The 139,479-nt window shown below is 39.0% G+C and overlaps 12 protein-coding genes, 2 long non-coding RNA genes and 2 pseudogenes across 22 annotated transcripts in view; 6 read left to right on the forward strand and 10 right to left on the reverse strand.

Moving 5' to 3' along the window:
* The window catches only part of LOC111321286 (hsp90 co-chaperone Cdc37), a 13,269-nt gene extending 4,156 nt beyond the window's left edge, over nt 1–9,113 (forward strand). Inside the window, exons 2-11 of the mRNA XM_022924128.2 lie at nt 3,820–3,953; nt 4,424–4,535; nt 4,760–4,807; nt 5,253–5,303; nt 5,432–5,494; nt 6,123–6,281; nt 6,657–6,772; nt 6,957–7,086; nt 7,665–7,733; nt 8,358–9,113. Of these exons, the coding sequence (XP_022779863.2) occupies nt 3,820–3,953; nt 4,424–4,535; nt 4,760–4,807; nt 5,253–5,303; nt 5,432–5,494; nt 6,123–6,281; nt 6,657–6,772; nt 6,957–7,086; nt 7,665–7,733; nt 8,358–8,582 (1,107 nt within the window). The 3' untranslated portion in view covers nt 8,583–9,113. The remainder of the gene's footprint in view (nt 1–3,819; nt 3,954–4,423; nt 4,536–4,759; nt 4,808–5,252; nt 5,304–5,431; nt 5,495–6,122; nt 6,282–6,656; nt 6,773–6,956; nt 7,087–7,664; nt 7,734–8,357) is intronic.
* A 1,927-nt stretch (nt 9,114–11,040) lies between these two features.
* On the forward strand, nt 11,041–18,276 carry LOC148741467 (uncharacterized). Its single transcript, XR_015996030.1, has 5 exons — nt 11,041–11,274; nt 11,814–11,899; nt 13,777–13,843; nt 14,060–14,231; nt 17,871–18,276. It is a non-coding gene; the product is annotated as an uncharacterized LOC148741467 (long non-coding RNA).
* A 6,251-nt stretch (nt 18,277–24,527) lies between these two features.
* LOC111321254 (F-actin-monooxygenase MICAL3) lies at nt 24,528–48,279 on the reverse strand. Of its 4 annotated transcripts, none has more exons than XM_022924083.2 (21): nt 47,518–48,279; nt 46,128–46,229; nt 44,147–44,505; nt 43,059–43,316; nt 41,805–42,153; nt 40,931–41,069; nt 40,118–40,166; nt 39,559–39,700; nt 38,844–38,935; nt 38,225–38,290; nt 37,731–37,868; nt 36,591–36,843; nt 34,840–36,228; nt 33,946–34,058; nt 33,626–33,830; nt 33,077–33,173; nt 32,514–32,587; nt 32,313–32,421; nt 32,077–32,123; nt 30,329–30,361; nt 24,528–25,561 (listed from the first exon to the last, which is right to left on the reverse strand). In XM_022924083.2, the coding sequence occupies exons 1-21, from the start codon at nt 48,002–48,004 to the stop codon at nt 25,542–25,544; spliced, it is 4,521 nt and encodes a 1,506-aa protein (XP_022779818.2). In that variant the 5' UTR covers nt 48,005–48,279; the 3' UTR covers nt 24,528–25,541. The 4 variants fall into 4 exon arrangements, with proteins under 4 accessions (XP_022779818.2, XP_022779817.2, XP_022779819.2 ...); XM_022924082.2 differs by having other exon boundaries at nt 33,946–34,061; nt 47,518–48,277; XM_022924084.2 differs by lacking the exon at nt 30,329–30,361 and having other exon boundaries at nt 33,946–34,061; nt 47,518–48,275.
* Nucleotides 48,280–50,176: 1,897 nt separating this feature from the next.
* On the forward strand, nt 50,177–52,136 carry LOC111321349 (uncharacterized). The gene is made up of 3 exons (XR_002693966.2): nt 50,177–50,585; nt 51,323–51,386; nt 51,773–52,136. It is a non-coding gene; the product is annotated as an uncharacterized LOC111321349 (long non-coding RNA).
* Nucleotides 51,902–56,093, reverse strand: LOC111321277 (phospholipase A2 A2-actitoxin-Cgg2a-like). 2 transcript variants are annotated; one of them, XM_022924117.2, is made up of 5 exons: nt 55,387–56,093; nt 54,795–54,897; nt 54,104–54,251; nt 53,297–53,418; nt 51,902–52,363 (listed from the first exon to the last, which is right to left on the reverse strand). In XM_022924117.2, exons 2-5 carry the CDS (start codon nt 54,850–54,852, stop codon nt 52,212–52,214), a joined length of 480 nt encoding a protein of 159 aa, XP_022779852.2. In that variant the 5' UTR covers nt 54,853–54,897; nt 55,387–56,093; the 3' UTR covers nt 51,902–52,211. The 2 variants fall into 2 exon arrangements, with proteins under 2 accessions (XP_022779852.2, XP_088597363.1); XM_088741237.1 differs by having other exon boundaries at nt 54,795–56,093.
* A 127-nt stretch (nt 56,094–56,220) lies between these two features.
* LOC111321278 (phospholipase A2 A2-actitoxin-Cgg2a) lies at nt 56,221–61,244 on the reverse strand. The gene is made up of 5 exons (XM_088741227.1): nt 61,052–61,244; nt 58,848–58,959; nt 58,154–58,301; nt 57,288–57,403; nt 56,221–56,468 (listed from the first exon to the last, which is right to left on the reverse strand). Exons 2-5 carry the CDS (start codon nt 58,951–58,953, stop codon nt 56,335–56,337), a joined length of 504 nt encoding a protein of 167 aa, XP_088597353.1. The 5' UTR covers nt 58,954–58,959; nt 61,052–61,244; the 3' UTR covers nt 56,221–56,334.
* A 2,913-nt stretch (nt 61,245–64,157) lies between these two features.
* Nucleotides 64,158–68,946, reverse strand: LOC111321273 (uncharacterized). The gene is made up of 6 exons (XM_022924109.2): nt 68,871–68,946; nt 68,639–68,683; nt 67,253–67,338; nt 66,374–66,851; nt 65,725–65,992; nt 64,158–65,353 (listed from the first exon to the last, which is right to left on the reverse strand). The coding sequence occupies exons 3-6, from the start codon at nt 67,314–67,316 to the stop codon at nt 64,919–64,921; spliced, it is 1,245 nt and encodes a 414-aa protein (XP_022779844.2). The 5' UTR covers nt 67,317–67,338; nt 68,639–68,683; nt 68,871–68,946; the 3' UTR covers nt 64,158–64,918.
* Nucleotides 68,947–70,952: 2,006 nt separating this feature from the next.
* Nucleotides 70,953–74,242, reverse strand: LOC111321274 (uncharacterized). 2 transcript variants are annotated; one of them, XM_022924111.2, is made up of 4 exons: nt 73,821–74,242; nt 72,992–73,056; nt 72,285–72,577; nt 70,953–71,915 (listed from the first exon to the last, which is right to left on the reverse strand). In XM_022924111.2, exons 1-4 carry the CDS (start codon nt 73,909–73,911, stop codon nt 71,420–71,422), a joined length of 945 nt encoding a protein of 314 aa, XP_022779846.1. In that variant the 5' UTR covers nt 73,912–74,242; the 3' UTR covers nt 70,953–71,419. The 2 variants fall into 2 exon arrangements, with proteins under 2 accessions (XP_022779846.1, XP_088597418.1); XM_088741292.1 differs by lacking the exon at nt 73,821–74,242 and adding an exon at nt 73,541–73,806.
* A 1,622-nt stretch (nt 74,243–75,864) lies between these two features.
* LOC111321271 (uncharacterized) lies at nt 75,865–83,647 on the forward strand. The gene is made up of 9 exons (XM_022924105.2): nt 75,865–75,967; nt 76,707–77,006; nt 77,329–77,541; nt 77,978–78,781; nt 78,941–79,050; nt 79,706–79,764; nt 80,433–80,566; nt 81,202–81,670; nt 82,267–83,647. The coding sequence occupies exons 1-9, from the start codon at nt 75,865–75,867 to the stop codon at nt 82,523–82,525; spliced, it is 2,451 nt and encodes an 816-aa protein (XP_022779840.2). The 3' UTR covers nt 82,526–83,647.
* A 251-nt stretch (nt 83,648–83,898) lies between these two features.
* On the reverse strand, nt 83,899–95,278 carry LOC111321272 (translation initiation factor eIF2B subunit epsilon). Of its 3 annotated transcripts, none has more exons than XM_088741277.1 (21): nt 95,096–95,278; nt 93,267–93,391; nt 92,982–93,084; nt 92,079–92,161; nt 91,898–91,972; nt 91,041–91,140; nt 90,662–90,739; nt 90,425–90,502; nt 89,441–89,526; nt 88,994–89,116; nt 88,109–88,209; nt 87,604–87,709; nt 87,358–87,397; nt 86,932–87,064; nt 86,416–86,514; nt 86,085–86,183; nt 85,647–85,743; nt 85,279–85,396; nt 85,099–85,179; nt 84,328–84,498; nt 83,899–84,061 (listed from the first exon to the last, which is right to left on the reverse strand). In XM_088741277.1, the coding sequence occupies exons 1-21, from the start codon at nt 95,228–95,230 to the stop codon at nt 83,960–83,962; spliced, it is 2,133 nt and encodes a 710-aa protein (XP_088597403.1). In that variant the 5' UTR covers nt 95,231–95,278; the 3' UTR covers nt 83,899–83,959. The 3 variants fall into 3 exon arrangements, with proteins under 3 accessions (XP_088597403.1, XP_022779841.1, XP_088597409.1); XM_022924106.2 differs by having other exon boundaries at nt 85,647–85,737; nt 95,096–95,277; XM_088741283.1 differs by having other exon boundaries at nt 95,158–95,257.
* A 1,103-nt stretch (nt 95,279–96,381) lies between these two features.
* On the reverse strand, nt 96,382–99,774 carry LOC148741468 (uncharacterized). Its single transcript, XM_088741304.1, has one exon. It carries the CDS (start codon nt 98,909–98,911, stop codon nt 98,231–98,233), a length of 681 nt encoding a protein of 226 aa, XP_088597430.1. The 5' UTR covers nt 98,912–99,774; the 3' UTR covers nt 96,382–98,230.
* Nucleotides 99,775–104,214: 4,440 nt separating this feature from the next.
* LOC111321270 (protein PAT1 homolog 1) lies at nt 104,215–123,303 on the forward strand. Its single transcript, XM_022924104.2, has 20 exons — nt 104,215–104,320; nt 104,436–104,544; nt 105,360–105,547; nt 111,807–111,893; nt 112,750–112,839; nt 113,041–113,199; nt 113,929–114,186; nt 114,820–115,012; nt 115,632–115,999; nt 116,537–116,681; nt 117,147–117,244; nt 117,999–118,070; nt 118,193–118,260; nt 118,662–118,742; nt 119,842–119,926; nt 120,026–120,100; nt 120,955–121,098; nt 121,261–121,352; nt 122,182–122,331; nt 122,564–123,303. Exons 1-20 carry the CDS (start codon nt 104,282–104,284, stop codon nt 122,598–122,600), a joined length of 2,538 nt encoding a protein of 845 aa, XP_022779839.1. The 5' UTR covers nt 104,215–104,281; the 3' UTR covers nt 122,601–123,303.
* Nucleotides 107,771–109,281, forward strand: LOC148741469 (uncharacterized; annotated as a pseudogene).
* A 2,978-nt stretch (nt 123,304–126,281) lies between the features above and the next one.
* On the reverse strand, nt 126,282–131,688 carry LOC111321276 (phospholipase A2 A2-actitoxin-Cgg2a-like). Of its 2 annotated transcripts, none has more exons than XM_088741325.1 (5): nt 131,494–131,688; nt 131,122–131,216; nt 129,609–129,762; nt 127,072–127,190; nt 126,282–126,529 (listed from the first exon to the last, which is right to left on the reverse strand). In XM_088741325.1, exons 2-5 carry the CDS (start codon nt 131,207–131,209, stop codon nt 126,366–126,368), a joined length of 525 nt encoding a protein of 174 aa, XP_088597451.1. In that variant the 5' UTR covers nt 131,210–131,216; nt 131,494–131,688; the 3' UTR covers nt 126,282–126,365. The 2 variants fall into 2 exon arrangements, with proteins under 2 accessions (XP_088597451.1, XP_022779850.1); XM_022924115.2 differs by having other exon boundaries at nt 129,609–129,759; nt 131,494–131,685.
* A 3,434-nt stretch (nt 131,689–135,122) lies between these two features.
* On the reverse strand, nt 135,123–138,831 carry LOC148741470 (phospholipase A2 A2-actitoxin-Cgg2a-like; the record flags this gene model as incomplete). Its single annotated transcript, XM_088732143.1, has 3 exons — nt 135,123–135,373; nt 137,946–138,064; nt 138,797–138,831. Coding segments are annotated over 3 exons (303 nt in total), but the record flags the coding sequence as incomplete, so codon positions are not given.
* On the reverse strand, nt 136,642–137,858 carry LOC148741471 (uncharacterized; annotated as a pseudogene).
* Nucleotides 138,832–139,479: the final 648 nt, after the last annotated feature.

Here is a 139,479-nt window from a genome sequence, read left to right on the forward strand (position 1 = left end):
AGGTCTCAGTGGTGTAGAAGTCATTGCAGACGACATTCTGTGCTATGGCAGTGGAGAAACTATTGAAGATGCCCTAAAGGACCATGACAGCAATTTACTAAACTTGCTGTATCATGCTCGCAACATGAATTTGAAGTTAAACAAGAAGAAGTTGAGGTTGTGGCTAGACCAAGTCACTTATATGGGTCATTCGTTCACATCTGAAGGTCTTAAACCAGATCCCATGAAAGTGGAGCCCATTGCAAGCATGCCCCGACCAGACGACAAAAAAGCAGTCCAACGTCTTCTAGGATGTGTCAACTATCTTTCCAGGTTTATGCCAACAATTTCAGAAGTGTCTGAACCACTACGCAAGCTAACGGAGAAAAATACTGTGTTTGTTTGGGAAAGTCAGCAACAAGAAGCATTCCAAACCATCAAGAATATGATCAGCTCGACACCAGTGCTCAAATACTATGACGTAGCCACTGAAACCACCATCCAATGCAATGCATCAGAGTCTGGCCTAGGAGCCACACTTCTTCAGAACGGACAACCTGTGGCATTCTCATCAAGGTCATTGTCAGCTGTAGAACACCGATATGCACAAATAGAAAAGGAGTGCTTGGCGATAGTGTTTGCTGCAGCCATTTCAATCAGTATCTGCACGGAAGAGAATTAACGACAGTGGAGACAGACCACAAGCCACTGGTCCCAATATTCCAGAAGTCGCTACACTCCGCACCAAAACGGCTGCAACGGATGCTCCTTCGATTACAGAAGTACAATCTTCATGTTAAGTACCTTCCTGGATCACAGATGTTCATTGCTGATATACTAAGTAGAGCTTACCTCCAAGCTGATCACAGCCAACATGAAAACATCCCAGAGTATCAGATCTTTCAGCTCAGCCAGGAGCAATTGTTGTTTCAAGAGATTGCCAACATCAATCAAGTTGATTACATGCGTCTATCAGAAGGCACCCATCAGCAGATCAAACAATGCACAATCACAGATGCCACACTGCAAAGTCTCATGAACATAATTATGGCAGGTTGGCCGCTTACTAAAGAGGAAATTCCAGTTTGTATCTGCGAGTATTGGAACTACAAAGAAGAGTTAACAGTTTAAGACGGAGTCTTGTACAAAGGAATGAAAGTGATTGTTCCTGCATCTATGAGACCTCAAATGATTGCAAGAGCTCATTCCAGCCACCTTGGGCCTGATGCCTGTGTACGTCGAGCACGTGATGTCTTATTCTGGCCAAGCATGGCAGACCAAATCAAAGATCAAGTGCAGAATTGTGAAGTTTGCAACAACTTCTTAGCTAGACAACAAAAAGAACCGTTGATGACCCACAAAATTCCTGTAACCCCTTGGTCAAAGGTTGGACAAGATCTCTTTACCCTTGGTGATGAGAACTATTTAGTGACTGTTGATTACTTCAGCGATTACTTTGAGCTTGATCTCCTACCAGATACTACTGCAGAATCAGTGGTAAATGCAACCAAACGCCACTTTGCATGTCATGGCATTGCTGACATGGTTACAGATAATGGGCCGCAGTATTCCAGTGCACATTTTACCAAGTTTACTCGTGAATGGGAATTTCAGCACACTACAAGTTCACCATTACATAGCCAAAGCAATGGAAAAGCTGAATCTTCTGTCAAAATTGCAAAGAATCTAGTAAAGAAGGCAAAGTGAGGTAACAAAGACCTCCAGATGTCCTTGCTCGAGTGGCGCAACACACTTGACAGTAATGGACTGAGCCCAGTCCAAAAATTGATGTCTCGAAAGACTAGGACTACCATTCCAACAAATGTAGCATTGCTGAAGCCAGAGGTCGTAGATGGAGTGTATGACAACATTAAAAGAAAAAGACAGCAGGCCAAAGCAGCATATGACAAACATGCAAAACCATTGCCCAAGCTCCAAGTGGGAGAACCAGTAAGGCTTCAGCCTGTAAATCCTAAAGCACCCTGGGAGAAAGGTTCATGTGTGGCAAAAGTTGGGCCACGCTCCTTTCTTATTGAAACAGAGAGCGGAAACCTGTACAGACGGAATCATAAGTTTATTTGTCAAGATCCTAGCCAAGAGCAGGCCTCATTTGATATCAGTGGCACAAATCCGTCAAGTCAGCCATCACCCAGTGCAGGGTCATCAGCCAAGTCATTACCAGATGCCATGGCAGATCCTCCTTTGAATCAGGCACCAACTATGAGACAGATTCGTGAAATTCCCCAGCCAAAGTCTACTGCAGTGGAAGCGATTGTGACTTCGCAACCACAACAGACTGTTGTTACTCGAAGTGGTAGAACTAGCGTGCGCCCTTCCAGGTTGGATGACTTTGTCACCTAGATACAACAAACTTTGAACTTTGAACATTGGTTGAGTTACTAGTACTAAAAAAAAAACATTTTGGTCTTTTAATGTTGAGTCAGCTCTGTATGATTTTAATTCACATTCTATTTCTGTTACACGTTCGCCCCTCATGTTTTATTGTTACAGAAAAAAGGGAGATGTTATATGAAGTAGCTTTTGGGGCTTCCCCAGAAGGCCTCAGGAGTTATGAAAAGCATGGCTTCGTTTACTGTCGTTCGTCTCCTTGAGTATTGCCATCTTCTATAGTGATAAACACCAAGTTTCTTTCTGCTAAAATTTTGCCGTGTTTGAGCGCGCTCTTAAAACAGGTTGTAAAATCGCCACTGTTGGTGATTTGACTCTCAGTGATGGCAAGTTTGGCAGTGGAGAATCTGTTGTGGTGGTGAATTGACCAAATACTTTCATTTTGTAGAGCCTGTGATTTAAATTAAACTTTTCTTTCTGCAAGTAGAACTTTATACAAAGTGAAAGTTGGACACGGTTTGATGCTACTCTGGTTTCAAGATTTAATGAATGTAACCAAAATTGCAATTCATCGAACCATTACAATCATTAAATCTTTAAACCAGAGTAGCATCAAACCATGTCTGATTGTCCACCTGGTTGCTGTGTGAACTTAAATATAACTTAAAATGAAAGTTGTTAGGTATTGATGTTACTCTTAAATGATTCAGTACCTTTCCAAGTTTTTACTACAATTGGATTAGAAAACATATACAGAGGTAAATTGTGGTTGACCATTATTTACGCAAGGTGAAAAGTGGTGGACTTGGATTTCAGACTTAATATATGAAACTCTGCTCGATTTACAACAGAAACAAATCAGAAATTTGCAGAGAAAAATTGATAAAAAGTAAAGGAGGAATTAAAAGAAATCCTGGTAGTCAGGGAGTTGGGGTCAACCAAATGGCAAAGGCTGATCTAGTAGATACTTAATTACCAAGCTGGAAATTAGCACTGGGCATATAATTATATAACCATCCCTTTCACTGATATTGAGGTGAATAATTGTATTAGGATATGCCCTATACAAGAACCCAAAAAATCAAATTCTCAATGCATGATTTTGTCTCTTTGGCTGCTTGAGGGCAAATATTACCTTTCAATTACTGCTGAGGTAGGCAGTATATACGTATGGGTACACAAAGATTACTATTGGCCTTTGTGGTTTATAATGAATTGAGTATTTGTGTGGGGTTCCACTTGGAGGTGCTGAAATATGAGAATGTTTCATGCTTAAGAAGCTTTGGCACTCAAGGAAGCAGAGGTCAAAAGACATTTGTATAGTGGGCTCAACATTTTAAAAAGTTGTGGGATCTCCATGAGTTAACTGTAAGTTTGGTTTCTGAAGGTTACAAAACTTAATGGATGCCAAACTGAAAAACATTTCATGTAGAAATAATTTTTGTATTAAGAAACCAATTTTAAAAGTTAGCCATGTATTTTTTTTTTAAGGTAAGTGATGATGAAGATGACACACACCCTAATATTGATACACCAAGCCTGTTTAGATGGCGTCACCAAGCCAGAGTGGAAAGAATGGAGGAAGCAAAGAAGGAAAGAGAAACTGTTGATACAAAGATTTCAGAGTGAGTACATGTAGTATGACTCAAGACACTCAAGATAATATTTTTGTTTAAAATGATTTTTCAATTTTTTCATTTCAGTATAAACTTGATGTAATGAAAATAATTCTCTAGTGAATTAGCTGTAGATATATAGTGCTTGTCACTTTGATCCTTTGTAAGTTCTCTGTCATAGAAAGGAAAACAAACAAACAAGCACAAACAGGTAATGAGAGCACTCAAACTTATCAAGTAGAAGTTGTTATTCTGATCCAACACTAAATTCTCATAACCAATTAACAAGGACACGTGTAGCAGCCAGAGAGGAGAATTAACAATCAGATCTTGGGAGTTAAAGGGTCATAATCCAATGTATTTTGCATGTAAGAATTTGTCTTTTGATAGCATACAGTGGATAACTATTTCAAACAGTTAAATCAATTTGTTCTTGATATATATCAATTTATTTGTTTCTTTATTTTCCAATTAAACAGACAAAAAAAGAGGCTTGAACAGGCCAGAGAAAAACTCAAAGCTGCAGAAACAGCGAAGGACAAAGATAAAGAAGATAAATTTCGAGGAGAATTAGGGCAATTGGAGAAAAAGGTTGGAATTAAACCTATAGTTTACGATTAAAATGGAAAAAGAAAATGTCTCTGTACTTCTTTACATGGAAGCTTAAATTGTCCAAGGCCAACCGGTCTGCAAGTCCTTTTTGCTATATTTTAATACTAACATATTGATCAGTTTTATCCTTATATTTTGCCCAAAGAAGCCTGTTGCATGGTTGTGTGTTTATATTCAACTGAATGTTGCAAAATTGTTTTTAGATGAAAGAGCTAAAAAAGGAAGATGAAGAATTGACCAAGAAAGAAAAGGTGAACCTTTGATCAATATTTTGTTTGTATGCAGGTATTCATGAAGCTATAGTGAGGTAGAATCAAGGATGTGTACTCTGAGATATTGAAATAAAAGGGATAACAATAGGTTATGTGGGATCAGCCATGATATTGTATCCCCACATTTGTGCCAACTATCCTCATTTACCTAAGACTCTCTTGGAAACAGGATAAAATTCCTGGGCTGTCAAAGGTTGCAAAACATTCTGTGTTAAAGTAAATGAGGTAGATTTTCAAAATATGGTCTACATTGGCATCTCAGAAGTCATGGGAATTTACCATTCATCGCCCACTTACCGTAGTTTCTCGGTTATGACGCACTCGGTTATAAGATACACCCCAAACTTAACAAGTTTGTAGTCCTCAAGTATAATGAATACTATGAACAATGAACAAGCAATCGTGTTTTAAATTCATTTTGCAGAAAGCTCCCAAAAATGTTGACACCTTGAGTCATGCTGGATTCACTAGAACGGTAAGTTAACATGAAGAAAAAATTTTTAAAGTCAAGGACTCTTTGTGCATGTTTAATTTTTAGCTAATTTATTCATAGATTGGCCAATCTTCACTAAATTCAGTGTCTATCACTTGTTCTTTACCAAGATTATCAATGCTCCAAAGAAACTGGATGAAGATTTGACGGAAGAGGAGAAGTTAGACAGATCGGTAAGCACATAACTAGTGGTATGTATCTTAAAAGTTTTGGTTTTCACTCCACCCTAGCTTGCAAACTTTTTATTTTTATTAAATTTTTTTTTCTTGCATTGTTCATTTTTCTAGAAACAATGCTTTCAAAAGAGACTTGCCTGCTATTTTCATTGTCTGTGGAAAGTATTGATTTCAGAAACTAACATCAACCATGTTTGAGCACTAAGGTGTTTTTACAAGGGCTTCATTTGTTAAACTAGATTTTAGGCCATTTTTGTTTTTATTTTGTTCAGAATTTTATCATGGTCTGCATGTGAAAGCATGGTTCATGTAATATTGATGAAAGCTCTTCCTAGCTTAATATCATCTCTGTTGATGTTTTATCTCATTTTCTTCTATTTTTGTTCAGTATAAAAACCTCAAATGACCTGGGAGCCAGTCACAGCCTGACTGGCAATGTTGTAAGAGATGATGAATCAACGAAATAAGATAATAAACAAACAAGGCTCGAGAAGTGATGTGCAAAGGCCAAGCTAGAGAAAATCAGAGCAGCCTAATTTTCACATTAGGTAATTCTTTATGGTACATCATGACACTTGCACAAACTTATTTTCAAGATTTTTTCTCCCTTTATGTGATCTTCTAGCAAGCTTTTATGGAGAAGTACAAGAAAGAAATTGAACATTTTGGAATGTTGCTTGAATATCATGACAGTGAAGATTACCTTCGCAAAAACCCTCACTTGGCTTGTGAGGACACTGCCAACTACCTGGCTTTGTGGTGCATCAATTTGGAAGTTCAAGAGGTAATAACATCAAGTGGTTTGTAAGCAGTGTGTTTAATTCAAATACAGTCATAGTTATAGTTACTCAGACAAGTTGTAACATTAATACACTCTGGTTCAAGGCAGTCATCTGTATACCTTCTTTGCTGCCTACAACCAAGTTTAACAATTTTTTCTTGATATTGTGGTGCCCTTGTACAGTGTAACTTGTATATAAATGATTTGCTTCATGCTTCCTGAGCCATTGTTAAGCATTGGCCCTTCAAGAATCAACCACCCCCTGCAGCCCACATACTGCTAGAGACAGCTGTACTTAATGTAATAGTTTACTGGGAGGATTTAAAGAATCTTCCCTTTTCCCGTACTTAGAGTTTGTCCTTTTCTCTTCCTTATTAGAAACATGCCCTGATGGAGCGAGTTGCACATCAGACTATTATCATGCAGTATATTCTGGAGCTAGCTAAGTCGCTAGATGCCAGTCCACCAGCCACTATTCCCAGCTTTTTCACTAAGTAAGTATTAAATTTCTTTATAAAATCTCTCAAATTCTATGGATAGCCCACTCTTTCACAGAAGATGAAGATAGAAAATTCAAGATTATGGAGTACTCCTTCACCCCCAAGATCTTAAATGCTGTTGTCAAATTTTTTTCCATGACATTAACACATTATTATTTTGTTTGTATTTATCTCAAAGGATGAAGAAAGCAAAAGTAGAGTTTAAGGAATACATGGATGCATTTGATGACGAGCTTAAGTCATTCTTGCAAAGAGTAAAGGAAAGAGCTCGAGCCAGGATTGAGAAGGCTATGAAGGAAGCCGAAGAGGTCAGGCTGAACACATGTTCTTCATCATCTTTACCATTCCTGCCTGAATTGTTGTAATTTCATTCTTTTTGTTCTAAATCAGTTGTTTCACTCTCTTAGTCAAAATTATATATTTGTATGGTAAAGATGTTTGCTAGTTGTAACTCAAGGAAAATGCATTTATATTTAATTTAGGTCATTTTGATTTTTTTTGCAAAAATTGCTCACGTATCTGTTCTCAGAGTTAATTTTTTAAAAATAGAGTTATTTTCCATTGTATCAATTCAGTGTGATTTGCATGATTAATTTTGTAGATGTTGTTACTTTGCATTTTTGTTTGCCAATGAACCAATTTCTCTATTTTTATTTAAAAAAAGAGGCTAAGCTATTGTCCTAGATTTGCAAGTTGTCACTGTGCTGTACCTTCTTGGTGCAAAGTGTTCTCTAGCTGTGCACACATTTTACCTTACTTTGTGAAAGGACAATGGTACATTTGGGAACTGCTTAGGTAAAATGAAACAGAATTTGAGCAATACTTAGATCATCGTGTGAAGAGAGCTTCTGTTTTAATTTTAGCAGGTTTTAATCGTTCTTTTCAGGAGGATCGCCAACAGAGACTTGGTCCTGGAGGACTGGATCCAGTGGAAGTGTTTGAATCATTACCCTCAGTAAGTGTAGCCTTGAATTGTGCTATGCAGTATTTGCTGCCTTACACCACACAGTACTTACGGGTCTGATCACAATGGTTTATTACTGCTACTGTGATAACGATTGACTTACTCAGGGACTGACTTACTGGCTGACTAACTGACAGAAATGCTTATGACTGATTGACAGACGTGAATGATTAATAACTCCCAGACCAACTGACACAGACTTACTTACCAGCTGGCTGACTTACACAGTGTGATTGTATAATGAATTATCGGTTGACTGACTGACCAACCGACTGGCAGAACCTCGGGTTTACAGACAGGCTGACTGATTGGTTGACTGACTGATTTATTGAACGGGGGATTTTCCGACTTGTTGACTGACTGACGGACAGACAAACTAAGAGAGATATACAGATTTCTGACTAAAATGGACTCAAATTGATGCCGGATTGATAGACTGGTTGAATAAGTCAGCTAATCAACTGATTACAGAACTTAATGGACTTCTAACCATCCACCTGCGTGACCTGATTGAAGCATATTTCTTTGCTTGTTTTTAAAAATAGTGGAACAACAGAACGTATTCACTTTGGGTTCCTTCGCTCAGCAACAAAAGAATTTTTGTGTTTGTTTCAGGAACTTCAGAAGTGCTTTGAAGAAAAAGATATACCCATGCTGCAAGAAGTTCTCGGAAAAATGCCAGAAGAGGAAGCCAGGACTTACCTGAAACAATGCATTGACTCTGGTCTGTGGATCCCGGATGCCAACAAGGCTCAAGCTCAGGGAAGAGAAGAGGCTTGCGCCCAGGAGGAGTACGAAGAAGAACATTACGAAAGTCTGTCAGAGGAAAGCGACAAATAAATCCTCTGGGTGCATCTTTTCGAATTGTGCTCGATATTTCGTGCTTTTATATTAAACGTTCCGGCGTTTGACGCTTAAAGAGAAAAAATCGAAGAAAGAAAAAAATATGTAACATGTGGTTGTTTTAACTTTGCCATATCCAGTAGGAGAATAGCTAGGTTTATCAACAACTGGTGTCCCAGAAAGAGTTATCAAATGACACCTGAGTCTCAGTTCATGTTGAATGAAAGAAAGGAGACCTGAGGGGAAACACCTTCTCTACTTTACATGTACTGCTATGAAAGTAGAAAACTTGTACAACGTAAACAAACGGAAACTGTATCGTGAAACTGGGAACTATACATTTAACTAGCCCTACAGAGAATTTCTAGCTAGATTATTTGTTACTCACTAGGTTGCAACCACATTAATAGCGATGAGCTTACAACTGGAAATACTTTCAGAACTCTAATGAAAGACGAGGACACCAGTTTGTGTAGTCTAAATGTCCCAGCGATAAATAAAGTTCTGATTGTTCTCAGCCATTATAAATTGTCTACTTACTCAGAGAGTTTTAGAGAAGCGGCAGGTCTCTAAACAACTCGTCAAACACTGCCAGCAAAACTAATAGACTGAGAATTTTTCCGGTAAGGAAATTGTAATTGACTGCACCTAAATTTCTGCTCTGTTGCTTCCCTCCCTTTCATGTTCCGTCCAGTATTCGTCTGCTTGCCCTTTTTCAACCAGATGGGATCGTTCAACCTATCGTCGACAAATCAATTCTAACGCAATCTCCCTTGCCCCTTTTTCATTCTTCATCTGGCAACCCTCTGAGCTTTTATGCGACAACCGGAAGCAGAGTATGGCGATAACTAAGGAAAGTTTGGCGACAACTAAGGAGAGTATGGAGAGTTTTGCGACAACTATTAAAGGTTTGGCGGAAGCAAAGGAGAAATTGGCGAAGACTAAAAGGAGTTTTGCGATACCTAAGGAGAGTTTGAGACAAATGTGAAAGGTTTGGCGCAAACTAAGGACTGAGAACTTGGCAAGAACTGAGGAGGGTTTGGTAACAACTTAGGAGAGTTAGGCAGGAACAGAGGAGAGTTTGGTGAAAGCTAAAAAATGTTTACAGACAACTAAGGAGGGACGGGCGAAATTTAAGGAAGCTTTCACGACAGCTAAGGAGCGGCTTGGCAACAACTAAGGAGAGATTGGCGACAACCAAGGAGAGCTTGGCGACAACTAAAGAGAGTTTTGCGACAACAAAGGAGAATTCGGCCCAACGTCGAAAGGTCTGGCTGATACTAAGGAGATTATTTTGACAAATGAAAAGTGTGCCGTGGAGACAACTAACCAGGGTTTGTTGACAACTAAGGAGGGTTTGGTGATAACTGAGTAAAGTTTGGTGATAACTAGGGAGAGTTTGGCGACAACTGTGGAGGGCTGAGTGACGTCTAAGTGGGGGGGGGGGGGGGTGGCAACAAATAAGGACAGTTTGGCGAACACTTAAAAGTGTTTGGTGGCAGCTACTATGTAGCAGAGCAGAGCTTGACGGCAACTAGAGAGAGTTTGGCAACAATTAAAGAGGGTTTGACAACATCTAAGGGGAGCCATTAGTGACAACTAAGGAGAATGTGGAGACAACGAAGGAGAGTTTGGTGACAACTAGGGAGAGCTAAGCAACAACTAAAGAGGGCTTGGGGATAACTAAGAAAGGTTTAGCGACAAATTTGAAGATTTCCACGAAAACTAAAAAGTTTCTCAATGGTGACAACTAAGGAGGGTTTGACGACAGTTAAGAAATGTCTGGCGACAACTGAGGCGAGTTTGGCGAAAACTAGGGAAGGTTTGGCCTCTTTGTGCGGGAGCTGAATCATTTGGTACGGGGACAGCAGTTCAATTCCAGAGGCCCTGTACAGAGGTCACTTTGGTATGGAGGGAAGTAACTTTTATTGTGGAACTATCTAACTTTTGGTTGGAGCGAACTGACTTGGAGCGATGTAACTTAGGGGCGAAGTGAACGGATACCCTCTTTAAGTGCACCAAAGAAACATAACTCAGCGAGTTTCAATAAAGTTTTTCACGGACGAATAGCGGCTGATGATTTTTTTTTTCAGATTAGGAGTTGGGAACCAGTCATTTATCATTACCTGGGGAGGGGTGGGGGGGGGAGAGCGGTCGGAGGAACTAGGTGGGGATCACATGGTTTTAAGGTGTGGTTTGGACTAGGCCTGAGATTAAGGTTGACTAACGGCGCTTTCATTCGAGGGAATGATTCAGGTGTCCTCTTTCACTTGTCGTAAATTAAAACCGTGTCTTATGAACTGTCCCAAACTTTCTATTTAATAATGGAATAGGGATGTCTCTCACTCATGGGGTAAGAGAAATGACCAACGCCCTCTCCTATCGTTTTCTTAATTTGAATTGCAGATACAATATTAGAATTGAATTATTCAGAAGTTTTCGTCAGCTTGGGAGGTAACATGGCCGAATGTAATTTTCTGGTCGATCAGCGACCAAAAACTCTCAAAATAAACTACGGATACGTTGTTAATTACCCATACGTCTATGTTAGAAGTTCGGTGGTACGTTGGTGGACTAAACATGCCTTTGTTTCTCCCTGGTCGGACTTGACGTCGCTTTCACCACGAACACGTGGATTTTCAACGTCGAAGAAGTGGGAAAGTTAACTTGTTACGGCCCTTATCAACAGGTATTTAACGACTGTTTTTATTATTACTCCGTGATATGTTTGAGTTATGCTTTCAAATAAATATGAAAACGATATTTTTTCTTGAGAAGTTGAGTCCGTTATTTATGAAATTGAATTAAACATGGCTACCGTATGTTTGATGAATTTGAATGAAATAGCAGTATTTCAATCGTGGTAACTTTCAATAGCGCGATAAAGAGCAAAAAAGTTTTTTTCTTTACTTAATTAAGCTTTGGAGATTCAGTTTACACAAATTGCGAGATGTCTGTAGGTCAAAAGTGCGGAGAAGAAAATTTGTGAATACGATCGTAGATAATGTGAATTCCTGAGAGGATTTTCTGAATGTTATGTTATCAAGTATTGTTCAGCGAACAAACGTTTGTACCTGATTAAGATTCTTCAGCAGAAGTCTTCGCTTAGAAGAGCTTCGTTTATCAAAGCTTATAGCATAAATTTCATCAAATGTACAAGTGGTGTTTTGAAGATATTTACTTACATATCATCATTTGTTGATACATATATTTCTTGTCTCCTTCTAGGCATTTAACAGCTGGATAGGACATGATCACATCAAATGATCACCTATGGCAATGAGAAATGCACTCAAGAACTACTTTCGCAGGAGGTGAGTGAAACTAGCCTAAATACCGCATGGTCACAGTCTAATTGATATATTTCCAATAACTGATGTCGAGAAGTGCAGTTTAAATCCTTTCTCGTCTTCTCCCCCCTCAGGGAAGCGAGGAAGGCCGCCAGGGCTAAGGTTTTCAAACTAGAGGCATATTGGGGGCAAATAATACCTGATTTTATTATCACTAAAAGAGTTCTTAAACTGTATTCAGAGGTTTTTCTTCACCCTTGAGTATCAGCGGGTGACCGCGAACTGTAAAGGGGGTCTGGTAACCCAGTAGGGAGTAACTTGCGATGGATTGGTATCCCAAAAGCGATGTGTAGCATCCTTTGACGCCTTACGATACTGAAACGGTAGCAAACTAGGTCCGTATATGCCGGTTTCTGCCTCGTAAACTGATCTTTTTATTGCTCAAACACGTACCACTCAGACTATGTCTACACTATACCGGATAGCCCGTGCGCCGACACAGAAAGCATATCGGATAGGGCTTCTGTTCACAAAGGCAACGCTGATTTCGGCACGGTTTTTACAACGGAGCGCGCGACGCTGCGCCGCTTCGATCTTGAAAGTGAAGCGTCACGTATCGGATAGGTTTTCGTACCACTCTTTGACATCGTGTAAACAGGTTCCGGACTGCACTGGAAGTAAAAAACTCGGAGGGAGGATTGGATTCCACAATACGGCAGCCTTGCCACTTGTGTCGATTGCTGCTATCTCGAACGCTGTACTCAATTTAAAGCTCTGTATCATGAATTAAACTGCTGTGAATCACCGAAAAAGATGACGGAAACGACTTCAACTTTTGCTTATGCTCAAGGATTTAAGAAAGAGAACTAACGGAAATAGGTTTCTTCGTGCAAGATTATTTTGGGTCAGGCCCGGGAGATGTAATGAATGGTAGGACAACTTTATTACCCAAAGAGTGACTGCAGAAGAATGGAAGGAATATTTCCGTATGAGCCGCAAGACATTTCACAAATTATGTGACGACCTGAGGCCTAGTTTAGAAGGACAAGCTACAAGGATGCGAATGCCACGAAAAATCTTTGGCCGCCGTGTTGAAAGTGCGGGAAAATAAATCATTGTACAGTATTATCAATTTGCCCCAAGCCCTCTTCGTCCCGTACGCTTTGGTGCAATCCGTTAGCCCGTGTGAACGACTTGTTTCAATTCTTGGCCGTTTCTGTTCATACTATACCGCAGTGTTTTTCATGTCGACACGAAAAGCGGTTCGATATAGTGTAGACATAGCCTTAGCTTCACTGTGTTATACACCGAATGCAAATAAGGCTTCCAATTTGAGTTGCCTTTGTTCTGGACTGACTAGCTTCTCACACATATAATAATCCTTTTGTATTTCCACGTGGAGACGAGGCTAGTCAGTCCAGAACAATGGCAATTCAAATTGGACGCCATATTTGCATTCGGTGTATAAATCATTGGTACCTAAACACTGACCTAGCCCGATACCAAATCTCTAATTATTACAACCTTTTGAACGTATGACCACCATCCCCTGTGATTCTATCAGGAAGCTCCCCCACTCCACCCTACTAACAAGTACGAAAATATTTGTTTTAGTGTGAGAAGAATTAAAGTCTGTGGCTCTTCCTTTTGATAGCCATTAACCAGTTCTTTCTTTAAATGTTTGGGAGCCTTTTCGTCTTCTTAGATCAAGTGACTTTGCGTTTAAATTTTCAATTTCGGAAATATCTTTGATAATTCCATAAACGACGACCCTACACGTACCTGTAAGGTTTAACAGCTACAATATATATAGTTTGCAAAGTGAATTCAGATGTTGGGTTATATTAACTTCCAGTTGATAATTCACCTATATCTAACCATCTCTGGGCTTTTCTTTACAGAAAACTGCAAATATCGGTTTAATGTGCAGGCAGACAGCATAAGAGAATGATCATTCACAAATCACAGGTAATAAGTATTTCTTGTTTTTCAGAGTCCTTCCATTGTCTCACCGCCTCCCGGTTTTGTGCGTGTATGTACACCTGCCGGCTTTTCTTCCCTCGTTTATTCTACTTAAAATAAAGGGGGGGGGACTAGTTGCGCTAACGACTTTACTCCACCCCCTACTTTCCCATTGTGCATTCTTTAAAGAAAGATTTAAATAATAATTTTCCTTCCTAACAGGATAATAATTGAAAGAAGAATCAAGAAAAGCTTGGAAAAGCTTAATGGATCACAACATTACGATATGAAAGATGGTTACGATATGGCTGGTTACGAAATGAAAGATGGTTACGATATGAAAGATGGTTACGATATGGCTGGTTAAGGACAAATGGACAAATTCAGGATGATGGTGAGTTGATTACTTGAGAATAACGTAGTTGATGAGGCTTAGGGAAGTAGAAAATATTTCTCAAAGGGTACTCGAGATAAAGGATATGCCATCTTGCTTTGCGAAAAATATATTTTTATGTTGTCCAAGGGCAATTTTGTTTGAACAAAATTCATTTTAAAAGGCAAAAAATTTGAGAACTTAGCTACACTTGGTATTCTGAGTTTGGCATCATCTTAGACTTCTCACGTAATGCTTATCAAGAAAATTTAGTTTCGAGGTGTAAAGCATTAATTTTGTAGTCAATCAAGAAAAACATTTGTTACTATGGAAACCACCAGGAAAATGTATGTCCAGTTATGGCTTACCAGTTTAAGCTGACAACTAAAAGAAAGACAAGTGAAGGTTTTTTTTTTCGTCATTTGTCGAGAATTTCCTAAAATAAGATTCAATGTTTGCAAAGGTTCGCAAGAAAAACATTTTGAGGTTACCGTGAGATCATGCAAAGAAATGAAGCGCCACATCATTGGAAACTTTTTTCATCCACGTATTAAAACTGTCAAGCCTTACTTTGTATTGAAGACATAGCAGTCAATCTATCTTAAACATATTTTCATTTAAGCTAAGTGACATCAGAAAATCGAATCGGAATCTTCTAGAGTAGTTAACGTCTCTATCTTCTACGATATGCTAACAGAAAATATGGGTTTTCTTCAACACTTTTCTACTTCGTTGACACGATCTTTTTTTATTTTCTGTGAACTTCTTCACAACTGACCAGTCAGGAGGCCCAGCTCAGATTTATTAGTGATTAAGGTTACAATGCCTTTAAAAGTGCCACTAGCTGGGCTGTCAATTGAACACTTTTCAGGGTAAATGACACCCAAAAAACGAATCAGGTTTAACTTCGAGCATCAAATCTTATTCTAAAAATATATTCCTTTGAGCTATTTGCTCTTTTGTGAACGTCTTCCTTCTCAATTTTCGATATATTTCTAGTCAAGATTCAAGACGACTAAAATGAAATAAGCAGTAGGAACATTGTAAGGAACATGTCAGCGGACTTAAAAATAAAATAAATAACAGGTTTAGGTAGAAGTTACCGAATTAAGGTTACAATATAACGACGGAATAAACAGAAAAGTTGGAGAAGAAAGGGCGTGCCCATGGTGCCTCTTATCAAGCCGTTTGCTCTCCGAAAAGTCTCCTTAGTATAAACTCAGTGAGGTAGATGAAAAATAGAAACTCTCTATAGGTACAGCTACCTTGAAAAAAAGGCGTTAAACACAATAAATTTGAAAATTAAGGAGTTCTTTCCTGATCGTGAATTCGACATTGGATTTACCCAAAACCAGGATAAGAGGGATCGAAAATATAAGATGGGTAATTTCCAGGAAATTCCTGTATACAAGAGATTATAATCTCGGAAATCAACTTTGATCAGAGCAATTACTTTCTCCACTACTTAGCGGACTGAAATTGTTTCAGTAGGTCTAGTTGGAATATTAATCACCAAAAGAACCATGCAGAGTACCGCGGAAACTGAGTACTTGTTTTCATGCTGAATTCATGATTGGAATTAATAGCAGCTTATTGTGAATTTTTGCAAGGCTTAACGGTCTGTTTTTTTTGACAGTAAGAAAAGCTATCAGTTAACCTAAGCTTTGAAATAAGGTCGTTAAGAGATTAAAATATCATTAAGTACCTTTACATTTTTGCTAAATAGTTTGTGATGTACATTATTTCCATTCATATTCCCAACAAGATAAAAAGTTCTTAAAATGATGCTGAATGTAATACACCTTCAATTCCACAATTTGTTTCGTTTAACAAAACAGTTATAATTAATGCTGATGGTGTAGTTGCTTGTACCGGACCAGACAAAGCCAAACTTAATCAAAAGACACCAAACTAAACAGACTATTAAACGAAACTTAAGGCCCGGTCAAACGTACGTATCATTTCGACGCAATATCTTTCAATATTGTCACGCGCAACGGACTGAACACGTTTTGCCGCCCGGTGGCAACATGTTGCACCATGTTGGATCAAGTTTAAGAATGGTCAAATTTTTGTTGCAATGCTTTTGGATGTTGCAAGGTTTTGCGTGCGTTTGGCCAGCTCGTAACACAATCCAACAATATTACAAGATGTTGCTTTGAAATATTGCACCTGTTTGGTCGAGCCCTCAGTCTGTATATCAAACAACACCAACCGCATCAACTGATCAGAAAACTTCACCAATCTCCCCAACTACGGCAAAGTGTATTCCAAACTAGAACAGCAGACTACACCAAGAGCTCTTAATTAAACCAAATATATTGTATATCAACTACAACTGTTTTGTAAGATTAAGAAACCGAGAGTACATTTTTCTATCTTCGTCACGAAATTTCTTGCGGTTTCTTAGACATGATTTTTTCAGCAACGAATTTCGAAGTCCACAAGGATTTTTTTGGTCATCAAGAACACGTACATTGTTTCTTTTGTGTTATCTTCTTTCGCGCGTGTCATAATGCGATCTGTACGCTGCCCAGATAAGACCGTACGAATTTTATTTGAAGGCGTTTCTGTGGTTTTCGAATTTGTTTTTCTTTGCGCTAGACTTCAAGTTTTGCTTTCATAGAGTCCGTAGTTCCATTGTAATCAATTTATATCAACCAATTACAGGAAAAAGTTACTACTACGTACAACTCTCATTCAAAGTTGAAGTGACAGAAAACTGGCGTATAACACCATACTATTCATAGACATTGTTATTATTAGTACTAGTCTCAAAGGTTATTATAACTGCTTGTGTAATGAAGTTTGGGATGAAACGGCAATCTTGTTGCAGTTACAAACGATTCGATTCGAATTAGACAACTTGTGTTCCTAGATTGTTGCTGTTTTTTTTTATTCTTTCTTTGCTTCCCTACTCTTTATTTGCTTCCCCACTTGTATCTTGATGACAGGACTGGCTCTGAAATGTCGTCACATAAGAAAATCTTTCTGTTAAGTCAAATTCACCTTAATTATGTTTCCCCTTTGCGAGGTTCAGCTAACTGAGCTGATAGTGTGTAGATATTTTGGAAGGAATACTCGCGCTCGGCGGAAAATGCAAATCATTTACATTACAGATTTTTTTTCTTTTCTCGGAGTACCTGAATAGTTATTTGTTTTTAAGTTATCATGATCCCTCAAGTAAAACGCGCTTGAAACTTTTCAATTGACTGTTCTTTTCAGTGGCGGATCCAGACCGTGTGCGTTTATTTGTCGGTTTTTCTTCACTCTGCGTTTATTTTTTATCCAAAATAAGGGGGAGGGGGGGGGGCCCCGTGCCCCTCCCCTGCATGAGTTCATGAGTGAATGCACAAAGATATATTCCTTGAGTTATCTTTCACTCAATAAATTCAAACAAGAATAATTAATTTTGTTGCACAGTTCTACAGCCGCTAGTAACAGTTTGAAAACACAACAATTGCTGAACAACCATCTCGGAAAATTATAGCTAAAGTAAAACAAGAACTCTTAAATGAATCTTGCAACTATCATTTGCGCCATTGGGGTTAAATTTTAATTTGGACTGCATCTACAACTTCGTAAGCTTTTTTAGTTCAGTAATTTTAAAAGCGTTTGCTCCATGAAATTTCTAATCTATCATTTTATATTTTCTCTCAGGCCGATGCACGCCTTCGAATCATCGAATCAAGAAAAGAGCAAGCAAGAAGGATTGTCACTCAAGTGCAAGTCAACGGAAAAGTCAGATGTAGAAAGAAAATTTAAGACGAGCCTTATTTTTTTTTTTTTAAGATTTTCGGTAAGCATCACGGCTAATTTCACTCATTTCACAATTCAAGCTTAATTGCGAACAGAACCGTTTTCATCTGCATAATTTTTCGTGAAACAATTCCCTTGCAAACGGCTGTTCAAAAATTTTATTTTTCCCGCCAAAAGACTTAGAAAAAGTACGGGCGCCGAAACTACGCATGCGCCGTGTTTTTTTGTTTTATATAAAGGGAAGTTTTATATAAAGTATCTTTACTTGTAATCAAATAAAGGATATTTATTTTGCTTGTCTACTGTATCTTTTGTTGCGTGATAAAAACTCAAATTCCTTTGTGATCTTTTATTTTCTCTTTATTGTACAAAACAACAATGTCAACGAGTTTTTAACTCAAAACAAGTTAGTATATAAACGAAAAGTTTTTCATTTAACTAATTAAGACTTTTGGCGGGAAATTTAGACTAATTTGCACAGAGTTTACCCAGACAGTATTTTTTGGCAAAAATTTGAAAAGGGTCCAACTAGAAATTTTCCGCCAAAATTCATATGAACAACACCTCGCACAATGTTTTCTTCCGCCGATTTCTATTTTTTTTCTCATCTAATTGATAAATTTCTTTGAAACGACAATTTACCAGCGAAAAATAAATTTCATGATCAATTTTTCTTCCTTTTAAAACTGGTTTTGGTTTTCCTAGCACGAGATGTTGTACATATTATTCTTACGAGCAACAGGGCTAGTAATAATCTCCATGAAAATTTCATTTCATACCTGAAGCATGCATTACAAAGTTGTAGCAGAGGACAGACAAAACCGAAATGTTAATTGAAGTTTTGATTTCTTTCTTTTTTTTTCTTAGAGAAAGTATTAGCGTCGATAACTATATATTGGTTAAGAATTTTTGGGCAGTGATGTCTGATTGGAAGGAAAAAACTTTCTGAATTGTATTTCTTTGAGTTCCACTCCATCTGGTCGAATCGAGCATTTTCGATTAAAATGTAAATCCGTCTTTATAGTAATTTTTTTTCGTTACTGATAAACTAAAAGTAAGAAAAAAAAAGATTTTGGAGCAAAAATTTCTAGATCTGAGTCTGCTCAAAAGCTAAAGACTCTTTCAATTAATTCGTTCCATGTCATTTATTTCAATTACTTTAATCAGCCAAAATCTTCAGTAACCGATCGAAAATTCAGAATAACGCAAAATTAAGTGACTTTATTTTTCTCTTACTGTCCTCTGATACAACGAAAGCAGGCAGAAAAAAGCTTTCTCTTAAAATAAAAGATAACATCTTGATATTGCCCGACTCTTAATTAAGGTTTGAGTTTGAGATTGTTATAACCTGCCATGTTGCATTTAAAGACAAACCTTTTAGATATTGTTTTCGCATGTAACACACGAATAGATGAAACCAAAACACTTTATTGCAATTTAAATTCAGTTTCTGTTTTCAGAACAAATTATTGGCATCGATAACGAAAACTGCGTTAAAAGTTCATGTTTTGGAGCAAATCTACCAGAATTTGGTATAACTACAGGAGCTAAGAAGTTTCACAATTTATTCCATAATGCTCCATGTCTTTAATCTTGGGTTTATCTAGATCCAGTTTTAATATCTCATTATGATCTAAATTTTTCTTTGAAAAATATGTCTCGTTGAAAATAAACTCGAACTCGAGATAATTCTTTGGAGCAATTAATTCCATCATTTGGGTAAGCTACAAGAGCTAAAACATCTCATATTTGTAAAGCTTGTAGCAACATGTTTTCTTGTATTTAAAAACAGCTAACTCGCCAAAATTCCTCCATTTAACTTTCTCGTCATGTCCTGTGTTACAACGAAAGCAGGCAGAAAAAGGCATTCTCCTAAGATAATATTAACTCTAAATAATTAAATTATATATCGTGAGAACAAGTTAAGGTGGCACTGTGGACATCAACGTAACTATAGGATAATTTGAAGTGAAGTACTTCATGTAAATTTGGTAACAACAATTTGCCATGAAGGCGTTAGTGAAACTGCTAACAATGAAATTTCTAAAGAAACGGCACGGTAGACATTTCGACGTTCAATTTGAAGATCTCCTCACAAACTGTAAAAACTTATGTTTTTTTATAATCTAACAAACGAGTTGAATGAAGGTCAGAAGATCTTCATCATTAAGCAATCAGTGAAAAAAAATTTGATATTTAAAACGTTTTTTTAGTTGAAGTTCAACAATATTTCAAAGAAATAGTGAACTCTTGTATCACTGACAACAGAATATGAACTTTCTTGATCATTGATCAATTTATTTTTCTCTGGCCGTAGATTATCGCGAGACTTTGATCTAAATTTTTGATTTTCTAAAATCCGAAAAAGAAATTTCAAACCTAGGGATTAAGTTCCTTCTTCGTCAAAAAGAAAAATTTTATTCCTAGTAAATCCTAAGCCTATAATTCTAAAAAATTCCTCAGATCGATGTTATTATCACAAAAATCTGATTTCTGTTCTTCAAAATCATAAAATAAGTTCAAATTTAATTTCAAGCACAAGACTATTAGTCAAATCTCCTCAGCTGGCAAGAGTGCCAAGAAACTAATAAATTTCATCAACTAAAAAAAGCATGTTGAACAACAAGTTTAGAAATTACTTCTAAGAATTGAAAACTGTAGTTCAAAACTTCTATCTCGTGTCAGTTTTCTAGACGAAAAAGTTCGTGGAATTTACTTGCCTATTCAGTGTCCAGGGAATCTGACTCCTTTTAGTTTTAAAATGGTCTTAGTTTTCGAGATGATGATAGCGAATTAACCTTACCAAATAGCTTGCAATAATCCCATCTCAAAGATTTAAATTATTTAGAAAAAGCATTTTTTTTAAAGTCACACTATATAAATCTTCTCGAATTTCAGTTAAATTGTCCCACAGTGCCACTTTAAAAATATCCCTCCCCATTAATTGACGTAGTGTGGGTGTTGCGACAGATATGTGCATACTGAGACGACAAGCAATCAAAGTGAGAAAATCGTATCGCCCGAGTTTTTAGACTTTTCTTGGTTTGAGTTGCCAAATTTGACTTAATTTGTTTCCGAGTTTAACCTAGTAATCTGTTTGAAAACCTGACATGTTTTATTCGATCGCTCGGCGCCTGCAACCCTTCTTACAAGTGGTCGGTAATGTTTGTGGGTTATTCTAAAAAAATGCTGGCTGACATCAAAAGCTTTCAAAGCTTCATTCCGTGTCTTTTATTCTTTTGGTTTTGGTTCCAACTCGATAAAACAAACAATCAGGGTAAATGAAGCCAAAGTTAAAAAGATCCCGTTGGAATTTAGGCTCTTATGCCGCCAGCATTTTCATTAAGTTGTTAAAAAGAGATAAAAAGTTCTTATCTTTGTCGACTGATGTTTTCATTCTTTACTGATTCCACTTTATTCTAATGACCATATTGTCTTCTCCTTCCTTTCTCTGCCAAAGGTAACTTTTCTATAAAAGAAAGGAAACAATCAAAAGATCAGCAATTGAATAAATTCCAAAGCTAAACCAATATTTAAAATTATGTTTACATTCTGTATAAATGACGCCCTTTGTTTTACGCTACATGTAGGTAAAAACGACTAAACTCTAACGAATATTGTCCAAATAGCCAAAGCTTATAATTCTACTCTTTTCAGAGTAGGGATTGCCTTCATTGGTAAGATAGTAAGGAATAAGTGATGTTGTTCAAGAACGCAAAAGAATGGCAGTGCAATACACTTCATAGATCTAACTAAGAAAGCTGTTGCCACGTGCACGGATCTATGCTGCGAACTGAGTTCAGGACGTTTCACTCTTTAGTTTTTCGACATTAGTATAACATTTAAGGTAACTTTGCCAAACATATGTATTCTTAAGGTTAAGCCATCAATTCTAACTTTGTTTTAAACAACTAACCACCCAAAGCTTGGTATGAAACACATTTTAAACCCTTGGTCGACCGCATTCCTTCTTCGCTCTCATTCAATAAACCCTTTACATCGCTCTGAACGAAATAAAGTTCACTATTATCCTAAACGAAGCTTACCTTCAGTATTAGCTATGACTTCAAGTTTCAATGCACAAATCCATCTTCTTTCTTATGGGTACATCCAAGTCTTCAGCAGCAGGAATATACATCTTCAGTATTAGCTATGACTTCAAGTTTCAATGCACAAATCCATCTTCTTTCTTATGGGTACATCCAAGTCTTCAGCAGCAGGAATATACATCTTCAGTATTAGCTATGACTTCAAGTTTCAATGCACAAATCCATCTTCTTTCTCATGGGTACATCCAAGTCTTCAGCAGCAGGAATATACATCTTCAGTATTAGCTATGACTTCAAGTTTCAATGCACAAATCCATCTTCTTTCTCATGGGTACATCCAAGTCTTCAGCAGCAGGAATATACATCTTCAGTATTAGCTATGACTTCAAGTTTCAATGCACAAATCCATCTTCTTTCTTATGGGTACATCCAAGTCTTCAGCAGCAGGAATATACATCTTCAGTATTAGCTATGACTTCAAGTTTCAATGCACAAATCCATCTTCTTTCTTATGGGTACATCCAAGTCTTCAGCAGCAGGAATATACATCTTCAGTATTAGCTATGACTTCAAGTTTCAATGCACAAATCCATCTTCTTTCTTATGAGTACATCCAAGTCTTCAGCAGCAGGAATATACATCTTCGCACAGCGAGTACTAGTGTGGTTTGGTGTGATTTCTTTAATTTGCATACATGGGGTTCAGCAGAAACAGCCAATCACTGAGGAATACATCACATAATTATTCCCGCACTTTTAGAAGCGGCTAATCACAAGTCTAAAGAAAAGAATGGTGCTGGGCGTGTTAGATTGCTTTTTGCGTGTGAACTTTTATTGATTAGATATGGCCGTCTAATTGAGAATATCTTCAAAAAATAAATAGATAAAACAGAAAAGAATAATTATATGAAAAATGGATGTATAGTAAAAGAAGAACTACTGGGGTTTGGGCGTTTGAAATGGAATTACTTTTATAAAGATGTTTTTTTTCTCCTGTCACGAACGAGGGGCAAAGAGAATATTCTGAGTCTCTATGAGGAATCAAACCTCAGACCCTCAGAATCCGCGCTCCGATGCTCTACCACTAAGGCACAGAGACTCTATGGTGCGCAAGGCCCATTACGAAGTTCAGATTGGACACGCCGGTCTTACACACTGCTAGGATCGACAATGTCGATAGCGTTATGTTTTGTAAAGAATGAGAAAGATGGTAAGTTTTGAGCTCGATAAAGAAATATACAAAGATGTTTGATTATCCTTTCTGGACTCGAACGTATAGCCTTAGCTGTACCAGTAACATAATCATGTTATCAGGCTATGGGAACAGGTGATGATCTTAATATTTGATTTTAGGCGGGTATGTTGACGGTGGTTCGATGAGGTTTCATTGACATGAGTTTGGAGATAGAAAGGTATTTTCGATTTTAAATCAAATCATCTGATCAGCAGTTTATTTTGATTTTAAAATGTAATTCTAAGTCACAAAAAGTCCCTTTCACGTTTTTGTGAAACTTTTTTAATCATCATTTTGAAATGGCGCTGGTTTGTATTTGAACCCATTTTTCTCCCAAAAACTCGACTCATTTTTGATAATGATGGAACTACGCAACACGAATAAGCACATTTAAGTGTCATGGATAAAATGAGGTAAACTTAACATTTCTTGAAGAGGTGATGGTAAACAGACAGTGAATCGCACTATTTACATTGACTTTAGATAATAGGCACGGTCTTAGTGTGAATGTTGACTGAGTGAACTAAAAATGGAAAGAACACTTTTGACATCAACCGACTTGTCATCAGACGATATAGGATACAACAAGAAATTTCAGCAACTGAAATGTTAAGGGGAAAAAAAGGAAAATTAAAAACAAAATCTTCATCGATCCAATCACTTTCATATAATTTTTTACCAATTTCCGTGGGCTGGTTTGAGGTTACTTCCCACCTTCGCGGGTGTCCTTCGGGAAAAAATTCGTACTCGCGCTAGTTTGAAGAAAATCCGAACAAACTATACGTCAAACATAAGCTAAATTGCACTTTATATTTATGGATGTTTGCATGGTTTACTTCTTTTTTTTTGAAAGGAATCCCCTGGAAACCACTTTGAGAGACGGAGGTCTCCTCTAAAAATATGTATTACTATTAATACAATCATTATTTGTAGTAGTACGGAAATCTGCCCAAGAGGAATTGGTGCACGGTTTTCAGAAATTCATTCTCACATCCTAATGGTATCGCTCACATTTTCCTTTGAGAAACATGCGTGTTTCAAGGGTGAGGAACTCGGTAGGATGTCGTGAAAGTTTGATGCATCCCACCTCTATTCACTTAGTACTTTCCATTCCGGGAGAGACTGGGGCCATTTAACCTCGTTCCTAGGATTAGTAGCAAAAGAGACCTGAAATTAAGGAGGGTAGAAAAATGTCTTCAAGTCACAATTTCCGGTGAGGTGTTACAGCTGCAACGTTAATCCTGATAATCAGAACAAAGCAGCACTTGGCAACGCAAAATGTAAACGATTTTATTTCAATCCGTAATGAAATCTTACACAAATTTTACACAATAAGTTAATTCCTAACGAACATTACAGTGCATTATCCAAATTGTCTTTTCCAAGGCACTCGAGTAATTCATGTATTATTATTAATCTTATCATTACTTTCACTAGTATTATTATTAGTATTATTAATTACAGCTACGCACTACGCCCTCTTATTGAGCAACTTGTTACAACAATCATTTCTCATCATATTTTGTGTTTCAAATCAAATTGATCTTCTTCCTCCCTTTGATTGAGTCTAATTCTCTCCTTTGTGTAAAATGGAAGTAGATCTATTTGTTTCTTTAACAGAGATATTCATTGCCAACTGAATGAGAGCGTTTACTCAGTACAATGTCAGGAATTTAAAATAACTTGAGGTTCTAACTGTTTGGGAACACCATTTACACTAAATTGGTTTAAACAGAAATAATACAATAACCATATCTCACAACATTTTCAATTACAACGTCCTCTTTTCTTAGGAAAGACGTCTGCAATCTGTTTCGCAACATAGCAACTTACCAGGATCCCACCGAGAAACTGAGCGAACACAATATTATCACCCGCCATTCTGGCAGCTATTCAATAAACACTTACATGAACGCAATGTAATAACAAAAATGAAAACATTTATACAAAACGTATTCAAAGTCTTCCAGTACCTCTACGAGTCTCGAAATCTCGAAAAAAAATGGTGATATTACTCTGCTCTTCACAGCCGGACTTATTCAAAACCAATGTTTTTTCCTTACACGGTGCAAGTTACAATTGAAACATCCAATGTTTTAAAACAGGTTTTAACGGGTTTAACTTATTTGTGCCGTTTGGGCGGACTTCCTTGAAATCGGAAATAATAGTTCTTAATGACTTCGGTAATTTCGTAGACAGAAGTGACTCAAACTTGCTGAATTTCACAACGTAACCACTGAAGAGAGAAGATTCCCTTCAAATCATCCAGGCAGGTTTTTTTCCACCATGATTACACTGTCGTTATGAAACCTGTCGAAAGCAACAACAATGCGTAAGTGGTATACCTTAAACCCACTGCACCCTACCATCAAAATGTATATTCTCCTCGCTGTTATTTACACATTTCCCAAGGAGCTGACAAAGAGAATTTGTTTAGCAATCAAGAGCTTCTTTAGTTGGTGATCAATTGCGCTATTCGCGCAAACCTTACTGTGTGTTTCAAGGGTGATATTGTGAGGAGAAATTAGATGCTGGTCACACGTAGGGGTGAAACGGTTTATTAAGTTTTAGGCTCAATCCTAGAAGTAGCCCTTCAAGGTCCAGATGTTGTTAAACCAAGACTCGTATGCAGTCCCACTATAACGAGAAGGAACAACAGATAAAACCCTAAAGTCGAGACTGTCTGCCTCAACTGAAACATTCCAGTAGTTTTGTTCACGGTCGGTAAACGGTTTTTGCACCAGAACAAAAGTAAAAAAGTGCTTGTAATGTACTTTGTGCTGAAAACGTCTAATTAGTAACATTAGTTTCGTCATAAATAGTCCTTTGTTTCATGAATTTATAATTATAATAACCTTCATTATCATCCATCAAATAGTTTTGCTCGCGCGTGAATATTCCCTACCTAAAACGAGGGGATATCTGAGGATTTCACCGATCTGATATTCCCGAATTTCCAAACGGTACATCTACTATAGTAAGAATTCGTTTAAAATTTAAGTCAAGATGAGAGGGCGTTTTGTAGTTGTTACAGCAGACGGGAAATATTTTGGTTGATTAAACCATACCAGTAAGAAACATCCCACACAGAAAACTGTAGGCTGTTCATAAACATTCTTTTCATGCGCACTGCAAATATTTGAAGGACAATAAACACAGTAGCCTCGATTATGGAAGGAAATATGCTCGTATACTTGTCCGTAGACATTACCTGGTCCTCAAAGCTCACAAAATTGTTCGCGGACAAATGTCCGTGCCTATTTTCGCGCCAAATAGATCAAATCAAATCAAATCAATCAATTTTATTATGTGCATACATAAAAGGAAGCGTCGGAGGTTATCCCTATCGAGGACGCTCCCTACATAAAATATAAAATATTATATATACTACAATGTAAAATTTAAGAATCATTACGAATTTCACCGAAGGCGAGGTGAATATCGTCGAATAATCCCCGAGACGAAGTCGAGGGGATTATTCGACAATATTCACCGAACCTGAGGCGAATAATTGTTTTAGTATAATTTCAGAGCTGAACAACAGAGAAATTTCTAAAACCACAGCATTTTAGTAACATTTATTAAACATTTTATTTTAACATTTTATATAAACCGCGTGGAGCGGTTTATATAGCGTCATAAAAGGAACCGCTCGACCAATCAGATTGCTGGAAACTCTTTGCTCAGCTCTGAAATTATACTCCATATATATAAGCAGAAATGTGATGGTCAAGAGGCCAACTCCAATGTAGCTTTGTTGGTTTATTAGCTCGACGTTTCGACCGTCTCGGTCTTCCTCAGGAGCATACTAATTACATGAGCAATATTCAAATTTAAAATTCGTGTCAACAGTAAACATGTCATGACGTAATAATATAAAAATAGAATAGATAACAGCGAAACGTGTTATAGCGACTAAAATAGATATTTTAAAATAGTTACAATTCATGTAGTAAGCTTATTGATAGGAGGATTGAGTCTTAAAATCCAATAATTTACCCTTGCTTTCCTGATTTCTTGATTTTGACTTCTAACTTTTTCAATATATATACATATTTTAAGAAATTTTACAATACTTTCTAAGTTTACTACGAAAAATGTTAAAATCCTGTTCGTGCACCATCTTTTTAGGAAGAGCATTCCACTGTTTCACAACTCTAACAAAGAATTAATGCAAAAAACGATTCACTCTAACTAATGGCGGTCTTAATTTAAATGAATGGTTTGATCTTGTTTTACCATAACTATTAAATTCAAAATAATCATTACAGTTGAGGCCATTAAGACCATGAATAGTCTTGTAGCACTCTAGCAAGGATAGATAAGATCTCCTTGACTGAAGACTGGACCACCCAAGCATTGCCGGTCTTTCTTTGTACGGCGAGTCCCAAGATGACATCGGGAGAGTGCATTTCGAGGCCCTACTTGTACTCGCTCAAGAGCATCAATGTTCTTTTGTAAATATGGTGACCAGAGAGGGTCAACGTATTCCAGAATGGGTATAACCAAGGCCCTGTACAGACGAGAAAATACTTCCTTGTTCCCTGCACCAACATTCCTCTTAAGGAAACCCACAATCTTATTGGCTTTATTTACAACTTTCTGCGTATGGGTGTTCCAGGATAGATTTGAAGACAATGAGACCCCCAAATCGACCGTTTCGGTGACACACTGAAGCATACAACCAGATAGCTCGTAAGGATAGCTGGTGTGATCTCTCGCATGGGTAACACGTAGGACCTCACATTTGTCAGGGTGAAAACTAAGTTGCCAATTTTCGCTCCATTTCTGTGGCGTGTTCAGGTCACATTGGAGTTGTTTCTCATCTTTTCTATCGTAAATGATCCTGTGGACCTTGCTGTCATCTGCAAACAGGCGCATGCTTGACTTTACGCCAGCTGTAATGTCGTTGATATAAGCAAGGAAAAGGACCGGCCCAAGTACACTACCTTGGGGAACACCAGACGTGACTATCGTCCAAGGAGAAAAGTGCCCACAGAATGAGACTGTTTTCTACCAACGATAAAGTGGGTTAGCCAGTTAAGGAGGTTTCCACAAATTCCATATCCCTTCAACTTTGCCAGACGCTGATGAGGAACAGAGTCGAATGCTTCTGTAAAATCTAGTAGAATTACATCTACTTTGTGTGAGTCATTTCTTGCTTTGGCCCATGAATGGAAAGTATCGAGCAATTGCGAAAGACAAGAACGCTTTTTAATGAAACCAAATTGCTCGCCTACGAAGACTTGATGATCTGTCCAGAAGTTTACAATCGACTTCCTGACAATCTTCTCGCAGATTTTACTTGCAATTGAGGTTAGGGAAACAGGTCTGTCTGTAGTTTTCTACTTTGTCTTTGGCTCCTTTCTTATAAAGCGGAATAACATTTGCTGTTTTCCAGTCATCGGGAATTACACCACTATTAAACGAAGTATTAAACAGAGCACACAAGGACGAGGCTAGTGGGTTACTACAATGGTTCAAAATCCTTGGATGAATGTCATCAGGGCCGCAACTTTCATTGACATTTAATCAATAATAATAATAATAATAATAATAAATATCTTTTAATCCACTCTTTGCAGTTGAAACTATGTACAAAATGAATTATCAAGCGGTATCATTTACAAAACTGTTAATCTAATTAAAGTATAGTAATGTATAGTCTACGTAATAATTAATCTAAAAATCTAAAAGTTATAAAGTCATTAGCTCTCTTGGTTCTTGCCTCCTGGCGAACGGACTTTTCCAGCCCAGATCTAAGATTATAAGGAACATTATAAACATTAGCTTGAGGGCGGAGTTTCCATGTCGCAATGAACTTCCCACTTAATGTTTCTCGCCTGACTTCTAGGCTTGGGAGGCCAGATATAGTCAGCGCTTCCTTACGAGTAACACCCGGAAAAACTACCTTAAGGGCTCTCCTTTGTATAGTTTCTAGTTTGTCACTTGTTGTGACATAAAATGATGCAGAAGAATATCCATCAGCCAGCAATTTAGGTCAATATCACGGAGACCAAAACTACGCCGACCAATACAATCTCGGCAGAGTCATTGAACTCGTCCAGAGTAGCACTTAAGTCGACTAGAGGCTCAACTGAATTATTTGGCGGCCGGTAAAAGACTCCAAAACGTAAATGATTTGTTTTCCCCATAGAAAATATCGACCCACAGGATTTCTGAATTGGCATCACAGTTACGACGTGTTGATAAAATTTCGTCTCTGACAGCCAAAAACACACCCCCGCCTTTTCTATTTCGATCCTTGCGATAGACAACGTAGTTCGGTGGAAATAATTCCGCGTCAAGTATGGTATCATCCAGGTGAGAATCCGTAACAGCGACAATGTCGTAACCCTTCAGAGCGAGCTGAGATTCCAAAAACGCCTTCTTATTTACCAGCGAACATGCATTGAAGTACAGAATAGATAAGCCGGTCCTCCCTGGTATCGATACAAGACTCGGGTTGGAAGAGAGAGATGTCGCCACGAACAAGAATGCTCACAAGGGAGGGAGAATTCAGCCCGAAGAAGAATCGCCGCCATCTTGTATGCCAGAACAAAGTTCGCCTGTCGAAGTCCAAAAGCCACCAAATACTCGATGTGTCATCAGTGAAACAAGCAGCACAAGACAATAAAACCGTATTTGCAAGTTGTATCATAACTACAACGTTCTCGAATGCGAAACAAGGAAAGATAAACGAGAGAGAAGAGTACACGATAGCGTGGTTATTAGCCCCATGTGTATTTGGAATTGGAGGATATTGTTCAAGTAATAATTTATCTTTATATTTTATTTACCGTATTTATTCATTTATTTGTTAATCTTTTTATTCATCAAATTTGTCAAAGAATCGTTTTATACTTTTTTACTTGCTTGTTAATTAGATTTATTCTAGTTTTTAGGTTTTCTCAACATGGTAAACAGGCAACTGGCTCTTCTTCACCCGCTTTTTTCCTTTTTTTTTTTAAGTATTTATTCATTGGCATATTTATGACCTACTTGCTTAAAGGTATATTTCAGCCTACATCAGGAAATCAAGAGTTTAGATTTTATATTAAATTAAGTTCACTTAACTGATTTTGGAAGACAATCGTCTTTTGTACAAGGCTACCGACACAAGAACATGCAAACACAAGTAACATATTAGTACAAGGTAGCAAAACCAAATCAGTGATAAAGAGTGTAAGTGCCCAATAGCTTACGAGCAGGGTCACGTGTATTAGCACTTTAGTGGGTTCTCAGAGGTAGTGGGGTCGGTGAAAAAGCGAGACGGGCCGCTGAGGAGGCAGGGCACTAATGAGAACCTCCTCGCAGGCCACTTGAACTTCTACATGTGCTCTGTTCTGAAACTTTGTTGTCATTAAATGGTCTGTTATCTTAGTCCGTGTGTTACAAACTAAAGACATTTAGCTCATCGGTTATTTATTGTATCATTCGCATAAGTCCCCTACAGTAAATTTTATTCATTCGGCTTCATCGTTTATAACTGTGCTGGGTCATTTTCCTCAAGCTCTTTAAATCGTTTTACACCGTCTTAAGCCAGCCATTACAATTGTCCCCGGTTGTCGTTAAACGTTTGTAAGTATCTTTTATTGTCCTTTATTTCGTTTTCTCGTTTGTCAATTTATTTACGCATAATATTGTAGTAACTTATTATTTGTCGTTTTATTTCTGGCAACTGCTTCAATTGAGAGCGTTCACTTCGCTTCGATTGTTTCGTTTCGTCCGGAAGTATATTAAAGAGCGCGTTTTGTTTGAAAAGTATTTCGGCCTTCACAGCAACCACTGAGTTAGATGGAATGTTAGTTTTGTCATACACCATGTCCTACATGTTCACGTTGCTTACTCTCTTACAATAAGCTGTTGGGCGGTTCTATTCTATGCAGTAAATAGATAACACTGCAAATAATAAAATCGAAGGGTACAACAACAGGTTCCCAGGAGATAAAAGAACATTGCTCAAATGACCTAAGTCGCATGGCAGAAGCCTGTGTCGTAGTTTCAGTATAATTTAATCAACAGTATAATTTAATCAACCATGAAAGAGAAATGTATATGAGCACGATCCTTCGCAGTAAAGCACTATTTGAGCAATAGTGAAAATCAGACCTGAAAAAAATTTCAGGCCTGTACGGGATTCGAACCACTGACCTCTGCGACACTAGTGCAGCGCTGCACTAGTATCGCAGAGGTCAGTGGTTCGAATCCCGTACAGGCCTGAAATTTTTTTCAGGTCTGATTTTCACTATTGCTCAAATAGTGCTTTACTGCGAAGGATCGTGCTCATATACGTCTCATAACCGCAGTTCACACATATGTTTCATATGTTTGTTGTTGTTTAAAGAGAAATGTGTTGCGGTCTTTCCAAAGACAGTTGGCTTATTCCAGGCGTCCAGTTAGTACAACAGAGCGAAATAAACAAACGACGCGATCGCCACAGCGGAGCTAAAAGGAAGCACGTTTGGATCGGGTAGCGACCTGACTCGAACCAACCTTGTTCTTCGCTCAGCGGCCACTGTCGCGCCCAACCTTTCTCTGCCCTGATTGCGTCATTCATGTTTATGCGCTTCGTTTTACTGACAGGACGCCAGGAACAAGCTAAAGGACGATAGACGTTGCGAGTGGTGACAGCAGAGAGCAAAATGTAAGGATCTCAGCCGATATAAGAACATCGACGAATTAAGACGCACGAAATGAGTTAGCGATGCGGTTTCAGTGTGTGATAACGATGGAAAAAATGTGGTGAGCGGATGGTCAAATAATACCTCAACAGAAAGGTGTTTTGGTAGGAAGTGAATTGTACGACCAACAGGTGGACAAACCTTTTGCTGCAATCATGGCATCAAAATGCCTGTCTTCTTCTTGTTCCCTGGAAGAGAAAATTTAAGTCAAAATACAGCCCTTCCAACCAAAAATGTCCAAGTTCATTATAGGCGTAAATTTTTTTTCCAACCCCACCAGGAGGCAACGTGTTTAAGGTGGTCAAAGACATCACAGAGCTTCTCAAAAAAGTTGAAAACGATTATTTTAGAGACCCTTCGTCCCCAGTCCCACATACCTCTTTCTCTCTTCGTCTAACAGTTCAACTAATGCGTTCCTCTGCTCCACAATATCTACAAGCTGTTTCGTCTTCTTCTGTATGGCTCTGTTGTCATCCTTTCTTGGATCTAACAGAACAACGAAAGAGAGTAAATAAGATAAAAAGAAAATCAATGTCAGCAAAATTTCTTTCAAAAGGATCCCAATAAATGTAACTTGCCATCTTTCATGAGGAGTTCTCTAATCTCCTGTTCCAGTCTTCCTTGCTGATCCTCAAGCTGAATGGAGTTTGCCCTGTAAATAAAACAGACAAAAATTGAGACTCTGTTGGATTCATGTTACATTTATTATGCATGGCATTGAACGAGGCCTATTGCCTTTTTATGTTATGCGGGTAAATAGTCATATTTTTGGTATCTGTTACCCGTACCTCGTAATTAACTTATGATCATATTTGATCGAAGCAAACAACGAAATAAATAGTAAAATGTAAAGCCATCGGAAAAAGAGTCTTGAATCTAGGGAAAAAAGGAGAAAAAAAAGACTTCTTTGTGGGTGACCTCATTACCTTCCTCTTCTCCTTTTCTTCTTTCACGTTCTCCTTACCGTCCTCACTGCGCACGCACAGGCTCAACGGAGCGTGTAACCGTCCGTAACCGAGTAACTGTAATTTTGCGTGCTTATTTGTCAGAGGATCAGACAGCCCGGGGAAAGCTTAACAGACTGGGGCGAAGTAAATTTTTAGAAACAAATCAGAGCACTTTTACTTCCTGTTATACTCACTGGATAACCAGTTCTGACTCAAACCGAATTAACGCGTTTTTTCTGTTCACTAATTTGAACCACTGCAACATCAGCTGCTGTTCCTCTGATCCAGAATCTGTTCAAAACAATAAGAACGAGTCAATATCTCAATGACGAAACCACAATCAGTACATCATTAAATTAAATGCAACATTAGCCGCGTCAGAATCGTTCTGATGAATGATCGAAGGTTTAAAATGGAGATTAAGATTGCGGTGAAGTGCCCTGAACCAAATAATAACATTAGTAGATTAGCCACGGAAATGTTTTCACAAGATTGTTATAGGCGCAAACTTGGCTCAATAGTGTTTTCGTTCTTTCAACTAGACTAGTTCTCTCGCAGGCGTTATTTGGTCTCGCATAGAGCGCAGCGAGACGAAACCAAAACACGGCCTCAAAGTTGACAAGAATTTGGATAGTCATGATATCTCTTTCCTCCTTGCGCAAATGAAAACTGTGTGACTATTCAAGCATTCAGTTAGCTTGTAGTTGCGCAGCGACTTATCTGGGTAACCGTTTCAAACTCACTGTTTCCTTGTCTGAGCGCCTTCTCAACAACGACTCCTTCACGCTCCAAGTCGGCTTGTTTGACAGCCACTTCTTCCAGTTCTCGCTGTATTGACTGTGCCATGCGCAGTCGCTTCGATTCTCGCTGCTTCATCGCGCTACGAATCTTGGCTTGCTCTCGTCGCTTCACTTTATCATCTGCCATCTCGGTGTCACGTCTTCCCGGCTGGAACATAAACAAGCGTTTATAAACAGGTAAATTGGAGTGGAAATTATAAAATCGATTACTGTGATTGAGAAGAATCTCAAAAAAGAATGTATATCGGCAGTGGATAACTTACCTTGCCGAATCGCCTAGCATTTGTTCGTTGTAGTTTGGGACTATCATCCGGCATTTCTTCTCCACTTGATTCAGAGAACAATCCTGAATCGTCTTTTTCCTGATTCAACGCCTCTACTAAGAGTAAATAGAAACAGATTTCGAAGAATTAGAGTGGAGAGGAAAGAGCACTGCTGGATATACGACTATGACGCAACAAAAGAAAAGAAAGAAAAAAAGACTAGCTACACAACATTTTTGTTCGTCATATCTACGGTTGCAAACGAGTAACCTGCATTCATTATTGCGGGCAAGCTTCAATATGGGATTTGAACCCACGACCCTCCGTGATCTAGTCGGATGCTCTAACCACTGAGCTACAGGAGACGCTATGGTGAGTAAGGGTCAATAAGTGGGTATTGACTGGAACCGCATCACGCGGCTACACAGCCAAACATCAGCTAGCGCATAGTAGCTCACTAACAGCATCACGCTGTCACATTAAAGCATCACATGCATTAAAGCATCACATGCAGCCAACCAGCCTCCATAGTGAGCATGTAAAGATGAAATCGAGTTTCCAGATGGGATTTGAACCCACGACCCTCCGTGATCTAGTCGGATGCTCTAACCACTGAGCTACAAGAGACTCTATGGTGAGTAAGGGTCAATAAGTGGTTCCAGTCAATACCCACTTATTGACTCACCATAGAGTCTCCTGTAGCTCAGTGGTTAGAGCATCCGACTAGATCACGGAGGGTCGTGGGTTCAAATCCCATCTGGAAACTCGATTTTTAAAAATTGTTTATTTCATCTTTACAAGCTTCAATACTCGAAGTTTAAATCACCTCGCACTGCATCAAATCAAGAAAGGTCAGCATTGTCGATGTTCGAACAACTACGTGCTTAAACATACCTTTATCAGGCGTAACGATACCATCCTGCAGATCAAGTACCACAAATCCCATATCTACTGCATCTTTCTTGGGTTTCTCTTCTTTTTCTTCATCAATTTCCCTTTTAACTTTACCCAACAGAAACCTTGGTTTTCCAGTTGGCTTGCGCTGAACAATCTTAGTGGTCTCTTTTGTAGAATGAAAAGGTTCCTCTGAAGGAACTTTGGGTAACGAGCGTCGGTTAGCACCAGGACTGTCTGTGGGCTCAAATTCTTCCTCTTTCTCAAACTTCTTCACAGCGTCGTTCTTGACAGGACTCGATTTCTTCCATTCCTCTCTATCGGCCCATTTATCTTTCACTGTTGGAGGACGGAAGTCATTGGCGATCAAATTGCTTAATCTGGCCTTCCGTGCAGCCACAAGAGATCCCGCGGGAGGTTTTTTGTTCTCCGGTGATGTTGGTGAAGTTAGCGATCTGGGTGATGGAGTTGGCTCATTCTTGGTTGCTACCGAAACCGTCTTAGAGCCAGCCTTCGTTTGACTAGCAGCTTTCCTATCACAAGAAGGAATCGAGGTGTTATCATCCAGCGAAATGTCCACCACTTTCAGCTGCATCTTTTTCTGAGGGTTGCGTTCCGTTTCGTTTGCCGCTTGAACAATTCCTTCTAATGCCTCTTGAGTCTCTCTGTCATCTGGATTCAAAACCACCGACAATGGCGGATACATAGCCCGTCGAGACTTCGCCTTTCTCCTTTCTAGCGTTCCAAGCTTTTGTACCTTTCCCTCTTGAGCATCTTGTCTTTTCACCCAAGATTTACCTGCAGCTGATGTCTTGACAGCGTCAATGACGCTCTTTCGCTCCTCCTCTCGCTTTTTCTTTCTCTCCTCAGCGGGTGCCTCCTCCATATCAATGTCCACCACAGTCATTCCCTTGGTGGCATCTATCAGCTCACTAGGCGTGGACGGTCGAAACTCAGCTTCCGCCTCAAACTTTCGAACTTCCTCCCGTGACGGGATCTTGAGCGGCTGGGTACCTCTTCTCCTTCCGCCTCCCATCTGGTCTAGTCCATCGTCAAAGGTGTAGCCTTTGCCTTTTTCACGCACGGTAGCGTCGGATTTTCGTACAGAACCTATGCTCGACCGCCTGAGTGGGCGCGCCTCCAATCGTCGATATTTCCCAGATGAGTAGGACCGATCTCTCTGACGATCGTCTTTCTCCTTGGTGACCGTTTTTTTGTCCTCGTGATAGCCGTTCATTTGAGCACCTCTCTCTCCTTTGGTTTTATAACTGACAGGTTCTTCGGCACCAGGGTCGATTGTAAACTCCACGTTCTTGAACAAGTTTTCAGGTGCGGCAGATTTGGATTTCACTAGTTTTGGTCTCCCTTTGGCAGATACTTCTTGTTCATCTGGAGACAAAATAAGAGAAAGTAAACCTTGCTACAAAAAAAAAAATAACATGGTTTGAAATAATACAAAAAAAAGGACCAGAGGAATAGCGGCAAACATGGCTTTCCACGAATTTCCCGCACATTTGGTTTGGTTCTCGTGCTTGTTCCGAAGGTTTCCCAGAGTTCTAAGGTTTCCTCGGTACCCATAAGCCAACACTCCAAATTCTAATTTGTCCTGGAAAACAGTAGAAGATGAGCCACCCAAGGAAGTGCCACCGCCAGAATCCAATGTAATTCTTAGCCAAGGTTAATAACCAATGAATATTCTTAGCCTACAGCTAAAGGAAGGATGGAAAAGGGATAATTGACTGAGTACATACCGGCGGGTTCCTCCTGCATCTTGTACAACAACTGATCATAGTGCAGATGACACAAGAAGTGTCCCTTGTCCTGATCCGATGATGGGTTTATGTAGGAGTAAGTGCCCAGTCTGAGTGTACAGCCACATTCCTCGCACAAGAAGCACTCGCGATGAAAGAAATGACCCTCAGCGGAGAGTCTCTCCATCAGGTATACCCGACGATTACAGAAGAAACACTGCTCACTCGAGTCTCTCGATGAAGGAACGTTGTTCTAAACAGAAAAACATTCAAACACATAAATTGAACTTGGTTTAAGTGAAATTTCTGGTACAACAGTTGAGTTTACATTCCCTCATAGGAAGCATTAAATTCCATTCAAAGCGCAAGGTTTGACTTCAGATAAACGAGGCACGCATTTCATTATAATTTACCCCTAACTCTGGTAATTCCTTAACTAAACAAGAAAAACTTAAGGGAATGAAGCACGATTGACTCGACTGAAGACACTTGTTATAGAATTGCACTAAAACTGCTCCGCAGGCAACAAATACGATCCACAGAAAATCAAGCATTTTCTACCAGCTACAGCTGATCAAACGGAGCGCAATAAATTTCTGATGAACTTAAATGCAAACTTATAAAAGGTGCACCTCCATTCAATGAGACGAATATTTTGGGTCCGTGCTTTGGTCTCGACTAAAAAAACGTTTTGTAACATTAGTCTTAGCTGCCTTCATTGAAAAGAAAGACTCTTAACTAGGGTCACACATGTCCTCGTTCTACAGCTGCTTAGCAATTCTTTGAGCAGATAAGACACGTCACCTACCACAGCATTTATGAACCGCACATTTCAATAATTTTGACAGAAAATAACCGAGTCAGTACGCGCGCTCTCATTAGTCGGTCGGTGTGTTTGGATGACACTGGTTGTAACTTTTTCGATTCGCGTGCATTTATGAAAAATATCTTTAAAAAACAATGGCGGAATCTTTTCGTGTGTGCATAACCTCATCTAAACACGAGGGGTTAGAAGAATTCCATACAAACCCGAAACACAGTCGAAGGTTTGAGGCTGTGTAAACACGGGAAAAAACCCTGTGTTGCAAGCCACTGCGACAAGAAAACAATATGATCACAAAACAAATAAAGAACACTGACCTTCTTTCCATCTGTGGGTCCAAACACTTGCGCGGCCAGAGCGCTGATTCTATTGCTCGTCTTACCAGTAGTGACTGTGGGGGCCTGGAGAGATTGGACTGGGGTGGCAGTATCCATTGGGGTAGGAGCTTCGTTCTCCTGACGAGAAAAAACAGAAATAAATGCATTAGAAAAAAAGAAAAAAAAAAAAGAAAAAAAAAAAAAAAACAGAAATAAATACACTGGTCTTTGCGCAAAAAATATATTTGATTCAGATATAGGCTCTCCAAACTTCCCGCATACATGTAGCTCGTTCCATACATGTACAGCTCATACATGTACATACCATACATGTAGCTCGTTCCATACATGTAGCTCATTCCATACATGTAGCTCGATATACGCACGTTAAGCATGAACCCATTCATAAAAACCGTATGAAAACTAGGCCCAGATTTCGCTATTACGAGCACCTGAGCACATCCAAATCTGCGTCTTGTTCTAACAATCTTCACCTTAGACGCAGCTGCCTTTCTTCTCTTCGACACCGTATCAAATATTTCCTCATTTCTCCTCTTCTCCTGAAAAAAAAGAGAAAGTTAAAAAAAGACCTTTCTAAATTTTTTCCTCAGATCATAAACAGATAGAAAAGTAAGAGGTCTATCAACAGATTTAATGCGATAACGCCTCAACTGCAGTGTATAACAATAAGCTCTAGAGGGCATACGCACAAACATAAACAATATTAAGTAACTCTTTTACACCCTAAAAATTGGTAAGCATATTGTTACTAACAAGGAGAATTGTTTGACGAGCACGAGCCTCTAAAGTTGGTGATCATTTCCTTTATTCTCATGTCCTAAATATTTAGGAGTGATACTATGGGGAGAAATTAGATGGTTGTCACTCTTACGCGTAAAATGGGTAACGGCTAATTAGAGACACCAAACCTGTAGTGAATGTTTAACTTGTATGCTTATGGATGGATGGCACCATCGCTGTTGCTGGTTACTGTATAACATGTATCAATAACTTGTTTATTTGTATTAATAGTGGTCCCTTCTATTACTTCACGTCCCAGGTTAATTCCCATGAATCCTCCTTCTTAATTGGCATCACATGGCTTTGACTGACCTTGTGGGTCCGACGAGACACTCGTGTTAACACTGACAGCTTGGACAGTGGAGACTTGGCTCTGAATTCCAGCAGTTCTGTTGTCTTCTCAGCTGTGAAACAATAACAACAACCAACTTACGAATGCCCCGAGGTTAAACACAGTGTTAACGAGAGAGCGGGTTAAATTAGCACATCATACCGCCTAGCCGACTTATCCGATACTTTTCATATTACCAACCAGCACTCAGATCGCAGGATTCAAAGATTTAGAGGCTATGCGAGTCAGTCTGGCATGCAGACTTTACCTCTGAAGGGTTCAAAAAGTAAAAGCTGATATGCCACTAACTCCTTCCTTAGCCCCCAATGAGATTCCGATTAATTCAAATATGTTATCAATTTTTAATTTTTCTATTTAAACATTTTTCACTGTTTTCCCCCCAAAGCACCTACGCTTATTGAGGGAGATTACAATATTACACATTTTAAATCGATTTCTCCAGGCTCACATGCAAACAGAGACACAAACAATACACCCAAGTTGCAATAACAACGAGTTCACTTAGCTGCTAAGCTAGGAATATTTTATTTAAACAAGTGCACAATGGCATCTGAAAATAGGTTAGAGTTAATCAATATACAACTTTGTACTTCGCGAAAAAAGCGCAGTTGACATCGTTAGTTACAGATATAAAATATCTGAACTAACATTAAAATTTTAGTAGCTGCAGCTTACCTGGAGTCTCATTTTTGAACACTTCATGGTACTGTGACACATAGCTAACTATCATCAGAGTGTCAGGAACTTCTTTCGTGGCCATTTCACTGGCGGAAATTTGAGGAGGAATTCCAAGATGTTCCTCGGCAACATCAAACGCCTGAAAGACGAGAAAGAACAAACAGCAAGTGAATTTTTCTTGCCCGAACAAGGCCAGACAGTATGTGACACTTATTACACGACTAGGGCAGTCAGATGGCCAATAACTAAAATCAACCAATCAAAATGCTCTATTGCCGGTCCAATATTCTCTAAGTATTGGACCAGGCAATGTCCCGAATGGTCCCGAATGATACCGCACTTGTGTCCCTTTGAACTTCAGTCGTATAATAAATCTCTTATTAACCAAGCTTGCTCGGGACCGTACTGGAAGAATATCGGCCCTCTGTCTTTTTTGTACGGATCTCACTGCGCTCGGTCCGTACTGTCAAGACCTCAGGCCGATATTCTCCCAGTACGGCCCTCGCGCTTGGTTAATAAGATATAATTACATATTGCCATTGACAAATTTCCTTACCAGCTGGGTGTTTTTCAATTGATCCTTAGGTGACAAGGAAGAATAATCGCTACAATGAAACACATTTTATTTAGCAAGAGTTTCTGAACATAAATAATTATAATTCCTACATTGATCATCCTAACGAGCCTTACCACATACACTTTAGAAACTAACATGCAGGAATGTCTTTTTCAAAACCCTCCAGCAAAAGTAAATGGATGGGTTCTTAGGGTAAGAGAAACTACACATTTCTGACTCAAGTTACTTACCTGTGGCCGGTTGTGACTCTCTCACCAAAAATGAGATATTAAAGTAAAAGCAGAGCCAAACTTTATACCGGTAACTTGAATTTTCATACCTCCAGTTAGTTTGGTTGTATTTTATTAATAATTAATTTAGCCTTTCATTGGTATGCACTTCACTTCACTTCAGTTCGTTGTGGAAGGTTTGGATGGCTACCAGTCATTTTTTACCCAGTCAGTTGAGTTGTTTTGTACCCATAACAATGATTAAAAGTATGTTCCATGTTAAGTATGTTTGAAATAATTATGGTCAGTTTCTTACTTAAAATACCAATATTACCTGCATTAAATAAGTTTTCTTTACATTATGCTATTGCAACCACTGAATGTATATTGGGGTACAAATCCACCAATGGTTTGGGTACAAACCAACTCAAACTGGGTAGGACACAACTGAATTTGAGTACAAAATGACTGGATACAGTTGTTGAATAAAATCCATTCAACATGTGCTCTAGCTGGTACATGTCCTGAGGTTGGCATGTCTAAACACAATAGTTCATGGGTAATAATCATATGATCGTCTTACATAAGATCAGGCCTGTAGCGATGAATTATGGCACAGAAAGCAAGCCCGTTTCTCCATGATGTTGACATGTCATTGATCTTCACATTCCTGTACTTCTTAGTTTGCTCTTGACACCATTTGAGCAACATTTTTGCATTTACTGAAACAAGATGAAGAACAGAAATTTATGGTAACAATGTAAGCTTGGTCTCATACAACAGCAACAATAACTCCACTTTCAACAATATTTTTTACTACTTGTTCACAGACAAATAAATTCATATACTTTAACTAAATCAATCTATTGTAAGCAATTAGGGCATTAATTTCATGTTAAACCATGTCACTTAACACAGTTAAAATGATCAGCCAGTTTAATTCTTGATATCACTGCTAAACAGGCATTTGTGTCTTTCCAGAAAGAAAAGTCTGAACCTGGAATTAAGGCAGCAGTGAATGAGGCTCCAGAAACTGATAATTTATTGCTATTTAATATGTGAAGCCTGTGCAACTTACTGGAAAGTCCCTGTCCTCTAGCTCATAAAAAATGAAGACTGTGTCATCTCTGTATGAATCATGATTGATCTAATGACTGTTTTCATGTTCCTTTAACTAATGTAGTATTTCAATGACTGTCACTAATCCTCACAGGTACTCACAGGGGGGGGGGGGTGTAATAATTATATCAAAAAAAGAAAATGTGCAGGGATTTATTGTTTGTTGCTTTAACAACTGAAGGTGCTTAACCTCTGAGAGCAAGATGTGTCTACAAAATGACATTCCTGTATCTCTTCAGGAATTCTTAGAGAAAGATTACAACTACTGCCTCCATAATTCATTCTTAACCCCACCCCACCCCCCTCTGTAGACCCACAACTCTCAAGACTTCTCTCACCTCCTCCTTCAATAGCACTGGGGTCTTTACTTGTATCCATGGGTTCTGCTTCAGATCCATCCATATGGTCAATTGGTCCATTCTTGTTATCAAACAAATGTTTCACTCTATTCTGTGAGACGCATGACTTGTTCAAGTTTGGGTACCGCGTGACTGGATTGATACTGTACTCCTCAAAATTCTTGGAAATGTTCTCTGGAGTTGTCTGGGCTAGAAGCCGGAAGATACTGTCTCTTTCTGTTAGCAGGTCAATGGGTTCTCTTCCCAGTCCCCAACCTCTCATTGTCCAGGCAGCATCAAAACATCCCAAGAAACCTCTTGCACACCCAGAGCCAGTTGGCCAAAATGGCTGCAAAGAGAAGTGACACCATATCTGAACATCAAAGTATTGAAATAAAATTGCTCTTGCTGGCCCTGTTTGCTAAAAATTGGAAATTCACTCTGAATGAAAGGCTGACTTAAAGAGCTACAATGCTACCAGAGCTTATGAAGAAGATGCCAGTGTATTCTTCCTGGATGGGAAATCAGACTATCTCAGGCACTACCCCATGCATTTCGTCAACTTTCCCTGACAATTCCTCATTACTCAAGTCATTTAAAATCAATGGTGCAGAGAGGCACTGCGAGAATGAAGTGCCATCTGCCTTCTGTTTATAAATGTTGAAAACTAATACTGATTGGTTACTGAAAAGTCTGGGCTAATACCCTTTGAAGGTCAATTCCAAGAAGGGACTTGGCAAGGTTAAAACAACAAACCCGTAACTGCACTGGGTACTGCAAAAATAACTCATTAAATTATTTTGATGAGCAAAACTTTAACAAGATTTTTGCCTGGCAGAAATAGAAAATTCCTCACACCAGTACCCTAAAAACCTATTTCAGAACTCTGCTTCTGCAGAAAAAAAAACTAGAGAGTACATAAGATTTTTATGGACATCTTTTAACAAAGCTTTGACCATCCCCAAATATCCATGCTAGTCAATGAAATAGTTTATCAAACTTCAGCCAAAGGAGAAGTTTTATGTATAAGCAAAGGTTGAAAGAAATACACATAAAAAGGAAAAATTATACTAAGGGGCAGGTCAGAGGCCTCTACACCTAGTTTTATTTTCCCCTTTTAACTTTATGCTCCCTTTCACTCCATGTCACCTGAATGACTTTTCCCTGGCCCATGGTTTCCCCTTGGCTAAAAATGAGGGAAAAAAAATGAAGGCTCTTTTGTAGCCAATATGGGATCATTTTATTTCATCTAACCTCTAATAAACTGTCTCCAACAACTAATGCCAGAAGGCGTTTTCCTTTCCTTTCATAAATCTTGGCAGCATGTTCCGAATGATACAAAGAAGTGAAATCAAACATTGCTACATCTTCTTTGAGATAGTGGTTCTTTGCAAAGTCTAGTTGGGGTAGCTGGTAGCTTGTGGAAAAGTTTGCAGCTTCTCTTGCATATGTTAACAGCTTATCATGGTTCACATTGCTTGTTTGAAGAAGATCATATGCATCTTGGAAATCCTGTAACAAAAGATAAAGAAATTTATTTCAAGTTCTTACTGCAGGTGATTTCTGAAGTTGACATTAACCCTTTCGATGCTAGAGGTGATTAACACGTAGCTTCTCCCCATAATTTCCATACATTATCCAACAAGAGGCAATAAGAATACTCCAACTTATAAGATTGAATTTATATGAGGTTAAATACACTTATTTAACTTAGTTAACAACTAGGAGCTACTTGTAGCTGTTCTGTAGTTGTGTAGCATTAGCATGGCATTAGCGTGGTATTAGCATGGTATTGGCATGGCTTGGCGTTTATTAGCGTACTTTAGTGAGCTGGCATATATCCTATGCATGGCATTTGCCTCTCTGTTCTAGGCATATTGCGGGCAACTTCCAGCACACTCGTAGTCAGCAGTTAGCTGTCATGTTCTTATGTGTGTGTCATTGCATGTGCTCGTAGTTCCACTGTGCTAAGCACTTAGGGTGTTTTGGTTTACTTTGAAAATTTTTATTTTTTTTCTTCTGAACTCCCCGTTCAGTGTGACAGGTGCTTGAGCTGGGGCTGGGTGTGGTGGGCAGGGTTCCTGGCTGGGTTGTGGCTAGGGCTTTTGGGATGTTCTTGCTACCTGGGTTTTAGGGTAAGCAGCTCCAGCCCCAGGTTCCTTGGCACCCAACCTCCACTTGTGATGCAGGCGTTAGCTTGATCTTACACTTAATTATCATAATTATTTTACCAGAAAATGAGTGCACCTGGAGCAAAGAATAACTAATCAAATCTTGGGAGTTAATAACCAAGGAAAAATTTTTATTTATTTTTTAAGTTCTGATGCCTAGTCTAATCTCACCCTTTTGAGCACTCCTTTCTGAAGTAAACTGTTCTTCTTTGCACACATAACAAAGTAATGTGTCTCATCTTTGTAGTAAACAATGTTCTCAAGGTCAATACCAGTGCTTTCTTTCAGGTCTTGAAAAAACTGTTGATTGAAAATGAAAGCAACTCCACTAATCTCTTCAACTCTAGCCTCTTCCTTTGAATTTTTGTTAACAAAGTTCACAGTGATGCCAATGGCCAGCTTGCCACGAAATTCCTTTCCTTTGAAACCCTTCAGTGCAGCACGCCGGCCATCTGCAGCCACCACAACATCAAAATCAAATTTATTGAGGGCATGAGAAGGTGGGTCAAAGTTTCCTCTCCAGCCATGAGCTGAAAGAAAAACACATGTCGAGTATATTACTTTATACAAATGTGTATAAAGATGTAACAAACAAAGTGATCTCAAGAAAAAGCCAGCATAAAGATAAAATTTTATCATATGGGGGTATCTGTCAGTTTGTACTTGCATTATTGTTAGCAGGTTGTATTCCATTGGACAGCTCACTGAATTCAAAAGCTTTTTTTAAATTGAAATTGTCCCTATTTATATCTTCATATAAATAACAGCTTTAAGCCTGCACTGATAAATGAAGCTCAGCTTATGATCCTAAAGTTTTAAAAGTTGCACAGTTCATATTCATGCTTACTTATTTCCAAACAAAAATTACACACTAAAATAAGAATATCAAAGTTTCAATATAATAATTATATATCATAGTACACTGTTTGCCCAACAAGATCATTACTCAACAAAAACAATCAGGGAGAATGAAGCAAGTGTGTGTTTGTGTGTGGTGGGTGAGGGGTGGGTGAAAGGGCTGTTATTTAAGGTGGACCCTCTCTAAACATTTTGGTCCATCATCCAGGGGAGTTTTAGATGTCCATGGAACACCTAAGGGGAGAGGAACTGGTTCCTGACTGATAGGGGAATAATAAATATGACCTAGGGTATCTAAAGATAGTGATTCATCTAACTGTGTGTTCCAAAGTAGTGTCAAATTGTGGAGTCCAAAACTCAAATGATATTCTGTTCAAGCAGGAGGCAGCGTGGCCAAGTGGTCAGCAGGTTGGACTCACAATCCACTGTTCCCGGGTTCGAGTCCTGCCCTGACTACTACCTGGATTTGTTTCACGGTAGCTCTGAGTTTAAATCCTCAGTCACGCTTGTAAATATCCAACTGGTCTGCCTCCAGCCAGTTGGGATTTTAAACAATGTTATGTCCAATTTGAATTATTTGTTTCAGTTTTTTTAGTTGTTCATCCATTCGACCTAATCCGTTCAAAAATTTTAATTTGCTGTTCATCCGTTCGAAAATTTTAACTAGCCGTTCATCCGTTCGACTTCGTCCGTTCGAAAATTGTCACTAGCCATTCATCCATTTGACTTAATCCGTTCGAAAATTTTAATTAGCCGTTCATCCGTTCACAGTATCCGTTTCGAACGGCTTTCCTAGCCGTTTGTCACCCGTTCGCTTGCCGTTCCATTCACTGTTTGAACGGCTACCGTTAAGAACGTTTTTGCATGAGAGGTCACATAATTATGGGAAATCAGTGTCCTTACAGTGGTAGCACTACGTAATGCAATGTACACTAAAAACACCAAATGTGGAACAGTGCACTCTGGCTAAATGCAACACATTCTGGTAAAAAGTGATGAATTTGAGAATTCCCACCCCCCATATAGACTTCTTAAATCCTAATTATGTTACTGTTCACTTGCTATACTCCCTGTACAACAAGAAATATCAATTGTGAGTGAGTTAGTCATTTGAGCACAATATAGTTCACATCTTTAAAGTAGTTTGGATATAGGCTACAGGAAAAAAAAAGTTGATCTGCAAACATGGCAGAGGTCAAACACAATGGGAGTCACAATATCAAAAATACACACACACACACACATACACAAGAAAAAACTAGACATGGTAAAAAAGAGACATGAATAGATTTACCATCTGTTGGCTCCACTAAGTTAAGAAATCCACATTTGGCATAAACTTGTACTCCAAGCAGGAGAGACACCTTGAGGAGAATAACTTGAAGTCTACGAATACCTGAAATGAGAAGTTCCACCTATTAGCATATACTATAAATCATTATGTAAATATTTGCATACTGGGCAGTATTCCGAGCCATGCTTCACAAACACAGATAAGATCTTGTTCAGCAAGGAGATACTTGAAATGTTTAATAAGTGAACTTTGGGTAAATAATAAGAGTTTGCTACTCAACTAGAAAGCACCTAATTACTATACTGACTAACATGATTCAAAAGCATTTTATCACTTTGTCTTCTAATAATAGGAATGATGATAAACTTGTCACAATCTAGTTATTTTCCTTCTTTAAGTGATGGTTGCCTTAATAAGATTTGACGATGCTATCTTGACGCAAAAACGTCCAAAATTTGTTCACGCTGCAAATGAAAATTTATTTAAAAATCTGAATGTGACAAGAGGCATTATTATTTAGCACTGCAGGGCCGAGAAAGGTGCATTTAAAAAATTATACCAGTGGGACAGAATTACTGTTTCGTGTGCGGCTTTTAAGTTTGGAAATCAGGTCAAGTCTTGTCTAGTCAAATAACTACCTTTTGATTGGGAAGAATTGAAAAATATTCACTTCCTCGCTCCAACAGTCGTACGATGAATAGTTTGTAGTAACTCCCAGACCGATGAGCGAAGCCACCCGCAGTCTCTAATATGCGACATTAATTCGGACAACACATAAACGGATAATTCATCGTCAGCTTCCATTTATCCGGTCACTCGAGTAATACTCGCAAAACAGAAGAAAATACAGAGCTATTGACTGCAGAGGTTATTTGAGACGGCAAGCCGCTCTGTTGAGTTAATTGCCTCGCGTTTAGGTTAATTATAAAAAAAAAAGAAAAAAAATTCAGTGTTGTGTTTCTTAATTCTCTGAGGAAAAATTTTTTTGGATTGAAAACCACCTATGCTAAAAGTTTGAATCCTTTAGGATCAGTTACGGTTATTGTAGAAGTTATATTTTGCTCCCTTACATCTCAGCTCTTGTTATGTATCACAATGAAAATAGAAGAAGTTATGTAATGTTGAACTCCTGCGATGCAGATAGAAATCACGCAGGAATAATGATTTAAATTGAGCATAAACGATTCTAATTTCGATCGCTGCTAGTTACATAAGAGTCAGTCAGGCTATATATTCGATCCAATCTTTCAGTAACAATAGTTGAACAGTTTTGTATGATACACCGAATCGATCCATATTTTAGCACGCAAAAATGTACCCCGGTATTTGGTGAGTACATCGAGGATTCCGGAAGTAACAAATATTCAAGGGAATAAGGAAAACTACTCACTTATGTGATCGATAGCTCCAGCACAGAACTGTCCGAAGAATTTCTTTGCTCCTAAATTTTTCAAGTCCACAATTAAGAATGGCCACAGATGAAGGACATTGTTACGAGAAAAGCGATCTCGTTTTTCGATGACAACGACGTAAGCACCGAGTAGAGCAGCTTCGATTGCTGATCTCAATCCACATGGCCCTGCTCCGATGATGAGCACTTTATTTTTGACACACGGCTTGTTTTTGTAATCCTTGTGTTCTGCTCGTTTGTCTAGTTTCGTCCATAGAGATTTGCACTTCCAAGAAGTTAATTTGGACTTGAGGGAAGCATATAGAGTCTTATGGTTGCGAGGGTTGACGTCGACACTTTGACAGAGTTTTCGGAAAACATCTAGCGTCTCCTGGAGATCGGTAGTTTGAAGAAAGGCATCAAATAGTTCACCCGGCGTCAGAGTGCAGATCTCTTCTTTGAAATGGCCATCTACCTCTTCCTCCATAACGCGTCAAATACTTGACTTTCGTGAGCTCGGAGGAGTGGTTCGCTCGATAGCTGTTACTTGTCAACGCTCCAAATAGCTCGAATTACTCACCTTTTTACCATTTGAACGATATCTTCGATGGGAGCCTTTCCAAATAAGTTTCTAACTTGACTAATTTCATCTTGGTTTCAAGCCAAAGATACAAAATTCAAGCGAAACATAAGCATAATTTCGATGTCAAACAAAACGTTCATTTAATAAACAAAGTGTTAAAAGCAGAGAAGTTTGTCAGCGGTGTCCTCCCAAGAGACTTCCCACTGTATTTACATTGTACTTCTTTGCTATCTCTATTGTTCTTCAAAACCGGAGGTCACAGGCTTGTCACACCAGAATTATTTGGCAATGAGGCAATAAGGTGACTAAAATTCGATATTCGCTTTCACGATTTGAAAGGTTAAGCGTTAATCCTTTAAGTGAAGGAGAACTGTAAATCATATGCTGCGAAATGAAGACTATTTCATCAGTCTATTAGCCTAAAGCTCGTGACCATCACATAACAATTGGCATCCACGAGGTAGTCCACTTCCGGTAGCATGCCATGTACGATGCCGTTTTCGATAGATGATGTTTTGTCCGTTAGATGCAAAAGGTTAGCATCCTTTACCTGAACGGTCATATTCATAGAAAAATTAACTATAGTCCCAACCGCGACAATTTCAGTTTTTGTAATTGCCCGAGGATATAGAATCGCATCTTCGGACTTGAGAAAGCCCCAATATGTAAATGTTTTCCAAATAGTTTCCAATGCATATCAGGTTATGATTTTATGTAAAGAGTGCCGTGTTATTAAACATCTTCTGGACCTGCAAAAAAGGGCTGGGTAAAATTTAAAATGAACTCTTTTGAGGGATGCCAGCTCAGCGAGAGGGCTGTAACGACAAGTCTCGTGATCTTGGGGACAGTAATGTCTCAGCCGCTTTAACGTGGGTATGTCATCATCAGGGCCTTGAGGAAGTTAATTAATTGTTCCTCAGTCTTACATTTTATTGTGAAGAATACGAAGTTGAGGAAAGATTTAAATGTGTAGTGTCGATGAACTACACCCATTACACACTCCCAAAGAATAAATTTAGTTAATATGTCGGGTAGATCAAGGCGCTTCAAGTCTTTCTGCGTAGTTTATAACTTCCGCAATTTTGTTTACAGGAATGAAGAACGTGAAACGATTCAGCAAGTACTGAGAAACCGCACGTAACTACTCTCTGATAATTTCTGAGGTCACTGAGCACGCATCTTACCGTAACTGAAAAAAAAGAAACAAAAATAAATGACTGTTCTCAGTTGTGTCCGTGAGGCCAAAGAAACGCTGGTCAAACCTCAAGGTCTATGTTTATGACTAAGACAATCTGTGCAATATACGTAATAAATGATTAAAAGAACGATTTGCAGGTTTATCGTTCATTCCCTTACGCCTTTTTTCTCTTTTGTTTTCATTTCAGACGTTGAAGTATTAATTTTTTGCCTACTTTTAGTGTGGGGACTTAGTATTTCATTAGTAATGGTCTTTGAAAGTGAATCTCGTTAGTCCTAAATAGCTGTTTGTACTCACAATTAGAAGTGCAAAAGTCTTGTCAAAGGGAATTATTTAAATCTTTATCATCTAAGGGTGGAAAGCAAATGAGGGGAAAAAATGAAAAAGTAGTTTCATATGTTTGAACACTTTCATAATTCAAGAATTAAAATGATGACGACCAAAGCTGTTCATGACAGCGTCCTGCCCATGATAAAATAAAACTTGAAAAATGCAGCTGTAGTTAAGTTTACAGCAATTGCACGTGTTTAGGTCGTGTCGGCGTTTAATATGTATCTTGGCGGGTGATTTGTCGGTGAACTTACCCCATAGATTCTGTTTTACAAGGCTGTCAAAATAAGTTTTGGACAGCTTGTATAGGTCTATCAAGGTCTTTCTTCGGTAGAAAAGTCAAAATGATTGAGATCTGTTTCAAAAATCATGAAATACTAGTAACATTTCGTCTTTTTTAAATTATGGACAGAAGTCGTTGTTTCCATGTGGACTCATTATCATTGACAAGTGCTATTACATCAATCGAATTCTGTTAACTCGCTTTTATCCTCTTTCAATCACTGATTTGTGCACAGCTGTTTATGAATTTGCTGTGCTAAATACTGCGTTCAACAGCACTGGATTGATTTAAACGCCGATGCAAATCGGAAGATAATTATTTTATTCTAATTCTTTACATTTCGCGTGATGAATTTAGACAGAGTCTTCCTCTACAGGAAATGAGAAGGAGATATACATTAAGGGTTGCGGTTAAACTGACTCACCCCGATAACTACAAAAGCGCCTCCCATAAATTCAATCAGGGTTCAACTGCTGTTTCGTTGAGAAAAGCCGAAGAATGGCAGCCGTTTTAAGGTCGATCTTTGGTTTCCCCTTGTGCTGCTTTCCTTGTTTAGGGAAAGCGAAGAAAAATCCAGCGTCACAGGCCAGTGGAATCGTTGGTGATTTGTGTGGCTCATCTGGAGCAGAGGAGAAATGTCCCTTATTTAAAATTTTCGATGGATCTTCCTCAAGGTTAGTTTATATTTGCCACAAGGGTCATGCCAATCATCTCGGTTTGAAAGGATTTCATCTTTTCATTGACAGCCCTGTATTTCTTCTTTTTTTTTTTTTTGTGAAGATATCACAATTTGCAAGAGGGTACACTCTTTGTTCATTTTTTATCTCCCTTGACTTCTCTCTAAGATTGGAAAAGTATTCCTTTTCAGTCGTTAGCACAGCTTCTTTTTCCCCTCTTCCTTAGCGTCACTGCTTACATGCTTTGGTCTAACTCTTTTAAATCTTGCGGATCGTATTTTCTGTCACTTAAATGAAGCGTTCCTGAAGAAACCAAAAACTATGCTCCGTGTGTCTTACTCGAACATTAAACTCACTTCAATGATCTAAAACCACCATTGCAATTTTAGAAGGTAAAATGAATTAATTCTCGATTAATTTATCAGTTCATCAGTGATTTCCTTTAACAAATTCATCGGTTTGACGCTAATAGAGATAAAAATCTAATTCATTAAATTTTAAATATCAAGCAGGTTACGCAAGAGTTTCTAACGATAAGGAGAGCACGTAAAACTTACCTACGGTGCGTTTTGAAGACCCATTATACCCTCCCAAAGCAAAGAAAAAAAAAACAACAACAACAACAATTACAATAACAACAACTACTTCCCCGTGCCACCTTGCGCACGTTGTACCCAGAAAGCCATCTGTTCGGTAAACCGCATAAACAACACAGTTATTTTTTAAATCCATAGCGCAAATGGTCAACAGAAAATTCCAACTGGAAAGAAGAAGACTTCCATTCGTGGTTCTTGAGAGGTAATCGCATAAACAAACGATACCGTTAAAAGAGTTATCTTACTTTTGATTGCGGGGGGAGGGGATGGGGAGTCAGAAAACGTAAACTAAATAGGGCGCATGGAGATGGTTGTGTACCTTCATCTCTTCGTCGTAAAAAAACAATAGTAAGCCAACTTTTTCAAATTCGTCCTTATCGTCAAATTCACGCTTAAAGTCTGCCCTTTGAATGTCAGATATTTCTCGGGTGGTCGGCTATATTCTTAAACGGTTGTTTTATTTCCAGTAAGCAGCTCCTTAAAACGTTCTATACCAGCACTGAGGCACGAAGAGTTTTATTTATGAAAAACAGAAAAACACGAAGATTACGATCTAACGTAAGAAACGCTTTGGACTTTCTTTTTCAGACGATTGCGAGACAAGTTGACCCCATTATGTCACTGTTGTCCGACCTCGTGGGCCAATGTTTGGAAGTAATTCAGATAAATTTAGTTCGCTAACATTTATAAATAGGATTATTGGCAGAGAAATAGTAAGATATAACTCTCGCAGCGATACATATATCAATAACAATGAGTTCCATCTTCAACAATGTATGCAATGTTAAAATAGCACCTGTAAACATACAACAGTAAGGAGGCCGAGTTCGACCATAAATCTGACACATATTAATTGTACAACACGGGTTTATAACCCTGTGGTCTGTGGAGACTCTTTTGTAAGCTTGTAGACATTGCAAACGTGACAAATAAAAAAGGGGTCATATTAGGACATAGTTTATATTTTATTTTGGTCGCCCTAGATTTATTACAGTGACAGCAAAGGACTTATGATTCTACAGCTAGTTTATCGCCCTTCAGCTTCCACGCATTTTTCATGTGGATGATTTTTATACTTCTTCTGGTAGGGACTCTTTGCGAAGCATCGGGCAGCGATCAAATCACATTTGCACACAAGGTTGCGACATTTACCATATATGAAATATGATGAAGCCGGTTCTGCAATTAAAAGATTTAAAACGGGTAAAAACTAATGGCCTTCTAAAACACCCACCCATCCCACCCCAGGGGAGGACATCCATCACACAGTAATCTCGTGTGTGGGAAATTAACGTCTCCTACCCCTAACCCTGCAGGAGACGGGACCTCCATTTATTCGTCCCTATCCGAGAAGACTAGAATATCTAACCATTTCTTGATATTATAGAAAGGTAGCAAATTCTTCTCAATTATTTTAAGACCCTGAGTGTTTGGTCCGGCCGGGGCTCGAACCCTCGACCTCCCGCACAACAGTCCAGCGGTGGCTAGAAGTGGATTTTTAATATCCACCATAAGCCATCTCCACTGACTTTGGTCAGTGAATAGTTGTTAATTGAACTTAATATTTAGCGAGCGCTGTAACCAATGCTAAATTAATGACTACTACGGCTAATTATATTATATCGCGGTTGTTTGGCTTGGTTAAGAACACGTATGCACACAGACTGAATTGGGCTCTACACGGTCTTAGTTTCATTACCCGGGCCTCGGTATCAGTCAGGACAAAGCTCAAAATTACAGTTTTGAATTTAATAATTATTGGTCGAGAAGGGCGTGGTGCGAACCAATTTTTAACCAATCACAGAGCGAACAGACGCTGAACCAATGAAAATTCGAAGAATGTTAGACACTGAATTAAAAGTTGCTCTTCACGGTTTGATTACAAGAATGGGTCAACCATTAATGTTCATCTGACATGTTTTAAGATTATTTTCACCATTTTCTCCCGTATAAAAGATGATTCGTTCTTATATGAAGATTAGTGTGATACACTATACGCAGGAACAAACCTAGGGCCACAAGGCAATCCCTCATTACCCGGCTGGATTATCAGCTGATTTGCTCGTCTTTGTAAAACTTAATCATATCTCTAGAAGTAAATCTTCAACCTACCGCATTCCGTTTTTTCATCGTCTTTGGTTACTGAATAGCTCATAAGGTACACAGCCTTCTCATATGGGCAGTCCTCTGAATGCATAATTTTACTGTAGCAGTTATCATGGGCTTCACAACACCTACGAATTAACGAACAGAACGGCCGTGGGCCAACCAACCTGATCAGTTAAGCGTTCTTTGTTAATGGCACTGTATGAAAGATGAATCAACCATCAATTATCAGCGAAGACTGCACTGAATGAGACGTACACACGCATGCATCACGTCCTGTCTGCCGGTATATCTCGATAAGGGACCATTCCTTACTCGTCGCTTGTGGGGGGGGGGGGGGGGGGACGGAGGTTTATTGGGGGACAAAACCTAGGCCGGAACGGAGGAGTATCAGTCGTCGCCAACAAAGCTCATGGCTTATGGGAGGGGGGGGGTGGCAATGGGACAGTGACTGCCGATCAATTGCCAGTGAAGGGGGGGATCGTAAGAATATCACAGAACTTTATTCGGGGGATCAGGTAAATTTCATCATAGCACAACCAAAATCCGCCGATTTCTTTCCCCCCCCCCTCCTTTCCTCAGGCGATAGACAATGACCGGTCCTTTGGTCATCTGTTTTATCTCTCCTTACTGTGATCTGTATCACTTCATATAACCACCCGTTGACTCCTGATTCAAGTTTTAGCCGTAAATGCAGACGGTTCTTGCTATAGTTTCGAACTTCGATTCTCTTTTAAGTGAAATATTATTTCCTAAAGTCTTCCATAAGAGCAAGCTACAATTAGCGGAATGAATCGAAAGTAGGATACTCACCTGTCTAAATCATCCACAGGTTTGCCCTTCCCACCAAGTCCACAAAAGCAGCCATAACCATTGAAATCGATGGGATTTCTCTCAGTGAACTTATAAACCAACAAGCCAAAATTGATAATGTTTCTTTTGGTGGCACTGTCATTACCGTCTTTGATTCGGCATGAAGAAAAATACCAAGTCAGATTAAAGCAAAATCAAGAGAAATTACAAACAAAAACAGAATCAAAACTAAATGCTGAAACAGATTTATCATCAAAAAATACTTCTTTTATGAGAAAACCAGAAGCTGGATGACCTGCACTTGGTTATAAATTATATTTATTTAATCACTTCAGTTGGGGAAACATAATGCCCTTCTCATTGGCTTTGAAGACCTTTTCTGGGGTGTTACGAAGAAAACGAAATCTTTTCCTCATCTGCAAATATTCCTGTCATTATTTGAACAGATGGGATCATATCCTCAGTTTAAAGTTACTTTTGTTGTGAAGACTGGCATTTGCAATTGATTGGTGAAAAGAAGATCGTAAGTCAAACCAAGAGCGAAATTACATCCAAACATCGTATACCGTATTATGATAGTTTGAAGCCCATTGTTTCATTAGAGATGGAATCCTCTAATAGATCTGAAGTCCATTAAGAAAACAAAGACAATGTTACTTAAAAGATGTTCAGATATGATTGAATTTTTTACCTCCACTTGCAATGACTCCCAACAGTATTGGCCAAAGCAAAAGTGAGTTGCTTCCCATAGCTTAACTTTAGTTCTTGTAAGGATTTTAAGAGAAATTTTCAATCTAAAACCAAAGAGGCCGTAACCTCTTATTAGTGATTCATTGAACAGTTCTAGCTTCGTTTCAGTATATCAAATGCCCCAACTCTTTCTTTGCATAAAATGGCTTAAGAGTAATGTTGATTTTCCAAGCCTTTATCATAATGACATAATTAAAGATTTGTTTCCTATACAATGCTACGTACTGCATACCAAAACTTAAATAGAAAAAATTCAACTCAGTTGATTTTCAATGGAAAAACTTAAATGCCATTAGGTATGTCGGGAAAAAAGAAACGAAAATACAAACAGACGAAAAAACGCCAAAGATTGGAAAAAAACGGCAAGTTGCTATTTCGATTCTTACTGCACCAGCGATTTAGTTAAAACGAAAAGCTTTGGATGTTGAAATAGTCTAAGACCTCAACAAAGACTGTTATAATACAAAAAAATGAATAAATAAATAAAAAAGAAACATAATATATACTGCTAATTAGCAGCTTATTCCACTAACCTCAATGTGTTGCTTCCTCTGCTCTGATTTAACTAAAAAATTTGATTATTATATTTTCCTTATTTACGTAACCCTTCTTTTTCCAAAAATATATTGCATATTTCAAATGACATAAAACCACTGAATGGACTACCCGAGCAATAGAGTTACCTGCAGTGAACAGTAGCACTTAGATTTTGTCATTGCCCTGATGGCAGGTAATTTCAGGTAGACCTTAGGTTATCATTCATAAACTTGGCAGCCTCTTGCATCAACCATGGCACTGAATGGTGCTCTATGTATGTTCTAAGTAAAAAGACACTGGCGCCTTGATGTATAGCAGGCACCAACAGTCCTGGTCAGAAGCTTAGGACTCCTTCAGAAGTTTCCAGTCAAAAGAAGGAGGAAGTAGGAGAACTGCCCAACGAAAAGAACGCACTACTTATGCTAGATTTAAAAGACCGGTTGCGAACGTCATCGGCAAATCAAATTTAAAGATTTACGAATGTGGTCGAAGGAGATACCAGGAAGCAAGTCAATTCCAATACTGTATGATCATGATTTAAAAGTATAGACGTAAAACAGTAGACCCTGTAGCAGTCTCTATGTTTTTTTTTTTTTAAACATATTGCAATTTTTGACACGTTTCCAAACCTAATGAACCCAAGCGGGGCACGATTACCTCGTCTATGCCCAAGAAAAAAATCTCGGTAAGAGACTTGACACATGCCTCGAGTTTACGCGCGGTCCCTATCCACCACATTTTGAAAAGAGGATTTGGTACGTTATAGATTTTTAACACCATCCATGTTCAGCAAATTCATGTAAGACTAACACAATGTCTGAAGAAGGATATTGTCTTGGCGTAAATGTTTTATTAGAACTAACTTTAACAGAGGCGCGATAGAGTCACCGGCAGAACAAAGAAGTGTCCTTCTTTGAACTGTACATGTATTCGACTCGTTCTTTCTAGCAGTACTTCTGCGAGTAATTTTTATATCTCCGATCATAATGACTCCTGGCAAAGCATCTGGCCGCTTCGGCATCACATTTGCACAACAAATATCGACACCATTTAAAATACCAATAGTAGGAAGGCGGTTCTGTGGAAGAAAATTATTTAGATTGTTAAAATCATAAAAAGAAAATAAACGATTTTGATCTTCGAATATAGGCGTAAAGATAACAAAACGTAAATGGTTTATTTGGTTGTCATCGAACTGCCGTTTTCCCAATTCTCCATCAGCCGTCACTTTTCATGAGTTTGTGTTGCATATCTATCGCAATCAGATCAGTAATTGAGGATAAGAAATTCATGTAATTGCTTCACGGGAAAGAAACTGCGGTAAGCTCCAGTTTCGTTGGTCAACCCTCGCCCACAAGTTATCTCTCCTCAAGGTCCTTTTCAGCCACAAGTCATCTCGCCTAAAGGTCAGTTTCGCCCACTGGTCATTTCGCCAACTGATCAGTTTCGCCTATAAGTCATCCCGCCTACGGTTTGCTTCAACCACAGGTCATTTCGCGTACAGGCACGTTTCGCCTATAAGTCGTCTCGCCTACGGGTTGGTTCACCCGCAATTCATCTCGTCTGCATGTTCATTTCGCGCACAAGTCATTTCGCCTGCAGATAAGTTTCACCTACAGTTTGACTGGCCTATGGTTTGGTTCGCCCACAAGTCATTTTGCCCAAAGGTAACTATTGCTTACAAGTCGTCTGGCTTGCGGGTTGACTCGCCCACAAGTCGCCCAGTCTCTCGTACCTGGCACTCATTTCAGAACTTTGGCATTACTTCAATTACTATATGAAATACAAAAAAAAAAACAAAAAAAAAACAAAACAAAAAAAAAAAAAACTGGTGAAGCTCGATGGAATAGATAAAAACACTAAAGGTTGTCCAATGAAACAACATGGTTTAACTTACTACACTTCAATGGTCTCCTTTTTTCAGTGGAATATGGCAGAGTGTACACAGCTTTCTTAAATGGACAGACGTCGGACTGGAGTTTGTTATAACACATGTCATGGACATAGCAACACCTGAGAACAAACAGAACGGGACTTAAGTGTCTTAAATGCGAGGTAGAAAAGTTAAACTTTTTAGTAAAAACAAGGCGAGTGAAGGCAAATTGAACAGCTCAAAGTTGGGTCTAGGTAAGAATTCGCACAACACGCCCAGGTATCAGGCTGTTAATCTCCTTAAAACTTCACTGGCAATCCTGTAGCTGAAGGGTAAGCGTGCTAGACTTATTATGTGGAGGTCCAGGGAACCGTTTCTCGAAAGTCCCGGTAAATTATCGGGCCAGGGACCCGTTTCTCGAAAGTCCCGGTAACTTAACGGGCCCGAAGCCATGTTTTAAAATCAAAATTCAAAGAATAGGGAAGAATGTTCTGGCACCCAAAACAAGTCCTTCTTGTTTCTTTAACTGATAGTTTTATTGTATCATTTTCAAAACTTTTGAAATCTTCATCTTGAAAGAAAACATAACAGCTTTACGGGTCCGTTAAGTTACCGGGACCTTCGAGAAACGGGCCCCAGGGCTCAGAGGGTTCCAATTGGGTTAACGGTGAGCCGCCAAACGGTATAAAATGTAGGTGTCAACCGTCAAGAGTGATATTTTCTTGACGTTTCCACTTCAAAAAGCAGCTTTATATTAACCAGTAACGGTTACAAGGTTCTTGTTGATCTCGCTACTTTAGCTGCTCGTCACGAACATTTCTTATTTGTTAGAATTAGCATTTCGAAGAGGGAAAGCGAAATATTCACTGTATAAGTTTTTGGATACTCACCTGTCCAAATCATCCACGGGTTGCCCCTTCCCACCATAACCACACCAGCAGCCATAACCAATGAAATCCCTAACTCCTCTTCCAGTAACTTTATGTATCATCTTCGCAAAATCCAACAAATTTCTCTTAGTAGCATTGTCAAATCCGCCTGATATCAGAAATGGGATATAACACTCATTTTACATTTTATGCAAACATTTGTTAGTTAACGAATGATGACATAATTCATGCGGGGTAACGATGAATTGATTTCGGAGACTTCTGTATATCTTTTCTTTTCATCTGTTATGTAGAAAAAACAATTCGTTAAACAAATACTTCTGTTGAGTTTCTTTTGCCAAATCCCATGTAGTATACTTACAAACAGAATCATATTCCCTATAGCAACTGCTGGTAAAAGAACTGACATTGAGCTGTTTGATAGCATGTCATAGCGCAGTTCTAAGTACGAAGACCATTTTGGCGATAACTTTGTCATGTTCTTCCACCAGAAGACACCTTTGAGCCGAGCATCAATAATCTTTTTATTAATCGATGTTAAAACGTACAAATACATTTCATACTTTTTCGTCGTACATGTAGCTGTACACATATGATAGTTTCTCCTGAGGCTGGAGCGTAGGTCTTCAAATGATTATATTTCATATTCAACAGGTACTTGTCAAATTATCATATTCGTATTATTTTATTTCACCTCTGTCATTCAATAGACTTCGCACACGGCCAGGGTCTTCAAGGGCAGTCTTGACAACAATGGCGCCAACTATTATTGAGATCACCAAAATCAACTTGATTCCCATAGTGTGCTGTAATGTAGTAATTTTACGAAAAATGGTTACTTATAGACCCCAACCCGGGAAACTGTGCCGAAATCCTCTAATTTACTCATTTGGCAAATCAGACTTTATTGGCGAGAACTTCGAACACTTATCATGTTGAAGAGAACCTCCACTCTTTTTACAAGTAGCGCTCAAAATTTTAGTGAATATGTTACAGATCTTCCTCATCAGTTGGAGCTGGAGCGCTCTTGAAACGAAGAGAGACAAGAAAGTGTAGTGGAGGATGATGATTATGGAGAAGCGTCAGGTTTTAACTACAACAACAACAACAACAACAACAACAGCAACAACAACAACAACAACAGCAACAACAGCAACAACAGCAACAACAACAGCAACAACAACAATAGCAACAACAACAACAACAACAACAGCAACAGGAACAACAACAACAGGAACAACAACAACAACAGCAACAACAACATCAACAACAACAACAACAGGAAGAAGAAGAAGAACAACAACAACAATAGCAACAACAACAGCAACAACAACAACAACAACAACAACAGCTTTTTTACCAAAAATAAAAGTTAAACTAATCTAGTAATACAGGAGAGGTAACATTTACTCAGAAAACTAAAGAGCTAATCGAGCTGAGTAAAATTAAGTAATGTTTACGTATAAAAGGTAGGTTGGCACTAAAGCTTGAGCTAAGCAGTTAATAGTTCAATAAAAGGAAAAGAAAAAAAGAATATATAAATAAATAAGAGAATAAATGAATAAATATGTACCAGTTGAATCATGAACAGTAAGTCTGTAAGATGTTAAACTTGACTTTGTTTTAAACGTTTTTAAGGGGGAGGTGTTTAATGCTCTCATCAACTGTGAAAATGTCGATCGCCGATCGAACACTTCGTGGTACTTATGGCTCCAACTGATCACTAAAATTTTCTTCAGACAACAGCAATACAACATCAATAAGAGTGAAACACGACACTGCGATTGCACCGAGCAACCATTACACGACATCAGAGTGCATTGCGCACTATTCCAGATGGCGACCCCAGGAAATCCGAAGTGGCTGTTACACCCTTCTTTGGAAAACGATGAAAAATCAGATCGCTTGGTAAGGTAATTTTTAATGCCAGATCCATTGAGAAGTATATTTCGAACATTTTAAGCGTTATCTGTAAAAAGAGTGGAGTAAAAAAAAGTACACGAACCAAGTGGCCCATATAGCTGACACTTGATTTGGTTTCTGAGCACTAATAGGTGTTTAGGAATATTGTTCTTTTCTCTGAATGGTATGGTAGTCAATCGCAGCTGAACCCCTGAATTTTCTTCAGGCTCCCTTGAGAACTCGCCGATACCTATAACACTCCTGAGAGAAGAGAGGCACTATGAGGGTAGAATGGCTTGTTCAAGAAGGCTAAAGAAGGCCAGGGCTCCACGCTAAACCACCCTATTCGGAGATCATGGCACAAACAAATAGGCTACACAGTCAGTTAGTTCCTCGCGATCGGTTACTGATTAATTTGAAATTTTGATTGTTCATGCCAAAACTACAACATAGTGGCTTTTATCAACAATTACGATCATTTCAATGAACGACCTCGAAAACCCTTGACACCTGTGTGATTCTGTAATGATAAGCAGTTCTCATTCTAATTTAAAGTGGTCTTATCTTTCGATGACTCAGGAAAGCTGAGACCTGTACCCTCGAATTCAATTCATTACAAAGTAGATTAACCTTCCCTTCCCCTTTCAAAACTGATCATTCTCGATCTATAAATAAGAAATTTGGGTTTAAGTTGACTCTGCGTCTTTGGTTTACAGACAAAGACTCGAAATGATGAAGAAGAAAACGAGAGATAAGAAAAGGAAACAAACAAATTCCAGTTTTGCAAAACCTAAAGAATTTTTGTCAACAGGCAAGTGAGACACTTGGTCCCTTGAAACTAATTACGAAAACTAATTTAAAACAGCAAGATCTTGTTGGCCGGATATCTAACTTGTATATCTGAAAGCAATGCCAGGACGACCAGAAGCTTTTAAAAGATAAAAGAAAATCGAGAATCGTGCGATAAACATTGAATTCTAGGACAATCACACTGACCTTGAACCAAAGTTCGAAACTTTCTCGGGCAAATTTCTATTGGCTTGTGATTCAGTGGAGAAAGAACGTTAAATAAGCCTCCTCTTTTATCCGTTCGTCAAATGAAAAAACAAAAGCTATGAAATTTTATAGCCGGGTAATGGAATTACCTGACCAAATAATGCGCGACCAAAAAATCCATTAACGAGTAAGGTTTTGCAGGTAAGTATATATTTCATCTTGGGCTAAAAATTGTTTCTTTTTCGTACCAGCTAACCTGGTTTATGCGAGTATTAAATAGATGCGCTTTCGTCGCCTAATCATTCCCAGTTGAATGGCTCTTACATAAATATAAACACATTTACTTCGATTCAGTGACTATGAATTTGGCATTTTTCGTGGGCTAATTGTAACCGGTTGAAACTGTGAAGATGAAAACAAATACAGTTATACTAACAGAATATGATGATAAATTATTCAAAATCTAAACCGGCGTGTGTGTGACGCGGGGGGGCCTGGGTGGCTAGAAGCAATACTTGCAACGGACTGTTTATTGAAAGCTACGAATTGACATGGGATCTACTGCCAGGCCGTGACATAATTCAAAATCCTTTGCGTTACATATATAGTTTATTTTATCTCTCAGTTAGTGCGTCCTCTGTCAGTGGTAGATACTGACCTTTAGCCAAGGAGGGGAAGGAGGGCGATTTTTTTTCTGTGTGTGTGTGTGTGTGTGTGTGTGTGTGTGTGTGTACACCTGCCGGCTTTTCTTCCTTCTGCGATTTTTTTTTTACCCAAAATAAGGGGGTGCCCAGGCCTTTCGGGCCCCTCCGCTAGTTTCACCATTCACTATGATTGGTTAATTTAGCGAGCTGTAGTTGACTTTACAGCCGACTAAATTCAACGCTTGTTTGAATTGGAATCTTCTCCTTCTTTTTGAACTCAGAAATGTACAAAAGCCCTTTTCTCGGCTGTACTATCACCTTCTCTTTTGCGATCCTGTCTGGGTGAACTGAGGAAGTTGTTGTTACAGAATGGTTATCCTGCTGGAGTTGTAAATTACAACATCAATGATGTTTTGAGCGGACAGCAAAACAGACCGATCAATCCAACTACCACAGTTCCCAAAAAGAAAACAGTCTTAGTTTTACCTTTTTTAGGGATGCAAAGTAAAATTGTTACCAAACAACTTAAGACCTGCATTTATAAATTTTATAGTTGCATTGATCTTATGGTGATTTTTCAGAGTGCTCATTGTATCAAGTCCTTTTTTTCCGTACACTAAGATAAGATCAACCGTTCCCAAATGTCAAGGGTTGTTTATAAGGCTAGTTGTTGGGACTGCCCGGATTTTTAGACTGGAAAAACAAAACGTAGATTGCATGACAGGAAAACTGAACATTTTAAAGGTCTCACAAGTGCCTGTCATACATCTGCTATCGCAGACCACGTCACGTCAACTGGTCACAACATGAAATGGGACCACCTTGAGATATTAGACAAAAGTCGTTCTGATACTCATTGCAAGATAAAGGAGACTCTATTAATTCAACAACTTAAACCTACTCTAAACGATAATGTCAGCAGCGATAAGCTTTATCTGTATTAGTTTGCATCTTTGTATATGCAATTTTTTTCTACTCAACTTTTGTTCGTTGTTTTGTTAATCAGTTACTTATCTTAGTTACCACGTGTATTATTAACTGTCACTTCTGAAGATGTATGTCGAAACATACGAAACGTCAAGTAAAGTTTACTAATCTTGTTTTCCAACATGCGTTTTACTGTCATGTTTGTAACTGCAGTTTGTGTGCTATTTCTTATCAAGATACGGAACCTCCAATTTTTAGATTGCGCGCTTCGGGCTTTCATAGCCCATGAACCAGAGCGCTAAAAAACTCAGTTACGTAACTAACAGTACGAGCCTCGAACTAGGTAAGTAGGACGTCTTTAGGACTTGAATCAGATAATTTTTTTTCCATTTAGGGGAAATTATAAATAGGAAGGTCTAGTCCTTGGAATTTTTCCAAAAAAAAAGGTGACCTGAATTTTGGAAGCTTAACCCTTGACACCCCTTAAATCAATCTGCATATTCTCCATACTCACTTCTCTATACATTTCCTAGGGTGCTGACGAGGAGAATCTGTTTTCAGTCAAGAGCTTCTTTAGTTAGTGATCAATTCCTCTATTCTCCAGACCTTAATGTTCGATTCAGGGGTTAAATCGTAGGGAGAAAATTTGATGTTAATTACTCTAAGGGGTTAAAGAACTAAGACTTATGTGATCTGTAACAATGTTCAAGTTTTCGACTTTGGTGATAGAATTGTGTTTCGTCGTTATATGTTGTGCTTATGGAGACAGGAACCTTACTGTTTCCGCAAGCAGACAATCCAACTAGGCTAGGCCGGTACTACAGCAATATTCATTTACTTCTCCGACGATATCCAGGTAGATTGTTTTACAAGTCGTGGAGGAGTAGAAAACGGGTCAGCGAAACAGGTCAACAAAGTACGGGCGTTCTATTTGAGAATATGTGTGAATCTACGCTATCCGAGCGAAAAACAGGCCTTTTCACGTGGCTAAATATCTAACTTAGTGTCAATCAAAATAGTCAAGGAAAATCAAGTTTAAAGTTCATGGCATTAACAAAACATTTACGATTTAACGCAGATAAAGTTTTCATTGATAAAAAAAAGGTTAATGCTGGACGAAATAAACTATTTGCACTACTTACTCGGCCGACCGTTACTTCAAAGAAAAAAACAGCCCACAGAAAGAGGGAAACTTGTGGATGCGTAATAATGGAGTAATTGGAATAATGTCAGTGCAAAGCAATGCTGTCTGGTTTATCAAACGTTGATGCTATTCCTTATTATAAACGTACACGCCTCGTAGCTACCAAAATACGATAGTTCATTAGCATGTGGTTACCAGGTTTGTAAGATGAGCAGAAGTCATCCTCACCGTGAGAATGAGAAAAAAACTCCTTTCTTGCGTGTTGAAATTTTGCATTGTTAGTTTTGGTCTCGTTCCACTTTCTCGTTTGTCTATGCTCGTACTTATACCACAACTAACAACCTTAAGAAAAATAGGATAGCGTAATAAAGTCGCAATGCCACAAGAAGCATTTAGCTTTTACATGTATTACTTTTATTGACATAAAATTTTTCGACCACGAAAGAGAGAGAGCATACTTTGTAAGTTATATATTATTTACACTTTGATCGATATAATAGAAACCCATTTGAAAAAAGTAAGACCTCCTTCCCCTTTAGTAGATCCATGTTGGACGCATATTGGTATGCTTTTGAAAGTAAGGCTCTCTAAAATAAGAGACTAAAGCCAAGAATCGAAAAACCTTGTAACATTACGAATAAAACAAAGGGAAATTATCATTTTTCATGGTAAATCATTAATATAAACGACGAACAATGGTTCGGTTTTGTAATGCTGGAATTTACTTGTTTTCCTTTCTCAGTTTTCGTTTTCTTTTTCATTATTTGGAGTCTGTCTGTAAACCAAATTTTAACGCTTGGCTGTGGTAAACTTATGAATACTGCCACAGGAACTGAGACATATTGATTACAAAATACGTTTGAATCCCAGTTGGATTTTTGGTAACGTTCATGGAAACACTTGGCACAGCTTCTGAGTTGTGGCAATTTTATGCGATTGACATCCAAAGGGAATCTGTTCTTTAAAAAATAATATTTTGCAGGTACATCTGTGAAATTGAAAAACCCTCGCTTCCGATGTATTTTGTCACTTGCGAGTCAATCATCCTCTATAGGCATCTATGTTCTTCCAGTTTCCATACGATGTTCTGTACGCCTGATATCTCTGATAAGGGTTCGGGTATTGAGATCTCGCTTGAGCGTATTGCTTGTACTATGTGTAATAGTTATTTGACTGAGAGGCTGGATAATAATTGCGATATCTGTAGGTGGCGGGTGGCATACGTGTTTGCGAGTAGGAGAGTGGCCTTATACTGTTCAATGCGGCGTTGCGGCCGATACAACACTTGACTGAACAGACTGGAGCACAGGTACTCGGGCATGATCCAGGGCAGGCAGTGGCATGGGCAGGGGGAAGTGCTGGAGCAGGCATGGGATAGTATACAGGAGAGGGGGCTGGGGGAGGAGGTGGACTGCAGCAAGTCTGAGAACATGCAGGGAAGCACCTTGCTGGGCATGTTCCGGGGCATGTTGGAGGAAGCTGTGGAGGGGGAGGCGGAGAAGGAGGAGGAGGCGGTGGGGGAGTGCAGCAGCTGATGTCACATCTGGGAAAGCACTTGTATGGTTTGTGGCATGGAAGAGAACACACCTGATCATAAAGATAAAGAGAGTTCAATATGTCAGAATGCTATGCTATCAACTCATGGAATCGCATATAAAAGTGTTTAGTTTCTAGGTTGTGTGATGATCTGAAGCAAGAGGGTTCTGGAGATCAGGATCGATTACCATAAATTGGGTAACCAATTGAGTATTCAAAGGATTTCCCAACCAGCTGCGGCCTTTGACCTGAAATCACAACCATTGCGAGAATAAAGAAATAGCAACCACATCCCCCATTAAGGTAACAATGCCTTTCTACGATTCTTATAATTGGGGCTGATCGAATACGCAGCTATCAAAATGCGGTAATTTCTGTTCGGACATTGCAGAATTTGATAAATATGTGATTCATCAACTTACCGGCACAATCTTTGGGTGCTGTATACATCGGTAGACAACTCTGGCATACTTATAGACTTCAGGGCACATTATAGAGTTTTTCTTTCCCAGGAAAGAACTAGTGGCTGCCACTGAACATTTGCTTTCTCCTTGACACAAGTCAAATAACTTCTCATTGATTCTATGTTCGTCCTTCACACAGTGTCCTTTAGAAGGGAGCACTTTATGTTGACATGTATTGTTGTCATCTCTGCCGTAAAATGTACTGTATAGGGCGATGCGATCATACCTATGGAACAGGTACAAGGGGTTCATTGGGAAATTTAATCACACCGACAATCTTACCTTAGCTGAAGTTCATGACAAGTTGTAGTGTCTTTACAAAGCTTTTTTTTACAATAGACGCATAAAAAGTAAAAGGCACAGCTTTGTAGGAAAATTGAGAAAATTGGCTGAAAAGAAGACATGTTGTAATGCTTGTTTGTTTGCAAGTAGTAAGGGAAGAATGAACTCACTGCGCTTTGATTACACGATTATAACCAGCGATTATATACGCGAAACAAACAACTAATATCATGGATGAATAAGGAAGACAGAGTTTATAGTCTTTAACCTAAGGTTTACTGAATTACTCATCTTTAGTTATTCAATGGAGAATGACATTTCGTACTTGTTTGGGCATCTAATCTTCAGTTTATGTCCCTCGCAGGCTACTGCCACCTTCTGTTTTCTCTTCATGTACAAAGGCATCGGAGGAGGCTTGGGTTGGCAGCATGATGAGGAGCACTGGGGGTAGCACTCCTTTGGGCAGTCCGCTGGACAGGGAGGTGGAGGCGGTGGTGGCGGTGGAGGTGGGGGAGGGGGAGATGGGGAAGGAGCGGGAATGGGAACAGCAGCAGGAGAGGGGGTGGCAGCCGGCGCAAATGCTGCCGGAGAAGGAGGAGCAGCGGGATATTGAAAATATGGGGCAGTGGAGGGTGCTGACTGAGCAGGCTGTTGATAGTAATACCGCAGCTGTTGCTGCCGCTGTTGTTGCTCTTCTTGTAGCAGCTGCTGTTGTTGATATATGGACGATCGTTGAGCTGTGTAGCAACACATTGGGTTACACCTAGGGTAACACCGAGGAGAGCAATTTCCCGGACAGCTTCCTGAAGAGAAGAAACTTACCCTGTATCAGTAAAAGCAGTAATTCCAGTTTTTGGATTGTATTTACTTTTAAGCGAGTCAAGATGGTGTGACCTTTACGGACCAGAAAAACTAACGCAAAAATCAACGTTTGTACTGCTGGATTGTATAATTCAAAGCCTACTCAATTGATTACTGCCTGGAAGCCGTCAGGATCTAAATAGTTGTCTAAAATCTCGTCAATCAAACTTGTAATTCCTTGGTCATTTATAGTCAGTCAGTAAGTAAGTCAGATAGTCGATCGGTCAATCAATCAATCAGTTAGTCAGTCAGTCGCTCAGTTAGTAATTCTGTCAGTGACTCAGTTAGTTAGCGTGTTAATCACTCGCTCGCTTTTTTCGCTCTCTTCTTCATTTGAACCTACCATATGAAGAGCCTTCCGCCGTATAAATGAACAAGGCAACCGCTATGAAACTAGCCAGCCACATGTTGAATTAGGACTGCAAATTTCTGGAGAAAAACGTGGAAACATTGAGATAAGATGTAAACGTAACAAAACCAGTTAAAATGATGTTAAACAAGAAAGGTCCCTTTAAATTTGAACATTTCCCTTCCTCAGGTTTCATCCTCTTTTCCCATCATTGACCTGTCTTAAACTGGCCCTGTGTCGGTGATTCTTTTCGCTTTGTTTATTTCAGTGGTCTTGAAAATGATAGGAAACGAAGCAGTGTGTAGCGCATCAGTGCGAGGAGCATTAAACTGCGGAAAATATAATTTTGTGGCTAAGTTAAGCAAAAAATTGGCCCGTAAATCTTTCAAATGGTAGAATATTTACTGATCATTAAAAGTACAGTTCTACACTAGACCACAAGAAGCGATTCTGACAGGCTAAAATGAGTAAATTGAATCGAATTTAGCAGAGGTTATTCGCAATGTTGTTCATCTCGTCCTCTGGTTATCGGGTCGAAAATGCGATTTAGGGTTTTGGTACCGGAGCTGACAGCAAACTTGGTGCACATAACACTAGGTTTGGAAATCAAATTCGGCCCCCTCAACGGTAAGAGGCAAATGATCAGAATGATCTCACCTCTGTGCCGTCACTTAAAGTTAAGACAATTAACGTTAGAAGCACTCTTACGGAAAGACTATAACCTGGGACAGAATATTGCAGTCTCAAGGGCAAACTGTCCTCGATTTTGTGTCTGATTGTCCAGACCGCAAAACTTTGAAATACAGTCAACTTTTTACATTTTAAACGTGGTTAAAAGTTGCAGCCGATGATCCAGAATTATCTTTGTGTCATTCAGGAACCCTCGACTGTGTGACACTTTAACAGTTCAACCATGAACAAGAGGATACCTTTCCCCTCTAATCGCGTGAATTAGCAGCCTTTTGAGGCGATCTTTGTGTTCAATTGCCGCAACGTTGTTTGTCTCAAAGGATCGCCTGGTACCTGTTTGAATTTCACACCGTAACGTGTAGAAAAGCCTGATTCTAAACAGTCTAAACTATCGTATCTGTAATAAACTCAAGGATAGAACGGCTTTTCTTAATTAATTTATTTTTCATTCGCGACTATATGTTTAATTTCTTGTCTTGTTCGTGGGTGTATGCGAACTTTCGAATTAGTTAAACAATTGTCAATGATCTAATAAAGTAGCAAAATGAATCATGTCGTGATTTACACAAACAATTTACGGATTAAGACGTTAAGATAAATCAAACAAGAAAATTGGATCCCTTTTAAGACGAAATTCCTTTAAAAATACTCACTAAAAGGTTGCAAACAAAACTACAGGAATTCACTAACCTCTAGGTTATTTGGCTTTCGGACTTTTCAGGTGCAAGAATAGGTCTAAAAGTAGAACGAAAATGATAAAACTCACGGGACGTCAAGAATGACAAAATATGTCGTTACCAAATTTACACTCAAATGATTTTCCCATCAAAACGATTTGCAGGAAGAGGTGTCCAGGTGTCCCGCTTTGATTTGAAAACCCGCTACTTAAGATAAAGTATAATCAAATACTTTGGTAAATTACCATTCATTAGCTTTGTCCTCCATTTTTTTGACCGACATGGTGGCGGGGTCGACAAGTTCGTAATGGTAGTGGAATTCTAAAAATAATATTATGATGTCATTGGACTACCCGTCGCTATGACAATATTTTGCTGGTTAGCTGAATAAGGAAAATGCGCTCAATGATTGCTCAACAAGACCATTTAAAAGGTCAGAAATCTCTTTTCTCAGCTTACTCGACTAAAGTCCAATACTTTGAATGATTTTTGCGTCTCGCCAAAGTGTTTTTCGCGAATTTGTTTTGTTCTTGTTGCATCAGTTAGGGTTCAAATGGAGCGTCTAACTGACAAAATTTTTTATCTGGATGTGTAGATTTTTATCTGCTCATTTGTTGCGGGCCATGTACTTACTTGAATCGAACTAAGGAGAGGACATAACCAGTAACGGTGTAATTAGGCATGTAAGGCAAAAAGAAAGATGTATAATGGACAAACTGATAAATAAAAATTACGAGATCAAATATGCCGCGATGATACCGCACTGTTCTCTCTTGTCAGCGAAACAAGCCGAAAGTTTAAATCACCTGTTAGAAAGGATTGGAAACCTGTCTCCACAGGCATGCCCCTTACCTTGTGGAGACAAGAAAGAGAACGTTCCTGGAAAAATAAAGAGACACTGTCACTCTTCTCAAAATTTCTCATTGCGTGAACTCCCCGCAAAGGATCAAATGCTATGAGCTCAGTGTGTCATGCCGTTTTGTGAAAGGAAATCTCTCAGCTGCCAAGCAAGTGAATCTACTACGAGCAGTCGATCTTCAGCCCGCGAGTATAGGAAAATTTAGACGCATTGTTCACAATTTAGCGTTCGTCTGTCGTTTGCAACAGTTGGTGGGAGACGTGCTAACATCACCAAAACTGAGAGCCTATAAGCCTTACCACCAAGTCATATTTGAGTAGAGCATTTTTATTCTATTTTAGCATCCGAAATACCCATATTTGAATTAAAAGGCACGCCATTTGCATTACCGTTTTAATAGGAGTCTCAACTTTGGGAATAACATACAAAAAAAGTAGGGACATATATAGGTTTTGGCCAACATTTGGTTATGAAAGTTATCAAGTCGACAGTTATCAGAGGTTGTTGCCTTGACTTGTGTGTTAAAGCCCCAGGCACTCATCGAATGAGTCAGACCATCGGTCTTAAACTAGAAATCCTCTCGAACTGACCGACGTCTGCGAAGGATTCTCTTCATCTCAAACTTCAAGCTACGGCGGAGAACTGGAGCATACCGACCGAACATCCAAGAGAGAGCCCTCAGATGGACCCCTGATAGCTACAAAAATGACAAACGACCAAAAGAAACACGGATGAGGAGATTGGAGGAGAAAGATGAAGAACAAGATGTTGCTGCATGAGGAGGGGGCTTAGAACGACAAGAAGTCAATCAACCGTCCATCTAAACACGGTGACAGCCATATGAGCACTCACGCACAAACAGGACTAAGTAAAACGTATCGTTAAGTGACGTCGGCATAGACCGTACAGAACGCACGTTTATAAGTGGCCATTTTCTACTCAGTCTTTTTAATCATCACATTGAAAATCACATTGTCTAAAAGTTACCAACGTCTTGCTTCAGCCCAGGAACAGATATGTTTAAGAAGCCCAGTGTGTCCGTGTGTGTTGTCTTGGGAATGATTCAGCTCAAGATAACTCTCATGAGGCTATAATGAACTGTAAAGAGAAAGCTACTAAGGACGACCTCTCTGCTTTATTGGGGCACGCAATGAAGTGGAAAGATAAAAACACAAAACTGAATCACTTGATTCAAGAACGAAATTTTTTTTATGCGTTGAGAAGTCAGTGAAGCGAAAGTGATTTTCAAACAAAATTTTAAATTTGTCTGCGGAAGTCAAAATAAAAATGACTTTTTAGGAAGCATGTTCAGCACAGCCAATATACCTAACAAAGAGGAGAAATTTAAGAGAATAAGAAAATTTGATCGGACATAGGGACAAAAGTAAAGCCAATTAAAATGACAATTTACTCTTACTGTGGAAATGATAGAAAAACAGATATTACGAAGGTGATATCACAAAGATAATAACGTTACACAAAAATTTATTTATACATGTTTTAAGATGTGACTGCCAGTTACATTGTTCATCTCATCTTGGACAGTGTTTTTCTAATTTTAGTGCGGGCTACGAAGTGATCAAACAGTGTTATCTATCAGAGCGGGCTACTGAGCTAAATGCCAATATGTAGCTGACAGTATTATCAGTAATCAACCACTGAAGTGTGTAAAGCTGTTATACTTGTTCAATTGATGATAGCTCAGAGGAAATGTGAATGCGATTGTATCCTTTTCAACTCCTAAGGTAATGTAATCATCTTGATGCATAGCAAATATGTTAGAACGTAAACGATGGTAACGCACATATTAGAAATATTCTCGTAAGTGACTTTCGGTCCCTCGGCAAAGTGATTTTTCACCAGCTCTACGCACACAGGATTGGTGTTGAAAGTCTTACAGGGTTAGTAACAACCAGTTTGGAGGGAGCCTCCCTTTTATCTTATCTCTGCATCATAAATAACATCGCGTTGCTCTTCAACCTCATTCCAATCACCTGAAGCACTCTGCTCACCACTGGGCTCTTCTCCAGACTCCTCAGGTCGCATAGGAGTCTCTGATTTTTTGTACGTCTCATTGACTTCCGCTGATTGTGACGACGCCGCGTTGGCCGGGAACGTCTCAGTGATTACGTCAGTTGTAGCCTGTGGTTGAGTGAATTCCTCAGTTACGTCACTTCCGACTGCTGGGGTATTGTGTGTATCAACTGGAGTAACAGACGCTTGTGACGTAGCAGTAGTGATCGGTTGACTGTTTTCGTGCTCTTGAACAGTAATTTCCGGTACGGAAGATGAAGAAGACGAAGATGACGTTTCCGTGGAGACAGAGGTAGACGAAGTTACGCCTCCCATGCCACCAGTTATCACCTCGTTGACTGATTGGCTATTTTCTGAGGCGCTGTCTACATTTGGATAATATGTTCGTGGTGTGCACCTATAAGGAAGACATTACATCTGTCATAATATTGTAGACTGTAAACCTCCTTGTATCCTTTATTTCGCTTGTGAGATTGTTCCAAAACTCTCTGTAAGAAGTCTGCACATTTCTATTCTTTCAGGCGAATCAAGAAGAAAATATTTTAAGTGTATAGACCCTCTCCTTCCATGTAAAAGCTGAAGGTCTCACTTCCAACCATATAGTTCCGTAAAGACACATAACTGTTTTAGGTTTTATCATATAGCTGTCAGAAGAAAAGTACAGCAACACTGCAGATTTGAGGAGCAGGTACTAGTTTGTATTTAGGACAAAAAAAAAAACAAAACAAAAACAAGAAAAAAGAAAGCAAGAAGAAAAAAATTTAACCTGTATTTTATTTCCAAGTATTTGTACACATCAGGGCAGATTGTAGTTCCAGCCTTGGCCAGGAAATTGTTATTAGCTGCCACTTCACAAGCATGTTCCCCTTCGCAGAGACCAACAATCTGAGCCTTAACCTGCGTCTCTTGTTCCTGGCATACTGCACTGGAAGGGATACTTGGGTGAACGCAGATTTTTGGGTCCTTACGACCGTACATTGTCTCCACAATTGCTAAATCATCGAAAGGGCTTGGGCATTGAACGTACGCTTTTTGTCCTTCGCACACAACTTCGTTTTTCTGGAAGGAAGGGGGATGAAATTACAGTTAAAGGTCGAACTTATCAAAAAGTCTTTATCTTTCTTACTCAATGCACCGTGCCAACATTAAATTGAACACTCGAGAAGCTTCGCAGCGATGCGCCTATCCCTTGTCAACAGTCGCCGGTTAAAACCTCAGGGTTAGAAGAAACTCATACTGAATAAAATTGCTAGAGAGGGAGTTGTACCAAATGATCCTTGAGTGTTGCAAGGTCTGTTTTTAAAGAGAAGGACTAGATACATAGTCTGGAAGAAGTCATTTATGGCAAGACTGGATGCATTGATCAAAAAGCAGTGCACAAATGACTTCTCTGGAAATAAGTGCAATTTGACACCATAAAAATTAATTTTTGCAAAACAGAAGACTTTTTAAAGCAGAATAAATATTTCTTACCACTTTCATAGCGCCTGGTGGCTCAGCGCTCTTCAGCGAGCCAGGATTTGGAGCTCCGTAGACAACTGGGAGAGGATAAAAAAGCAACAACTAGAACGTTGAGAAGTTGTGTTCGAGACAACCTTAAAGATGTACCAATAGACAGAAGATTCCTTTTTCTCGTCTTATTTCCTTTAGGATAATAAATGAAGTCTCTTTGATCAAAACTTTCAGTGGCTCACAGCTGAAGAGAACATCCTGTTACTGCAGACTTTAAACAGACCCTTGACTGTCAACACCGTCCCACCCCACATTCCATTACCTGGGATGCTAGTCCTTCACAGCGGAGTCCATCCCTATGGCGCTAGGTTTTTCACAACATTTTAACTTGTTTCATTTGGTCCACTCGGGCGATTTAAGTTTTAAACAGAAGGTCACCTATCGAGTATGGCTGCAACTCATGCAGATCATTCGATCCGAATTCGAAGTGAAGATAGCAAACCGTTAACCCAGCGAATTTCCCTAATAAAATTAATTTCTGTATGTGATTCGTTGTCGCTGACTTATTACCCGGTATACTTATTTGGCTTTTCAAGCTCGACGGGACCCTTCGTGTTGTCCACCTGCAGTTAGCAACATTCCCAGCCAAGTAGAAGTTTGTCAACCGTAAAAAGACAAGACGATGTTTAAACATATCCTACTGAATTACTGAAAAGAATCAAAACTGGTTTATCACTCGGTGATAAATATTTGTTTGTAACTCTTCCGAAAATAGCGGGCCATTAAATCGCTTTGTTTACCGAATGGTAATGTTACTTGACGAAAATATTTGCGGTTACTCATTTCCTACCATACAAACAGCAAATCCACAGTGTTAACCACCAACTGCTTTCCATGGGGCTTACTAATGACGGTCTTTTACAGCGAAAAAACAGCCGCATGCAGCTTTCACAAGTGGCAGCAATTTCTCTTCTGTTATTTAGTTCGGACAGAACAACTTGCGACACAGATTACATCAGTTAACTCGCAAATTGAGGAAACGAGTCCACAACTGGTATAATGCATTATTAAACGACATAAAATAAGCGTAGTTCCCGTAGAGGATCGTAGGCAGAACTGCGTGCTGAACATACATTGCAGTATTACGAGTACTGGCAAACAACAAGAAAATCAGTTTTAAATTTCGTTCGTATCATCGGCAGATGCATAACAATGTACGAGACCCGCCCCGAAAGCCAATTCAATTATATAGTTGTGACTTTTAACTAATAAGACAGGTTTAATTCATGGGAGTCCAAATCTAACTCTTTCTTCGTCCCCTAAGAATTGAAGACAATAAATGTTTCGTTGGTGGCAAATATTGTATTTGTGGATAATCAACTTAAGATGGCCGACTAGAAATTTTCCCAGATCCTGCTTTTCTGGGGTTATGATGAAATTAAACATACTTTCAACTATACTTTAACTCCAAATCAGAACTTAGACCCTTTTGTTTTATTTGTAAAGAGCCGACCGGCAATTCTTATTATTGTTCTTCTACGGAATTCATAAGCCGTGGCTACTGCAGGCTCTTGCTGTTTACTATATGTCTCTTTTCGTGCTTTCAATAACGTATTTGGCTTTTTCTCTAGTGTCCACAGACCATGACCAATTGTCTGCTAATTATTCTGGTACTAGTAGATTTAAGTGTTCCAAATTGGCTAAGGGTTTTAAATTATCTGTTAATGAGACATTAATAAAGTTTATCATCATTATTATTATTATTATCATCATTATTATTATTATTATTACTATTATATTATTTTAATCATTATTCTCATAGTTATTGTAATTATTAGTCATCACCAACATTATCATTATTGTCGTTATTAATACAATTTTTTTAATTGTCGTTATTACCATTATTACAAACGCCGACAAGGTTTCTCCAATTATTGAATTTACCTGCAAATCGTGATTTTTCTTTTCCGCGAATTTGGTTTTGAACAAACTCATTAGATATTTCTAAAAAAGAACTCTGCTAGCTGTCTAAATTATATTACAATTTATATATTCTTCAATTAAATTATTGTTGTTGTCTTAGTTAACTGGACCTATAAATATGGGAAAAACAATCAAGGAAAAGATACAGTTAAGCACAAAATAGACCACCTTGGTTGCATGGACACTGCGGAATACGCACTTAGACTCGGGGTGGTTAAAGCTTAACCCGTTACACGGCCCTAACATCAGCATACATATTCTCCATACCGTTCTTCATAAATTTTCCATGGCACTGACAAGGAGAATTCAGTAAAAAAATCAAGCGCTTTTCAAGTTTACAATCATTTCTCTTATTCTCATACGCCTAATGTTTGATTTAGCAGTGAGACTTAAGTCAGAAGTTAGATACCAGTCACCCTCAGGCGTTAAAGCGTCAAACTAAGTACCACCATGCTACGTTATTGGGTACGGTGCTTCATTTTTGATACCTTTCAGTCTACTTAGGAGTGTAAATAGGTTCAGCGAGCTGTCAAGGAAAGTTCGAAATACTAGGGGTGGGAGCCTGTAATTAACTAGCCTCCCATCTAGAAATACAAGCATTTGTCTTAGGTCAGTGGCATCATATTTCAGTCGAAACTTTTGTAAGCTGCAAAAGTAATAACAGCTAGTCTTGTACGCAGATTTTATATGTACCGTATTGGAGATAACACTTCGCGTGTGACTTACTTTCAAGCTCACTAAACATTAAGTATTTGTTTAAAATGCTTCGATTGTCTGACCTTTTCGCCAGCTTTTATTGTGTTCAACGAGATCTTTAATTGCCATTAGTCAAATTACAATAGAATACCCGGAGTGGCAATCAAATCTGGCAGGTGCTGTCACGGAGGTTGTGTTGAAGTCATCAATTTTTGATGTTTCAGTTTCTTCCTTCTTTTACCAATGGGGTGTTATCATTTAGATCAGAAATGAAGGTACTATTTTTTGTGAGCGTTTTATTGTGTGCGGCAGCGAAAGGTAAGTTAAAAGAAGTGAGTTTACTTTTGAATAAGGGCCCATTTTGGTGATTTTTGTATAAGACCATAAATATTGTGGTATAAAATATCTTGTGACCTATTCGTCAATGTACTAAAACAAACCTGGTTTGTGTGTTCATTCATAACAATAATACATGTATTGAGAAACATTAAAGGTTGCATATTGAGGCAAGTAAACCTGCACTTCGCCCTCCTTTTAGCCAGGAACAGATGAAAAAGGAGAGACTCCTTCAGACGAATGTTATCGACTTTCTTCCTTAATATGTTTACATATAATCCCAAGTGAAACAGCGAAATGTTAGTCGATATCCCGCCCCTAAAAAAAAACAAAAACAAAAAAAAACAAAAACAAGAAAAACAAAATACTAAAGTAAGTCACGTTTTACGAAGTATCATTACACGACTATCTTGTTCATTCTTGTGGTACGGTGACATGATTGGCGGGGAGTAAAGCTTACTTTTTCACTCATACTCCTCCGTGAATAAAAACAGGTTTAGGTCACCTTTTTATACTAGCTTGGTCGGAATTGCTTCATTGATATAAAGGTAGAAATGTAGGATGATTGATAATAAGAAATAGCAGTAATAGCGACTCTCTTATAATATCACTGACTGTCGACTTTAACCTTTGTAAACCAACCGAAATAAAGCACATCCGTATGTAAATTAGCACCACTAAAGCAAGAAAACTTCATTATGTTTCCTCTACTTCGTTTCAGTCCTTGCTTTTCAGAGTTCCTACATACGGGACTGTTTGGATGCCCACAACGCAGTTCGAGCTCGGCATGGAGTGCCAGCCCTAAACTGGTCAGTAGATATCGCTGTTAGTGCACAGAAATGGGCCAATCATCTTGCAGCAATAGATCAACTTCAGCACGACTCTTCAACACCTTTTGGGGAAAATCTGTTTTACATGTACGGAGGTGACCCGGAGCAAGCTTGCGGTCGGGCAGTGAATAACTGGTACCAGGAGGGTAAAAATTATGACTTCAGGTCTCCACATCTCGATGAGAGCACCAGTAAGTGACCGAAGACTAGACTGGTCTATTTTGAAGAGATCATACGCATAAACCAGGTCACAAACTGTTTGTTCTGCATGAACATAAAAAAGTAACTTGTTGTCACAAAGCCATGGCTGTTGCACTATTAAACCTTTCAATTTGTTTCTTCCTAAGTTGAAATGCCCAATGGCCTCTTTACCATTGACCGGAACCAACCGTTTGGGATTTAACCTCTGATATAGCCACTCGCGATTTGGACGAGGGTTTTGGCTACCCCGTAGTACAGATATGCATATTGCGAAGTGAGCAAAATCCATTGAACTCCATGATCCTTTTTCAGGTCACTTCAGCCAGTTAGTTTGGCGGGGCTCTAAAGATGTTGGCATTGGTACGGCACAGAGTAAATCCGGAAACTTTTTTCTGGTGGCTCGCTACAGTCCCCGTGGAAATATCGATGGTAAATTCGACGACAACGTTCTGGATGTAATGGGACAGCCTTCAATTGAAAGTAGTCCAAAGACGAAAGATGATAAAGCGTCCGGCAACAATCCAGGTGAGAATATCATCGTCAAAAATGGCGAAAAAATCTCATAAAAATTAATAGAAGGAGTAAATACCGTTATGTTTTAATTTGATCAGCATGGACGCAAATATAATGGTGGGCGATGAGTTTGTTGGACGTTTCAGCCGATGCTGCATGCTACTCCAATTTTTTATGGCCTCCAGACATAATCTACGGCCATCACCATTAAAGTTGCAAGACCTTACGCACCTAGTTGAGACTTACGTATCATTTACAAGCTGTAATAAAAATTTCTGTTCCCTTTACCGGTATTAAGAAGATTTTAACTTGTAAACAGAAGGAAATGTCATATTCAAGTGATATTTAAGTGATACAACAACAAAAAACTCATGGAACCTTAAAGAACCATACTCCAATTGTTACCTACATAATTTGTGATAAAAGGGATCGTTATATTTTTCTTCAGCTCAAGGTGAATCTTCAAATCCGCAAGCTAGTAAGGACCAAAACCTGGTTTATTTCAAGGAAGTAAACCTTAATCCGAGTATGGCAGATCTGGATAACACGACGGAACCAAACCCCCCTCCAATACAACAAGCTAGTGTAGAATCTGGAACAAATGAGGGCGCATCTTTGGAAGGCAGTCGAGGACCTGAGGAGAGTTCCCCCAATTCTACACCAGAGAGTCACGTTTCGGACAGTAAATACCCCTCTTATGCTGCTAATTCTGGGACGAATGAAGCACTAAGTGTTTCCCAACAGGCTTTAAACGAGCCAGAAACCATACCAAATAACGCAGAGGCCAGTTTGGTAAGCCCAAATGAGGAGCCAAGTCATAAAGAAGACAGCGATTTAAATAGAAAACTAAGTTCTTCTGAACCAGATAACATGAATAATGAAGTTTTGCCTCTGTATGAGGGTTCTGACATCAATGCCATGAATTCGGGAGCCCTACATCAGGGATCCGAAATAAAAGACATGAAAGCAAGGCCTACTTATGCTGCTTTGAATCCAGCAGAGATGTTTACCAGGCCAGGAATCGAGGACAGTAGAAAGGCTAAGGAGACTTCAAACTATGATCGGCAGGAAGAAAAAGATGCGAGACTAGAGAACTTTGCTAATTTACCTATGAACGATGAGGAGCCGCCGAAGAGTGATAAACCACCTGGCCTCTCATACGTGATTCCTCTGGCTGCTAAAATACCCAAGAAGCCCGCAGTAACACCAATAAAGTTGCCCCCCGCCATATCTCTAATCACGCCAAAGAGAGGTATGACATAGTTTCAAAGAAATTCTTCTTTTGTGAGATGGAAAGTTTACCTATTTTTCAGTAGTTTTTTAACGGTACCATAAGAAAACAATATTACCCCGCATTCCATTCACAGAGAATGACAAAAAAAATTGTCGCTTTGTTTGACATGATTCATAGGTAAAGATTTCCGAGTGGAAATTCGCTTCACCAAGATGGCTTATACTGATGAGATGCGAGTGCCAGGCAGTAAGGACTTCGAAGAAGCAAAAAGAAACATAACTAGCGCCGTAAGTATTTAACTCAACTTTTTGAGTTTGTATTTGGTTAAGTTTCTTCGTGTTCTTGACTCTGAGGCTGCGTTCACACTTGGTGCTCGAGCACGGTGCCCGAGTACGATTCTTGATGTGAACACACCATTTTTTAGGAAACCCACGCAAGAATTCGGGCACCGTGCGCGTGCCCGAGTACAAGATCAACCGGGCACAGATATAACGGGTACCTAGTGTGTGAACTAAGATAATATGTAACGAAATACTGTTAGAAGTATGCTAGACCATACGCACGTGCACATGATCTGATAATAATATGGATATATTTAACCCTAGCAGTCCGTTGAATTATTAAAACAAGCTTTATAACCTAAACTCTTCGTTACATAATCCATTTGCGCTCAGTTCTCAGTATCGTCAATGTCTATGGTCTCGTAAACTAGATATTTAAAATTAATTTTGATCGTAAAACGATCTGATTTTTGTTCTTTTAGCTGAACGGTTTTGTTTAATGCCAGTGAAGTTATATTGTGCTTTTGGAATGAATAGCGTTTTGTCAAGCAAAAACAGCCGAGGGAGGTGGTCCTAAAAGGAAATTACCCTTAGGAAGGATTGCTAACACTGTGTGTTAAATCCTCCATTCTTGCATTATTCTGATAACTTCCTTTTTCAGATTATTAATCTGTTGGACGATGATGACGAATTTCAAGAAGTGCAGCTCATATCGATACGGTACGATAAACGTGGTGCCTGCTGAAACTAATAGATAGATCGTCTTGCGAGCTAAAACCATGTACTCTTCTAAACGGTATCCATTTTTTATGTTAAGAGCAGTATCCACCGGATGCGTTTAAATTAAGTCCTTCCACGCAAACAGCGAAGTTTACGACCGGTACCAAGCGTTTGCAGAATAGTTTTTACGTATGATGCACGATTCTTCGCAGTAGATAGCGCTATTTATGCAATAGCGAAAATCAGACCTGAAAAAAATCAGGCTTGTACGGGATTCGAACCACTGACCTCTGCGATACTAGTGCAGCGCTCTACCAATTGAGCTAACAAGCCAACTGGGAGCAGGCCGTTAAGTTGATTCGTAATAAATCCGTGATGATAAATCAGATACAATGGATATACGAACTTCATCTATCCATTGTATCAGAATAGTTTTTCATCATAAAATGTAGAAAACACAGGAAAGCAATTTTTTTTTAAATTCTGGGGCCCACAGGTGTATTCTGTGGCTGGTTTCCAATGCAATTTAGAAACCGTTTCTTCACACAAAGCAAAGAGCTCATATAAAAATGAGCACCGCGATAGGAGTAATATTTCAATTAATAGTCATGGCGCGGAATGACTCGTCTTCACCAATAAGTCTGACTGAAATTATTTATTCACCGTAGAAATGGTAGTGTGATAGCTACACTTGGGCTGCTTTTTAAGAAGGACAAACCAGGAAATCTCAACCGTCTATCCTTAGCTCTGATTTCCGGAAAGATCGGACGTTTTCCCGTGGCAGCCAAATATGAGTCAGCAGGTAAGAGAAAAAGGACCCGTTCTTTGCTTTAGTGAAAACAAATTTTGGCTTTCTAATGTCTAAGGTAAAGGAAAATTCTTCTCTAGGTAAACTGAGTGGCATCTCAGCGGAACACATGTTTTTCTTTGGTGCACCATGACAAGCGAAAGATGAGTTGACTTGGTTTCGATACAAGTCTTGCATGCTTGCCTATGTCAGTTTTACTTTGCTGGCTCTATTTACTTTACCTGGTAGTCACCACAAAACGGTCAACTGAAAACAACTCAACAATATCTGATAACTTTATAATCAAATTTTAATAGGAGGCAGTGTGGCCGAGTGGTTAGAGTGTCGGACTTGTAATCCGCCGCTCCCGGGTTCGAATCCCACCCTGACCACTGGATCCAGGCTGTCTCACGGTAGCCCCGAGTTCAGATCCTTGGCCACGCTTGTAAATAGCCAACTGGTTTGCCTTCGGCCGGTTGGGGTTCTTAGACCATTTGCTTCATTTGTTTGCAAGGACCACAATGGAAACTACTGGTTCACCAGTAATTGTGTAATCCTAACAAGACTTTTTCATTTTTTTTTTTTCATCATAGGCAGTTTTTAGGATTGAATTTAAAAACATGCCTTTGTGTGTTTGTTTTTCTTTTCAGTTGCTCTACCTGCAGGATATCTAAAACCTAACAGACCAATACAGAAACAAGGTGTAGGGGTTTGCGCACAACCATGCTCCAAACCAAACATCTGCTACTCCACAGGTTGCGGTGTAGCCTGCTGTGCCTTCCACCCTCATGAAAACAAGTATCACCCCCCTGCACGCCTCTTGCCACAGGTGCTCCCATCATGCCCTGGTACATGCGACGACAGCTGTTTCCCGGATTGTGATGATGATTGTTGCACTGACATGATGCAGGATGCTCCTCCGGCGCCCGCCGCAATGGCAGGTGCTAGTCCTAGCATGACATGTCCGGGATCTTGTCATTTCTCGTGTTATCCTCAGTGCAGCCCACATTGCTGTAATACACAATACGTGCCTAACCCATGCCATCCCTCGTGCCCAGCCTACTGCGCGCCAAGTTGTGATAACGCTTGTTGCGCGGCTAGAAAATCCATAGTTAATAGGTAAGTTTCTCAATCTGTCGGATGCGATAGCATAATTCATTGGTAAAAGAAGGATAGCACAGAAGCATGAAAGGAAGAGCTTTTATCATTTACCCACAATTTGTCAAAATAATACCGAACATAAAAATATAGACACGCTCTCCCTTATGCCTAGAATAGAAAGATCCAAGAATATAGGTCCTCGCCCATTCGCATGTAGGGTCGACGATCCTGTCATTGTCCTTGCCTATGCGCTTAACTGCGTGAGACGTTGTAAGTCAAATCCTCTATTCTTTAACTTCCCCTTTTTTTTATATCGGGTTACTCTTCTGCCCTCAATCAAATATCTTTCAAGATCTAAGCTCGAATAGCTAAGCTTCAAGATGAGTCAAGAGAATTTGTGTTCTATCATCCTCTAGCGTACAAGCTCGTCTCTTTGTATTTCCTTTTTATCCCAGATATAGTGATGATATTATGCGACAAATTTCCTGTTGATCACGTCTAGGTTTAATTCAAAAAGCAAATATTCAACGGGACTCTTTCAGTAATCTACATCTGCACACCACTTAGACTACAGCCTCATTGTTGCGGCTAAACTAACTATTAAATACTTCTAGTCTCTCCAAACAGTACAGCCGGTACAGAAGTGCCCAACGAGCCATAGCACGTCAGATGTACTTGAGAAAGCATCTCAAACTACCATTCAGACGTCCGAAACCAGTCAGACTGGCTCGACCAGTGCGGCCAAGACAGAGGTCTTACTACACGAGACGCGTTCGACCAGAGAGCCTAGGACTTGAAGAATATGACCGAAGTATCATTCATTCTGCGCAGACAGAAACCTCTTCTAGAAATGGTGCACCGTTAACTGTCTGATATGAGATTTCTTATTGCAGTTGTTTCGCGCACGAGTCGTTTCGCAAACGACTAGTTTGCTAACGTCACAGGTCGTTTCACTAACGTCTCAGGTCAGTTCACTAATCGTTTCGCTGACGCGCTTGGATTTATTGCACAGTGAACGAATGAAAACCTCTCAAGTAATCCTTTACTTTGAATCGAAATAACTTGAGTTGTATCAAATCGACTTTCTGCGTGTATCGAACCAACTTTGTTGATTTATGGCATCGACCTCAGTTGGTCTTGAATCGACTTGTATCAAATAGACTCTCAGTGTGTACTGAAACGAACCAATTCCCATTCGACTTTTCAGTCCATTAGAAGTCGATCTAATTCGTTGGCGAAACGATCTACAGGATTATATCTTATTAACCAAGTGCGAGGGCCGTACTGGGAGAATATCGGCCCGAGGTCTTGACAGTACGGACCGAGCGCAGCGAGGTCTGTACAAAAAAGACCGAGGGCCGATATTCTTCCAGTACGGTCCCGAGCAAGCTTGGTTAATAAGAGATTTATCATACGACTGAAGTTCAAAGGGACACAAGTGCGGTATCATTCGGGACCATTCGGGACAGTGCCCGGTCCAATACTTAGAGAATATTGGGCCGGCAATAGAGCATTTTGATTGGTTGATTTTAGTTATTGGCCCTCTGACTGCCCGAGTCGTATAATAAGTTGGCGAACTGCTCAATGACGTTGGCGAAACGATCTAAGACGTAAGCGAACTGGTCGTTGGCGAAACGACCGGTTACCGAAATTATACACGAACAATGAAGAAACAACAATTCAGCAGATACAGAACCTGGTTTTAAGTTTACAGTCTCAATTGCGGACGATTCGTCGCGGAATGCTACACACGAAAGGTGCTCACTATTGACAGAACTTCAAGAGGTTTAGAACAGACCAAAACAAATATATTTTGAAAGAAATCAGGATTAAACTACAGTGCTACCAACATAAATTTCGAATAGTTCGCGAGATGTTCTTTTCATGAAGAGCAAATTAAGATGTTACATTGTGATAATAAAATTTACATTTCTCCTCAGGTAAACTAAGTTCTTTGCAAATGTTTCAATAAATGCGATTGTAATATTTTCAATATTCTTTTAGTACCTTGGTTTTCATTACGATATTTTTAAACCGCACCGTCTTGGGAGTACACAGTTCACGCAGAACAGACTACTATTTATCATTAAACTCCCACCACAAAATTCGTAATTTTCCTTTTAACTCGTGTACATTTTCAAACAACGAGTTATGAGAAGTTACATGTTATTTACTTCTGGAGAAGAACGGTGTAACTGGGAAAGGGACAAAATAAAAGCAAGTATGTGAAAGAAAAAGACTCCACAGAAAATGAAGACGGAAGGTTTATTCATATCTTTTCGAACGACTGTTTACTGTTAAAATATTTTATTCCTCTTCGTCACCGTCATCATCATCATCATCATCATCATCATCATCGTCATCACTCTCCTCTTCTGCCTCTTGTAACCACGTGATAAAGCGAGAAATCTGTGGTAATAGAAATATGAAATATTGATAAACTACCACTGAAGATTTCTTCGATGTTCTTTGGTCTTTATTGCAAACCTTTCTTAGGAAGTTTTTTTTTTTGAGGAATGCAGTATTCGGTACAGAATGTTAAGACAAAATTAATCGACATAAAGCAAAGAGAGAGGGAGGAAAGGCAGAGTTAGGGACAAGTCACCGTTAAAGATAAAGTGCAAAAGGCAAGACAACGAAACAGTTTCACGCATCAAGTGACAAGACTAACATACTTGTTGTCGAAGCAGTTTCCGCTGCGGTTCAAAGCTTCCTTCCTCTCCGATTGTTGGTATGCGAGAATACCACTGAAGAATCAACGCTTCCTCAAGGATTTCTTTGTCGTAGAGAAGGTGAAGAAATGTCTGACACAGTGGAGAAGCCCACATGGCTTGCACGAAAAATTCCTGTCCACAATGATATGAAAACTTCTTTCATCGTAACCGAATAATTATTTTATAGAAGAACGAAATTATATCGGTAATTAATAGTGACATCGCATGTTTAAACAAACTTTTGGGCATTTAAAAGTTTAGTTTTCCATCTTTTCTGCCGCTGAGCTAATGTCGAACTTACATCTGATTCACTTTGCTTTTCTGTCCGATCTATAGTACCTTTGATCAAGAGGGTGAAATAATTTACAGCACCTCTACTACTAACAAGAGCTGTAGAAGAGTGTATTGGTAAAAAATTCACATTTCGCATGAGGCACTACTGGATTGATTGTCATACAACCAAAACCAAAGTAATCAAAACGGCCAATCAGAAGAAAGAAAAATACCTTTCAAAGCCAATGAGAACTCCAGATGAAAACAACCAAACTGCCTTAAGCGCGGGAAAACGCAAGCGACCAAGGCGCGATTGCTTTTAGATTTGCATCTGATTGGTTGAGAGAGTTTTCCCGGACCAATCACGGTGCGAAGTGAAGCAACACCCGCAAAGCAGTATCGGATTACTTTCGACATTCAATTTAAGTTTGCTCTAAAAGGAAGCAAGACGAAACCAACCTCTGTTGCGCACAACACGTCTCTTTGCCCATCAGAGTTCTTTATGTAGTTCGAAATCATCGGTAGCAGATGATCTACAGCCTAAAATATAAAAGAGAATTTCGCCAACTAAAACCAGCTTCTTTCACATGATGGTAATAGTGATGCGTAACGAATGAGTAAGTTTCGTATTCAGCTTACCTTTTTAAGATTTTTAGACATATCTTGTTTCGAAATCGAAGAATCGTGAAGAGAGGATTCCAGCAACGATTTTATGACAGCTTGGTTGAGTTCGTGGAAAGTCACGTTGTATGCAAACCTGCAATGAGATTAGTTTCATTGTCCCATGAAGATCCGTAAGGCGGAAAAAGAAGTGACAAAAAGTGGTGAAGGGGAAAAGAAGAGAGGGGGTGGGGGGTGGAGACGTGCATGGAGGCACGAAAGCAGGAAGTGTACATTCATGTACAGTAATTTTCTTTATTTTCACTGCAAAATAATAAGGAACATGTAAACCAGTCCTGTAAGTCTCATCTTAAAGTATTGTGCTCATTTCTACAGAGGCAACTTACTTTGAAGCATTTATCTCCAATATAAGGTTCTCAGGATCCACTTGATCTTCAACACCATGTCGTATGGACTCCAAGATTTCACTGTAGAACACTAAAACTGAAGGCGTCAGAATGAAAATAAAGCACAACAGAGAGTCCTAACCGCAGGGTATGCTCAGGGTACGCTAATCTGGAAGGTGCTAGGATTTTAATCTTCCTGGTGAGCGCTCGACACTCGATTCAAAGAAAAGCGAGACGAAGGAGAGAAAGAAACAAGAAGCTGTTCCCTCGTCTGTTTTTTTAATATTTTAGAGACAAAAATCCCTCTCACCATTCATACCGCTCAACCTCACGCCCTACTACACAGTCCTCGCACCATGCTCATCTTCCCATATCAGACAAATTATTGCAGGGTACCCAGTCATAACAGCTCTACCGAGTTTAGTAGGAATTACTTACATCTGCTGTCCTCTTCAGGTAGTGGGCTGCCTGGGGGGGCTCCTTCTTCGCTGGAAATTGAGCTCACTTCATCCTCACTTGAACTTACTCTATCAAACCCTTAAACAATATCAAAGAGTGCACTTGTAGTTGCAATCAATACCACAATGAAGTATGCCTATGACAATTGAGTGCATGGGAAAACAAATACAAATTACATCGTCACACCAACTAACAGAAAACGAACCACATACTGCCACAAATATCCTCCATAAATCATTTTAATAAAAACTCTTATGCCCTACGTTCATAATAATCTTGGACTTAGGGGAGTGTTTGTGTGTTTTCTCACCCCATACATCTTGCACTTGCTCCAATTCATCATCGGATTCTACATCAGGTCTCCAAATGTATCCCTGTCCTTCACTGCCAACCTCCTCTGGATTAAACTCTACAAAAATAAATAATGGTTTGCGTCATCTTGACATATACCATATGTATGTGTATCTGTATTCAAAACTACACTTATGGGTATGTAGTAATAAGTAAGGAAACGTTCTCTATTTTTTTTGCTGCAACCTCTTATGACCTGGTTACAAAGTTATAGGCAGATGACTTGAAACAATAGCTTACATTTTTTGGAATACTTCAATTTTTGCTTTGGGTGTAAGTCTCATTTGGATAAAGTTTGTCTATTAATAACTTTCCATAAAACTTTTAGGCCCTGTTTAGTGCTACTTTGCTGAAACATCAGGTCTTTGAAACAGATTTAACCCACTCTAAATGTTCATAATTGCTTTTTCAGAAATTATGTAACATCCTTTACACAAAACACAATTACAGAAAATATTCAAGTCAACCAACAAACCATCATTTTGTTCTGCTACTGGTTTGTCACCAAGGGAAATTTCATCCATTCCAAAGTCTGTATCATCCTCAGTCTTTCTCTTCAGTGTTATTTTCACTCCTGGAGAGAGGACTAGGTCAGGTCCAACCACTGCCTAAATATCAATAATAACATCTTAATGATAAAATTTTGTGGTTTGTTTTCACATGACCTGTACAACACAAACATTTAGTTTGTACAGGACACCAAAGAGATTGTCCTACAATGTACAACTGTACATGGTGGAATAAAGTTATTTACTTGCAAAAATTAAGAAATTAGGAATATCTACTGAGTCATTTTGTACATTGCGAGCCACAAAGGCACATGCAATAAGAACAGGTACTTCAAAAAATTGTTAACAAAAAAAAGTGAGCAAATATAAAAATAATTTGACATATCACTTACATTAAATGAAATGATTGATCCAGCAGTAATTGTTACTTTCCTGTGCACAGGACAGAAAGAAAGAGAACAAAAATTAAGAAAACTATAGAGACGAGTGTAACACTCATGTTCATTGGGCAGTCAAATGACATTAAATTTATGAGATACAAAAAAACATCAAAATATTGAATCTACAATTTTAGAGTTTTTTAAACAAGAAACAAAAGAATTATGTCATCAACATCAAGTTATTCAGTTGTTGTGTACCTTTTGATGTGAACATTTTTGCAGAGAATTGATTTTGAAATATTACATCCATCATCTACTTTCACATTATCCCAGAGATGAACACCATCTAGTCTAACATAATCACCTGAAAATCATTCAATCAATCAATCAATCAGTCAATAGTAGAAAAAGTATAGTTTAATATGGACAATTACCGTAGATAATGACTTGTGAATAAAGTTAAACAAATTTATTTTCTTAATCTTCATACAATATATTTAAGATAAAAAAATGCATACAAAATTATGAACTTTTTAAAAATTATTCCAATGACAATGGGATTAAAAAATGAAAGCCAGTTCATCTGTTTAATGATGAAAAATAATTGTTGAATTGAAAGATCTTTTTTTTAATCTTCATACAATTTATACAATAGTTCTATAATTATTTTTACATTATATATCGTATATGCAGTGTTCATAGCAAAGCTAAATGCTTTAGAAGGAACAGCCATAAACAGAATGTAATAGGTTTTTGTTCTCACCTATAATGCAGTTTCTACCTATAACAGAATTTGTGATCACTGTTCCAGCACCTACTGAGGTTCCCTTACTGATTAAGAGATTCTCTTCTAATACACAATCCCTGCAAGATGGAAAATAATGTAATCTTAAGCTTGCTAAAACCTCATATATATATATAATTTATTGTTGTTGTATATATATTTAGTGTAATTTCAGAGCTGAGCAAAGAGTTTTCAGCAATCTGATTGGTCGAGCGGTTCCTTATATGATGCTAGATAAACCGTGCCACGCAGTTTATATAAAATGTTAAAATAAAATGTTCATAGTGTTACTAAAATGTTATGATTTTAGAAATTTCTCTGTTGTTCAGCTCTGAAATTATACTAAAACAATTATTTGCCTCAGGTTGGGAGAATATTGTTGAATAATCCCCTTGACTTTGTCTTGGAGATTATTCAGCGACATTCACCTCGACTTCGGCAAATAATTGTTAAATATATATAAATGTGAGGTAACATGAAATAAAAATAGTAAAATGAAATAAAAATTTCACACTGAGTACAATTTTGTCAAGTTTGTTACTGCTGTTTCCAGAGAGAGACTTCACTTTAAATTTTTGTAAAATACTTCAAATATTCCAACTGTGGGGCATCTTCAATTAATATACTTTTAAATTAGTTTCTCAATGGAGTTTTGCCAAAAGGTATGCTGGACACTGGATCAAAGTAGAATTCTGTCTAACAAGCGCTTCGGCGCGAAACTCAGAGTAATAGAGAATTGATGCGTCCTCTTTAATTCTTCAACTAATGTATGTATATATAGTGTCTTAAAAGGCAGTGTGTAGTGTGAATGAATTTTGCAAATAATTACATTATTAGGATAAGTAGTTCAAGTTTAGAACTTACCTGGCAAGTGAGAGCTCGCTGTCCAGGTACACATTGTGTCTTGTGAATGAGTAGGAGAAATCCATGAAAAATATACTATTATCAGGTACTATTGGATAAGCCCATCTCCTAAGAATGTCTTTGCTATTGGAAAAAAAATGAATGATGGTAAAATGAAATAAAAATTTCACACTGAGTACAATTTTGTTTAGTTTGTTATTGCTGTTTCCAGAGAGAAACTTCACTTTAAATTTTTGTAAAATATTTCAAATATTCCAGCTGTGGGGCATCTTCAATTAATATACTTTTAAATTAGTTTCTCAATGGAGTTTTGCCAAAAGGTATGCTGGACACTGGGTCAAAGTGGAATTCAAATTCCACCTTGAAAACATAATTATTATTAAGCAAATAAAACAAGGTACATTGTATTGATAAACACTGTTAGCAATGGAAATTTTGCTTACAAACCTGACTGTGTCATACATGTAAGGGTTTGACACTCTAGCAGCATACTTGTCACTAATTACATATGAATGAATTTGGTTACCCATGATCTAAAACAGAAAAGAAAAAAAAAAACAACAACAAAACATACAGTGATTTAATAATTACACTGCAAGACTGTAGAGCAGTTCTCATTAATGATCATTTTCTCAGGTTTGCACCAATACTACACATGCTCATCAACCCTTTCACTGACCCCAGTTTTCATTAGTAATTCCTCTTGCTGTCTGCAAGATACAGTTCTTCTGATTTTACTTTAGAGAATTTGGTGTTGGTTCAACTTATAATCCCCTAATTGATATTTTCCATATTCTCATCACTTATCTGCTTAATAAGAAAGTGTCCATGATAGCACCAGGCAGCCATGCTACCTGCCATCTCTCTGATTTCCATGAAACTTTGCCAGTTTAAAGGGTCTACCCCAAAACTCAAACAGACAACTGGTTTCTCTTTTGGTTATTTCCAGGGGAGATATACCACTGCCCCCCCTGCAGTTTTTCTTGGTTTTTATAAAGGAAATCACTTCAAAATAGGTAAAATGTATGAAGCGAGCACTGTTATGGTATTTCACCAATTACTCTGAGGGTTTGCATACAATCATACTCATACATCCTGCTCAGTTAATGTAAAATGCAAGTATCAGTCAGTTTCATTGATGGCTTGTCAATCTTCAAAGGCAAATGAATGACCGAGTTTTAAAACTTTTTGATTCACTTAAATATTTGAAAACTTTGATGTCAAATATCTCCTCTTGTCAGAAAGCTACAACTCTAATTTAAGTGCCCCCTTAGAGTCCATCTGGTGCTCTTATGGACAATTGCTCTTAATACTGTATCAATTCACATTATAAGGAGGAATTCTGTCTTGGTCACACGTGAGAGTTAAAGGGCAACTTGACTACCCACTTTCAAGTTCCACAAAAATTTACAGTTATTCTATTGTACATACCTCCTCATTTACGAGAATTCCTCTTACAAAATCATCTCTGGTTTGATAATCAAAATTGTCAGTAAATAACTGTGGAACCTGATAAACAGGAATTATGAAATACAAAGTAAATCAGCAACAAAGAAACAAAATGACATAAATTAACTTTCTCAGGGCATAATAATTCAATTTAAAAGGAAAAAAGAAAACAACAACAACAACTACTATCATATAATTATAGAATAGTTCTCAACTCACTGTTGTTGAACAAATACAAATGTTACAATCCAGGAGATCATATCTAATCTGGATATTACTGTTGCCTGAGAATAAACTCTTAAAGAGAAGCAAAGGTGGAGAAATTGTTATTCAAGATACAGAAAAACAAACAATAACACACTTGATAATTACAATTTGCAATACCTGTGTGACTGAAGTCAATAGGATTTAGATGTAAGGGTCCAAGAAAAATACAGAGCAGAACTGACTTGAGAGGTTTTGGCCATAAAAATTAGAATGATGTATTCAAAAATTGTTAAATTGTAGATAAGATGATATAATGTGGGGTCAACTGTATTCCTTATAAATTATGCACAACAGGTGTGAACAGATGTAGACTGAGTATATCCTCACTTACCAATGGAAATGAAAATCTCTTTCTGTCTGCTGTTCTTTCACATTGAAGGATTCTACCAGTTGTTGAGTCTAAAGCAACTATGAAATCCTCTTCTTGGCATCTAAAGTAAGTGTAAATCAATGTACAGATCATTGTCTGACAAACTCACTGCCAATAATTTGCATGAAACTTTACCATGCACACCCCTCCTCCAATAGGCCAATTTGATATTAAAATTCTAGCATAGCTCTGAAGCTAGGGGGAATAAAACAAATAAAATAAATTATTCATTCCTCAACCTCAGTGTAATTTCTTTTGTTTTATTCCACCTAGCCTTGGAGCTAAGTTTGAATTTGATATATCGAATGGCCTGTTTAGACACTTACCTTAGCATAATGAAATTGAGCAACTATCAGGGCTGTGGTCTAGCAGTGCCCAATGGCCCCGGGTGCCTTACTTAAATGCTCTTGAGCGACTCGGGAATCTTAGTTTTTCATAAAAAGTATAATTATGCTGGGCACCCTGGATTTCACAGTTTCAGAGCACTGGGCTCCCTTCAATTTTTCTTAGAGCACAACCTTGACTATTAAGGCACTCATTCCTGTATTTTCCCAGTTGGAAACTCCCCCCCATTAGTAATTCTCCTTACTGTCTGCCACACAATTCTTATCATATTAGTTTAGAGAATTTGGTATCGGATCAAATAACAATCCCCTAGTTGATGTTTTGCATTATTCTCATCACTTGCCTGCTTGATATTGTATTGATACCGTAAGAAGAAATTCTGTCTTGGTCACTCATGGGAGTTAGAAGGTATAAAGAGCAGCTGAAGTTAACCACATATAAAATTGTAATAAGACAGCCAGAGGTGTATTTACCTGGTTCTATGTCCAGGATTAGCCACTTTGAATACCACTGTCATCAGCGAAGCTTTGTCTTTTTTCCTTCTTTCTCTGTTGAATACAACATTCAAGCACAAGTACTATTATTTCAAAACATACCAAAGTATGAAACTACTGATGATGCCAGAACAATGGACATAATGTTATGTTGACTTACTTGTGTTCTTGCAAGACTTGTTCCAATTTCATATTTGAAACCACATCACCACTCACCAACACAAAATCATTCTTAAGAAAAGACTATGAAAACAAAAAAAATGTATAATTTGTATCAACACACAATAATAGAAGTATTAATGACCGCATTCTTACAGCAGAGCTTGCAGAGCGTAGCTCCACAATTATACAAGCCGAAAAAATTTAGACTTGTGACTGTATGGGTATCTGTACAAGGTGCTACTTTTAGCATGCGTGGTCAACTGTACTGCCGGCACGCCAACACCATGGCTTTGTCCAGTAGTCCAGTGGTCAGTGCACTGGGCTCAGAGTTGGACGAGCCAGGTGCTAGTCCTCACTGGGGCAAGGCATTGTGTCCTTGAGACGTGTGGGAAAAAAAATGCAAGCTCTGCTTTTAGGCTTGGCTAAATCTATATATTAAGCTTTTACGTGTAAACAACCTGCTCAAAAAATTAATTTGCTGTTGCCAATGAATCACATATTGAAATTTCCATCTTGCTTCAATAACAGTTACCATGATTACAGAAGCTTGATTTTTAGTGGCTTTCTGCTGTTTCTTAAACCATTCGCTACATGCAAGGATTACTTTCAATTGATATTTGTACATGTTTACCAGTATTGCCAGTAAGTCAACTTTCCCTTAACCAAGAATTTAAATAATATACGTTAGTAGAAGTTGAATCAGAAATCATGCTTCACACCTTCACATTAAAAAACCCAACCAAGCTTGAAAATTGGAGCAAACTTAATTTTCTTAATTCAGAAAAGATAATCATATAAAGATGAAAAGGTGAACTTAACTTTTTTCAACTCATCTCGCTTTAGGTACATTGAACATAATTATGCACGCAATCAGAATAAATTTGTTTTTGTTTATTCCAACCTGTCTATCAATTTCTCGAAGAACATCACCCATTGACAGGCAGTCTTCTGCAACAACTGTTTTCACCTCACAGGGTGATCTTGACCTGGTCCATTTTGATTGGCTAGAAAACATACAGTATTACAATCATTATGACAGTATGTACAAGAGAAACAACAAAAGGCTACTAATTTATTACTACACCAAGACACTAAAAAGACAAGCACAGCAACAACCATCAAACTACAAGCACATGATTGTTTGAATGAAGTGCAGTCATTAAAAGAATCTTATAACTCCACAAACCTTAAATGTTTCTTGATCTGGTCAGCATGTGCACAACAGAAAACAAAGATTTCTTGTACTCCAGCCTCCACAAGGAATTCGATTGTGTAATCCAGAAGAGGGACATTAACCAATGGTAACAAGGCCTATGGGGATTACCAAGACATAACTAGCATTGTTAAACCCTATGTACACTATCTTGCAAACATGTTATGAGAAGAATCAAACTTATCATGTACAAGTTGTTACTTGTCAATTAGGACAAGTGTGAAGCAATGCGAATAATGCATTCTCGTGACAAATCGACTACAAATTATAAACTATGGTAGGTACGGCCTTAAAAGATGTCAAGAGCTTTAAAGATCTTGGAATTATTATATCAAAAGATCTTACTTGGAGTGAACATAATTATTAGTACTATCGTGAATAAGGTGAACCAAGTCCTAGGGCTAATAAGACCGACTGTTGGAACAGCTAATACAACAACTTTTTCACTGCTTTACAAAACATTGGTCAGACCACTTCTAGAGTATGCTGCTCCAGTCTGGAACCCATATCTCATCAAAGATATTCATGCAATAGAGAGCATGCAAAGACGCGCGTCAAGGTTAGCTCTTAGGCAAAAAAGAGGTGATATGTCTTATGAAGAGCGTTGCAACACGTTACATTGGCCATCTTTGTCCAGTCGTAAGACATATTCCTCTCTTGTTGAATGTTATAAGATCGTGTTTGGCTTATCACAGTTGGATTTTGAGGAATTCTTTGAATTCACAAAAAGTCAAATCCACTGAGGCAAATCACTCGTATAAGCTTTATTGTAAATTATCTAGAATTAACTGTTTCAAATATTCTTTTTTCAACAATGTAATTAGTCATTGGAATAATTTACCTAGTAATGTTGTTGAAGCCGGTAGCCTAGAACTTTTTAAATGTAAGCTTAAATCCTTTTTAAAGCTATAAATTTGTGGTTTTTTTTTTTTGTTTGTTGTAGTTTTTAGGAGAGTTTTATTCATAGGGTTAACCTCTTGACTCTCCCTTTGAAATTTATGTAGTTATATATGAGTTTGAATAAACATGTATGTTATGTTATATTGTTACCTTGATCTAAATTAAATTCTCATAACTAATTTGCAAGGAAATAAATAACAGCTAGAGAGAATTAGCAGTCAGATCTAAGGAGTTAATTGGGTTAAGTAATGAAGTAGGTGGCACAGGACAAAAAAAAAGGTTTAACACATCACTCTCTTCCAGACTGACTCCTCCTCTAACTTATCTCTGTCAAGTCTCCTTTTCATTTCTTCCTCCATAAATGAGGAGTATGTGTGCTTTACAATGGATTATAATAATAAGAATAAGACTAAAAAAAATAATGACGTTTTGTTGTCAAGCTCAAAATAAAGAAACTCAACTGTTTGTTACAATAATAAGACTTCTTGATGTAAAAACTACTGCTGACCACCTCCATACTTATTCTAAACTATCACTATTCAAAGCAGGTATCCTTGATTTTTCAGTCATGATAGCTTAAAGAAAGCTAGAAGAATAATGGATGAAATTCTCATGGGTGGTTCAGAAAGGGGAGTATGGGGGTTTCGTATAACCCCCATACTCCAAACAAAGCATTCGTCTCAAAGGTAAACTGAAAATAATGTTTTCGCCATCGTTTTCTTTGTAAAATAACTGTATGCATTACGAAATATGGAGAAATAAGGAAACCTCATTATAAGATCGGAGGTCACAGCCCCCTCAGCTTCTTCTTAATTAATTTCTTGTAAATTGAATTTATGACTAAATCAAAATAAATCGAAAGTAACGACCATGTGACATGTGCATTCAATGACTTCACTAACCCTGGGCGTTTCAAGAGTTACTGGTAAGAATCTGAAGTTGAAACTATCCGTGAGAATAACACCTTGAAAAATCTCTTCTCCTTTTTCCCATGACTCCCCCGATTTTCCCTCTCCTTTCTTCTTTTTTGAACTCATGATTTAGTAGAGACAAACATGGCGCCTAACTTTAAAACTCAATCCCAGACTTCCCTCATCATCAGAAACAAAACCTACCGACGTTTTTCCGATTTTGATCGATCTTGTTCGTAATTTCTCGATTATAACCCGAAAGCTCAGAATGAGCTGCAAATAAAGCAGCGGTTTCTCCCAATTTCCCCCTTCCACGTCTCCTCTTCCGTCTCTTTGTTGATCTTTGTGTAGTTACCAAAATGGTGAGTATATGTCCTGCAGAATCTCTCGAGAATCCTTGCCATCTTTGCATTATTAGTGCGGGAAATAATACAGATAGAAACTTTATTTATATGTCTGCACCATAAATTTATGTGGGGATTGATTCTCAAGCCACAATTCTTATATTTTAGGAGGGATTATCGGTTGACCTGATGAACCGATATGCCAGTCCAATCAATCCTGCAGTCTTTCCTCATCTGACCATTGTGCTGCTTTCTATTGGAATATTCTTTATGGCCTGGTTCTTTGTGTATCCTTTTAATTGTGTTCCGCATGAAGTTGCCTCCGTAATGTAGCCTCTATAATGAGCCGATGTACTACTTTTACTACCTACATTTGTACACTCTAGACTCAGAATAGTACTTCCATCCAAGTTAGCGTATAAAAAGATTACAAGGATTCAAATTATGAACTCATCGAGATATTGTCCGGTAATCAGTTTAACAGATGTAGAATTCAAAATGTAGATCTTTTCAATTTAGATATATGGGATCGATACTTTTGTAATTGTTATCATTATGATAACAATAACAAAAGTATTGATCTTCAAACTGAGGTGGTTCGAGTCACCAAAATCTCTCTCTAAGGTCCTTTCCGTGTTTTAAATTTTACTGACAGTTCAGGTCGATGATTTTTTGTCTGATTCATGCAACATTGAAGACATAGCAGTGTGCTAGAAAGCTTGAGTATTCTTTGGCGTAACCTTCATTACAACAAGATAATTTTGTTTCATCAACTGAGTTGATAATGTGAATTGGCAACCTTTAAGAGTTTCAAAGCAGACGTTTTTAGCATTAACCTGTCATCAGAGCAAATGGTGAAGGGCCAACCAAATTATCTTTCTATAAATAAATTATCGGTTTGGAAGTATTATTTTCTTTAACTATTACTCCAGCTATGAAGTCACTTCCACCAAGTACAGTAGAGACATCTACAAGGAACTGCTGGTCTCTTTAGTGGCATCTCTATTTATGGGATTTGGAGTGCTTTTTCTGTTACTCTGGGTTGGAATTTATGTTTGACAGGAAGGACATGACCAGAGAAACCATCTATAGAAACAATAACCACATTATAACAACTTTCAAGAAAGAACAGTCCTGATATGCATGGCATCTGTCAATGTGAACACTTGTATTTTGCCAAAACAGAAGTTCCTAAATGAATGTGATAATAATAAAGAACAGTAGTTGCATTTGCTAATTTTGAATGAAGTTGAGTTTTATTTGTGTGCTCTAAATGTGGCAATGCTATAGTGTGAGATATCAGAGGCAGTCAACTTGTCTGATCAATCCTGGTCCTACTCAAAACATGAGGTTTAAAGAAAGAGATACAGTATGTTGTCATGCTCTATGGAAACATTAGAAAGCTGTATTTTAAGAACTGAACAGGATCATCACTTCATTAGTGTAGCATTTCTCATGCACAATTTTCTTCCCCCTCCATTATTGCTTTGCCTAAAGCATGACCTTTATTCTTTATTGTAGTACAGCATTATTGGATGGGGATAGGAAAAATGCTTGATTACAAAAATATTGAATTATGCTGAGAGTTCTGCTTTGTCTTGGCAAGGTTGGACAGAGATTGTGTGAGTAGAGGCTTCTGCTGATGAGCCATCTTCATTCTTTATTCCATTTTTTGTTGTTTAGTTGTTCTTTATGTAGAAAGTTGGTGAAGTCTGCACTTGATCCAAGTTGCCCTGACTCAGCCCAGCCAGAGCTTGTCTTGGTTTCCTTATCATGAAGTGACTAGGACTATCACTACTTTTCCCCTGGTCACAAGGTCACGTCCCATTGTTTTGTCAGGCTTCTCCGGCCATTCACCAGTAGCCATTTGAACCACTGGGTGGAAAGAGACACTGTGAAAGTGAAGCGTTTTGCCGAAGAATACAACACTTTGATGCGGCCATATCTAGAACACAGACCAGTTGACCCTGAATTCAGCACACTTATCATTATGCTACAACATCCCTTGTTTTTTTTCTTATGTAGAGAAATTGTCACATTGAGAACAAAGAGCAGGATCTTTTCCTTCATTAGTGTACAGGATTTTCAGTCTTAGCATTTGCTTTGTGGGGTATAGTGGATAAGAAAGTAAGTTATGCAGGTCTGCAGTGATTTTGCCGCATACATGTATCAAAACAGTCTTTTTTTTTTTTTTTTTTTTTTTTAATCCAAGTTTTTGGTTTATGTATACATGCCTCGTTTACTTAAATGTTATCATTCTGTTTATGCTGGCTTTGGGCACTGCCAAAAGGCTCTCAGTCTCCATTGATAAAACATTTTATATATATGCGTATAATTTTATATTCATCTTGGAATGGAGTGGATAGAATACTGTGTAATTACCACAGGCGTGGAATCTATTTCGATGGTCTTAAATGGGGGCCAGTCTTATAACTAATTTCTGTGATGATATTCAGCCAAATACCCAAGAGAGTGTGCCATGTACATTTTATGAATGAAGACCACTGGTTATTCATTTGCTATTTCATGTAGCTTTAAAGAGGTCATGGCTTATGTAGTTCGTGTGTAGATGCTTCCCATACTTTTGAGGCAAAAGACACTACAGCCAAAGGAATAAAGCATACCATAAAGTTGTAGCTGGCAGTAAATTAAACAGGAACAGATGTCTCACAGCATTGACTCCCGATAAGTGCTTTTGTAAAAGGTTTTCGGCTTCAGGGGTGACGGATTAATTCGCAAACAGAAAACTATAAGAGTTTTAAAGATGAAAGGATTATAGTTGCTATTTATTTCCAATAGTTGGCAACCGGCAGGATTTTAACCCGATTTGTGTTTCCTCTGCCAACGCGTTTGAGATTTTATCACTGTTTTCCCTGATATCTGGTGCATACATTGAATTCGAACCAAAATTTTCCCTTAATTCACCAAATGATGTGAATAAAGGAACTGTAGCTGATCTAGTGAATGTTCCATGCGGATTTGTTGTCAAAGTATGAGACCGACGCATACGGTGTCCTGTATAACTACACCTGCAATCTGGACTGGGGAATGGCGTGACGGCGCTGCACTGCGTAGCAAGAGGCGGTGGATGACTTTTTACCAAAGGTGGCTGGGCGGAATTGGCCCGTTTGCGGACTGAGTTAGTCGAGTTTTCACTCCGTTGTGCTAAAATGGGATACCCAGAATTGACCTGCTGTAACCTTCGCCTTTCTAGTCCTATGTGCGGTGTTTCTCGCACTGTTTGAATACCATTCAATTGCCTTACCAGCGTTTGCTGTTCTTTGAAGATGTGGCGATTTCTTATCACATGTTCTAAGTGTATTGATTGCAGTTGGTCCTGTAGTCTCCTATCTTCCAAGCTATTAGAACGGCGAACTCTAGCCACGCGATTAGAGAAGCATGAGGGAGGATCTCTATTAAAGATGGACAGGTCTCCTTTTCGCGTGATCGTCCGGTTTGACATTTTTCACTGTCTCGGTTCTCCGGGCGGATATTCTTCGGTTCGAATCGTTAAAATCGATCCCAGATATTCCTTACCAACTTATTACTTACTTTTCTCCTCAGTTTAATCGAAGTTCTTACATTGAGCGCAAACTAAAAGCATCATAAAATGATGCCTTTCGCGCCGGCAATCTTTAGACCAAGTTAAAAATAGGACTTTTCGAATCTTCTCCGGTGTCTTCAGGTAAGAAGGCAATTTGGAATGTCTTCAGTGTCAAGCCAAGATGACGAAGCTCAACAGCAGACCTTGCTGACCAATGGGCACTAAGCGTTCTCAAATACTTCCAACGATGACAAACAGTTTCTCTTTGAATGTTCTTAAAGGCTTGTTTTGACTTAGTTCCTCGTCTTGGCAACGTCCTCGAATAAATCTGTCAAGAAATACCACGCGAATTCTTGCTATCTCATTGCATACATGTCCGGCTTAGTGGGTCGATCCATCAATCATTTAGCTTGTCTTTAACGGTGGTCTGCTCCGGCGAAGAAATGGTTAGTGGATATTAAGTAAAAAGACAATAATCAACGTGTATGGTAATCTATTTAGATCTTGGCGTTCCAAAATGGTGCTAAATTTGCCGATAATTATCTCGGTAGCCAGAGAGACTAGATGTTGTTGTTAAAAAGCAATCAAGAGAAACCTTAGATGACCACAAGTAACTGACACTAGCTTGAGACTAGACACATCATCACTGGTATAGAATATCATTGAGATATGAACAAGCTTTGATCTGTGTGGTTTCTTATCAAAATTCTAAGAATTCCCTCCAAAGGTCTCTGTAGGAGGAGGCATACCAGATCCCTCTCTCGTCAAAGGTCTCTTTAGGAGGAGGCGTACCAGTTCCCTCTCTCGTCGTAATCGTTTGTTACGTTACGTAAACGTTAACCAAACAGTTTCAATAAAATGCGTGATGGTTCTCAGCTTAATCACCTTGACTGTGCCAAAAGAATTTTAAAAAAAAAAAAAAAAGAAAAAAAAAATTATGAAGAATTAAAACTCGATTAGTGGTCGATCTCAGCTCGCGCCCGGCAATTGCGGGTGAGTAGAAAAAATGGCATGTGATCGCGTTATCGACTTTGCCCTTTAGCGGATCGGTTAGGTTCAGGCTAAAGGAATCCAGTGCCTCAGCGAGTTTCTTAGTGTCATTTGGTGTTACTCAGTAGCTCTCAGCGCATGATTCATGATGAGATTGCTAAATATATAAATTATTTTGTTTCTTGCGAACCAACATTTCATGAGCTGACTGTATGATAGTGTTGCAAATAGGGGAAACCGGAGGAGTCCCTAGTGACCCGAAACCTAAGTTTGAAGGAAGGTGTCGATCTGAAGGCGTACGATTCCGTTCGCCTTCACTCGTTTTTGGGCGATTTCGTCCTGCATCGGGCGCTTCGTTCGTTTTCGGGTGCCTCCGTCCTATTTCGGGCGCGTTCGCTCGTTTTCGGGCGATTTCGTTCTCCGTCGGGTGCTTCCGTTCGCATATATTTTCGCGAATTTCGGGTGCCTCCGTTCTATTTCGGGCGCGTTCGCCCAATTTCGGGCGACTTCGTTCGTTTTCGGACGATTGTGTCGTACGTCAGACGCTTTCGTTCTTTTTCGGGTGCTTCCGTCCTACTTCGGGCGTTTCTGTCCTATTATGGGCGCGTTCGCCAGATTGCAGGTGCCTCCGCTCGTTTTCGGGCGAATTCGTCCTACTTCGGGCGCCTCTGTCCTATTTCATGTGAGTTCGCTCGATTTCGGGCGCCTCCGCTCGGTTTTCAGCGATTTCGTCTGCTTCCGTCCTACTTCGGGCGTCTGTGTCCTACTTCGGGCACGTTCTCCCGATTGCGAGCACCTCCGTTCGTTTTCGGGCGATTTAGCCCTGCGTAGGGCACTTCCGTTCGTTTTCGGGTCCCCCGACCTATTTCGGGCGCGTTCGCCCGATTACGGGTGCCTCTGCTTGGTTCCGGGTCATTTCGTGTACGTCAGACGCTTTCGTTCTTTTTCCGGTGCTTCCGCCCTACTTCGGGCATCTCTGCCATATTTCGGGCGCGTTCGCCAGATTGCGGGCGCCTCCGCTCGTCTTCGGGTCATTTCGTCCCACATGGGACGGTTCCGTTCGTTTTCAGTCGTCTCTGTCCAACTTCGGGCGCATTCGCCCGATTTTGCGCGTCTCCGCTCGGTTTCTGTCGAATTCGTCCTACGTCGGGTGCTTCCGTTCGCCTTCGGGTGCCTCCGTCCTACATCAGGTACCTCTGTTCTATTTCATGTGTGTTCGCCCGATTTCGGGCGCCTCAGCCTGTTTTCTGGCGATTTTGTCCTTCTTCGGATGCTATCGTCCGATTTTGGGCTTTGTGGTCCGTTTTAACGTCTTTCTTCTTTGGCGTGGTACTCCCCTGATTTCCAGTTATAACTAACCACATGCTTGAAACTTTGCAAATTATAGATAAACCTTATCGTGTTTAACTAGGAAAGACCACTAAGCTGGAACGTGTGATAATATCAGACTGAACGAAATAAACCGTTTATTTCGTTTAAGTTAAACTGAAATGGAAAATAGTGTTTTCCAAAAACTACTTTTCAAACTTGTGAAGGGCTCGCTAGTCGCAAGAACATATCCGTTCATTTGGATTCATTCAGCTTATCTAAGAAGGGAATCTATGTTCGATCTCGGAGGCCAAAGATTAACAAAACAGACTCACAAGGATTCTACTGTTATTTATTTAGCCTTGTCAATCTTGACAATGTACTTCTACAAAATCATGAACATGTACCCTAAGGGACGCTGGCCTTGTGTTTAAGAAAGAGTACGTAATGAATTCCGGTTTAACAATCGGACAATCACACAATGTAGCTGATAATAGTTTATTTTTAAGGGGGGAGGAGATGCCGTCCTAATATTTCAAAGAAACCTGACTATCAAGGGTCGAAGTGTTTTCACTACAGCTTGAGACCATCGTTCACAATATTTTCGTTCACAACAGCGTTCTCTTCCCTCTCGCAACTTGAGTTATTTGCCTTTTTATCGTCAGTAAAATCCAGAAGATTATACTTGTCCTTACTGCTGTCACACACGGGAGGACAGTTGACCGTCAAACTTCTTTGCCTCCGGACAGTGGTAACTTGGTGATAGCTGTTCACACCGTTGCTTTTATTTTCGCCGGAGATTTCGATCACTTTTCCGTTACTCACTTTGGGTCTGCAATTTGTAGTGTAACGCCTCCTTCCTGACTTAACAGCTCTGGTAGAACACAAATCTTGTGCATTGAGTTTGTTTTGTTCCAGCCCTTGACACACTTCAAACACCCTTCCTCCCGAAATATTTGGTGCATAGTTGGTGCTGTAACTGCGCTGTCTTCTTTCCCCTCCACCTGTTAGTGATTTCTGGCTGCTTCTTATCTCTTCCCCTCTCTTTTGCCAACTATTGACTCCAAATTCTGACCCTGGCATTGTTGCACCATCTTTGTTTAAAATGTGTCTTCTTCCTCTCCAAGTCCAGTTTGTGCTCTGTGAGAATTCGAAGCTTAATTTCCTCGATCTACATCGATGATCTAGACCAGATCCCTCATGCTTAATTCCGTCGGAGCCCCAAAAGTCATCTTCTCCGAGCCTAACGGATAATCCGTCATTTCCCCTATTTCCTCCCCATGCGGAAATGTGTGGATAAACACCAGTGCTGAGGCTTCTCTGGCGTGACTTTGAATTTCGATTGACAGAGGCGGAAATCTTAGGCCAGCCTTCCGAAGGCGTTGTACAAATATTATTGTGGAGACCCCATGGCTTTTTCTTGACGTCTGTTGAAAGTTCTTCTTTTCCTGAGCCCAAAGACGCAATGTACATGTTACTTTGGCTCTTGGATCTAACACAAACCCGTGGAAGCTTGGACGAGGAGCTCTTACTGTCACTTTCACCAGCAGACAATGTACGGGATCTTTCCGTGTTCTGCCCGGCTGAACCATACTGGCGAGTTTCTTTGCAGGAGATCTGCTGGAGTAGCTTCCTCCTTTCGATTCCAAAAGTCGGATTTTCTTTAACCTGTCGAATTTCACTGAGCTCCTTTTTCAGTATCTGTTGCTTGTGTGATATAAGTGATTTGAAGTGCTCCTCTTCTGCCTTAAGAATATTGAGCTGTGTGCCAAGGCGCTTGGATTCCATTTTGTTCAGACGGCGAACCGTGAAAACTCTATTTGATATAACTGAAGGGCTGTCTTCTTTCGGGGGAACCCAACCGAACGACATCTTTATGTTATCGAAACTGATGTGTCAGATTTCTTTTGAGACAATATGTCCATGATATCTTACTTCTCGAGATCGCGTTTCACTGACCCAGCGTCGGTTTGTTTGAGCCAATGGGGCTTTGCGCTGTACTATATAGCTTCGCGTGCCGTCATTTCAATGTTTTCAAAATAGGTTATGTGGTTAATGAAAGGCGCGTATTAAATCCCAGCCGTAAACAACTCGACGTTTAGGGGCCTAATTCGCCGAAGTAAAAGTGGTTCACCCGCAAATTAGGCCAAAGCTATTCAAAAAGAGGCTTAAAAAGGGACGTCAAGCGAATTTTCGTTTTTACGGAGTTATAAGGTTGTGTGTAATTTCGATTGATGCAATCGATCCAATCTTGACTACTTATCACTTAACACTAAACTTGACTCTAGTCGTGTAATCTTGAGTACAGATCCTTCAGCTCAAGTGGCAGTTCCGTGTACAAACTAAACAAAACAGTTTCGCCGAAGAAACTAATTAGCCTTTAGAATTGATATTTGACAATGAAGTGTTAAGTGTGATCAAACGTAACCATGAAATGATCCATCTGCAAGTTTCTTTTTCAAAATTGGTAGCTTCGGCTTGTCCGTTTTCATAAACCTTTTTTTAGTGAGACGGTATTTAGCGACAAGCGGCATTGTAATCCCTTTGTAGGCCTTTGTACAGTTTTGACAAAAATGATAAGCAGATTTTCTGGAAGTAAAAGGGCTTATTTAGTTACGTTCAGTTATCAGCAGTGTCAACTTGTCAGAATTCCTGGGTAGTCACACATGATTAGCGTTTAAGATGCTACCTCGGCCTTTCGAAAAGCCGGTTAAAGATCAAGAATTCTTTGATCGAATAGGCCTTTTCCGAACTACGTTTGGCCTCTTTTTCAAAACGAGGCCTGGTGCTAAACTATTTGTGTGAAAATAAGTTAATTTGCATGTGAATGAAAACCAATAGTAACATATGGAAGGATTAGCATCAGGACTCGCTTTGAAAACGAGGCCAAAGGTGATTTAGTCTTTGTCATGCGTTGGCAGAGAAAAGACTGGGTAGAATAAATGTTCGCACTTGACATGCGTCGTGCTCTATTGCGTCCAACATGTCAACATGGCGGACCCTCTGTACGGTTTCAGTTCTGAGATTCCGGTACATTTTTAATTGACTTTTTTGACAGTGAAGTTTTTGTCGCCTGTCATATGGGAGTACGGAGTAATATGAAGTCCGTATTGTACTTACCTGTGAATATATTTTAATTTTATAGGCGTTTGAGGACGAAGAATTGTCTGAATTAGATCCATCGCTGACGAATCTCGCGGAAGGAGATGAATATGATCAACTAAACGACGATACATTCGGCGATGGAGCATTAGGTAAACTATCGTATTTAGCGTTTTAGTTTCAAATTCATATGGAAATTTTTAAAAAGTGACTTGAGATGTGATTTCCAGAAAGAATCATGTGGTAAATACATTTCAAAGGTGCAGTAATAAACGTACATATATATATACGTTGAACTGAATTGAACAAAATTGTTTGTACTATGCGCTGAAATGAAATGAAATCCTGTTTTGATGAAGAGGCAGTTGTACACTCACCTTTTTTCTTTTCTGTTTGCTAACATCATGGAAGAAATATATTTAGATATTTTTAACAGAACTTTGTAGTTTTTGACTGAATTTTAAAAGTTGTTCGTTTCAGGAAGCTCTCGGCATGTATGCGCATTGAGGTCATAGGAAACTTGCATGCACAACTACGTGCTCTACGATTTAATTCTGTCTTTCTGTCAAATTCTAATTGTAAATTCGGTTTCCTTTTGACTAAATGTTACGAGATGGCAGTTAGATGCAGCAAAAAAGGTAACTTGATGAAATTGTATCAACTATCAAGGTTTCTATGGTTTTCAAGGTCAATTTTCATTTGCAGTTCATTATGCAATTGACCTTATAAGTGGCAATGTCAATTTTGGCGTGTACTTTATTATACAATTGACCTTGTAAGTGGCAAGGGAATTCAAAACTTGGTCTGTGTTTCTCTAAGAATCAAACTTCCACTTGGTAAAGATACTATCCCTTACTAAGCCTAAATTCTAAGTAATTCCTAGCATAATTTTACACTCTTCTAATTGGGAAGTGATTTTAAAAAGCTTAAGTGATAGTTGCTTGTAGCTATGTTGCTTGTTTTACAGAAGATGATTGGGAATTTGGTCACAGAAAACTTGCAGGTTTGCCATTAGAGGATGAAGCCTCAGAAAGAGCCCAATTCGAGGAGTGGCTAAAGAAAAAGGGGCTCGGATCAACAGGTGATGGTCCTGGGGCAAAGTTTGTAGAGAGAAACATTGAGGAAGATTTTGAAGATGACTTGGATCGAGAAGAGGTAAGCTTGCATTTCTGGTGAAGGCAGTAATACAGCTAGATGTTTGTATAAAAATGACCAGTATGGTTTTTGGTTCATATATTTTTCCTACTTATAGTGGAACTCGCAGAGTGTAGCCCCATAATTATACAAAATACAATTCCCTTTCCACTGGTTACCTTTAATTAGCACAACAATTGTCTGCTGACAGTTAAATTTTGTGCATGCTAAGACAGTACATGCTAATGGGTTCAATTAATGATTTGCAAGACTTCACTGATCAGCAGTCAATCCTTTTAAGGCTGTTATTAATTTTTGTTGAATTTGAAATAATCATTTTTCCTTATTGCAACTATTAACAGGGCTCAACACTAACAGTAGCCAACTAGACACAGACTAGTAGAAATTCAGTTTTGGCTAGTGGTTTTTGATTTCCATCAGCCAGTTTGGCTAGTAAACAAACTGAAATTGTTGTAACATTTAAGTTGTCACCAGCCACTTGGCTAGTAAGTTGAAAAGTTAGTGTTGAGCCCTTATTAAAATACATGTACAATACCAGCTAAATACAAGCTTGGTTGACCTGGTAATGTACCAGAATGGTAATGGCATAGACCTTCAAGGTTTCCTCAAGCCTAGTATTATAGTGCAGCAATTTCCTGCAATTCTGTTGTATTGAATTTGAGTACCGTATTTATTTGTCTATAAGCCGATCTCAGCTATAAGCCGAGACCCTAAACTTCGGTCTTTTTAGTCGAGAAGGTTCTTAAAACATGTAAATTATTTAAAATACTCGGCTACAAGCCGAGACCACATTCAGAGAATTTCATTCTTAACCCATTAATGGCCGCAGCTGTTGTGGAAAACTGTGTTTTGAAGCTAGTCGAGCAGATTTCGGATCACTGTTGTGGTTTTAAAAGCTCAAACTTACCAAAAACCCCCTTGACAGCTCGTACACTTGACGGCCTTTCAATCCAAATGCAAAATGGCGGCCTGAAAATCTCGGGCACGCGCAGAAAGCAAGATTTCCACCCACGACTTTTACTTTTCTCTCTTTCTCCTGCCCTTTTTTTCCCCTCTCCTTTCCTGAAGTTTCTCCTCACTTGCTGGAAATTTAGTAGGCTTCATTTTGGTGTAGAGATTTTTCAGAAACTACTCATTATTTTCAAACCACATGCTCAGAAAGGTAGGTGGGTAATGGAACAAGATTTTCGTCCAGATTTTCAGGTCAAAGTTACCTGGTTTTTTGGCTAATTCTCCAATCTCCTTCACTCAATTGCGCACATTCTGGTATCGTTTGTAAGATATTTTCAACCTGTTCAAGTACGTGCTCAAATTCGTGCTCCAGGGTTTAAAGTGATGACGTCACAAGGCGTAGAAAGGGTGTGGGTCCCCATGGGCGCATACGGGCGCACTGGACGTCAATAGGTTAAACAAACTGAAATGAAAGCAAAAGTTTCGAAACGGAAAAGAGTTTCAATGCAGTATTGCCGTCGAAAACAAATTCTGAGATAACCAGAGTAAGTCATCAGTGAGTCGCTAGGGGAAAGATCAAGAGAATCTCTTTAATGGAGAGCTCAATATGTCAGCGAAACACACAACGATGGGCCGTTACATTCAGAAATATCCGCAACTGGATGAGAGATTACTTGATTGGTTTACAGAGCAGAGAAGCCAAGATAAGTGTGGTTTTCCGCTGGCTGAGGGACGAAAGAAGCGGAAAATGTTTTTCTCACACGCAGTTGGGAGAATGGGTTCAAGTGTGTGGGGGGTCTCCAGGTCACATGGCATTTCAAGGTTCAGTTGTTTTCTTGCCTTCCGTCATTGCCTGACCTTTTCACTGAGCGGTTGTTTACGGTCTCTTTGTCCTGGTTGTATTGTTTTTCTTTATATCATTCGATGGCGAAGGAAAGCTCGTGCCTGAGATCTCATGCTGTAAGACAATTGCAGCCATACAACCACAGTCCAAGCAGTCGTTCGAGAGATACTGGCGAGGAACATGGTGGTGAATCTTCTTGTACTTAACGCTGCCATTCTCGTTCGCGGCCCCCCTCGTGATCGCCGTCCGATCCTCCAGACTGGGCCAAGAAGCTCCTACAACAACAGCAAGAGAACGCAGCAGAGCTTAAGCGGGTTCAGGAAGAGTTAAAGGGCGCAAAGTCGCATAAGAGTCAGCAGCCTCGTGCAGCAGATCCTGAGTTTCGTTTTGCCGGTAACAAGAAGCAGTACTTGCTCAATAGGGATGTAATGGATAAGATCGACGAGGCCCTTGAGGCTGAAGACAATGAAGAACATACGCAAAAACTTACGGAAAGTAAGGACTTACTTGTGGAGCGAAACAAGCATATTCTTCTTGCTGAGAAATATGGATGGGACACTGTTTCTTGTTATACTGCCGATCCACTTGCTAGCAACTCATAGGATGAAAAGAAAATTCGGAAAGCCATCAAGTAGAGCAAGCAGTTGAGGGAGGAGAAAAGAAGAAATTCTTCTTCTAAAGTTACGAGGCCTAAAGGAGTAATTCCGTGGTCTTCGGAAAGGAGGGTTATCCTCAACAGAAATAGCCTGAGTGGGCTATCGCCATTAATTTTGTAGCAGAAAAACAGATCAGTCTCGTGATGGGTGGTCTGTTTGTTTTCGTTGCTTCAAGCCAGGTCACTTCGCTAGAGACTGCCGTGCCGCCAATGTTTTCAATGGGGCAGGATCAGCCAGGCAGACCTCAACCAATTACTAACAGCCAGCCCAGTAGTGCTTCTTTTTGCAGGATGGACGATTGTTCATTCTCATGTTTATTCTCATGTGAAATCCTTGCATATTACCAGTGAAAGTGCCATATTTGAGAACGTTGCTTATAGTGGTGTTGTTGTTAAAGGTCGTTTACGAAAAAATATTGACTTTTGGCGCAGTATCGGGGCAAGTAACTGGTTGCTGAAAGTGATTTGTGAAGGTTATTGTTTGCCGTTTGTAGATTGACCTCCCAAGAAGTGTTTTTTTTGCAATCATGATAGTACGTTATGTAATTTGCAGTTTGTGTCTTCGGAGATCTCTATGTTGCTGATGTCAGGTGCTTTGGCTGAAGTTAATGCTGCAGACCTGCTTGTGTGTAACCCACTGGGTGTTGCTACTAACAGTTCAGGAAAGCACAGGCTTATTGTGGATTTGTGTTTTTGTGAATCAGCATCTCAGATCATGCAATTTCAAATATGAAGACATACGTACTGCAGCTGACTTGTTCAATCAGGGTGATCGGTTCTTTAATTTTGACTACACCAGTGGTTATCACCATGTAGAAATTTTCCCTGAGCATACTAAATTTCTCAGTTGCTCTTGGATGGTTAATGGTTCCCTTAAATACTTCAAGTTTACCATTCTTCCTTTTGGTCTCTCAGTGGGTCCCTTTGTTTTTATGAAAATCCAGAAAGCACTAACAAAGCACTGGAGGAGTCAAGGGATTTGTATATTTACTTATTTGGACGATGGTGCAGGTGCAGATTCTGATTTTCATGAAGCTCGGAGGGTTTCTAATTTGGTAAGGCAAGATGTACAACGTAGTGGTTTTGTGGCAAATGATGAGAAAAGCCAATGGGTGCCAGTCCAGTCAGGGGAGCTGCTGGGTTATGTTTTGAATTTACAGATGGGTACATTCCAAGTTCCACATAAGAGGGTGGATGCTTTTCTTTATGTTCTACAGGATGTCTAGATCACGGTTTGCTTGGTTTGCTCGCTTGGATAGCTGTTGGAGCCCTCACACCATTGACCGCTTTGCCAGTGTGAAAACTAAGCAGCTCGACAGATTTTGTAGCAGATTCCTCAATCCTGGTTGTGAAGCTGTGGATACTTTCACTGTGTCTTGGGTAGGGGATTACAACTGGCTCTTTCCTCCGCCTTACATGGTGCCTTGTGTGTTGTGCCACATGCGCAAGGGATGTGAAGACGGAACCCTCCTGGTCCCAGAATGGCCTTCTGCACCTTGGTTGCCCCTTCTCTTCGCGAAGCATGGTTCTTGGCATGGTTTTGTGACAGCATCCCTAAAAATCCAATCTTATGAGGGTCCTTTCATCCCAAGGGCAACAGCAACCTGCATCTTTACTGCAGGCGTGCCATCTTTTTCTCTGCCGGCTTTGAAGTTGTGCTTTTGCGGTGCACATGTTCTCTCCTAGCGTCTTTGGAGTGTTAGCCTGTGAGGTCATGATACGTGGATGCTCCCAGGAACCTTCCCAGCCTCAGGTTGTGGCTGTTCTGTGTACCCGCTTTTGTTATGTGACCAGCCTGTTATGGGTGTTTACCTGCTGGCAGGTGTCATGTTTTTGCTGCTGTTTACAGTGTTGCAGTATGTGCTGGAATTTTTTGTTTTTCCTGATCCACTGTTATGGTTTCTCTGCCTGTTATGGGCTCCCTGGAGCTGTTATGGCATTTTAGTCTGTTATGGAGTGAGTTGCGTTTGTGATGTTTTTTGTTGCATGTGCCTATAATGTCCCTAGATGGTTACATTAAATGGGTGTTGTTCTGTTTTTATAGAAGGGGTTGTCATTTGCTTGTGTTGCAGTGGTGCAGCCTATCTCATGGGAGGTTACTCTTCCAGCAGAATTTGGAGTGGGGTGTTTTGATGATCCAGAGTTGAGGCATTTGGCAAGTTTTCTACCAGCTGTGTTAGTACAGGATAGAGCCACTTCAACAGCAGTAGCCTATCTTCGTGCATACAAGTCCTGGAAGTCATGGGTTGAGCAACACAGTGCCTCTTATTTCCCTGCAGACCCTGTGGTGTTTACTCTCTATTTTGTGTCTATTATCCAGCAGTCCCGCTCAGTGTCCTCCGTTAATATTGCAGTGTATGGGGTGAGTTGGGTCCATAGGAAAAGTTGTTGCCCAGAACCAAGCGAGTACTCTGTGGTGAAACAGGCAGTTGAGGCTGCCCGGCGTATTCTTGCTCGTCCTCCGAAGCATAAAGAGCCCTTGTCTGCTGACGTAGTATGAAAAGTTGTCACTTGCCTAGAGAAGGGTAGTGTTGCTGACATCCAGTTGGCTGTGTTGTTCTCCCTGGGTTATTTTGATTTTCTCCATTGGAATGACCTGCACCGTTTGAGAGTGGACAGTTTCTATTTTGAGAAGTCCGATGTGGCTATTTTTCTGGAGAAGAGAAAGAATGACCAGTTCCGTGAGGGATCATGGGTTTTATGTGGCCCGCTGCATTACGCCCGGGCCATGTCATGTTGCAGTTTTGGAGAAGTTCTTATCTGTTGGAAACCATGCTAAAGGCTCGCCATTGTTTCTACGTGTGCAGACGTCAAAGAAAGGAGTCCATCTGAGGAGAGAGGGGATGTCATTTAGTCGTGCTAACGAGCGTCTTAAGAAGGAGCTTCTCAAAGAAGGGTTGGACCTGGCAAAATTTGGAATTCACAGCTTGCGTGCAGGAGGGGCTTCCACAGCTGCTGCACTGGGTGTGCCGGACAGACTTTTTCAGAGGCATGGGGGGTGGCAAAGTGAGAAAGCAAGAAACAATTATGTAAAGGAGTCGTTGAGTTCGCTTCTACTTGTATCCAAATCAGTTTAGGATGGACACTTTTTTATATTGCAACTAGAGTAGCTCACCGCTTTTGAACAATTTTGTTTCGAATTCCGTACTCTTTGCATTGTGCTGTTGCATGGTCGGCTTGACATGGCTCCCAGTTGTGTGTGAGAAGTTTTCTTTTTATGTGATCGCAAATTTCAACACCGTAACATGTGACAATCAATGAGTTTGCTTACCAATCTGGGGAATGGGCAATTCTGATTGTTCAGCTTCGAAATTTTTAAAGCACTTCACAAGCTCTATAGTACTATACACTTGTTCAAAACCTGCAGAATCTCTGATACTGTAGACAGCATGGAAGATGAAGCAATCTACTCGAAATAAATGGCAGAACTAGCGGATGAGGAGGAGATGGAGGAGGAATTCCACACTGACACTGAGGACGAGCAGTAAGCCGTATTTACTATGCGCCAGAAACAACAAACCGCTCCCTTGGAAGCAACCACATATTTAAAGTCATTATGACCAACTTCAACTTGTTTTGTTATTTACTTCTGCATGCAATATCTCAGCTTATAGACAAATATATCTGTTTCCTTTGAATTTGCTGTTTCGAAAAAATCATGTTTGGAAAAACAGTCAGCTATAAGCCGACAACCCTTCTCTAGCTCAAATTTTCGAGATTTTGGTAAAGTTTTGTGAAAAAATCACTCAGCTTAGAGATGAATAAATACGGTATATTATGTTTAAGTAAATCAAAATATCTTTAAACAGGAAATTCTTGAGCAGAACTTGACAAAACTGGTAGATGATGATGATGGTGACTCTATCCCTGTGCCTAAAGCTTCTTCCAAGTACAAGGTAATTTGTATTCATTACTTTTCACCACCCCTTTGTAGTTAAAATATTATCAGCTGCCTGTTTCTATAGGCATAGTCAACTACAGTGTACCATCCCATAGTGCTCTGCTCATAGCATCATTGTTTTAACTCAATTTGATGCTGCTACTTCTGTAAGTCAGACTTTTAGTATCAGTAATGCAGCATGCACTCTTGGGCAGGATTTTTTTTCAATATCACATTTCTTTAATCACAGACAAAAGTTACAGTAAATCAATTTGAATTAGTACATGTATGTTAAACAGAAAATTGTTTTAAGTTGCATTGTCTCTCACTTTTTTTGTGAGATAGGATGGTAATTTACTGACTTTAGGCAAGAATAACAAAGATGCTGCAAAATATATATATCTTATTAGACTGATGTTTTGTTGTGCAGTATCGCTGAGTATTTTTACAAGTTGTCATATTTTTATGAGCCCGAAGGGCAAGTCAAAATACAAACAACAAGTAAAAATACTCAGTGATAGTACACAACAAAATGTTTAATAAGAGATTTGCTATCCAACATGCCAAATTTTTGTTTCAGTGTGGGTGAATATTATTTCGCAAATATTTCTGGAGTACAAATATTGCATGATATTTAAACCCGTCTTGCGTGTTATTTGCACTCTACGAAGCACATGTGGATAACAATAAACTGTACCATACTCTTGATATTTTCTTATTATCCTTGAACACTTACCATCTTTTTGTCTTTCTAATTGCAGCATTTATGATAATTGTTACTCCTATCTGTTGGTAGTAAGGGGACAGTAATGTTTTATTGAGTAAATCCAGTACCCAAACAAAATAGTTAAGAGTTTTTTATTTTCTTACAGGACATCAAGCACCCCTCAGGCATTAACCCAGCCTGGGATGGCACATCACCTCTCTCGAGTCCAACTTCAGCTACTTCTTTACATGATTTGGTAAACTTTGCAGTCTTGAGCTGCTGTTTATGAGCATGGAAGATATTAGTACAAAGCCTCATTTATGATGAAAACAATTACCAAAGACAATTACCACACACATCTTGAAACTTAAATGTAACCCTTATAATAATGCTTTGTACGGTATCTCATCAACATTTTGTATCCTAATTTGTTGGTTTGTTTGTATTTCTTTTTAAGATCTCTCCATCTTCCAATATTTGGGGATCACCTTCTAAACTTGACAAGGAAAATACCAACAAAGGACCAGCTAATACTCAATCACCACTTGCAGAGCTGCTTAAGGCAGAGGGTGAAAAGAAGCATGTGCCAAGCAGGCCTTTCTCACCAGCCTTTGAGGTAAATGTATGTAGTTTCTAAATAAAAAATCCTCTATTAAAGTGTGAAAAGTTTGGCAGTACATCTAGTGTTAATAGTCACCATCTCACTAAAATATTCCACAAGTGTTTGCTTGCAATTTCTTCACATTGTAACCGTTTCATGACTAACGTGTTAAGTTGTCAAAATGGTAATTAATTTTTGGGAAAAAGTTTGCATAGTAACCTTGTAAGAAGTGTGAAGGTGTAGTCTGATCGTCCGGGTGAGTGTAGTCCTGAGAAGGACTGTTGTCGGTGGTAGTGACTGACGTTTCGACAACCTGTGCGGAAGTCATCATCAGAGTCAAGTGAATGATTGTTGTCAGTAGAATGTTCTTATTCCAGTTTGTGTGAAATGATCATTTCACACAAACTGGAATAAGAACATTCTACTGACAACAATCATTCACTTGACTCTGATGATGACTTCCGCACAGGTTGTCGAAACGTCAGTCACTACCACCGACAGCAGTCCTTCTCAGGACTACACTCACCCGGACGATCAGACTACACCTTCACATGTTACCCCGGGTTCAAACCATTTACTGCACTTGTAAGAAGTGTTAATTACTGTACTCTGTAGATTTTACATGTAACATTTTAAGCAAGAATCCACTGACAGTTATTAAGAGAGAAATGATTTGTCATACATACTGTACAGGCACATGTGCAGTACTACTCTGCTGATCCTCAGCTTTCATTGCCTTTACAGGATGACTCAATTGTCCAGGCTGTTCCTCGCCAAAGCCTTATACCACCAAGTCGTTTCACAACAAAGCCTCATCCGGCTAATGCAATCAAACTAGAAGATCTGGAAAAGGAACTCACAACAGGTCGTGAAGGTGCCCCTCAGCAAGTTCCAGAAGTGGTTAGGCAAACACCTCACAATTCCATGATAGGACGACCACCTCCTGGCATTCCAAGGCCAATGATGACACCCCCAGGTTTCTCTTCTCCAGTAGCAAGGATGGTTAGTAAAAAAACATTATGGAATTACTACCTGAACAAAATAATGTAAGGCCTTTTTGCAGTTAATGATCATGTGCTAAGTAGGAAAAAATACTTGAGAGAAAAGTTGCCCCTTGGACATCCAAAACAAAGCAATGTCATTATTTCAATTAATGTTTAGAAGCCCCAGTTTTTTTTCTGAGAAAAATATGTTTGGCAAAGTACATTTTATATGGCTGCCATCTTGCCTGAAAATGGTAAGTCAATGAGGAACTCGTGCTTTATAATGTGGAGAAGGCATGGTACTTCACTTTTTTAAGCATAGTGTATTTTAAGTGAGAAAACTTTGTGTGGGGTTTTTTACATGTAATTGACTGATTTTGTCATCCACAACTTAATAGTCAGTTAGTCTTGCTCAGGATGATGCCAAATGTCCATATTACATGGAGTACTGATTAGATTTCAGAATGGTGATCTGAGAATTCTCTTGCTACCACAGTGATTTCCATGGCTGCAAGACTTTCTCGCTACCTCATTTCTAAGGGAAAACTACAGAGCACTCTGTGGGTACACTATTCTGAAGCCATGTAGTACCATGTAGTAGACTAAGGCATTATAATAGCTTGAGAATTTTTGCATCATATCCTGTTTGCAGAGCACTCCACGGATGCCTCCCCAGATGTTCCAACAAAGACCTAATCCATCAAAACATCCAATGCCAAGTATGTCTGGAATGCCTGGCATGCCTAGAATGCCTGGTATGCCAGGCCCAAGCCCTCACTTAATGAGAACACCAAGAACACCACATTACCCAAGACATCCATTTCCCATGGTTCACTCAGATCCAGGTAAGTTCCAATACTGTAAGCTGCAGTAAATGAGCCACTTTGATTGTTTAAAATACATGTACCTCAGCACTTTTTAATGTGGACTTTAAGAAGTGAGAGATGTACTGTATGCATGATCCCTAGAGGAGGGGGGCATTGGGATTAGGTTTTGCGGTCTTGGCTATTTTGTTAGATCGGTTTTTCAGTTTTTGTGCCTGGAAACTTCTGTTTTTAGTTTGTTGTAGATTGAAGTTGATGAAGTTTTTGTTTTTTAGCATTTTGTGTTTGATTTTGTCAAAATATGATGCATTTGTTATACAATGTGGTTTTTGGTCTTGCCTATTTGGGTTTTAGATTCTTCTCTGTATGCTCTACTTGTCACCACTGTACAGGATCAATTAGAATTTTGATAACTGGGATGTGAAAATTTATTGTTTTTGATGGTTTAACAGGTGGTTTTTAGTTTAGATCTTTTTTTTTTTTTTTCAAGTTTGGCAGTTTTGGGTGATTTTTTAAATGGTTTTGCAGTTTCTAATAGATCCCAATGGCCCCCTCCTAGAGTGTTTTGTTCTCAGCATTTTGTTCTCAGCATTGGCATACACAGTCCATAACATACAGCCCTTGTTTAAACCCAATTCAGGTCACCTGATGATGAGGGGTGGTATGATGAATTTTCCATTGAGTCCACATCACCAAAGGTTCAGTAGCCCTCAGTTTCCAAACAGAAGATTTCAGGACCCAAGACAGAACTATCAAAGGCAACACTATGATGGCAGAATGTCAAATGATAATCACTCACCCAGACAGCAGGACAGGGGAGAACACCATCATCAGTTTACTGATTTAGAGAAGAAAATTCACAGTATTTTGACAGCAGCTGAAAGTGGCCCAAACCGATTTGATCCCTACGCTGGTATCATGTCAAGACGAGAAAAGGAATGGTTGATTAAGATTCAGCTTCTTCAACTCACCAGCAATGAACCAGAACTGGATGATTATTATTTTCAGGTGAGATATGTGTCATGCTTTAAGTTAAACCTTTCTGCCTCAGCAGAACCAAATTACTGCAGGTTTGGTGCATCAGTCACCTCAAGTTATCAAACAATTAAGGTTCTACGTACATTTGTTGTTTAAATGCGTTAAAAAGATGAATCTTGTTATGCTGGAATCCATGAAAAATGGGTGTCACAAGGTGTTCCATAGAGGCTGTGATGTGGTTACCTTGAATGTCAGAAAATGGTGCCAACTTGTTCAGAAATATTTGGGAATTTAAAATTTCAAGTAAACAAGTTTAAAAGTACATGTATTTTAGTAGAAGTTCATTTATAAAACGATCTTTAAACACCTGAGAGAGAACCTGTTATTTGGAGAAGTTCCTGTGCAGATGTGCATAGCAGTCGCGTGTTTCCCAATTCAAAATTTACATACAGTAGTTCTTGTTCATGGTTAAGAATTGGTCACATACATGTACATGTGTGTAGATAGACATACATGGCAAGTGAAAAATGTTTTGTTGTGATGTTGTTGTTGGTGGAACATTTCTAGACATACACCAGGCGGAAGGCTGCAAAGGAACGGTCAAAGCAAAGTGAGGGCGTGCAGCAGAATGTTGAAGATAACAGAGCAAGTGGAGCGCCAAGAAACATGGCCCTACCTCAGTTTGAACGAGAGAAAAAGAGCTACACTCCACGTAAGTATTCTTTTTTCTAAAGGTACACGGACAATGTGGAATAACTTTATTGTATCAAACATAGATACTTGCATATTGCGCCAGTAAATATTTGGACACGAGTCACAATAATTAGTTCAAGCAAATGAAATAAAGGCTTAGTGATGAAATCATTGAAGGTAAGCTGCGAATAAACTTTTCCTCCACTGTTTGTCTTTTTTCCTGATTGTTCTAAATTTCTTTTTAATTTGTTCCTTCCAGAAACGCTCTATAGTGTTATGATTGGCGTGCATAAAAGCATCCGCTACAGAAGACGAATTTATCTTTTCGTAATATTTCTCGTGGAAAGTTTACCAGTTAGCCTCTGCTTTGTGTACTCAAGCCAGTTTTTTTGGCTCGTAACTAACACATCGAACGTGCCGCATTCATGAATTGGGAAGTTATTTTTCCTGCATACTTTTTACCTTTCTTTCTTCATTTTTGCAGTGGACTTTCAAGGTACTTTAGGGAAGGTGTCTTCATCGTCTGTGCAACATCCAAGACAAATGGTGGATCTAATGCACCTTAGTAAAGCATCTGAACAGGTAAGGACCAAACTCTCCCAAATTAAGGAGGTTCCAAGAATGCCAAGGAAAAGCCAGTGGTTAATTTTTTCAACTACTGTTGAATTTTTTGGTTGATTTGATTAAAGTTAGCCTCGTACATTCAATACTTGAGACAAAATAGAAGCGTTTCGCCTTGATACGTTTAAATGCATTTGTTTCTAACTCAACCCGTCACGTGACTAAGGATTGTAGACCTTCACTGCATTATTGTGTTTTTATACGTATCAGTTTTCATCACCCAAACCGCAACAAAATGCAGTATAATTCCTCTATCGTTCTCTTTTCACTTGCTCACCCCTAATGCGTTTTATTCGACAACGATGTAGTTAAATGCGTTTATGCCCACTGTCCACACTCAGGGCTTCTAATTGTTCCTGTAAGGTACAGCATGTGATGACTATTCCTTGTCGCTGTTGTAGAAAGCTTCCGTTTTAACGTCTTAATACTGTTGTAATTAGAGCGTTTTCATAAAGCCTGACGTGGGAAATCTTTCGTTGAAGTTTCCTCGGCATTTTTAGCGTTTTATTGAAGGTGATCAGTGAAAACGCCTCAAAAAGTATTCGATTTCGAATGAAGTCACATTGGTGAGGATAGAACTCTAGTCTGCCTAAAACTTTCCTGAGAGATTTTATGATCTTTCTCTGATGGGTTTCCCATGAAAAATGGTAAGTGTTGATATGTGTTGCTTATGCACTGAAGATTATGATAACAGGAAACAATTTCCTTCAACCAGGAAAAGCAAGGAAGTTCAACTCCTTTGAAGGATACCAAGCGACGTAGCCAGCTCTTACTTAACATTGAAAAGGTATATATTTTGTTTTATTTTCTACTTTCGAAGAACACGAATTGTCCATACTTTGTCTCATCTAGGTCTCTTTTGTTGTGCATTTTTCTCATGGGCGTGTTTTTTTTTCCCTTTATTCTTAGGGTTATGATTACCTTTTGAACATTGAAAGCTTAGAGAAAAGGTTGATTCTTGTGGGAGAAAAAGAGAGGTAATAATGCTTAGGTGTTCTTGTTGGTTTTTAAGTAAAAATGTACAAACTCAACCTTTTTCAAATCACTACTCGGCGACGTAAAATCATGAGTTGGTTCCCATATATGAATTTTAACTCCTAGAAGAAAGAGAGGAAAGAATAGAAAAGAAAAGAAAATGGTGTTATGTCAGTTTAGAACTTCATTATACATAAAGTTACATCTTGAATCAAGATCGGAGGCGCAGGCCGCTAAATAAGCCATTTCTGTTGAAAATTTACTGGCAGAAATTTTTTCCTTCACGCCACGGCGATCAAAAGTTTCAAAGCTTGAAGGGCATTGTAGTTTTCATCAGTTTTCTTGACGCTGTGTGGCTCCTTTTGGTATTTTATGTTTCTGATGTTGTAGCATCCATTTTCAGGAAGGAACTCTATGAAACCAGGCAAAACAATGTGAAGAAGCTGTTTGATCTCTTAAAGCTCTCCACGGAGGGTTCTTCAAAGTATGTTATTATAAGTAGATTTTGCACCTGTTTGCTATTTTCAAACGTTCGGTCTTTGTCCTGAATTTTACTCTCTTCTTGCTAATGAAATCTTACGACATCTATATTTGAGTGAAAGTCTACCAAGACCCATGAACGTGAGCAAGTGAAATATTTACCTTTTACCCCATAGCTTTAATGTTAAAGTTTTGAGACAAAAAGAAAACTTGCGTTATTCTGCCTCCACCATTCAACCTGGCACACAGTGATAATTATTCTAGGCCTGTTGCCTTGCCAAGACACGGTGCTATTTATTTACATTCGATAGGCTTTAAAAAGTGTGATCGAGGAAAACTAAATGCACTAGAGCAGCGCACAAAAACCCTAAAACACGAGCAGGTGGAAAACAAGGAAAGTTACATCAGATGCAATGAATATATGAAGTTCATATATTTTGAACTGCGATACAAGATACGTATAATGCATCTGATTTATCATCATGGGTTTATTACGAATTAACTTAACGGCCTGCTCCCAGTTGACTTGTTAGCTCAATTGGTAGAGCGCTGCACTAGTATCGCAGAGGTCAGTGGTTCGAATCCCGTACAGGCTTGATTTTTTCAGGTCTGATTTTCGCTATTGCATAAATAGCGCTCTCTACTGCGAGGATCGTGCATCATACGTAAGGAAAGTTACCTTACACAGTCCCATAGAGGGGTGCCGCCTTTGGAGTTTTAGGGTATCTTATGCAAAAACTAGTAGATTTAAATGAAAAGGAATCCTAACAATGTAACACGGCTAAGGCTGGCCTTAGAATTTTGATGTGATTTATTTTTAAGAAACAGGGCCCCTGTGGATACCAGCCTTGAGCTGAATGGGCTACCCTGTGTAAATAAAGTTTTACTTACTTACTTTGATTGCCTCAACCTACTAGTGACCTCAAATTACAAACTACAATCCCATAACGTTCCCCGCGCCTCGCACATGTCTTTTAACCCTTCGATACGTGGCGGCGAAATGGCGAGGTTTGCTAAGTAGGATTATTACATAATAAATTTCACAAAATGTGGATCTAATTATTCATTAAGTTAAGTCTTGTTTCTCTTTATATTTCCCTCAGGGGTGATGATGAACTCTTCGTGCAATTTACATCTGTTTCTAAGGGTAAACGTCTCCTCTGTAGAGCTCTATCCTTATTTAGCACGGTAAGGCATAATGTTGTGTTTATGGGTCACCTTAGCAGTGTTCTTTTTTTTGCTTGTTAATTATCTCAGTCCGAAAACCTTGGGTGGTTTTGTTGGCAGGTTCAAATGGAAGCTGTGCTGATGGCAATTACTAGGAACATTTCATCTTTGATTAAAAAAGACAACAGTGAACAGGTGAGAGAAGTTATATATATATATAACCTTTATTTTAAGAGGGTGACACCAATTACTTTGAAAAGTATTCTCCCTAGTGGCCCTCAAAAACCAAAATTGGTAATAATAAATTACAACAATAATGATAAAAAGCCTATTTACCAGTAACGATTGTAATAAAAGATCTTAAAAATTCTTGTATTCTCCCTCCCTAGTGGCGCTCTAAAAACAAAATTGGTACTAATAAAATTACAACAATCATGATAAAAAGCCTAGTTACAAATAGTGATTATGATAAAAGTTCTTACAATTCTAGAGATAAAAAAAAATCGAATAAGTTTTAACTTTAAAATTGTCCACCGTATAGTTTGAGGCGGCGTTATTGGTCAGTGTTGTCTTCATTGAGCTAAAGGAGGTGGTTGATTCTAAGTTAAGAACATTTAGTTCTTTAATAGTGGAATAAAAGAATGTACTCCTCATTGCTTCAGCTCTGGGTTTGGGTAAGCGGTATATTGTTTTTGTTCTGGTAGAGTACTTGTGTTGAGTACTTGTGTTGAGCGAGTCCAAGGTTGCAATTAAATATTCCGGTGCAAGTTACAAAAAGTCAACTTTGAAAGAAGAAATGGACTCTCTTTTGGGGATTCATTGGTCTCAATGAGACTTGAGATTGGCGGCTGCTTTGGTGCAGTGCATTCACTTTCAAAGAGAAAGAATTGAATTCTTCAATATAACAACTAGGAGCTCCAAATGAAACACCCGTCGTTGAAACTACTGTGTATGAACACCTTTCTCTGGAATTCTAACAGTGCTATTGAACCCTAAGTATGATCGCTTATCTTTTCTTTTCTTCTACTTCTTTTTTTGATTCCTTGCAGAGTTGGCAGCATTTAATGGTTCCTCTTAATCGCGCTTGTGAACTGGCATCTCCGTCAGTCGTAATTGAGTGTCTTAAGGACATGGTGTCCACACCCAGTATCTCTAACTCACAAGGATCACTTAGTGCAGTGCTTCTCAATCAGGTGAGTGTGTAAACGACATACTGTTTAACAACTCCACAGTTTATTGAGTGTCGCCGCTTGGGTAGCTGGCGAAGCGTCGGATAACCATAGCCAAGTAACTTTATTTGTGGTGTTAGTTTTGGTTAAGAGGATATCAAGTTGGCGTCACTTGTTTGGTTTCAGTTTGGCGTAGGAGTTCTGAGTATACTGTTAGGGAGAGCAGCCGTCATTTCTAGCAGTTTAACTGAATCAGATGATGACATGCGGAAATCCTGGTATAGTAGAATATTTTCGTTTTATTGCTTGCTCTTAGAGGTACTGAGAGACATGTCCAGACAATACATCAGTGTACAACTTACAAAATTGAATTTCTCCGAAACACACACTATTGATTAGAGTTGAAAGTGAAGTGTATGAAAGCCTAGTCGGATATGAAGCTCTGTTTGGTAGATACCTAAAAAGAAATACTTGCAATATAAGTGGACACTGAACAAACTTGCTTTGAGTTTAGCTTGCCTGGTGTTACCGTGTAAATTTAGAGTAAATTTGACTCTATAATAATAGACAACTTTTCACCGAAGTGGAGGTGAATAGTGGCGGATATCCACCACTATTCACCGTCACTGAGGTGAATAATTGTTTCAGAATAGACCAGCTAGACACCACCTAGACACTTTCGATGTACCGAAAAATGGTCGGAAATTACACTCTTTACGCGAGATTTTGTTTTATCGGCTGCTCGGAGGTGAATTGTACTCGCTATTCACTTCTGGACTAGTCAATTAGTGAGTACGAAAGTATACCAACTCTCGATATTGGGCCAGAAGAGAAGGCTGCGTGGAAACACAAGAATCCAAACCATACAAATTGTTTTTCAGTTGAAAGAGGATCTTAAATATATGGAGTTTACTAACCTTAATTTTTGTTTGGAAGGTATTTATTAAACTCAGATTTTCTCTGAATTTCAGCGAAACATCAAGCTTTCATTTTATTAAAATGTAGCAAGAGATAAAAAGCCAGTTTTGCGGAAGAAATTTCTCACATCGCTATTTGAAACAAGATCACATTTTAATGTGTACTGAGTTCCTTTGATCCTTTTGTAAGGTTAAGCATTGTTTCTCAAGTGGCAAGCAAGTTTCAGGACCTGCCAGTAAAACAGCTGGGAAGAAACCTTGTAGCCGCCGACAGATTAGTTGCGCTTCTGTCAACCTGTACAGACGTACAGACCAAAGCTTTACTACAGGAGCACTTGAGGTGTGTTAGATAACCAATGATCATTACTCTGTGAATTGTTTGTACATGCATTCCATATGGTTTCATTTTTCCCAAGGGTGTGCCCCAGCAGCAAAGCTATGGTGCAACATGCGACGGACTTAAGGAACTCGGCAGTTTTTTTGTAGGCTTAGCTTTAATTTGCGTAATTTCTTACCTTTGGCAGTGCTAATGATGTTTTTTTTTTTTAACTGGTGTTTGTGTTTTCCCTTAGATTGGCTGCCTCTGCTAAGTCAGAAATCTCGGCGTAGGATATGACACTGCTGTTTCTGGAATAGACAGCAAATAAACTCAAGCTTATTAAATTAAGAATGGTTTTGCGTGAGCTGTGACTCGCCATACTATGCTTTTTTTTTTTGTTATTATTGTAGAAGCTTTTGCTATGTCAAATGTTGTAAATACTGTATCAACTGTTCTTGCCAAATTTCTATGTTAAGTGACGTTTACACTCTCTTAAAGTGTGGATGAATTATTACGACAAAGAAGTAGTTCACTTAAGAAAATTAGTAATAATTGTTATCGGACTACGTAACGCACCGAGGTATATGTACAACATTGTACTAATGATAATAATCGAATGCTGCTGAAATCTAGACATTAGTAGGTAACTTGTTACTTGGATACTCAGGGGGGAGGGATGGGGAAGGAAGGGGATGCTTACTATTTGTTTTAAAGTCAACTTTAAACTCTATAAAAAATCATCAAGGATATACGTCATGAATAACTCCGTCTAATAACCCATCCATAAATTACAGTTAGTCATTTAGTACAGTGGTAAAACATTTTGCAGGCAACCAACGTTAAAAAAAGCTGCATTTGTCCTTTGCAATTTTTCGTTTTCACCATGTAGCAACAACAAAAAAACTGTAAATATGGTAGTGAAAAAAAAAAAGAGAAAGAAACAATGTCTGACAATTTTGGATACTGGTAAAGTTAAATTTGCATTTTCAGAAACAGGATATGGTTATGTAGGAATCATTAAGACTGTGCCTCTAACTCTGACAGGCTATTTTTGATACCCATATTGTTTGTACCGGGGATGGCTGCAGATATTCTACCATACCTCTAGCTCTAACAGACTATTTTTGACACCCTATATGGTTTGTACTGAGGGTGGCTGCAGATATTACACCATGCCTCTAACTCTGACAGGCTATTTTTCATACCCCATATGGTTTGTGCCAGGGGGGTGGCTGCAGATATTAGACCATGCCTCTAACTCTAACAGGATATTTTTGACACCCCATATGGTTTGTACCAGGGGTGGCTGCAGATATTAGACCATGCCTCTAACTCTGACAGACTATTTTTAATACCCTGTATGGTTTGTACCAGGGTGGCTCCAGATATTAGACCATGCCTCTAACTCTGACAGGCTATTTTTGATACCCTATATGGTTTGTACCAGGGGTGGCTGCAGATATTACACCATGCCTCTAACTGTGACAGACTATTTTTGATACCCTATATGGTTTGTACCAGGGGTGGCTGCAGATATTAGATCATGCCTCTCACTCTAAAAGACGATTTTTGATACCCTAAATGGTTTGTGCTGGGAGTGGCTGCAGATATTAGACCATGCCCCTAAGTCTGACATTCTATTTTTGATACCCTATATGGTTTGTACCAGGGGTGACTGCAGATATTAGACTGTGCCTCTAACTCTGACAGACTATTTTTGATACTCTATATGCTTTGTACCAGGGGTGGCTGCAGATATTAGACCATGCCTCTAACTGTGACAGACTATTTTTGATACCCTATATGGTTTGCACCGGGGGTGGCTGCAGATATTAGACCATGCCTCTAACTGTGACAGACTATCTTTGATACCCTATATGGTTTGCACCGGGGGTGGCTGCAGATATTAGACCATGCCTCTAACTCTGACAGGCTATTTTTGATACCCTATATGGTTTGTGCCACGGGTGGCAGCAGATATTAGACCATGCCTCTAACTCAACAGGATACTTTTGATACCCTATATGGTTTGTACTGGGGGTGGCTGCAGATATTAGACCATGCCTCTAACTCTGATAGACTATTTTCGATACCCTATATGGTTTGTATTGGGGGTGCCTGCAGATATTAGACCATGCCTCTAACTGTGACAGACTATTTTTGATACCCTATATGGTTTGTACCGGGGGTGGCAGCAGATATTAGACCATGCCTCTAACTCTGACAGGCCATTTTTGATACCCTATATGGTTTACACCAGGGCTGGCAGCAGATATTAGACCATGGCTCTAACTCTGACAGACTGTTATTGATATCCTATATGGTTTGTACAGGGGGTGTCTGCAAATATTAGACCATGTCTCTAACTCTGACAGACTTTTTGATACCCTATATGGTTTGTACCAGGGGTGGCTGCAGATATTAGACCATGCCTCTAACTCTGACAGGCTATTTTTGATATCCTATATGGTTTGTACCAGGAGTGGCTGCAGATATTAGACCATGCCTCTAACTCTGACAGACTCTTTGATACCCCATATGGTTTGTGCTTGGAGTGGCTGCAGATATTGGACCATGCCTCTAACTCTGACAGGCTGTTTTTTATACCCTATATGGTTTGTACCGGTGGTGGCTGCAGATATTAGGCCACGTATGCGATGCTCTCCGCTTGTTTCTTTTTGACTCAAAGCCTTAAGAGCACGGCCTAGATAGTCGCGCTTAATGAGTAGTTTTACTACAAATGTGTATTTTGATGGAAATGTAAAGATAAAATATTTTACCTATCTCCCTTTTAGTTCCTCTAGACTCCCTTTCTGATTAAGAGGCTAATTGCAAATTAGCAAACGGTAATTGATAAATGTCTCCATTCTCATCGCTTAATGGCTCGATATTGGACTGATATTGTGGAAAGAGAAGATACCTGTCCATTACTTCTGGTAGTGAAAAATATCGAATATGAGAGAGAACCATGAAGGGAGGCATGTAAGTTTTTTTTGTCGTATGAGAGGTTTCTGTATTACTAACTAGTCGTAACCTTTTCTCTTTAAACGATCTTTTTTTTTCTTATTGTGGAAAATTTCCGTGATGTACGCGTTGAAGTTTGATTGCTTGGAGTAAGCGCAATCAGTTACCTTGTTGGAGGTTATGTGGAAGTCATTTATGAGGTCGGGTTCGGGTTCGATGGCACGGTGTTTTGCTAATTTTCGACGAAGACTAAACAACAATTAGAGAAAGCTTGGTTGGGAGGGGAGTTATCACATTTTTTTCCATGCTACACGCAAGCTTTCTTGGGCAACAATCTAGAATCGTACGTAGATTGTGATAAGTGTAAGTGCATTTCTTTGTGGAGTGGAAATCGTGTTTTTCTTTTTTTTTTTTTTTTTTGTAGTTCTTAAATTACAGTGAACATAAAAATTTAAAAAATCTGAAGGGTGCGCGGAGGCTGTGCACCGATGAATTATCGGGATGAACATGGTGACTCAAATATGACGCGTACACATGAAGAAAATCAACATTATAAGTAAACTATTTACGTGAACCTCTGGGTATTTTCCAAGAAATTTATTGAAACTGGTAAATTGAGGCAGACACGCAGTCATGCACGCCGTGTCATTCTCTACGCAGAAGCGGACGTTGCCATGAATCTAGTATACGTTGTTGGCGATGAAACTAGTATCTATTGTTGGTGGTGTTAGGAGTTCCTCAGCTGTTTGTATGACACAGTAAACGTTGATTAAAGACAGTACAATTGTAGAGAGAGCTCCACCGATAGGGACCACACGTTTGCATCTCCTTAAGTGGGGAGAAAGCGCAGCACGAATCACCGATAAGGTACTTCTACACTCTTCTGAAGGCTGGGAACCCTTTTTTGACTTGTTTAAAGCACATTGATAGAATCAGCAGAGGTAAAAGTCGGCGACATATCGCGCCTTTGGCAATTTCTATAGAGCCCGTCCGTAACAAAACAGATCTTCGATCTTTCATTTATTTCTTTGTGCACACAAAAAGAACAAACAAATACAAACTTACAGCAAAAAAAAAAAACGTTATGTAGGTCATTCAACAAGCTCTGGTGGTTTGTCATTCGTGCACTTGCTCTGTGGGTATTTTCTATGCTTCTCGTCATAGCGATTCTTCTTGAAGCATTTGGCGGCAGCTGCATCACATTCGCATAAACGAAAGCGGCATTCTCCCCAAAACCAGTAGTGAGATGGAGGTTCTGAGTAAGATGAAAGAATTAAGTTAAATACTCTTGTCTAAAATGTTTAAAAGATGGAGGTTCGGACGTAAGATGAGAGAATTAAGTTAAATGCTCTTGTCTAAAATGTTTAAAAAGATGGAGGTTGTGACGTAAGATGAGAGAATTAAGTTAAATACTGATGTCTAAAATGTTTAAAAGAAGTGTCTCCAGGAATTTACAGCGTAGGAACCATTGTATATTGTGAAAGGAAACGTGGTAAATTTCATTAGTTTGTTTGGCGTGCAAATATATCAATCACCCAATATCTTGAAAACTGTTGAAAGTTTTCCTATTGTACCACAGATGAAAAAGTTTCTGAAGTCTGCTTGCACGTCTGGTAGCAATTATATTCTAGAAACGAAACCGGAAAACGAAAAAAAAAAAAAAACTCTGTGCAACTGAACATTAACATATAAAAACAAGAAAAACACTTTCATTCAAAATATAAACAAACTAAGACAGAACAAAACAAAGCCTTTTTGACCCTTTTGTAAAGGGTCAATAAGTCTTTTTTAACTTACTACATTTGGCAGGGTGATTGCGTTTGGTTGAGTAGGGCAAAACATACACTGCTTTATTGAAAGGGCAAACTTTTGACTGTATGAGCTTGTGATAGCATATGTCATGAACTAGGCAGCACCTGAAAATAGAATCATCTGCTTCTTTAGTTCTAAATGTGACAACACTTTTCTAGCTAGAAAGCTCAACTTCATTTCCATTCTTGTGACAACCTTGTAAGTGTTTCCCTTTTTAAGATGGTACCGTATTGTTGAAAAAGGAGGTTGTCGCGAATGAAACAGCCGTAAATGATCAATTGAGGTGATTCCTTCGAAAAAAATATCCAACAATTTTTTTAACTTTCCTTAAATGTTCCCTACCAATGTCTGTTTCGAAAAATACGATAAAAAAGATAGGTCACCTTGCTTGTTTAAGAGATACGATTATTCCTGTACTGGCAATAATCACTCGCGTTATTTTGGCGGTACATTTTGCGGTAGCTGGAAGCAAGGGTTTTACAGTAACAATTAAAAACAACTTGATAGGTTGACGCATCAAGCGTATGAAAAGGTGTAAGATACTTTGTGGAAAAATAACGCAATTTCAAATTACATCGACTCAAACTGTTCCTCGAGTCGTTGCTGTCGAGGTTATAATTTACTTCAAACAAACCAATGGTGTAGCCATGGGCACCAAAATGGGACCTTGCTATGCCAATCTTTTTGTAGGTTTTGTCGAACATCAATTTTTCAGCCAATACAACGGGTCCAGACCTGAACTCTACGGTCGCTACATCGACGACTGTATCGGCGCTACCTCCTCTACCAGAGAGGAGCTCACTCAATTCATAACCGCGGTCAATTCTTTTCACCCGGCTCTGAAATATACCTGGGAAATTTCTGACAATTCTTTATCCTTTTTAGACACCAAAGTTTCAATTGAAGGTAACGGTTTATGCACTAGTGTGTATTACAAACCCACAGACTCGCATAATTACTTGTTATATTCGTCTTCGCATCCATCTCACGTTAAGAATTTCATTCCTTTTTCTCAGTTTCTAAGACTTCGTCGTTTATGTAGTGATGACTCTGATTTCCACCACAATCAGAGTCAATGTGCCAGTTCTTCTATAAACGTGGTTACCCTGTTTCTGTCGTTCAAGCGGGTTACCACCGCGCTCAACTTATTGATCTGCATTCAGCACTACAAACGTCGCATAAGGAAGATTCCGACCGCAGTCTGTTCTCTCTCACGTTTCACCCTCACAACCACTCAGTTAAATCCATCATTCTTAAAAACTTTAAATTACTTCAAAACGATCCAGAGACAAGCACTATCTTTTCGCAGCCTCCGCTCATTTCATTCAAACCCGACAAAAACATAGGCAATTTTTTGGTCAGAAGTTCTTTTCATACTAATGACCAACCAGGCACTTTTAAATGCGCTCGTGCACGATGCAAAACGTGTCCTTTCATTCACAACACTGACAAAATATCGGGACTTAAACGATACATTAAGATAACCGATCACTTCACGTGCACCTCCGCCAATGTAATCTATTGCATAACTTGCACTTATTGCAAAAAGATATACATCGGCGAAACAGGCAGAAGACTAGGTGACCGATTCCGAGAACACCTTCGAGACGTGGAAAGGAATGACAAGGACACATCGAAACCAGTCGCTAGACATTTTAATTTACCTAATCATTCTAAGCAACATATGGCAATCTGTGGTCTTTCCTTGCACTTAGGTAGCACGGAAAGCCGTAAAAATCTTGAACTAAAGCTCATCTTTCAAACCGGCAGTCTAAATCCCACAGGGATCAACGAACGCTTTTCATTCCACTAATTTATTCATGTTTTTCTCGTTGCCATGTTCCCACCAATAATGTAGCTCCATTTTCTTCCTTTAAAAGCACACACAACCCACAATTCCTCTATTCGCTCCGACGAAGGGCTAACGTTCGAAACGTCAGCTTTTGTAATCGTTACGGTGGCCAATTTACCATTTCAACTTTGTTGATATATCCAAATTATTTCGTTACTCCCACCGAAGCAGCCCAAACAGTTTCTTTCGAAACTATCAGCCTTTATAATTTGCATCATCTAGTAACGCGCTTCGTGAACGCTTTTAGCTGTAACTTGTTTTCTCTTCGATTAATATTTTCTTTAGTTCTTAAATGAAAAGAGAATAATTTATTAAAACAAAATTATACAATTAAGATAAAGGTCACCGTGCTCGTTTCATGTGCTAAAGACCATGGCACCTCTCTACCTGGTCCATTAATTGGGAAGCAATATCTTGTTCTCGAATGCGCGTACACTTATTCACCTGATTAGGTGGTTTTGGATGCACAGTGCATAATTCGGGAATCACCTTAATGAATTCTTAGAGTCCGTTTCCATTCCTTTTCAGTTTTGTCGCCTATTTCACCAAAACTGAATTAGATGGAGCCTGGAAAATGTAACTTAAGTTATGTTGTTCTCTGTCTTCAACATTTTAACTCAATCATCACGCGGGGTGCGAGAAAAGTCAAAAGAAAGCTTTACTAGATCACCTGTCCAGATCATCCACGGGTTTGCCTTTCCCGCCAATTCCACACCAGCAGCCATAACCGTTGAAATCAAGGGGATTTCTTTTGGTAACGCGCCAAACCATTAAGCCAAAGGAAATGATACCTTTCTTAGTCGCGTTTTCACTTCCCTCATCTGCTAAGCAATCGGATAGTATACACAATGTTGTCATGAGTGATAAGTTACAATTACAATTTCAACTGAAGAAGCACAGCTGGTCTGCTCTCTATTTGTGGTTTTCACTGTCATGTTATCGAAATCTACTGAAATCAAATTTATTGAATGCCTGAGGCCAAGAGAGAGAGGTATGGGGTTAGTCGCGCGGCCACGTTGGTACCTATCTATAGGGGCACCAGCATAGCGGCCACAAAGTGTCGCAAAGACCTGTTGTCTCGTTTCGCCATTTCAGTGCTCAGTTATTCACTATGAACTCGCGGACATTTATCTAAATACATTTTCTAATGTTTCTAATGCTCAGGGAATAAAACGTCAAAAGATGATGTCGTATTTTCAACACTCCGGCTTTTCGGACCGCCATCTCAATGTCGTGCGTCGAAATTAGAAACGGCTCATGATTTTCTAACTGGAGAGCCCCATGACGCTGAAACCTTTCTAAAAGGTGAATGGTCTGGAGATCCTTCATGTTTCAAAAGTAAAACTGTAATAGCCCTTGTTATTTGAATTTTGGATTTTTATGACGTCACTTGGAAACCAACCTTCAAATTTCAAATTAATTAATTATGGCAAATATTGCAGAAAGCAATATCCACTGCCCGCAGTCAACAGATTAGCTAGTCGAGACGAGCAGTGATTACACGTATGTTATATATATATATATATATACAAATACAAATGGCTCACAAGAAAGACTTGAGAAAAAGAGTAAAAATGTTAAAGAAATGAAAATAAATTCAATTTAATCAAGTTTACATTGCAAATATCAGAAGCCGAGTTTTCAAGATATTTTTGTTATTTAGTCGGGTTAATCAATATAATCATTTTCTTCTGAAAGTATTCGGAGTAAAGTGTCATGGACATTGATTTTAAAGTTTTTTTATGGACATTTGACGCATTTCACACGGTAAACTATTCCAGATTTTTACACCATACCTTGAAAAAGACTTTGTTTGTTTAATCTTGAGTGTTTAACATAATAGATTGGTTTCACGCTGAACTCTTTGACACAAGAAGTTTCGTTATCTCTTGATTCAGCTCTAATTGCAGCTCGACCAGAACATACAGTATTTGATAGTTGGGGATAGTTTAAGCAAGTAACTAAAATGCTGAGGATCCATTAATGACATGGCCATGGTGCATGAGTGAGTGTGACTAAGAATGGTATCTGGTTACTATGACTGGAACACTCTAAATTTTGGAAGGAAAGACGTGAGCTATGAAACCTTAAAGTTCATCCCCACAACAAGTAAAGGAAGAAAGGAAGTATGAACTGAAGAACATGAAAACTTAACATCTGGTTTTAAATAATAAGATACCTACCTAGGTGGCCAGATTCTACAATGAAGTTCGGTGTAGCGATGGCGCCTCCCAGAACAATTGACATCAGCCAAATAACCCAAGACTTCATTGTAAATCTGTAATTAACCCAATGTTCTGGGTAAGCCCACCATGTACAACACTAAACTTTGGTTGATATCAAACAATCAAACATTTAGCGAAGCGATCTCGCAACGACATCTGAGGCTTCAGCAATTTTCTTCGTTCTTCTTGCTTCACTCGTTTATTGTAATTCTTTTTTTTTTGTGTGCTAAATTTCTTCAAGCGTAGCGAAAACGTATAAAAAATTACATTTTCCTCAGTCACTGCATGTGCTCCTGTAATATTGCTTTTATCTCTCGAAAATAAACTCACTTCTTTGCGCAGCGGTTTAATGTCCTCTCTGCATGTGTGTCACAAAACAAAATGTGGGATTAATGGCAGTATTCCTGATTACCAATTTGCTTAAAACTGTTTCACAAAGGAAAATTTAATTGTGAACGAAGAAAAAGCTAAATGAAATAACGATCCACCTCCTCTTCCCTGAAGAAAGCTGGCACCTGTGTATCCCTGCTGTGTTTTATGAAGCAATTTTCGTTTCTATGTGACATTTGTGACGGAAGGTAATGGTCCCACCCAAGCAAATAGGCCACCCGATGACAAGTCATTTTTTCTGTCACGTTTCTTTTTCGAAATGAATACATTTGTAAGTGTGCACCGGGTGAGGATCGTTTCTTCGAATGCGTGGTTTTCTTATATTCTTTTCCTTTTTAATTTCTTTTGTTTTCGGCAATTTCGTTTAATTTACGAAGCAATGTGAGATCATACCAAGAGAGAAAGGTCCTAGGCCTATATTGCAATGTCCGACAAATAAAAGCAAGTGCGGGTAATATTCATAATTTAAGATAGAATTTGGATCCAATTAGAAGATCTAAAAAAGAAAAAGAGAAAACAAAAAGGGAATCAGCGTTTTTTTGGTTTTCATGAATAACTTTAAAAATGGTTACAGAAAAATTTATCGGGTGTCATTGAAGTCTCTTATCAATTCTTCAATTTCACATTCCTCCTAATTTACGTACTATGAATATACATTTTAAGCTGCCATAATGTGACCGCAAGAGATGGTTTTACCTGTTGACTGACAGTGGCTATTTACAATTCATATATTTTTTTGAGATGATAACTACTATTACTTCGAGGGACTCGGCAAAGCTTCCGCGCACATCGGTGACATCGATGTTAAGGCCCAGCACGCCTTCTACTGAGGGCACAATACGACTGGGTCTACGAGACACCTCCACTTTCCCCCTTTTCTGTCACGTAAACTTTAGGAGCATGTCTTAAATAGTGTCTGGAAGAACTGAAACGTTGCTTTCTCTTTAACCATTAATATATGTTTAGTAAGTAAAATCGTAGTTTTTTTCTGCGAAATACATTTGTTTGCAATGTTTTCCCCAAAGAATACGTTTGTTTCGAACTGAAGTTGAGATAACCGAAGAAAGGTCGGTTTTGGGTTTTACTACTGATGCTATAAGGCTATTGGTTTAAAAAGGCAAAACGATGTCAGTAGCGTATGGATTGCTTTCATTTAGACAATGGGTCTGCGATATGAACTTGTGGCGAATATCTAAGAATGACCAAATCAAAGGAAGGTTATCTTTAAGTTGCATTGGGTACTTTTATTTCGCATTCATCTTGTGCTTATTTAGAGAAAGACCCTGAAAAGGTAACAATAATCATTGTGGTTCCTTCAGTAACTTTGCAGGGTTTGTCATTCTAGCAGTTGCTCTCAGGGTATTTTTTCTACTTCTCATTATAGTCACTCTTCTTGAAGCATTTGGCGGCAGTTGCAGCGCACTCCCACAAGGCAGAGCAGCATATTCCATAAAGCCAGTAAAAAGAAGCAGGTTCTGAAGGAAGATGAAATGATGTAGTTAAATTCTCTTTCTTTCTTTTCAAACCATGCGAGATATGACTACATAGGGCCCTTTGTATCAAGTGAAAGGCAATTCAACATTCCTAAACTGAATAACTCAGTGAGAAGCATCGGCCTAAATGTCAATCAATGTGAAAAAGGAAAAGATAAGAAGTAAAGTTATTTGCACGATTTAAACAAACTTCTGCTTCTTTTATTCCGATCACGTCCAAATAAACGGTTACAACAACAGAGAGAGAAAACAAAATACAGTAGTATATATATGCTAATTCCTAAAAAAGAAACGGTTTGAATAACAAAAGGAAAAGAAACACCTGGACCAATCATAGATCAAATTAACTATTCCTGTGAAACATTTCAAATTTAAAAGAACAACGGCAAACATAATATGCATAATAACAACAAGAAGCGGGTACAAAGGTAAATGAAATGGCTAAGTAAAAAGTGGATTCTCTACTGAAGGAGAAGAAATTTCCGAAATGTGAAAGTACTCCTTATATAAATTATTATTACACGACTCGGGCAGTCAGAGGACCAATAACTAAAATCAACCAATCAAAATGCTCTATTGCCGGTCAATATTCTCTCAGTATTGGACCGGGCACTGTCCCGAATGGTCCCGAATGATACCGCACTTGTGTCCCTTTGAACTTCAGTCGTATCATAAATCTCTTATTAACCAAGCTTGCTCGGGACCGTACTGGAAGAATATCGGCCCTCGGTCTTTTTTGTACGGACCCCGCTGCGCTCGGTCCGTACTGTCAAGTCCTCGGGCCGATATTCTCCCAGTACGGCCCTCGCGCTTGGTTAATAAGATATATATATATATATTGCCAATGAAAGCTACGTGGGAAACCAAGTAGTGCATTTAAAATATAGACAAAAAAAAGTGAAACAGGAAACAGAATAAAAGGAAGAAACGACTGCTTTTAAAAAACATTTTACCGAAAGCTATTTTAAATATAGCTTTGACCTTAATTATGAGACCGCCCATTGGCAACCAATGCAAGTAAATATTCTTTTGCGCTTCTTTTTCTACCTTAGTGAGTATGTGGTTTTGGGTTAATGATCGTTTGTTTGTATGGGTGGATTTTGTGTTTAACCCTTCATTGATTTAAATGGTATTTGAAAAAGGGAGCTTCACTTAGCATGTTTTTTAGCGGTTTTACCAGTTAGAGGAAGCGAAGCGAAATCGTAATCCGAAAATCTCAGTAGATTTACGCCCGAGACTGCATGGTGAGTATTAAAGCAAATTAAAACATCAGTGTTAACTCAGCTTACTACCTCACAATATTCTTCGGTAATTTTAGACTTCGATTTCACAGGCGAGTGGACTGTTATAACACCTTTCATCTGACCTCCACTATTTCGCAGAATAAGTATCCCGGTTAACATATGCATGAGGTTTAGGGTACTTGTTTTGACAAAGAAAGCAGTCCAAAGGTCACTTGGAAAAGCAAGCCAAGTTTCTCTTGATAATTTTCATAACTGTGTATCGTAGCTCTTCAAGAAATGGAAAATGTTGGGTGGTTGCCTCGATGATTTAAAGAATGGTATCTAAGTAAATCATCAGACGGGATATAAGAAGTCTTTTACCTAACTGTTTATCGCACAGTACATGCTTTGACTCCAACTTATCTGCAGAAATGTAGCTGTAAGGAGCAGTTGTTACCTGCTGATCGTTAATGTAATTTACACCGTTGTCCTCCTCTGGGTAGCGCAACTCAATGTTTTTTAAATGATCTACACTTTTCTAATCACTCAGTACCTAGGATGCTGCTGACCATGATAACGATGACTTTGGGTTCATGGTGCATTTGATAAACTATTATCTTTCACATAGCTACGATGTCAATATCGATGGTTGACATTTGAGCGATATGCTCTCTTCGCTCTATGCTTTACAGTCAAAGAGCTGATATTTATCCCTGAGATAGCGTTGTTAAAATGTCACCAACGAACGTCAGGACATACAGCTGTGCCTTCAAAGATATAATGGTTTTGCGAATGAATCAGTCTTTGGTGAATACTTTAATTATAAGATAGGTCAAAACAAACCACGGCTATCTGAAAATTGCAATGGATACTTTTATTTGGTGTTAATTCTTGTTCTCAAAGAAATAACCTGAAAAAGAAAACTTATAGTTGGTGTAGTTCCTTCAATAGCTTCTTAGGGTTTGTCATTATTGCACTTGCTCTGTGGGTATCTTCCATACTTCTTTTGATAGCGACTCCTCTTAAAGCATTCTGCGGCCTCTGCATCACACTTGCACAAGAGATGGCGGCATTTTCCCCAAAACCAGTAATAGGAAGGAGGCTCTGGATTAAACCAAGATAGATAGATAGATAGCTTTATTAGGAAGTAAAATCATTGCAGCCCCCGGGCCGGCTGAAATACGACTTACTTTACAATGGGAATATATTATCTCTTACTCTAAGATAACTACAATAAAAGCCGCAAAGTGTAATCTACAATAAAATACAATAAGTATCAAAAACCAAAATACAAATAAATAAGATAGCTACTAATAATTAAAACTGTTCGCCATGATAAATGTGTTTTTGAACCTAGTTGTCTTACAAATCGGTAGCTTGAAGTATCTCTGGCTGCGGGTGCGATAGGTGGACTCGTTCCGTGGAGGCAGCAGATCATGGAGCTTGTGGTTCTCGTCCCTTACAATCTGATCAAATAGAGCATCACACAAGATCTCCCTCCTCTCGTACAGTGACGCAATGTCAAGAGCTACTAGAGCCTCAGCGTAGGATAAGTCAGGTTGAATCATCCGCAACGCGCGTTTTTGCAACCTTTCCATTTTATTGGACAGATATTGCGGCAAAGAATGATGAAAAACTGGGCACGCATATTCTAATACAGAGCGTATACATGTTGTATAGAAAAGTAGCATATCCTCAGATGGAACTTTAGCGCGCTTTAGCTGTTTTAGGAAGTACAGACGCTTCGCAGCCTTTTTGCATATAGATTCTACATGTGCGTTCCACCTGAGGTTGTCCGAGACTATCACTCCTAACAACCTTGCGGATGAAACAAATTCGATTTGCTTGTCATTGATAGTAATATGATCAAACAGACTACCTGATCTGGAGAATGATATTCTCAGTTCTTTACATTTAGACTCATTGAATTGGAAACCATCAACTTCTGACTGTCTTACAAGTTCATTTACACGTAATTGCATGTAGCTAGACTCATTCTTCAATACTGATTCGACAAGAGTGGTATCATCAACGTATTTCCAAATAATTGTGTCTGCTACAGAAAGATTATTTATCATTATAAGGAACAGCCAGGGGCCCAATTTCGTCCCCTGTGGTACCCCTGCAGGAACAGCTTCCCACTCCGAGAAGCAATCGCGGCTCAGTTTTATCCTTTGTTTACGGTTAGTTAAAAAGTCCATGATCCAGCACAAAATCGGCCTTGGAATATCGTAGGAGGAAAGCTTCCGCGCCAGAACATGATGGTCAATCAGATCAAATGCCTTCCGGAAGTCAAAGAGTACAACTCTCGTAGTCCATCCATTTTCATCCGTTGACTTCGCCCAAGAGTGAATCATACTATTAATGCATGCGTGGCGCTGGATTTAGGCACCGTACCAAATTGCTGTGGGTCGATCTTTGAGAGGACAGCGGGCTTAACATAAGTGTCGACAACGTATTCCTCCGCTATCTTTGACAAGATTGGAGTCAGGGAGATGGGTCGAAGGTGTTTGTTTATGTCCTACACAGGTCTTTGCTCAGGCACCGGCACGACATCCGCTTCTTTCCATGAATGAGGGAGACGACCATCGCGATAAGATAAATTGAGAATATTTGCCATTGGCGCTGCCAGTAAATCTGCATTTTCTTTCAACACCCACCCTGGGATGCCATCAGGACCATGCGCTTTGCATCTTTTCAGTTTCGTCAATTTCTTATAAACCGACTCGTTTGATACAACAAGCGCAGGTTGTTGGGTTGCACTGTCAGAGGGTATTGTGACAAAATCAGCAGGGAGCGGAGAGAAACACTGCATAGGCGAGAGAAAGGCCTTATTGATGGTGTTGGCAAGAGAGATGTCATCTGAGGGCTCATACAGGTGTTGCAGGGACTTCGTGACGTAAGATCTCTCCGTGAAAGCCGGAGAAGAGCCGCTAAGCTTTTTTATTTCATCCCACCACGCGGACGGCCTACACTCCTTCAAAAGTGCTCCACCTTCGCTTGAAAGTACTTAGCCCGACACGCTTTTCGTTCGCGATTCACGCGATTCCATAGCTCCCGAAACTGTTGATTGTCCCCACAGGAGAGGGCGCGCTGGCGTGCTTGAATAAGATCTTTAAGTGTAGATGTGATCCAAGGGGGCTCAGTAGAGTGCACCCTCCGGGATTGAATAGGAAGAATATGATCAAGTCCTGTTTTTATGATCTGTTCCAGGAGCGAGACTTTTTCGACGCACGTTTTCAAGGCGCAAGTCAAGGTGTTCACATCCACAGCATCCAAATAGGTGCCCATTGCTTGGCGCTTACTGGGGCGCAAATCTCTCGTCTTAATAGTGATAGTGGGTTGCTTTACATGTGCTCTCTCTTTCGGTTGGAGCTCAATTGAGGCATGGTCAGATAAACCGAAAGGCGGGCGTTCGATGGGATCCTAATAATATTCAGAAATATTAGTGAGGACTAAATCAAGTGTCCTTCTGCCTCGCGTTGGAAAATAAAAGGGAGATGAACTCCATTAGAACGGTTATTTATTAATTTCCCCCCCCCCCCAAAAAAAAAAAAAACACGCCCTAATGAACAAAGTGGAAGCGCATTAGCGATAGGTAAACATAATCATAAAACATTCAAAGTGAAAACATAACTAGTTTTACACTGAATGAAAAGTTTATGTCTAAACTTACTGCAATTCGAGGGCTGATTTCGTTTTGTTGAGTAAGGTAGGACATAGACTCCTTTCCTGAATGGGCAATGTCTTGACCGTTTGAGTTTGTCGTAGCATCGGTCATGGGCCAGACAACATCTAAAGATAAACATGATTTACATACCTCTTTGACTCTCATTCGTAATAGGACTTTTCTTTTTCAGGAAGGTCAGTTCGAAAATATTTAACAACTATTCGCTGAAGATGACATAGGTTTTTTCGAACAATACAAAGAAGAAGTTCGTAAGTACAACAAAAGTACCCTTCGTCTTAAGAAATTGTCCGCAATTGTTTGAAGCAAAGAAACGCACCTTCACAATTTTAATGATGGAATGGATCATTACTTTGAATCATTGAACCGTTCGCAACTTTAAACACTCAGCTTATCAAGCAAGGGTTTTTTAAGGGTAGATGAACCAGAGTGCATAACGCATAATCGCGGTAATTTTAGCTCATTGTGGTTTGCGCGAAATGAAACGCAGAGTAAAGTAGTCTTTTTTCCATTCCCTTATCAACATGAGCAAAATTGCCGAATGCTAGAAAAAGCAATATGTGATACTTATACAAAGAGAAATTTAGATTATCACCTGTCCAAATCATCCATGGGTTTACCTTTCCCACCAAGTCCACACCAGCAGCCATAACCAATGAAATCAATGGGATTTCTTTTTGAGTAACTCGCAAAATCATTAAGCCAAAGGAAATCGCACCTCTCTTAGTCGCATTTGTACTTCCCTCCTCTTTTTAAAATACAGATTATATATCATTTTGAGATGTGAATAGAGTTAAACATTATAGAGATTTAACCTTGAATCACGTGATAAGACATACCTTGGATGTCCAATTTCGGAGTGGCATTCGGCAAAGCAACGACGCCCAATGCAATCGAGAGCAGCAAAGTAATTTTAGATTCCATGATGACGCTGCAACGTAATATTTCAGACTGGAAATTTTTTTTTGTTTGTTGGATTTCGAATTAGATTATTTGAAACGATCGCAAATTTGCGGGTAGAGAGGAAAAGATAGGCATGACGATCAGAGAGAAAAAGATGCTGGCAAGTGCAAAGATTCAGAATTTAAAAAAAGTTTCAGGAATGATATATGAAATCGACCATAATTATGAGAAAAGGCTGATAGTTTAGAAAGAAACTGTTTGGGGCTGCGTCGGCGGGAGTAACGAAATAATTTGGATATATCAACAAAGTTGAAATGGTAAATTGGCCACCGTAATGATTACAAAAGCTGACATTTCGAGCGTTAGCCCTTCGTCGGAGCGAATAGAGGAATTGTGGGTTGTGTGTGCTTTTAAAGGCAGAAAATGGAGCTACGTTATTGGTGGGTGCATGGCAACGAGAAAACATAATTATGAGACCTTTATATCGTAAGTGACAAATTGATAGTCACAAACGAAGGGCCAGTGTAGCAGTTTCAAAAAGTATGAGAGTGAAAAAAAAAAAAAAAAAATTCGGCTTCTTTTTCCTGTTCATGGCAGGACCCAATTGGCAACAGGATTA

The sequence above is a fragment of the Stylophora pistillata genome, chromosome 1 (assembly GCF_964205215.1).
Source record: "Stylophora pistillata chromosome 1, jaStyPist1.2, whole genome shotgun sequence".
Taxonomy (NCBI): Eukaryota; Metazoa; Cnidaria; class Anthozoa; order Scleractinia; family Pocilloporidae; genus Stylophora; species Stylophora pistillata.

Excerpts from the sequence above, each read along its gene's own strand:
- LOC111321254 (XM_022924082.2), bottom strand. The coding sequence starts at position 48,004 with ATGGAGGAAGAGGTAGATGGCCATTTCAAAGAAGAGATCTGCACTCTG. Across the intron at positions 42,154-43,058 it reads TTGGAGACAGTTTATTAGAG|CCATTTTGGCCAACTGGCTC; the intron begins GTTAGATGAAAT and ends TTCTCTTTGCAG. Across the intron at positions 36,844-37,730 it reads GACCCACAGATGGAAAGAAG|AACAACGTTCCTTCATCGAG; the intron begins GTCAGTGTTCTT and ends TTTTCTGTTTAG.
- LOC111321277 (XM_022924117.2), bottom strand. The coding sequence starts at position 54,852 with ATGGGAAGCAACTCACTTTTGCTTTGGCCAATACTGTTGGGAGTCATT. Across the intron at positions 54,252-54,794 it reads GGGAGTCATTGCAAGTGGAG|ACGGTAATGACAGTGCCACC; the intron begins GTAAAAAATTCA and ends GCCGAATCAAAG. Across the intron at positions 52,364-53,296 it reads CGATGAAAAAACGGAATGCG|AACCGGCTTCATCATATTTC; the intron begins GTAGGTTGAAGA and ends TTTTAATTGCAG.
- LOC111321270 (XM_022924104.2), top strand. The coding sequence starts at position 104,282 with ATGGCGGACCCTCTGTACGGTTTCAGTTCTGAGATTCCG. Across the intron at positions 118,261-118,661 it reads CTTGTGGGAGAAAAAGAGAG|GAAGGAACTCTATGAAACCA; the intron begins GTAATAATGCTT and ends ATCCATTTTCAG. Across the intron at positions 121,099-121,260 it reads GTGCAGTGCTTCTCAATCAG|TTTGGCGTAGGAGTTCTGAG; the intron begins GTGAGTGTGTAA and ends GTTTGGTTTCAG.
- LOC111321278 (XM_088741227.1), bottom strand. The coding sequence starts at position 58,953 with ATGGGAATCAAGTTGATTTTGGTGATCTCAATAATAGTTGGCGCCATT. Across the intron at positions 58,302-58,847 it reads AAGTCTATTGAATGACAGAG|GCGGATTTGACAATGCTACT; the intron begins GTGAAATAAAAT and ends TTCTGATATCAG. Across the intron at positions 57,404-58,153 it reads CCCGTGGATGATTTGGACAG|GTGTTGCTATGTCCATGACA; the intron begins GTGAGTATCCAA and ends GTTTGTTCTCAG.
- LOC111321271 (XM_022924105.2), top strand. The coding sequence starts at position 75,865 with ATGTTTCAGTTTCTTCCTTCTTTTACCAATGGGGTGTTATCATTTAGA. Across the intron at positions 75,968-76,706 it reads ATTGTGTGCGGCAGCGAAAG|TCCTTGCTTTTCAGAGTTCC; the intron begins GTAAGTTAAAAG and ends ACTTCGTTTCAG. Across the intron at positions 77,007-77,328 it reads ACATCTCGATGAGAGCACCA|GTCACTTCAGCCAGTTAGTT; the intron begins GTAAGTGACCGA and ends ATCCTTTTTCAG.
- LOC111321273 (XM_022924109.2), bottom strand. The coding sequence starts at position 67,316 with ATGTGGCTGGCTAGTTTCATAGCGGTTGCCTTGTTCATTTATACGGCG. Across the intron at positions 65,993-66,373 it reads AAGATTAGATGCCCAAACAA|GTATGATCGCATCGCCCTAT; the intron begins GTACGAAATGTC and ends CCTGTTCCATAG. Across the intron at positions 65,354-65,724 it reads AGCACCCAAAGATTGTGCCG|GTGTGTTCTCTTCCATGCCA; the intron begins GTAAGTTGATGA and ends CTTTATGATCAG.
- LOC111321276 (XM_088741325.1), bottom strand. The coding sequence starts at position 131,209 with ATGAAGTCTTGGGTTATTTGGCTGATGTCAATTGTTCTGGGAGGCGCC. Across the intron at positions 129,763-131,121 it reads TGTAGAATCTGGCCACCTAG|CAGATGAGGGAAGTGAAAAC; the intron begins GTAGGTATCTTA and ends CCGATTGCTTAG. Across the intron at positions 126,530-127,071 it reads CAATCACCCTGCCAAATGTA|AACCTCCATCTCACTACTGG; the intron begins GTAAGTTAAAAA and ends CATCTTACTCAG.
- LOC111321274 (XM_088741292.1), bottom strand. The coding sequence starts at position 73,664 with ATGTTTAAACATCGTCTTGTCTTTTTACGGTTGACAAACTTCTACTTG. Across the intron at positions 73,057-73,540 it reads AAGCCAAATAAGTATACCGG|TTGTCTACGGAGCTCCAAAT; the intron begins GTAATAAGTCAG and ends ATCCTCTCCCAG. Across the intron at positions 72,578-72,991 it reads CACCAGGCGCTATGAAAGTG|AAAAACGAAGTTGTGTGCGA; the intron begins GTAAGAAATATT and ends CCTTCCTTCCAG.
- LOC111321272 (XM_088741277.1), bottom strand. The coding sequence starts at position 95,230 with ATGAGTTCAAAAAAGAAGAAAGGAGAGGGAAAATCGGGGGAGTCATGG. Across the intron at positions 87,710-88,108 it reads AGGTAGAAACTGCATTATAG|GTGATTATGTTAGACTAGAT; the intron begins GTGAGAACAAAA and ends AATGATTTTCAG. Across the intron at positions 84,062-84,327 it reads GGAAACTGCTTCGACAACAA|ATTTCTCGCTTTATCACGTG; the intron begins GTATGTTAGTCT and ends CTATTACCACAG.
- LOC148741468 (XM_088741304.1), bottom strand. The coding sequence starts at position 98,911 with ATGTCAAACCGGACGATCACGCGAAAAGGAGACCTGTCCATCTTTAAT.